The 144,179-nt window shown below is 44.2% G+C and overlaps 1 protein-coding gene across 1 annotated transcript; it reads right to left on the reverse strand.

Annotated features, from left to right (window-relative positions):
- Positions 1 to 17,062: 17,062 nt before the first annotated feature.
- On the reverse strand, positions 17,063 to 113,329 carry PARD6G (par-6 family cell polarity regulator gamma). The gene is made up of 3 exons (XM_044293548.1): positions 113,024 to 113,329; positions 80,951 to 81,173; positions 17,063 to 19,167 (listed from the first exon to the last, which is right to left on the reverse strand). The coding sequence occupies exons 1-3, from the start codon at positions 113,093 to 113,095 to the stop codon at positions 18,305 to 18,307; spliced, it is 1,158 nt and encodes a 385-aa protein (XP_044149483.1). The 5' UTR covers positions 113,096 to 113,329; the 3' UTR covers positions 17,063 to 18,304.
- Between the last annotated feature and the right edge of the window lie 30,850 nt (positions 113,330 to 144,179).

The raw sequence follows: 144,179 nt of genomic DNA on the forward strand, positions 1-144,179 counted from the left end.
TCGCTATACACCTTCACTATCTGTCAGTGCCCAAGAACACACAGTATACAGTCGCTATACACCTTCAGACTGGTGGTTACCTGTTTCTGAGTCTGTCTGTATGTCCTGTGTCTTCTTCTTTCGCTCTCACACAAAGGTGAAGGGGATTCAGGAGGCTGAACCCTATTGTCTTAACTTACGCTGAGCTGGCCCCGGCCGGTGGCACAGCTTAGTTTGAAAAGTCTGCTTATTCGCGCTTGCACAGAGCGCTGTGTGACATCACGGTAAGAGCCACGGAGGCTAGGAGGACCAAAGTTAACCCAACGCGCTTCGAATAATACGTTATTCTTAGTCAGGGATGCTCATTCAGACTTCTAGTGTTACTTATATAGGTCCATATCTCCTCCTTCATTTAACCCCCTCATACCTTCTACACTTAAAGGGAACCTGTCACCAGGATTCTGGGTATAGAGCTGAGGACATGGGTTGCTAGATGGCCGCTAGCACATCCGCAATACCCAGTCCCCATAGCTCTCTGTGCTTTTATTGTGGGGAAAAAAAACGATTTGATACATATGCAAATTAACCTGAGATGAGTCCTGTCCCTGACTCATCTCATGTACAGGACTCATCTCATGTACAGGACTCATCTCAGGTTAATTTGCATATGTATCAAATCGGTTTTTTTTCCACAATAAAAGCACACAGAGCTATGGGAACTGGGTATTGCGGATGTGCTAGAGGCCATCTAGCAACCCATGTCCTCAGCTTCATACACAAAATCCCGGTGACAGGTTCCCTTTAAGTTATCATTCATTCGAATGCTCAGTTTCTGAGTTTGGCAGTGTACAGAACCTCACACACACAGCGGCAGTGTACAGAACCTCACACACACACACATACAGCGGCAGTGTACAGAACCTCACACACACACATACAGCGGCAATGTACAGAACCTCACACACACACATACACCGGCAGTGTACAGAACCGCGCACACACACACACACCGGCAGTGTACAGAACCGCGCACACACACACACACACACACACCGGCAGTGTACAGAACCGTGCACACACACACACACCGGCAGTGTACAGAACTGCACACATACAGTGGCAGTGTACAGAACCGCACACACACACACACAGCGGCAGTGTACAGAACCGCACACACACACACAGCGGCAGTGTACAGAACCGCACACACACACACAGCGGCAGTGTACAGAACCGCACACACACACACAGCGGCAGTGTACAGAACCGCACACACACACACAGCGGCAGTGTACAGAACCGCACACACACACACAGCGGCAGTGTACAGAACCGCACACACACACACAGCGGCAGTGTACAGAACCGCGCACACACACAGCGGCAGTGTACAGAACCGCGCACACACACAGCGGCAGTGTACAGAACCGCACACACACACAGCGGCAGTGTACAGAACCGCACACACACACAGCGGCAGTGTACAGAACCGCACACACACACAGCGGCAGTGTACAGAACCGCACACACACACACAGCGGCAGTGTACAGAACCGCACACACACACACAGCGGCAGTGTACAGAACCGCACACACACACAGCGGCAGTGTACAGAACCGCACACACACACAGCGGCAGTGTACAGAACCGCACACACACACAGCGGCAGTGTACAGAACCGCACACACACACAGCGGCAGTGTACAGAACCGCACACACACACAGCGGCAGTGTACAGAACCGCACACACACAGCGGCAGTGTACAGAACCGCACACACACAGCGGCAGTGTACAGAACCGCACACACACAGCGGCAGTGTACAGAGTAGTTATTGCGATATCAAATTTTTGATTCGATTTCGATTCAATAAAAAAGTATTCGATACCACGCAAAAAAATAAACAAAAAAAAGCTACGTGCATTCCGCATTTTTAAAAAATGGCGAATCGCGCAGTTTAACCACCTCCCGACCGCTGTACGCGTATATGCGTCCGGGAGGTGGTTGCTTTACTCCTCCTGGGCGATTCGCTCGCTGGCAGGCTGGAGATCCGAATTTTTTAACCCCTAACAGGTATATTAGACGCTGTTTTCATAACAGCGTCTAATATACCTCCTACCTGGTCCTCTGGTGGTCCCTTTTGTTAGGATCGACCACCAGAGGACTCAGGTAGGTCAGTACAGTCCCACCAAACACCACACCACACTACACTACACTACACCCCCCCCCCCCCCCCCGTCACTTATTAACCCCTTATAAACCCATGATCACCCCATATAAACTCCCTGATCACCCCCCTGTCATTGATCACCCCCCTGTCATTGATCACCGCCCTGTCATTGATCACCCCCCTGTCAGGCTCCGTTCAGACGTCCGTATGATTTTTACGGATCCACGGATACATGGATCGGATCCGCAAAAAGCATACGGACGTCTGAATGGAGCCTTACAGGGGGGTGATCAATGACAGGCGGGTGATCACCCATATACACTCCCTGATCACCCCCTGTCATTGATCACCCCCCTGTAAGGCTCCATTTAGACGTCCGCATGATTTTTACGGATCCGATCCATGTATCCATGGATCCGTAAAAATCATGCGGACGTCTGAATGGAGCCTTACAGGGGGGGTGATCAGTGACAGGGGGGTGATCACCCCCTGTCATTGATAACCCCCCTGTAAGGCTCCATTCAGACGTCCGCATGCGTTCTGTGGATCCGATCCATGTATCCATGGATCCGTAAAAAATCATGCGGATGTCTGAATGGAGCCTTACAGGGGGGGTGATCAGTGACAGGGGGGTGATCACCCCCTGTCATTGATAACCCCCCCTGTAAGGCTCCATTCAGACGTCCGCATGCGTTCTGTGGATCCGATCCATGTATCCATGGATCCGTAAAAATCATGCGGACGTCTGAATGGAGCCTTACAGGGGGGGTGATCAGTGACAGGGGGGTGATCACCCTGATTACCCTGATCACCCCCTGTCATTGATAACCCCCCTGTAAGGCTCCATTCAGACGTCCGCATGCGTTTTGTGGATCCGATCCATGTATCCATGGATCCGTAAAAAATCATGCGGATGTCTGAATGGAGCCTTACAGGGGGGGTGATCAGTGACAGGGGGGTGATCACCCTGATCACCCCCTGTCATTGATAACCCCCCTGTAAGGCTCCATTCAGACGTCCGCATGCGTTCTGTGGATCCGATCCATGTATCCATGGATCCGTAAAAAATCATGCGGATGTCTGAATGGAGCCTTACAGGGGGGGTGATCACCCTGATTACCCTGATCACCCCCTGTCATTGATAACCCCCCTGTAAGGCTCCAAGCCAGGGCAGTATAAATACCCCACATGTGACCCCATTTCGGAAAGAAGACACCCCAAGGTATTCCGTGAGGGGCATATTGAGTCCATGAAAGATTGAAATTTTTGTCCTAAGTTAGCGGAAAGTGAGACTTTGTGAGAAAAAAACAAAAAAAAATCAATATCCGCTAACTTATGCAAAAAAAAAAAAAATTCTAGGAACTCGCCATGCCCCTCATTGAATACCTTGGGGTGTCTTCTTTCCAAAGTGGGGTCACATGTGGGGTATTTATACTGCCCTGGCTTTTTAGGGGCCCGAAAGTGTGAGAAGAAGTCTGGGATCCAAATGTCTAAAAATGCCCTCCTAAAAGGAATTTGGGCCCCTTTGCGCATCTAGGCTGCAAAAAAGTGTCACACATGTGGTATCGCCGTACTCAGGAGAAGTTGGGGAATGTGTTTTGGGGTGTCATTTTACATATACCCATGCTGGGTGAGAGAAATATCTTGGTCAAATGCCAACTTTGTATAAAAAAATGGGAAAAGTTGTCTTTTGCCAAGATATTTCTCTCACCCAGCATGGGTATATGTAAAATGACCCCCCAAAACACATTGCCCAACTTCTCCTGAGTACGGCGATACCACATGTGTGACACTTTTTTGCAGCCAAGGTGGGCAAAGGGGCACCTTTCGGATTTCGCAGGCCATTTTTTACACATTTTGATTGCAAGGTACTTCTTACACATTTGGGCCCCTAAATTGCCAGGGCAGTATAACTACGCCACAAGTGACCCCATTTTGGAAAGAAGACACCCCAAGGTATTCCGTGAGGGGCACGGCGAGTTCCTAGAATTTTTTATTTTTTGTCACAATTTAGCGGAAAATGATGATTTTTCTTTTTTTTTCTTTTTTCCTTACAAAGTCTCATATTCCACTAACTTGCGACAAAAAATAAAAAATTCTAGGAACTCGCCATGCCCCTCACGGAATACCTTGGGGTGTCTTCTTTCCAAAATGGGGTCACTTGTGGGGTAGTTATACTGCCCTGGCAATTTAGGGGCCCAAATGTGTGAGAAGAACTTTGCAATCAAAATGTGTAAAAAATGCCCTGCAAAATCCGAAAGGTGCACTTTGGAATATGTGCCCCTTTTCCCACCTTGGCAGCAAAAAAGTGTGACACATCTGGTATCGCCGTACTCAGGAGAAGTTGGGGAATGTGTTTTGGGGTGTCATTTTACATATACCCATGCTGGGTGAGAAAAATATCTTGGTCAAATGCCAACTTTGTATAAAAAAATGGGAAAAGTTGTCTTTTGCCAAGATATTTCTCTCACCCAGCATGGGTATATGTAAAATGACACCCCAAATCACATTCCCCAACTTCTCCTGAGTACGGCGATACCACATGTGTGACACTTTTTTGATGCCAAGGTGGGCAAAGGGGCACATATTCCAAAGTGCACCTTTCGGATTTCACCGGTCATTTTTTACAGATTTTGATTGCAAAGTACTTCTCACACATATGGGCCCCTAAATTGCCAGGGCAGTATAACTACGCCACAAGTGACCCCATTTTGGAAAGAAGACACCCCAAGGTATTCCGTGAGGGGCATGGCGAGTTCCTAGAATTTTTTATTTTTTGTCGCAAGTTAGTGGAATATGAGACTTTGTAAGGAAAAAAGAGAAAAAAAAAGAAATCATCATTTTCCGCTAACTTGTGACAAAAAATAAAAAATTCTAGGAACTCGCCATGCCCCTCACGGAATACCTTGGGGTGTCTTCTTTCCAAAATGGGGTCACTTGTGGCGTAGTTATACTGCCCTGGCAATTTAGGGGCCCAAATGTGTGAGAAGTACCTTGCAATCAAAATGTGTAAAAAATGGCCTGCAAAATCCGAAAGGTGCACTTTGGAATGTGTGCCCCTTTGCCCACCTTGGCTGCAAAAAAGTGTGACACATCTGGTATCGCCATACTCAGGAGAAGTTGGGGAATGTGTTTTGGGGTGTCATTTTACATATACCCATGCTGGATGAGAGAAATATCTTGGCAAAAGACAACTTTTCCCATTTTTTTATACAAAGTTGGCATTTGACCAAGATATTTTTCTCACCCAGCATGGGTATATGTAAAATGATACCCCAAAACACATTCCCCAACTTCTCCTGAGTACGGCGATACCAGATGTGTCACACTTTTTTGCTGCCAAGGTGGGCAAAGGGGCGCATATTCCAAAGTGCACCTTTTGGATTTCACCGGTCATTTTTTACACATTTTGATTGCAAAGTACTTCTCACACATTTGGGCCCCTAAATTGCCAGGGCAGTATAACTACCCCACAAGTGACCCCATTTTGGAAAGAAGACACCCCAAGGTATTCTGTGAGGGGCATGGTGAGTTCCTAGAATTTTTTATTTTTTGTCGCAAGTTAGTGGAATATGAGACTTTGTAAGAAAAAAATAAAAAAATAAAATCATCATCATTTTCCGCTAACTTGTGACAAAAAATAAAAAGTTCTATGAACTCACTATGCCCATCAGCGAATACCTTAGGGTGTCTACTTTCCGAAATGGGGTCATTTGTGGGGTTTTTCTACTGTTTGGGCATTGTAGAACCTCAGGAAACATGACAGGTGCTCAGAAAGTCAGAGCTGTTTCAAAAAGCGGAAATTCACATTTTTGTACCATAGTTTGTAAATGCTATAACTTTTACCCAAACCATTTTTTTTTTTTTGCCCAAACATTTTTTTTTTATCAAAGACATGTAGAACAATAAATTTGGCGAAAAATTTATATATGGATGTCGTTTTTTTTGCAAAATTTTACAGCTGAAAGTAAAAAATGTCATTTTTTTGCAAAAAAAATCGTTACATTTTGATTAATAACAAAAAAAGTAAAAATGCCAGCAGCAATGAAATACCACCAAATGAAAGCTCCATTAGTGAGAAGAAAAGGAGGTAAAATTCATTTGGGTGGTAAGTTGCATGACCGAGCGATAAACGGTGAAAGTAGTGTAGTGCAGAAGTGTAAAAAGGGCTCTGGTCATGAAGGGTTTCACCTAGCGGGGCTGAAGTGGTTAATTAATTTTTTTATTTTTTTCCTGCGTTCACCGCATAGATTTTTAAAAATATTTTAATAGTTTGGACTTTTCTGACGCGTCAATATGTGATATGTTTATTTATTGTTTATATATGTTATATGTAAAAGTGGGAAAAGAGGTGATTTATACTTAATATTTTTTTATTTTATTTTTTACACTTTATTTAATAACTATTTCCCCCCTTAGGGGCTAGAACCTGGGATGTTTTAATCCCTTGTCCTATTCACCCTAATAGAGCTCTATCAGGGTGAATAGGATCTTACACTCTCCCTCGTGCACAGGGCAGCAGGGAGCTGACTATGGCAGCCAGGGCTTCTGTAGCGTCCTGGCTGCCATGGTAACCGATCGGAGCCCCAGGATTACACAGCTGGGGCTCCGATCAGAAGCTGCCACTGCCACCAATGAAGGGGAGGGGACCCTGTGGCCACTACCACCAATGAGAAGGGGACCTTGTGGCCAGTGCAACCAATGATTTTAATACTGGGGGGTTGAGAGGGGTGGGCGCACAGTGCCACCAATGATTTTAATGGGGTGGGGGGAAGGGAGCACTGCACCACCAATGAAAATTAACCTTTAATACAGGAGGCGGGTACTGGCAGCAGATCAGCGGCACCTGAGGGGTTAACTGACGCTGATTGCAGCTACCTGTCAGAGGCAGGGTACCGGCACCCTCCTCCTGTATTATGTGTTAAAGACGACCTTATATGGGTCCAGACTTTAAGTAGCAGGCAACACAGAGCGGCGCCCAGAGATGTCCCTGCACTTACTATTATTCCTGCTAATTACTATCGGAGCAATAGGGAGTTGAAATCAGCTTCTCTCCTGGGCGTTCCTTTTCCCTGCACTGCGATTGGACAGCGCTACAGCCAGGGAGAAGGAACGCCCACTAGAGAAGCTGATGTCTCCCCCCATTGCTTCGATAGTAATTAAAACGGGTATAGTAGCAAAATATAAATATACTTTATTGAGTGATACATAAAAAATTATACATAGTGTAATACATCAGATAAAAAAGGTGGGCTACACCTGAGGGGACATAACATAGTCACACAAAAATAAGGAAAAAAGGGGCAGTGAAGCAACCAAAAAATGAGGCTATATATCGAACACCTTGACGCATAAGGATATCATATATAGATCTCCAGGCATGGACCTGTCCAATGTGTCTAGAGAGGTCACTAATTTCTAGATCGTATTAGTGTGCACCTGCATGTCTCCACATGGACAAAAAACTGTGTGCGCACTATACTAAATCCCACATGAAGACAAGCATGTGCATAACAATCAATCACTTTATTGGTCCCATGCATGTAAATGACCACTGTAAGTAAAACCATATATAAAGGTAGCGGGATTAATCACCCAGATGCCCGCATCAGCAAAGTGAAAAACGGGGATCACAGAGATCAACCCCCGCAACATGCACAGAGTAGCTGATTGTGCCAAGAGAAGTGATCGTTGCAACAAAAGGTAGCCTCACACTATAAGGTTACATACCCATAAGAATAAAGACCTGTCCTACTCAGGAGAGCCCGACGCGCGTTTCTGCTGCGATGCCTTCTTCTGGGGGATGTGGCTCGTCCTTCACATGTGTCCATATTTAAAATACCTGGCTCACCTGTATGTAATTAGATTTAATTCGCAGACTACTTCGTCTGCCAAAAATGACGTCACATCACCGGAAAAATTGTGGGTGTGCCCTGCTGCCAGATAGCCAGTCAGGCGTCAGCGCACGCAGTGCCGCCCCATGACGCGGTGGTCACGTGATGGCCAGTCACGTGACCGCTCGCGTCATGTGTCAGGATGGTCCTTGAACCATAGTGCAAGAAATACTTCTGCGCCAGGAACATCCTCAAACCCGGTGATATATTAAATTTAGGGGCATAGATTGAATACCGCCATCATATATTGATAAAATATTTCACCATATGTATGTGTCGTTATTTCCATCTTTGATGACCTCCGAAGAAACCGGAAGAAAATATATATTCAAGGACTATTTGGCTAACTTGAATTGCTGCTATCAACATGTAGATATGTGTTTAATGAGTATGGATTTTTGTTTGCCTATGTATGAGATACACTCTGCACTATAGTTTTGTACTTTTTAATTATACCACATATACGTTGATTTGTATTTCCATATATATTTTTATACACTTATATCTCTATATATTAATGTTTTTCCACGCATTATTGATTGTGTCACATGGTCTCGTGTTTATGGGAGATGTGATGTTTCACATCTTTTCATTCACATGTATTATTATTATTATATTTGTATTATTATTCACTATATTATTACTTATCACATATCTGGCAATGGATTTGGATGGGAGATGTGATGTTACACATCTCTTACTATTCTTTACGTGTATTTTGTATTTTGCTCATTATAAATTGTCTGCCCTTCCTAAATGTTTAATGTAACTAGTTATTCCACTAGTGCTTCTCCCTTGTTCCTCTATATATGGCTGCAGTATCGCAGCAGAACCGCACAAAACTGCTGCAAATTTTCAAATACACTTTGGAGTAAATCGGTGATACCACACACTCTCTTAAATTAAGTGTAGTGCCTCCTAAACCTTTGACCGCTTTTCTGGACTACATATTAACTGGTCCAAGTCAGCTCTGATGCCCTTTAAACCTGCAGATTGGCCCACGACATACTGTAATCTCCCAGTTGTAGACCGGTTTAAGTACCTAGGTATCATAATAACCAAAGACCGTCCCTTGGCATATACTTTGAACACTGAGCCCCTCATATCAACATTTTCTGGGAAATTTGCAGCATGGAAATCCCATCCCATCTCAATCATGGGACGCCTGAACCTCATAAAAATGGTTCTCCTACCTAAAGCATTGTACATACTAGAGCACGCTAGCACGATGGTCCCGCAAAAGTTCTTGGATCACCTCCATTCCATGATATCGGCCTTTATCTGGGGAAAAGCTAGAAGGAAACTGGCGCTCTGGACTTTGCAAAGACCTAATCTACAGGGGGGCAGCACTTCTGGACCTTTTCTTATACTTCTTAGCAGGGCAGTTACGCTACCTCTCAACCTGGGTATCTTCACAGCCTCTCCCCAACTAAGAATTTTATCTGCACCATTTTTAGCAGATCCACTCGTTGTGGCCGGTGCTGGAGGATATTTGTTTGTTCCCTGGCAGGGCCCTCCAATTACATAGATTAGCCCATCAGGTCTGGGAAGCAGCTAAACTCAAAGCCTATATGGACCTGCCAGATGCAATACCCTTGTGGGAGAACCCTATGTTTCAGCACCTGAAGCGACATGATGGAGCGGCATCATGTGGCCCGCGTAGCCGCCGCCGGTGTTCCGGAATTTTCTGCTAACCAGAATATTTTGCTACCCACGTCCCTTCCGGTAGTGACGTGGGAGGTGTGTCACTCACCTCGGCTCCTCCTTGGCTCTGCCGGGGGTTTGGTGGCGCAGGCGCGGAGGATTCAGCCGTAGTGTGAACCCGCCGAAGGTAGCCAAAAATTCCGGGCCACTGCGCATGCACGAAAAAGACGGCCGAACATAGCAGAAAATTCCGGCTTCGCGCATGCGCAGTGGGCCGGAATTTTCTGCTACCTTCGGCTCCTACTGCGCCTGCGCCGAACCGTCTTGTTTAGCAAGCAGAAGGTAGCAGAAGATTCCGGTCTACTGCGCATGCACGAAGCTGGAATTTTCTGCTACCTTCGGCTCCTACTGCGCCTGTGCCCAGGACCAATAAGATTTGAACTACTCTAGGCATATGGAGCACTATGGCGGGCACTGATATGGGGGCACCATGGCGGGCACTGATATGGGGGCACCATGGCTGGCACTGATATGGGGGCACTATGGCTAACACATTCCAGAACTGTAAGGGTTACATAGCATCATAAATCAGTATAATGCTATGTGACCCCAGTCAGCGCTTGCAGGTCAGGCCGGGAGCTGCGATGTGGACAGGCTCCGGGAGGAACGCTCATCTGCAGAGGTGTCAGAAATAAAGGTTGTGCTGTCTGTCTTCTGAGGCTCTGGCCCTGCCTGCAATCTGCACTGCACGTGGCACTTGATAAACTATAATGTCTCCCTGTTGCCCCCATACAGTATAACGTCTCCTTGTGGCCCCCATACAGTATAACGTCACCTTGGGGCTGCCCTAGTGCCCCATACAGTATAACGTCACCAAGCGGCTGCCCCCGCACAGTATACAACCGTATACATCCTACAGATACAACCGGCCCTTTGAGGGTGACCAAACTGCTGATGCGGCCCCCGATGAATTTGAGTTTGACACCCCTGCCCTAGAGGCTTCGTTCTCCCACCTCACGTCATGCCGTGCTTAATTGACAGGGCCAGGCAGCGTTCGTCTCCTCCTGCCGGCCCTGTGTGCTGGGTAAACGGCACTGCGCAAGATTTATCCAGCACACAATGCTGTGCAAGGCATTGGGCTGCCTTGTCACCCATCAGGTCCCCACCATAGCAGCACCCGCCTTCTATGCCATGGTCAGCTCTGACCGTGGCATAGAAGGGGTTAATCCGCCGGCACACACTGCTCCGGTACCCACCCGATCAACCATAACGTAATAGTACGTCAAAATGCGGCAAGTCACTTGCAGCCATGACTTACTATTACATCATATGTCGGAAAGGGGTTAAAGCGACACTGCCATCAAATGTTACCACTTTAACAGTCAATATTCAAATCGTGTAGATGTTTTTCCTGAAATAACTTTTTGGTTCACTCCATGCATTCTGCTTCTTATCCTGGCTCTTAAAGGGGGTTTCCATCTGCAATAAAAAGATATGGGGGCACTATGGCTGACACATTGTCAGTGTTACCCAACACATTCCAGAACTGTAAGGGTTACATAGCATCATAAATCAGGAGAATTATAGCAGTTTGTTCTTGGCTGGAACAGCCTGCCCGATTGATGTGTGCAAAGTGTGAAAGTAGCCTTAGGCCTCTTTCACACGGGCGTCATGTTTTCTTGCCCGGATAAGATGCGGGAAAATGCACCATTTTTCCGTGCGAGTGCAAAACATTGTAATGCATTTTGCACGCGCGTGAGAAAAATCAGCATGTTTGGTACCGAAACTTCTTCACAGAAGTTTGGGTTAGGTGTTCTGTAGATTGTATTATTTTTCCCTTATAACATGGTTAATACAGAATGCATAGTAAAATAGGGCTGGAGGGGTTAAAAGAAAAAATAAAATAAATTTAACTCGCCTTAATCCACTTGTTCGCGCAGCTCGGCTTCTCTTCTGTCTTCTTCTTTGAGGAATAGGACCTTTGATGACGTCACTGCGCTCATCACATGGTCCGCCACATGATCTTTTACCATGGCGATGGATCATGTGACGGACCATGTGATGAGCGTAGTGACGTCATCAAAGGTCCTATGCCTCAAACAAGACAGAAGAGAAGCCGGGCTGCGCGAACAAGTGGATTAAGGTGAGTTAAATTATTTTTGATTTATTTTTAACCCCTCCAGCCCTATTGTGCTATGCATTCTGTATTAAGAATGCTATTTTCCCTTATAACCATGTTATAAGGGAAAATAATAATGATCGGGTCACCGTCCCGATTGTTTCCTAGCAACAGTGTGTGAAAATCGCACCGCATCCGCACTTGCTTGCGATTTTCACGCAGCCCCATTCACTTTTTATGGGGGTCTGCGTTGCGTGAAAAACGCACAAAATAGGGCTTGCTGCGATTTTCACACAACGCACAAGTGATGCGTGAAAATCACTGCTCATCTGCACGGCCCCATAGAAATGAATGAGTCCGGATTCAGTGCGGGTGCAATGCGCTCACCTCACGCATTGCACCCACGCGGAAAAATCGCCCGTGTGAAAGGGGCCTTAGTCTTCTCGGTCCCATCGGCTGTTAAATTGCTTAGAACAGGGATGATCAAGCTGTTGAAAAATTACAACTCCCAGTATGCCCGAATAGCTGTAGGATATCCAGGCATACTGGGAGTTGTACTTTCTCAACAGGACTGCAGGTTGGGCATCCCTGGCTTAGAACACCTACCTGATTCACAAAGAGCATTTTAAGTTGTGTTCGCTAATGTATCTTTTTTTTTACATTACTTCAGCTTTTTTCCTGTATAAAGTATACCGTGATGTGAACAGTTTCTAGAGTTTTTTGTACACAGCCCCCTAAAGCACCATTCACACTTATAGTGGAATCCAGACATTTTGTGGCGTATACCCAGAGGGGCTGTATATGTGAACTCAAACATCCGCAATATCTGTCCCAGACTTTAGTAAGCCCTTTTCTCTCCATAGCCAGAGTACTTAATCCGGGTTTTGTCCTTTGAGCAGCAGTAACTGTTCCAGTATCACAGTGGGCCATGTCTAAAGTTCCTGCTACTTTCCTAGGGACCTGGAACATTTCCTTTGTAGTGAGAAGGAGGTATCCAACATCTCCGGCGTGATAGCTCCATGTGTGAAAGGCCAACTCCAGTAAATCTTCCCACCTGATAATATGGAATATTCCGTAGTTTAGATGTGAAAACAGTTTGAGTGTACAATAAACTGCAACAAATCCACAATTGGTTCTACCTTACTCTGCAAGCAGTAATACTTCATGCTCATGTCTTTGTTTTTTTGTACCCAAATTTATTTATTTTTATTAGAAACAATTACTGTACATATTTTATTAAGCTGTCAATGAAACCTGTAAAATGTAACTATGAACGGTGCAAGATATTATTACAACTTGAAATGATAGATTTATAATTATTCACATGGAAGCATGATTTTTAGCGACCAGTACCACAGGGTCAGAAATGTCAAACTTTTAGATCATCCTTAGGGTGCATTCACACGACCGTAGTGTTTTGCAGTCCGCACACGGGCCGGTATCCCTGTTTTGCGGACCACACGTGGCCAGCACTGTGATAGAAATGCCTATTCTTATCCACAATTGGACAAGAATAGGACCTGCTGTATTATTATTTTTTTGCAGGGCTGCGGAACAGAATTACGGATGCAGACAGCACAAAACAAATGGGGCTGCACCCATTCAGCAAAATTGCGGAACGGATGCAGGACCATTCATACGGTCGTGTGAATGAGCCCTTATTCTGTTCCATGTAGCATGCAAAACGTCACTGTAGTATAATGACATTTGAAGAGTTCAAAAGTAGCAAAATAAAGGCCATTCTACATGTTCTGGATCCTTGTATAAGAAGATTTCATACAACAGCTGAAAAAAACTACAGTGGGATGCGAAAGTTTGGGGAACCTTGTTAATCGTCATGATTTTCCTGTATAAATCGTTGGTTGTTACGATAAAAAATGTCAGTTAAATATATCATATAGGAGACACACACAGTGATATTTGAGAAGTGAAATTAAGTTTATTGGATTTACAGAAAGTGTTCTATAATTGTTTAAACAAAATTAGGCAGGTGCATACATTTGGGCACTGTTGTCATTTTATTGATTCCAAAACCTTTAGAACTAATTATTGGAGCTCAAATTGGCTTGGTAAGCTCAGTGACCCCCGACCTACATACACAGGTGAATCCAATTATGAGAGAGTATTTAAGGGGGTCAATTGTAAGTTTCCCTCCTCTTAATTTTCTCTGAAGAGTAGTAACATGGGGGTCTCAAAACAACTCTCAAATGTCCTGAAGACAAAGATTGTTCACCATCATGGTTTAGGGGAAGGATACAGAAAGCTGTCTCAGAGATTTCAGCCGTCTGTTTCCACAGTTAGGAACATATTGAGGAAATGGACGACCACAGGCTCAGTTCAAGTTAAGGCTCAAAGCGGCAGACCAAGAAAAATCTCGGATAGACAGAAGCGATGAATGGTGAGAACAGTCAGTCAACCCACAGACCAGCACCAAAGACCTACAACATCATCTTGCTGCAGATGGAGTCACTGTGCATCGTTCAACCATTTGGCACACTTTTCACATGGAGATTCTGTATGCGAGAGTGATGCAGAGGAAGCCTTTTCTCCGCCCACAGCGCAAAAAGTGCCGCTTGAGGTGGGCTAAAGCACATTTGGATAAGCCAGCTTCATTTTGGAATAAGAGGCTGTGGACTGATAAAACTAAAATTGAGTTATTTGGCCATAACAAGGGGCGTTATGCATGGAGGAAAAAGAACACAGCATTCCAAGAAAAACATCTGCTACCTACAGTAAAATATGGTGGTGGTTCCATCATGCTGTGGGCTGTGTGGCCAGTGCAGGGACTGGGAATCTTGTCAAAGTTGAGGGACGCATGGATTCCACTCAGTATCAGCAGATTCTGGAGACCAATGTCCAGGAATCAGTGACAAAGCTGAAGCTGCGCCGGGGCTGGATCTTTCAACAAGACAACGACCCTAAACACTGCTCAAAATCCACTAAGGCTGAGTTCACACGAGCGTGACAGATTTGGTCCGGATGCGTTCAGGGTGCGTTCAGTTAAACTCGCACCATTTTGCAAGCAAGTTCAGTCAGTTTTGGCTGCAATTGCGTTTAGTTGTTCAGTTTTTTCCGCGCGGGTGCAATGCGTTTTGATGCGTTTTTCACGCGCGTGATAAAAAACTGAAGGTTTACAAACAACATCTCCTAGCAACCATCAGTGAAAAACGCATTGTATCCGCACTTGCTTGCAGATGCAATGCGTTATTAACGCAGCCCCATTCACTTCTATGGAGCCAGGGCTGCGTTAAAAACGCAGAATATAGAACATGCTGCGATTTTGAAGCATTGCAGAAGTGATGCATGAAAAAAAATGCTCATGTGCACAGCCCCATTGAAATGAATGGGTCAGGATTCAGTGCAGGTGCAATGCGTTCACCTACTGCATTGCACCCGCGCGGAAATCTCGCCCGTGTGAACTCAGCCTAAGGCATTTATGCAGAGGAACAAGTACCGTACAACATTCTGGAATGGCCATCTCAGTCCCCAGACCTGAATATAATGGAAAATCTGTGGTGTGACTTAAAGAGAGCTGTCCATGCTCAGAAGCCATCAAACCTGAATGAACTAAAGATGTTTTGTAAAGAGGAATGGTCCAAAATACCTTCAACCAGAATCCAGACTCTCATTGGAACCTACAGGAAGCATTTAGAGGCTGTAATTTCTTCAAAAGGAGGATCTACTAAATATTGATTTCATTTCTTTTTTGTGGTGCCCAAATTTATGCACCTGCCTAATTTTGTTTAAACAATTATAGAACACTTTCTGTAAATCCAATAAACTTAATTTCACTTCTTAAATATCACTGTGTGTGTCTCCTATATGATATATTTAACTGACATTTTTTATCGTAACAACCAATGATTTATACAGGAAAACCATGACGATTAACAAGGTTGCCCAAACGTTCACATCCCACTGTAGTGTATATTAAACAAAGTAAATGTTACATTTTTGTGGCTGGCTAATGTGTATGGGGGCATCCTGACTCTCCTCTGATGACAGAGCAGGAAATAAGGATCAGGCATGTTGAATTTCCACAGGCAATCCTTTTGTTCGCAGGGGACATAATGCACCTCCAACTGTGTCTCTGTGGCTTACTCTACTCTTCCCACTGACAACACATACACTTGGCTGAACTAAGCTTATTTGTATCGGTGGTCATGAGCCGTCCATTACTGAAGTTGTATAGGCAGTTTAAGGGTCCATTCACACGTCCACAAAACGGGTCTGTTCCATTCTGCAAAAAAATAAAACGCGTCCTATTCTTGTCCGCAATTACGGACAAGAAAAGGCATTTTCTATGAGAGTGTCGGCGATGTGCGGTCCGCAAAATGCGGAACACACATTGCCGCAAAACACATACGGACGTGTGAAAGGACCCTAACAGGTGGTTTCACACTAAGGGGTCTTTCTCCCCCTCCCCCAATTGTGTGAATGTAGCCTTAGTGTCTCCCTCACGTTTGTAAATATTTTGTGTCTTTTCATGGGACAACAATGAAGATATGACACTTTGATACAATGTAAGGTAGTCAGTGTAAATGTCCTGTGCCCTCAAAATAGCGCGACAGAGCCATTAATGTCTAAACCGCTGGCAACAAAAGTCAGTACACCCCTAAGTGAAAATGGCCAAATTGTGCCTAATTAGCCATTTTCCCTCCCTGGTGTTATGTGGCTCTTCTGTGTTACAAGGTCTCAGGTGTGAATGGGGAGCTCTCACACTCCTATTGAGCATCTGTGGGGTATCCTCAAACCTCCAACATCCACCAGCTCCATGATGTAGTCATGGAGGAGTGGAAGAGGATTCCAGTGGCAACCTCTGAAGCTCTAGAGAGTTAAGGCAATGCTGGACACACAAAATATTGCCACTTTGGGCACAAATTGGCCATTTTCACTTAGGGGTGTGCTCACTTTTGTTGCCAGTGGTTTAGACATTAATGGCTGTGTTATTTTGAGGGAACACCAAATTTACACCGTTATACAAGCTGTACACTGACTACTTTACATCGTGTCAGATCTTCAGTGAAAGAAATAGAATAATTATTAAAATAGAATAAATTATTTACAAAAATGCGAGGGGTGGACTCACTTTTGTGAAATACTGTATGTTGACAGGAATGATGGTTACACATTGTCATTTGGTTCCAAACAAAAGATAGACATTTCAATTTGTAACATTGTAAACCCCGACAATTATATAATTTACATTTATTTCAGACACCACATGCAGATTTCTGTACATAGAAACGCAAATCATGACAATAAAAAGAGTTCTGGCTTTATTTAACATCTTTTAAAATACAAATGTATAAAAACACTGGTAGCTATCCATTCAGATTTGAAGCCTTAAATTAAAGAAAAAAAACAAAAGAAAAAATATGGAATGTACTGTGTGCATCTCCGACTTAGTCCTTGCTGTTCACCCACAGAATAGAGGTTTCTAAAGGCAGATTCTCTGGGATATTACAATGACACAAAAATGGAAAAAATATTAAAAATGACCTTTTTTGATATTTAGTGGTATTGTATAGTAAACGACAAGTTGATGTTTAACACAAATGACAGTACCATAGCCGCTTGCTTACTATAGTGAACAGCACCAGTTTAGTTTTATAGGTTTTATTGTAAAATTAGACAGTTTTTTCCCTAAATTGTAACATGGTTAATAAGCGCATTTCTTGGAATCTCTGAGTTCAACACTGTTTTTCAGACAAATATTTTAGCCGTTTTTTAGAATTCTTTAAATCCCACGGTACGGCATATGTGTTTATTGTACATGAAACACATTGTAAGATATTGGAAGCACAACGATCCATTATTTCAGGAATGGTCTTAACAGTAGAGCATGATTTGCAGACAACAGTGTTCACAGACGCACAGAAAAGCATGAACACTTTTCTCCATGAAGTGCAGCTCAAGCATGATTTTTTTTTTCTCACTTTACCACGCTTGACCAGCAAGTGGCGCTGTTGAGCCAAATAATCTGGATGCAGTTTGCACTGCCTCCCCGACTGAAGACATCCTGGACTAAAAAATATACAGCTCTGAATTTTTTTTCATGTTCTGTTACATGGTCAATATAGGACAGTTACAGGCCACCACATGAAGAACGTACCACAGAAATACGGAGTGGTTTTAGATGATTAATAACCAGATGCTATGACCTGATTCTACTTACTGTCTAACAGTACACCGCCCTGCATGTATTAAACATAGCATGAGCTACATTTTGTATTCACGTAGGTTTACTATGAAAAGAGAAGCTTTGGTAATGTACCCCGTGAAGAAGTAGACGCCAAAAGAAAGGTTGCTTCACACAGGCACAAAACAGCGTCCAAGCAAATCATCTTCCAGTACTAGCATGGGATTCAAAAATATACTTGGGGAACAATGTACCATTGAACTGCTCGCCTTCAACGTCACAGCCATTCCTCCTTTAAGACATGTACCCTGTATGCCAATGAACTCATTGACAAACTATGATACCAGTCATATAGTTTAAAGTGTAATCACAGTGCCATCTTCCTCAACGCCTCCCTTGGGCATCACCAAGCTGTTCCTTGGGTCAGCCTTTAAACTGCTCAAGATTTTGTGAATACTTCCATTACTCTCCCGGCCAGAATGGTTAAGAGCCAAGTCTCTTTCCAATCGGTGGCTGAGGCTGCTGCCATTGATTCGGGAAAGGCTGCCGGAGGGTAGGCTGTGAGATTTGGGAATATTGCGTGCCTCAAGGCTACCTTCAATGACAATATCAGCATCATCGTCACTCTCCATGTCATCAGGGTTAAAATTCTGTAATAGATGAGCAGATGGTAGGCTATGGTGGCTGGCCGTGCTGTCTGTCGATTGCCCAGAGCTGCCAGACATCCGGCTACTACGGATAACATTGTTTCTTTGGTTTGCAGGTTTAACAGTAATAATGAGATTGTGGCTATTAGCAATCATCATATCTGTGACCTGGTCAAGAGTCTTTCCAGCTACCTCAATGCCATTGACTTCTAGAACCTCATCATTCACAGCTAGCAGCCCAGTGCTCTCCGCCAAACCACCGGGAACCATCCTAGAAATGAATATCCCTGGTACTTTCTCCAATCCATGAGGGGTAACTCTGACGCTGGTTCCATCACGAATATAGAATCCCAGAGGTTTTTCACATCCATGCCTGTACAATCTCACACGTCTATGTGTCTCAGGAAGTATGTCCACATCAATGATGGAGGAGACAGGTCTAAAGTCGTGAGGCATGCTAATGTTGATATGAGGTTTCTTATGGCGAAGGCTGTCATTCCGTAACGCCACCAAAGCATTCTTCTTCTTTCTGTTCAATGTTGCAGACCCAAAGGTGCTGTAGTCGACTTCTTCTGCAAAAAGATGGGAAAATTGTTCAGAAAGACTAACAAAACATTGTAATAACAATCTGGAATATTAGCCTAGGCTGCTGCCAAGGGCCTGAAGGTAGAATTTGGAACACAATTAGGGATCATTGTGGTCCTAGCAATGTGTCATAATTTAAAGGGGTTATCTGGGAATTGCTATTGATTACCTATTCTCTGGATAGGTCATCAATATCAGATCGGTGGGGGAGTGATACCAGAGACCACCTGCCGTTCAGCTATTACAGACTAAGCACTCTATTGGCTTCTTCCTAGGCCAAGTGCCATCACTCTACATCAGTCACATGGCATAGTGCACCTCAGCCCCATTCAAGTCAATGGGGCTGAGCTGCAATACCAAGCACACCCGCTATACGATGTATGGCGCTGTGCTTGGAAAGCTGCAAGCGCTCGGGTGATCATATCGGCTCCCTGAAACAGCGGATCAGCTGGCGATAGGTCATCATGATCTTTACCCGGATTACCCCTTTAATTATGGTAATACCCCCAAGGTCAACCAACAGAATTATAGTGGCAAGGAAAGATATCCACATGATCAGGAGAAACATAATGCTATTATAAACCACATTTATGTTAAGAAAAGAGATACTGCAAGAGACAGGAAAAATACAAAGCTGAGAAAGGTTGGCAGAACAGATTAGAACGTCACTGCAAGCAGAGATTTTATCAGTACGTCTGTCAGGTTCAGTCATGTCACAAGCACAAAGAGACCACAACATGGATTAGCAAATCCACAAAGGCATGCCAGCACATAAAATGCAAGGAATAAAAAGGAGTCATGGAATGAAAGCTGCATTGAGGATGTTCAACTACTAGGATATTACAGACTATAGCTTAAAGGGGTTCTCCGGGAATTAAGGAAAGGAAAATACTTAGGGTACTTTCACACTAGCGGTTTTCTTTTCCGGTATTGAGTTCCGTCCTAGGGGCTCAATACCGGAAAAAAAACTGATCAGTTTTATTCTAATGCATTCTGAATGGAGAGCAATCCGTTCGGTATGCATGAGGATCTCTTCAGTTCAGTCACTGTACGTTTTTTGGAAAGAGAAACTACCGCAGCATGCTGCAGTATTTTCTCAGTCTAAAATTTCGGAACACTTGCCGGTATTATTTTACATTGAAATGCATTAATGCTGGATCTGGCCCTAAGTGTTCCGGAAAAACGATCCGGTTTTGCGGTCCGCGCAGACCTTTCAAAATGTGAAAAAGATAAATACCGGATATGTTTTTCCGGACGACAACTGGAGAGACGGATCCGGTATTGCAATACATTTGTGAGACTGATCCGGATCAGTCTACAAATGGTATCCGTTTGCATACAGATTGCAGGATCCGGCAGGCAGTTCTGACGACGCTAGTGTGAAAGTACCCTGAAATATTTAATTATAAATACATTCCCATATACCTTTCATTAGTTATAATGGGTCGTTTTGTCTGGGCAGCAATCAGGGGAAATAAAATGGCCATCCTATTCGTACACACAAAACCTGCCCTAATCATACAAAAGGACAAGATTCAGTCTGCATCTTTTGCGGCCCCATTGAAATGAATGGGTCTGCAAAATTGCGGCCGTCTGAATGAGCCCTTGGGGTGTATGCACATGGTGCATATTAGGCGTGGATTTTCATTCAGAAAATCCACAGCATTTAGGCCTCATGCACACAACTGTGCTATTTTTGCAGACCGCAAACAATGGAAGCCATTGTAGACATGCCTATTCTTGTCTGCAAAACGGACAAGAATAGGACATGCTATATTTTTTTTGCGGGGCCTCGGAACGGAGCAACGGATGCGGACAGCACACTGAGTGCTGTCCGCATCTTTTGCTGCCCCATTGAAGTGGATGGGTCCGCACCTGAGCCGCAAAAACTGCGGCTCGGATGCGGACCCGAACATTCATGTGCATGAGGCCTAATACAGTACCTCAAAGTGAAAGATTTCGCCAATCTCATATACACAATGCGTGTTTTGTAAGTGTGGAAATGAACCTGTGGCATGGGTTTTAAAACCCACAGCAGGTCAATTGTTTGTACGGATCCGTGGCTGAACTCCCACCCTCAGATGCCCAATGTACTTCTGCTACACTTCTTTACATGCAGCTTTCAGGGCATATGTTTCACTGCACACTCCCTTCATATAAAGAAGCGAAGCAGGAGTACATTAGGTATGCACAGGATGCTTCCATCGGCATCTGCGCAGTCCAGATAAGGTAAGACAACACCGATGAAAGAGTTGTATGACACCAAGACACTTCCTTCGAGTAACATGAAGAACAGGAGAGCGCACTGCTAAACAGGTGGGTGAAGCTAGACATCCTATGTATGTCATATGAACAGGTTGAGAAAAGCACAACCCCTGTTTACATCTGAGGATGTGAGCAAAAAAAAAAAAAAAAAAAGCTACATAACAGGAATCAGGAAGTAAGGTAATTTATGCAATGCAAGCAGTACATAACATACAGTAAGGTAACAAAATACTATAACTTCAAAGGTTTTTTGCATCTAGACATCTGCTAGACTACACAGTAATACAGTGGTCTGCATAAAGGATTGACAGCCTACTAGCAAAGATACAACTTGGGCCCATCTGAGGTCCTGCTTGATACCACCACACATCTATCCACCCAGAACAGGAGGTCCATGTACTGTCAACCAGTTTTTAAAAATATATTTTTCATTTGTTTTCTAACATTGTATTACCAGAGAAGACCACATCCCCGGATTACACTGCCTAACTACTTATTGAAGTCCTGTCAACTCTCTTGACCTATCAAATTTTAGGTCATGGCTGCAGCCAATGATTGGTTGAGCAGGCACTCCAAGCCATTTCCTGCATGTTGAGCTGGGACCAGGAAGCAGTGAGGACCGAGCAACATCAGAATGGCAGCGATGAGGGATCAGAGAGGGTGAGTAATATTTTTTATTTTCTTCTCTTTCTGGCCCTTTTTTTATTTTATCCCGTCCGAATACATTAGACGCAGGGGGTTAAATCCCTAAAGAACAAAAAGATTGGGCAAGTTGAAATCCAACTGCCTGAGCCTTCCCTAACATCTGCCAACTGGGAGAGTTAGGAGGCCTACTACACATTAGGTGGTTGGCTGGTCCGGTTGACATCAATGTAAATGGCCTCCTTTTATCATTTTGATGACTACGGATATATGGACAGCAAGCTGGCTCAGTGCTTAGCACCATTGTCTTAAAACACTGGATCAAGGACATCTGCATGGAGCTTGCATGTTCTCCCACAAATTTCCTCTAGGTACTCTGGCTACCTCCCTACATACTGCCAGAATACAAAACATATCTATAGGCTAATTGGTTTCCTATGAAAATCGCCCAGTGTGTCCGAATTTGGAAATTAAAGAGGTTGTGCAGCCCATTTGTATTGATGACCTAGTCTCGGGATCAGCTGTTTGAAGAGGAAGCGGCGCTTCATTCGAACATTACTTCCTGTTCGTAACACTGCCTGTAGTCTTGGAATCTAGTATAATTACAAGTTCTCGCTCCATTCACTTGAATGGAGCGAGTACTTGTATTTACACTATACGCTGCTGCTGTAAGGGAGATGACACGTAGTGTAATAAAGAACAGTTGATCGGTAGGGGTGCCGGGTGTCAGACCCCCGCCGATCAATATAAAACCCCTGCACTACCCCTTTAAGATTGTGAGCACAATTGGAGAAAGGCACTGTTGTGAAAAGGTACAAACTTTGAAAAGTGCTGCAGATATGCTGGTGCTTTTTAAGAAATGGAAATAAAATCAATAGTGAATGATGTGCATAGTATATATAGTTTATTTAGGATGTGATCTCACGCTGATGGTTGAGGAACGGCCATATGGTCATAGAATATGTAAGTGCACAGTTCTGGACCAACATAAACTACAGTGGGAAGTGCTGCTCCTACAGCTGCCAGATGCAAAATCCCATTACATTGCCAGATACGTTTCTATAAACAGAATGTCAGGCTCTTACAGGGACACGTGGTCCCACAACCGCACACTGCTCTATGTACCTTCCTTAGGGAACCAAACAACTCTAATTGACAGCTCTGGAATATACTTCAAAGGCTCAACAGCACCAAAGAAAAAGGCAAATCTCTTCAGACAGCTTAGGAGTCAGGCCAATAGAGATGTGTCATCCCTTTAAACTACAAATGGCTGGGCAGTGTCAACATTAGACAACTTCTCCCCATAGTCATTTTAAACCATGTATTATTTAGACCATTGGGAATTATCAGCACCTCACACATGCAGCGTCTTTAACAGAAGCAATTTACAAGGCAAGCCCGTAATGTTTAAAGCTTTACATCAGACCATTAATATTTCTAAAGTTCATGGTAGATATAATTAAAGACTGGGTTTAACTGAGATTCAAGCACATCCTGTTAAGATACTTATAAAATACTGTACTTCCTGCTTCATAAGACGCAGTTTTCCCCTCAAACGGGGAAAAATGGCAGTGCGTCTTATAAAGCGAATACTAGTGAGTGCTTTCATTATGATGCAGCGAGTTCAGGTCAGCCACTGTAGGTTTGGTCGGTGCGGGATGCACACGGATGTGTGTTCTAGACGCCTGTATTAGTGGGGGTACTGGCTCTTCTTAACCTCTCCTACCCCGGCCCAGTTTTCACCTTCCTGGCATTTTTGCCAAATCTGACATGGGTCACTTCATGTGGTAATAACTTTGCAAAGCTTTTACTTATCTAAGCCATTCCGAGTGTCTTCTTGTGACACATTGGACAGTGGTAAATTTGAGTCAATATATTTCACCTTTATTTATAAAACAAAATGTACCAAAAATTTGCTATTTTAAAACGTCAATTTCTCTGCTTTTAAAACATTCAAATCATTCAGAATCAAAGCCAAAAAATTGATAACTATAATTCCTCCTAAAGGATACTTCAAATGTGGGTCCAAACCCCATTTCTGCCGTCGGAGCATCTCTGACTGAACCTAGTAATTGTCTCCCATACCAGAGAACCCATTTCTCTGCAACTCCAAATACGTTCTCTACATGCTGGAGTGCCCTTGTGGTTTACAGTATATTGGCAGAACAACACAAACCTTTAAAGGAAAGACTCAATAATAACGTTCTATCATCCAACGACAATATCTGAAACACAGGGTATCTACACATTTCTCAGAAGCACACGCAGGTGACTTTTCGGGCCTGAAACGGACTCCTATAGATCTGGTCCCACAATCATATTCCCAGCTGTGCAGACGAGAAATGTACTGGATTTATCGGTTCAATACACTCTCCCCCATTGGTTTAAATGAAACCCTGGAGTACAAGTCACTATTAAATTAATAGGAAATGACTCAAATCCCGTCGAATAGGAACAAGAGTAACAGGGGGGTCACCCATTATATCTCAAAGTTTTGTCAAAAGGAGGGCTAAACCATGACAACATAGCTGTGGACTAGGTTCCTTCTGTACTTAAAACTTCGTATTATATTATCCATAATTTATACTTTTTGATTCAATGGATCATTCCATATTTCAAATTCAACTCAAGACGGTTCTCTCATCTTCCTACTGTATATATTTTTTTCCATGACAGAACTTTCAAAGTTCATATATGTATATACCCTCTCAAAAATGAGATGGGACTTTGAGTGTTTATATATCTATAATGTGTCTATATACCGTTTGACCGACATTTCTATGAGCAACACTTGGGCTTGTCCGAAGTCCCATGATGATAGGGGGGTCTTTTACGATGGCCCCTTCCCCCTCCCCTTTTCAGCAAAATTTTTTTTTAATTGTATTTAATAAATTTTATACAATTCTCTCACTTAAAGGGATTCTGTCATGACATTTTAGGCCTATAACCTAAACATATGGCCAGGTCCGTCCAAATAGCATGAATCCGAAGCTGTACTTAATAGAGCCACAGGCAGATTTAATAAGTTATAAAAACCAGTTTTATGTGCTGTCATTCACCTACCTAAGGTGCCCAAGGGGACGTAGCTTCATACAGGGTGCCCGGCTGCAGCCATATCCGTCTGATGCCCAGCGACGCCTTCCCACTAGAAATCGCCACCCTCCCCTGTCTATAGTGCCGCCTTCCTCACCTCAGCCCCGCCTCCGCAATCGTCCGGTCCCTCAGGTTATGCCTAGTGCACACGCGCAGGATCTGGCAGAGGGGACCGGACGATTGCGGAGGCCGGGCTGTTTGTCATGTTTATGTCTCATGGCGGGACATGGAGCCCCGAGACTTTTTTATAACGATGTGCCTTTGTATTTTTCTCATTTTATTTTCTTATATTTATTATTGCTTTTATAAGAAAGTTCCTCTATATTATTATTTGTGCCTGTTTTAAAGCCCCCGTTAATGAAAACCAATGTTGCATTATAGATGGGATGCGTTCCACTTCTGGAATGCATACTCAGCGCCTATGGTCACATGACCGGAAGCAGGTGCGGAACACTCAATCATTCTCCAGGGAGTGCCGCAAATGTTATGCGTTCCACGTCTTGTCTGTATGCCCATGTGACTGGAAGCACATTGGGGTCCTGGCGTCAAGTGCCTTGTGCTTTATCCTGCGCCGTCGAGTAAAAATATATGCGTATGTATGCTCCTGATCAAAGTGCAATATTACATTAGTAATATCTTCATACACTGTTTGTCTGTATATGGTTTTAAGAAAATCTGCGATAGTGGCACCTCTAGCCTAATCCTATATAAGAACACTAATTAAAATTGTTGTCACGCGGATTAAAAGGAAGCCAAGTTGTATATTCACTGCAGCACTTTTCTATATTACTCTTCACCATTTGGCGCTCCACTGTTCCTTTTTTTATGTCCTCATCATTTGTCATGGCTTCTTTAGTGTGAGCAGCCTCACGATCTTGTCCTTCCTCTCGGTTCTATTTTTGGAATCCCCTGGCGCCTCTCTTCCTATTTCTATCTTTTCCTCTTCACCCATCCGACTATACCTTTACTAACTCCCCCACTCTTTCTTACATGGACCTATTCTCCAAGGCTATTCCTTCCTATTCCTATCATTTGTCCCAATCTACTAACCCACTCCATTCTATCATTTACACACTCTTTTTTTTTTTGCCTATATCTTTTGCTTTTAAAACATAATTAGACCTCATAAAATAGTTTCAATTTTTTACATTTCCCATGTCTACTTTATGCTGCCATCATTTTGTAAATGTCATTTTATTTTTTTAGGACGTTAGAAGGCTTAGAACTTTAGAAGAAATTCTTAAAATCTTTAAAAATTTTTCCAGAACTTACTTTTTAAAGGAACAGTTCAGTTATGTAGTCACTTTGTGTGGCTTACACGGTAGAAATCATCCATAAATGGCTCCATTTTAGAAACTGCACCCCTCAAGTTATTCAAAACTTATTTTACAAACTTTGCTAACCCTCTAGGTGTTCCGCAAGAATTAAAGGAAGACTGAAATGAAACTTCCAAATTTCTTTATTCATTTTTTTCTATAACAAAGCAAGGTTAACAGCCAAACAAAACCTATTGCCCTGATTCTGCAAGTTACAGAAACTCCCCACATGTGGTCGTAACCTGCTGTAACGGCACGCGGCAGGGAGCAGAAGGAAAGGAGCGCCATATGGTTTTTGAAGGGCCGATTTTGCTGGACTGGTTTTTAGGCACCATGTCACATTTGATGACCCCCCTGATGCACCCTACAGTAGAAATTCCCAAAAAGTCACCCTATTTTGGATACGGTATCAGTTTTATTGGTATTACTTTGGGGTAAATATGATTTTTGATTGCTCTATATTAAGCTTTTTGTGAGGCAAGGTAACCAAAAAATGGTTTTTCTGGCAGTTTTTATTTTTTTGCTTTTTACAATGTTCACCTGACAGGTTAGATCAAGCATGCTCAACCTACAGCTGTTGCAAAACTACAACTCCCAGCATGCACGAACAGCCTTCAGCTATCAGCCTACAGCAGCGCATTGTGGGAGTTGTAGTTTCACAACAGCTGGAGGGCCGCAGGTTGAGCATGTCTGGGTTAGATCACGTGCTATTTTTATAGTTGTTATGGATGCAACAATACCAAATATGTCAGTCTTTTTTTGTTTCAGTTTTAAGTAAAGCATTTTTGAAAACAAAAATCATGTTTTTGTGTCTCCATTTTCGGAAAGAGTTGACATTTTTTATTGGTACCATTTTTGGGTACATATGATTTTTTTGGATCACTCAACATTACTATTTATGGGGCAAGGTGACCACAAAATTGGTTATTTTGACCGTTTTTATTTAACTTTTCTTTTTTACAGCATTCACCTTAGGAGTTAGATCATGTGATATTTTTATAGAGCAGGTTGTTACAGATGCGGTGATACCTGATGTGTACTTTAAAAAAAATCCATTTAAGTTTTAGACAATACAAGCATTTTTTAAAGAAAAAATTATGTTTCAGTGTCTGCATTTTCTGAAAGCCATAGTTTATTTTATTTTCTGGGCGATCGTCTTATGTAGGGGCTAATTTTTTTGGGGTGAGGTGACAGTTTTAAGGTGACAACATTTTATTTTATTTTTTACAACATTCAACTGAGCGGGTAGGTCATGTATATTTGGTGTTTTTTTTATTTATTATGAAAACCCCCTTTTAAAATAAAAATAAAAATTATAATAAAATTGTCCTACTGTGGGAATTCAACTTTTCGGGTCCGACCACTTCTGCAATGCATTACAATACATGCTATGACAGTTGCCAAGCTGCAAAGAGGTATCTCCCAGAGAAAGAGAACGGTTTTCTTATTGGAAGTGACTCCCTATGAGTCAATGTTCAACTTTTTAACAAACCTTGAAACAAGATAAAAGAAAATGGCCAAGCCATATAGCCATCCGCGGACAGCTGTTTCATGGTCACTTGCCCCTCATCCCTACAGAGTAGGATTCTGGTTCGTGCAGTTAAGACTACAGAGTACCCCTCCTAAGCTGCGTATGAAGTACTGTACCCTGAAACAGCTGTCTGCGGATATATGGCTATTTTCCCTTGTCATGTTACAAGGCTTGTTGAAACACTGGCTCATAGGGAGCCCTAGTAAGATGGTTCTCTATTGTCTGGGAGATATTGCTTTCCATACACTCCTATATAACAGGGTTACATAGTATGAACAGATACTCTGTGACTAGAAAATAGTCCTTGGTGATCCGGTCTGTGTTGTAATTAGAAGGTGCTACCAACCAGATCTGAATGCAAGGAGAAGGACAGTCTACAACTTATGGCCAATGTCAGTGCAATACCCAGTGTGTGGATAAGGCTACTTTCACACTTGTGTTTTTCTTTTCCGGCATAGAGTTCCCTCCTAGGGGCTCTATACCAGAAAACAACTGATCAGTTTTATCCCTATGCATTCTGAATGGAGAGCAATCCGTTCAGGAGGTCTTCAGTTCAGTCTTTTTGACGGATCCGGTATTGCAATGCATTTTTCTGACTGATCAGGATCTTGATAAGGCCTCTTTCACACTTGCGTTGTCCGGATCCGGCATGTACTCCACTTGCCGGAATTACACGCCGGATCCGGAAAAACGCAAGTGAACTGAAAGCATTTGAAGACGGATCCGTCTTCAAAATGTGTTCAGTGTTACTATGGCAGCCAGGACGCTATTAAAGTCCTGGTTGCCATAGTAGTAGTGGGGAGCGGTATACGTACAGTCCGTTCGGCTCCCGGGTCGCTCCAGAATGACGTCAGAGCGCCCCATGCGCATGGATGACGTGCCATGCGATCACGTCATCCATGTGCATGGGGCGCCCTGACGTCACTCTGGAGCGCCCCGGGAGCCGCACGGACAGTAAGTATGCTGCTCCCCACTACACTTTACCATGGCTGCCGGGACGCTAAAGTCCTGGCAGCCATGGTAACCATTCAGAAAAAGCTAAAGGTCGGATCCGGCAATGCGCCGAAACGACGTTTAGCTTAAAGGGATTCTGTCACCTCCCCTAAGGCAAAAAACGATTTAAAACCAGCCATGCAGCACAGCTTACCTGGATTAGGCTGTGCTGTTCAATCTTGAAATCCGTCCAGCAGTTAGTTCAAAAAACGAGTTTGATCAATGAGGAAATGCGTCCTGAAGGTGCCCAGAGGGGCGTTTTTTTCTTCTGAGAGAGCCCAGTCCCGCCCCTTTTTCAGTGCCCAGCCCGCCTTCCTTTTACTTCCTAACTGCCGCCTCCAGCCTGCCACAGCCTCCCCTTCCTCTCCTCCCCCTCCCTCTTGCCGAACGAAGTCTCGCACAGGCGCAGTACCCACTGAGGGCTGCGCCTGTGCGATCATCAGGAGACTGAGGGCGGCAGCTTCATCTTCGTCACTGGGCATGCGCCGAGCCCAGTGACGTCCGATGCTCGCTCTTCCCTCAGCAGGGAAGAGCGAGCATCGGACGTCACTGGGCTCGGCGCATGCCCAGTGACGAAGATGAAGCTGCCGCCCTCAGTCTCCTGATGATCGCACAGGCGCAGCCCTCAGTGGGTACTGCGCCTGTGCGAGACTTCGTTCGGCAAGAGGGAGGGGGAGGAGAGGAAGGGGAGGCTGTGGCAGGCTGGGGGCGGCAGTTAGAAAATACAAGGAAGGCGGGCTGGGCACTGAAAAAGGGGCGGGACTGGGCTCTCTCAGAAGAAAAAAACGCCCCTCTGGGCACCTTCAGGACGCATTTCCTCATTGATCAAACTCGTTTTTTGAACTAACTGCTGGACGGATTTCAAGATTGAACAGCACAGCCTAATCCAGGTAAGCTGTGCTGCATGGCTGGTTTTAAATCGTTTTTTGCCTTAGGGGAGGTGACAGAATCCCTTTAAGGCCGGATCCGGATCAATGCCTTTCAATGGGCATTAATTCCGGATCCGGCAAGTGTTCAGGATTTTTGGCCGGAGCAAAAAGCGCAGCATGCTGCAGTATTTTCTCCGGCCAAAAAACGTTCCGTTCTGGAACTGAAGACATCCTGATGCATCCTGAACGGATTTCACTCCATTCAGAATGCATTAGGATAATCCTGATCAGGATTCTTCCGGCATAGAGCCCCGACGACAGAACTCTATGCCGGAAGAAAAGAATGCAGGTGTGAAAGAGCCCCAAGTCTGAAAAATGCCTGATCAGTCAGAAAAAAAATTATATGTGTTTGCATACAGGCAACGGAACTGCCTGCCGAAATCAAACAACGCAAGTGTGAAAATACCCTAAATCATATTGTATTACGTGTTGTGGATGTCACACATGAACTAAAAAAATAAAAAATAGCACATGAAATTCAAAGGGGATTCTCCATGATTAGAAACAATACCACAACTGCTAAGTGGATGAAATCCTGTGGAAATGTAACGCTCAGGCAGACTGCACTGAGCCAAAGTGAATAATTGGCAAGTGTAGGTTTATTAAAAGGGAATCTAATCTTTAAAGCAGGGGTCTCAAACATACTGCCCATGGTCCCCATGCAACCTCCCTCTGAGGCAATTATCTGTGGCTCGCCTCCAACGTTCGCTTCAAGCTGCGCAGTCGCACAGGCGGGAAATCTGTCTAGAAGTTGCTATTCCTGGCGGTATTCCCTTTAGAAGGGGTTTTCTCACTTAAGTAAATGGCATTTATCATGTAGAGAAAGTTAATACAATACACTTACTAATGTATTGTTGCTATCCATATTGCCTCCTTTGCTGGCCAAATTAATTTTTCTATCACATTAGATACTGCTCGTTTGCATGGTTACAGACCACCCTACAATCCAGCAGAGGTGGGCGCGCTTGTACAATATACGAACTCTTAGCACCCCTGGCGTTTGGGCAGGCATTGCAGCTCCTTCGTTATTTACACTGCACATCATCTACTTCGTAGCCCCCCTGCAGGGTATTGCTGCTTCCCCAGAGAGACCAAGCTGCAATCCGAAGGCTAGCCATCAGTATTGTGAACCCGGACAAAAAAACAAAAACAAAAAACAAAAAAAACTTTAACCTCTACCAAACGGCCTCTAGTAAATGAATGTTTGGTCAATCCTGTGTATGTGAAGGGAATCCATCCCTCTCTGCTCAGTTTTAGGTATGAGTGGGTGCCATTAGCTGACTGGAGAACACATACATGAATAATGCCTGTCTGAGACCTACCTTACTGGTTTCCCCAGCTACACAATAAAAGGGAAGATTAGCAGCTTCTCTCCTACGCACACTTTCAGATTTCCTTACAAAGACTAACAACCTAGTATTAATGTAATTTTAAAGAAGCTCAGGTAAATAATTTATTGCCTCGCAATTCTGAAATCTGACTGTGCAACCAGATAATGATCTTTCCATTATTCTTTCTGCTGAGAGTTCTAATTTAGGCATAAGAGATGCCTCTTCCATTGATTACTGCAGTAAACATTATTTAGATCATTGCCAACTTTCTACTACACAGTAAAAAGCAAGTCCCGTTCTTGCTTGGTTCAGGACCCTGTGGCTGATCTCCAACAATAGCCTGAGTGGGGGACGGTCAAATGATGTGTTAGAGCCTTTCTCCCCATTAAACTAATTACAGAGCTGCACGTGTATGTGGCCAATATAAAGTACACCACTGAATCTGATGCTCACAGGCTGGAAGGTACTGCACATGATCCATCCCACCATCATATCATATGTGCCCAAAAAGCAAAGGCGCCATCAATCTAGATAAAGGGGAGGCATATGGAATAAACCTTAATTTTCTCTTTAATTCTCGCTCCCCATGAATAAAAGGTATGTTTACAAATGTGTTTTACAACCTCTACTGTAATTAATTCCATGGTGAAACAGTTACAATATTTTCTTAGAGAACCAATATCAATACAGTTCTTGTCCACACAATACTAGCCATACCGATAGCACATTGTGCGCTGTCCAGATCCCCTGCAACTCCGTAAAAAATGAATGGTTCAACATCTCAACTGCAAAAATGGGGATCAGATGCAGACCCAAAATACGGTTGTGCGCACGGGCCCTTAAACAACTACTATTAGTCATAATTGTCAGATATACTTTTACGTGGCAGATTTGTTACATAAATTTCTGCAACTGAAAATCAATTAATCTAAATAGGGGTTGTTTATGCAGAAAGTGCATGGGACAGTCACATACATTTCTTCAACAAACCTGCTATACATATATGCTAAGTTCCCTGTAGGTTCAGAGGTGGGGCCTCCATGAATCAAACTTGCTTGACTGGATTAAGATCTGGTCAAGTCAAAAACCTTGAATCCTTTATAATGTTCTCAAACAATTCCTTAATTTTTGTAGGGTTAAAAAATTGGTACACTTGGTCTACAGCAATGTTTGGGTAAGTGGTATTCATCAAAGTAACATCACTATGAATGCCAGGAAGCATCACATAATATAATACAGAATGCACCAAACCACACTATCGTCTTCTATTTCTCCACGCTTCAGATCTGATGTTCACATGCCCATTGCAAGAGCTTTAAGTGGTGGACAGGGGTCATCATGGGCACTGTAACCATTCACCCCATACACATCAAACTGTGAAGATTTCCGTGTCCCCACATTTTGCTTGGTGGCCAAGACTTTGTCATCAGTCACCAGTTGTCTTTCCATGGTCCACCTTTGGTAATTACTAACTACTGCACACCAGGAACACCTCCCAGAAGACGTGCCATTTTGGAGAAGTTCTAACCACTAAAATTTGGCTCTTGTCAAAGATGCTCAGATCCTTATGCTTGCTCATTTCTCATGCTTCCAAAACATCAACTTCAAAAACTAACACTTCATTTGTTGCCTAATACATCCCGCCGCATGACAAGTGCCACTGTGACAACATAATAAATGTCATTCACTACGTTTTAACGTTTTGACTGATTGACATATAAAACAGGTATCCTTGTAGTTTGCTCCAGAAGTAGTAAGATACCACAGAATCATCAGAAACTAACGGCTAGAAAATAGCTCCTGCTGGGGTTTCTTCTTGACCATTTGCCAAGAGCACTACCAGGAACCTTGCTGCATCTTCTTAAACAGCACTGCAGATTTGATAGCAGTCTGGATTGTAAACCTTCTACGTTCACCAAATGCCCCGTTTACTTTAGAGCATTTAAAGTGCAATATAAAATAACAGTTAACAGCTCATTTATATCTCCAGTTTTAGCAAACAGTCAGTGGAAAAAGCTTTGGGGAAATGATGCAATGATATGAGCCAGATCATAAGGGTTCCCACACTTCCCAGCACAACGCTGGCACCTGCTCAACCGAATTAAATGCTTGAGGCAGGTTTCCAGCTGGCTTTTCTGCACAACTGGAATTCCATGCAGCCTCACAGCACAGTAGCCTTGTGACAGGCCTAGAGCAATGCATCACCGGTATGAGGAACCCACCCGAGACCTGCAAGTGGTTGTGTGCGTATTCTAGGTTCAAATAGTTTTTATTAGGTTATCAGACGTGTCTCATATCTGCGTTGTGATACACAAAGGATATACAGAACAAGGTATTCCTGCACAGTGGTGTGTACATCTGTTGCAGAAGGTAAAACAAAAGTAAAGCAACAAGACAAGGTATAACAAGCCAGATTTTTGTATAAGGTCCATACCTGAGCGGTGAGTGTTAGAGATAGCTATAGCAAGTCCAGGACAATGAAGGTGGGTTAGCCCATAGATCCGTATGAACTCTTAAACCACAGATGCCATGTATGGTGTAGAGAGTTAAAAGACATGATGGAGGGAGTTAGAGCTCTCTCATATTGGCATGTAGTAGTGATGATAGATAGCACCTCTTCTACTGATTGAGCTGTTTGTTCTTTCCAGTGTCTAGTAATTACCAACTTGCCTATTACTAAAATCTTGCAACATAGTGTCCTACCCCTCTTCGGGATTTTGTCCAGTTCTAAAAATAACAATGCCATTTGTGCAGCGTTGTGTAATGTAAATCCCAGGATAGAGGATAGAATACAAAACATTTCTACCCAATATTTCTTAAAGGGGTTCTGCACTTTCATTTAACTGATGATCTATCCTCTGGATAGATCATCAGCTTCTGATCGGCGGGGGTCCGACACCCGGGACCCCCGCCGATCAGCTGTTTGAGAAGGCAGCGGCGCTCTATCCTCTGGATAGATCATCAGTTAAATGAAAGTGCAGAACTCCTTTAAGTTTGGGGCAGGACCATAGGGTATGCATCAGTGTTCCTACCTGGCCACATTGTAGAGGTCGTAGAATATATCCTGTGAAGTCCATCAGGGGTCATATACCACCTGAGAAACGTTTTCATTGCCGCTTCATAGTGTGCACTACATTTACAGGCCAAGTTGACTGTACGCAGAGCAGGCATCCACTGCTTTGCTTCAAAAGTACGCCCCAGATCCCTTTCCCACTGCATATATGGTCAAGATTTACAAAAGGAAGTGTGGGAATCAATTAAGCCATATATGTCTCACATGATCCTTGTCCTGTTTCGGAGGATTGGCAATATTTGAGGATGTCCTGCACTAATTACCGGGTGTTTATTGTTGAGAAAGTGCCTTATTCGCAAATATTTAAAAAAATCTGCATTAGGTAAAGATTTTTTAATTTATTTTTTGTTCAAAGGTAAGTAGCGATCCATCAGTGTATAACTGAGAGACCTGTGTAATGCCTTTCTCCACCCATCTCAAGATTTCTAGATCCTGGATATGAATACTCAGGTATTGCAGGGGTACTGTTTCCAAGGATAGCTGAGACTCACCTGAGGTTTTCAAATGAAAGTCCCTCCAACATTGTAATGTCAGTGACTTGCGACTATTTTCTAAATGAGTCCAATTTGTAACATCCCCCCTTTTCTATCTAGAGACCATATCTATTTGTATAGCATGTAGTATGCCTTAACCTTAGGTACTCTAATGCCTCTGAACAGTTTATGTTTAGTAAGTAGGGAGTATGCTATTCTAGGTTTACGGCCTGCCTACATAAATTGTGAAATACAGTATTGGATATCTGTGAAAAATCTGTCAGGGACCTGTATGGGAACTGTACGAAATAAATATAGAAATTTAGGCAGTAGTGACATTTTGAAAGCTGTGACTCTGCCTATCCATAATATTTAAAATTTGGATAGTCAGGAGGTTTCTTCTCGTAGGGCTGATAGCATAGGAAGATAGTTATATTTATATAGTTGGCCAAATGAGGGAGAAATGTTAGTGCCGAGATATCCAATTCTATCTGCCAGTCTAATGGGAAGTGTGTTTCTAAGTAGTCTATGGAGGAGGGAGTGAGGGAGACCGGCATGGCTTGCGATTTAGATGTGTTGAGCTTATTAAAAGATATTTGTTCGAATTGTCGGATCTAATCCAGTGGCCTGGCCAGTGAACACTCGGGATCAGATAGGGTCAATATCACATCATCCGTGTAAGGACACAGTGTGTTCACGGTTACCTATTCGTATACCTTTTACCTCCGGATCTGCCCAAAGAAGGGCAGCCAGTGGTTCCATACACAATACATATATCAACGGGGAAAGAGGGTAGCCTTGGCGAGTGCCATTGGCGATATTAAAACTGTTCAATAGGGTTCCATTTGTCAATACCCTGGTTGAAGGGGCTGAGATTAGGGCCTTTATGGCCTTTAATATCCCTCCCCTGAGACCAAACTGTTCCAGGACCGAGAAGGCATATGACCACCCAATGCGGTAGAACGCCTTCTCGGCATCCAGTGACGCCAACGTAGTTGGCAGTTTATGGAGATTAATATAATGTAATATATTTAGCACCCTCCTGGTACTGTCAAATGCTTGTCTACCTTTGATGAAACCTACTTCCTCCTCGTACATCAGGTCTGATAGAATGGGAGCTAGTCTATTAGCCATTATTGTGGCGTAGATTTTCAGGTCTGTATTGAGGAGTGATATTGGTCGAAAGTTTTGGGGTCTATCTGGGGTCTTGCCTGGTTCGGGCAGTGTGACAATCAAGGCTTCTTGGTTCTCTTGTGGGAGAGAGCCCTCAACCACAGCTTTCTGGCACACCTTTTGCAGAGAGGGAGAAAGGAGATTTACACATCCTTTAAAATATTCTCCTGTAAGGCTGTCTGGACCTGGGGATTTACCTGTAGGGAGGTCATGGATGGCAGCCATAATCTCCGTTAAGGAGATGTCCGCATTTAGTTTGTCTAATTGCTCCCCTGTCACCAGGATTTTGGGTATAGAGCTGAGGACATAGGTTGCTAGATGGCCACTAGCACATCCGCAATACCCAGTCCCCATAGCTCTGTGTGCTTTTATTGTGTGAAAAAAACCGATTTGATACATATGCAAATTAACATAAAAGAGTCATATCTTACTTGTGTGACCAGAGAAGAGTCATATTTTCAAGCTCTGACTCATCTTAGGGTAATTTGCATATGTATCAAATCATTTTTTTTACACAATAGAACCACACAGAGCTATGTGGACTGGATATTGTGGATGTGCTAGCGGCCATCTAGCAACCCATGTCCTCAGCTCTATACACAAAATCCAGGTGACAGGTTCCCGTGAAAGTTCAGTAACTGCCTTCTCTGACACAGGCAGGTTGTCAAATGTGATAGAGGAATCAGCGTCGCGGGTAGCGGGGGAGGGGAACTCGCCCCCTGAGATCCCGGTCGGTTCTATGGTGCAGCACAGGTCTTGGGGCTTTGATGTAATCAGCTGTTCACGTCCCGCATGGCACGGATCAGACCCAATATGGCCACTGCCATGTGCTGTAGACTCGCCAGGCGAGCTTGATGAGAGGCCCCTTAGGGTTTTTTCTCTTCTGCAGGTATTCGGAGGTTCCGACCCGCTGCAACACCGTGGCGGGAGGTGAATTTCACCCTCGTTCGCCACTGGAGCGGATTCAGACGTCAGAGAAGGAGGAGAGTCCGTGCCTGCCTGCTCCAAGTCCTGTTGCTGGGAGAAGTACAAATCTGATATTTTCTTCGGACCTGTAGTGTTCTTCCTTCTTTTAGGCATCCTGGGAGATTGTAAAGCCACAAATGGTTGAGAGTGCTAGTCAGGGAGAGCTGCAAGCTCAAGCCGCCACTAGACAGCATGCATGTAAACACTGAAGAGGACGCAGCACACGCATAAGCGCCTTGGCCTCTTCAAACAGTTGATTGGCGGGGGTGCCGGAAGTCGGAGCTAAACTGATCTGGCTGGTCATCAATATTATGACCCTGCACAACCCCTTTAAGGACCCAGCATTTTTTTATTTTTTTTTACTGTTGCATTTCAAGAGCCATAACTTTGTTTTTATTGGTTTGTCAATGTCACTGTTGGAGAACTTGTTTTTTGTTTTTTTTTAGTTATATTTTTTTAATGACACCATCTGGGGTACATGTAATGTATTGGTTAGCTTTTATTATTTTTGGGGGATTGAATAAAAAAAATGCACATCTGGCATAGGTTTTTTCTATGGGTTGAAGCAAATTGTTTTTTTTAGATTTTAGTACTTATGCATAATAAAACAACGGTGTTGACATATCGTTTTAAGGCTTATTTATTTATAGGGGTTGTATTTTAGCTTTGGCTGATTTGATACCATTTTGGGGAACATATAATTTATTGATTAGAGTTAATAATTTTTTTGTGGTGGAATGCAAAAAAACAAACCTAAAAAAAGAGGGAGTTGGACTATTAAGTGAAACTTTAAATGTGTGACTAATTGTTGCAAATATTGATATCAATTTGGGACTGGCTCCCCCTGGCGATTCCTGTATGTGTGTGTGCAGATCTGTGTCTTGTCAACTAGGTCCTTTGAAGTTTCCTTCTGGCCAGTTACATCCCAGCAACCAGATAAGACAGAGCTGGCATCAGAAAAGAAAGTCATGCATCCAATAAACTACAAACAGACCCGCACAGCGACAGAGGATGGGGGCATGGATATAGAAAGGAAAAGATGTGAAAAACAAGTGCTGGGGGTCATTTCTTGGGGCTCACTGGAAGTAAAGGTGTCACCTGGTCTCTGTCTGGCCCCAGATCATATGGCCATCTACAGGAGTTTTATATACATAAGCATTTTCTTCATATTAAACCCCTTTTAATAAGTTGTCTTGTGTTCTTGAACAAATCCACATGCTAAGCTTGGAGCACATGAAGACATGTTTAGATGATGGTAAGATAGCAGGGAGTAACTGAAGGATTCCTGTAAGAGTGTGAGGTCTTGGAAACAAACTGTAGTGGTGGCAGTAGTGGGTGAGGTATTACTGGGTTATATTAATTATTTAGATAGATAAGGTCTTTTTCTATTCTACTGCCACACCCACACACCACCCGAACTCCAGCAAGGGTGATCATAACAGTAATGATGATATATGTAAGTGATGATGATATTAGAGGGAAAGGATGTTTATTGGGGAAAACTGTACACTGTAGATGCCCTGGTTGCTACTGACCATGGCATCCAAGGGGTTAAACTGCCAGGGTTGGAGCTCTCTCTATCTCAGCCATTGTGACAGGAACCTGGCTGTGTATTATAGTAACAGTATCCACACAATCAGAGCGATTTATAGGCACTGGACCTGTGAGGACTCTTATGTTACAGGTCTTCAAGGGGTTAGTGATTTCTTTTGTCCTACAATAGACAAGGCAGAGGGGGAAAAGCTGCTGCTCCAGTCAGTTGTCTTACAGCCAGACACAGTACGGTGAGGTGGACGCGGCTGTTTTTATTGTACAGGAGTAGGTTGAATGAAGGAAGGCTGTGATTTTTTTTATTTTTCTTTGACCATTTTGGTGAATAGTCTTCTTTTAAAGTAACACTCCCGGCAAAACGGATATACTGTACTAGGGCTGTAGCTATCGATTATTTTAGTAATCAAGTAATCGATCGATTAATCCAATGATTAATCGAGTACTTATAGGAAAAAACATAACCGCCCCTCCCATCATCAGACCCCATGACATCAGTCCTCTGTGCCATCAGCTCCCCCCAGTGCCATCAGTCCTTTGTGCCATAAGATCAACCACCCCAGTTGCCATTAGCTCCCCCTGTGTCATCATACCCTTCGATGCCAGCGTGCCCTCAGCTCCTCCAGTGCCAACATCTCCACTCCTAGTCTCCAGCAGTCCTTTAATACTTACCTCTCCTGTAGGGGAGTTGCTCCACAACTCTTCTGTCTTCTTCTCCGTGCGCGGGCCAGTGGGTAACCACGGAGCGGTGAGTAGTAGCAAGCACTTCACTCCTGCTCTGTGGTCACATGACACAAACTAATCCTCAATGCAGATTTTTAGTGTGTCAAATTACTCGAATCAATAGAGTAATGGTTTCAGCCCTATAGTGTACTATGTCTAGTGCAGGGCCTGGGGAGGAGCTGCATAATAGCGAGATTCTCTCTTTGAATCCCTGTGTCATGCAGCAGCCGCCCAGGTGGAACACCAGGCATAGTGCACTGTTCGAGTTTTGCTCTGACTGTGCCTTTAAAGACGTATTCCCATTTAATAATGGCATATCCCGAGGATCGTTGGTGGTCTTGGACCCTCATGATCAGCAAGTGATGCCATTATTTACTTTGGTGGGAGAACCTCTTTAGCTATTATGGACAAAATGGCAAACAGTTCTACAGTATCTTCACTCCCTGTCTAAATTATATGTTAGTAAAGAGACTTGTTTTCCCCCGCCTTTCCCCCTCTACAGAAATCAGATACGACGTCTTGTGGCAGAGTGTCCTGTGACAGGCATAATTCAATCTAAAAGCGAGCCTGACACCAGGAGGATTGTCATGTTTACAGCAGAACTGCTCAGCTAAAAAATGTTCCGTTTGGGATGCGGACGAGTATAATTACAATGTATTTCGCTCAATCACAAAGTGCTGGATGCCTCATCCTTGTGGGATATAGGCAGCACTCTACATGCCTACACAAGAACCATCTCCCTTGAAAAGAAACGTGCGGGAGGCAGCCCACACAGTTGTAAAACACTCCCAGCCCTTCCCTCCAGACACAACCAGCCTGACTACATATGAGATGTATCTAGGGCATGCTTAGCATAACTTACATCATATAGCTTTATGGCCCCTGAAGTAGGCATTCTTACCAGCCTGAAGAAGTCTATAAAATGTTAAAAATGTTAATGGATGGGCCGATCTGCCACCAGAATGTTGCACTGCAGGATGAAGACCTTTTGGAGTCCACTCCCCACTTCAAGTGGTTAACTTTTCATGATATAATGAATGAGCTTTACTTTCTGAAGCTAGAATACCCCTTAAAGGGGTTTTATGGGACATTAATATCGATTACCTATCCTCAGGGTAGGTCATCAATATCAGGTCTGTGGGGGGTCCGACACCTGCCAATCAGCTACTTGAAGAGAAGGTCATGCTCTGTGCCAGCGCAACCTTTCCTTCATTTCTTACCTGCTTGCCATCAACATCGCAGGGCGACAGGTCATTATAGGTCATTAGCATCAGATCTTGAATGGAACTAAGATTGGGTAACCGGACTCACCTGGCGCACCTTGGCTCCTGGAAACAGCTGACTCGTGGGAAGTGGGGCCCTTGCTGATCGGAGAATAATGACCTATCTTAAAAATACTTAATCAGTATTGGGGCCCATTCAGATGGCCGTAGCTTTGCGGTTCCATAAATTGCGGATCCGCAAAACACGGATACCGTCCGCGTGCGTTCCGAAATTTGCGGACCGCACATGGCCGCAACCATAATAAAAATTGCTTATTTTTGTCCACGATAGCAGACAAGAATAGGACAAGCTTTATCTTTTCCGTGGAGCAGAACCACGGTGTGCTGTCTGCATCTTTTGCGGCCCCATTGAAATGAATAGGTCCGCACCCGTTCTGCAAAATTGCGAATGGACGCGGACTCATTCATACGGCCATCTGAGTGAGCCCTTAGGCTACATTAACATGACAGTGAAGAACGACCATGTGACAGCTGTTTTCAGAACCATTGCAGTCTATGGGGCAATTCACGTGGCTGTTTTTTAGTTTTGTTTTTTTACCGGCTAGTGAATAGCTGCCATAAAATATAAAGACATGTCCGATGGACCACATTAAAATCAATGGAACAGTTTTCAAAGGCCACTTAAGAGTGCAACCCGTCTAACAGACGTTCAAAATGGGCACACTAGTGAAAAATGGCTTTTCAGCGGTTCAAATAAAAATCTCCCCTCATCCACTTGCACACGCCAGGACACTCGCACCTCACAGGATGCAGAAGGACCTGACGCTCCCAGTATGGTGACATCATCACGCTGGGAGAATCAGGTCCTTCTGCCTTCAGTAAAGAGTGTTTCACAGGCATGTGGTTGAGGAGAGTATTAAAAAAAGCCAAAAAATAAAAAATTGATGATTTTTATTTTTATTTTAATATCCTTTTTAAAAGGACATAAAAAAAAGCTGCAAAAATGGCCAAGGACACAGTCGTGTGAATGCAGCCTTAAATTCTTGGAATCTAAGATGCTAATCATCAGGTAGGCGATAGAATTCCTGCAGCCATATTCACATACTCTGACTAAAAGAAAACGATTTGTGTTCATAACTTTGCCAGGAACTAGTAAGTGCTCTGCATCAGATATAAGCCACAGGCTCTATCTTTTTTTTTTTTTTTAACCAAGTGGTAATGCTCATTTGGCTGAAGTGTATGCCAAGAAATGTACCAGCACAAGTCATACTGGACTTCCGCCTCACAAAATGGATGATTTTCATTTTTTTTTTTTCACATCAGCACTTTCTTTTATTACCCCATTTAAAGGGAGTAGTTCATCAACTTTTCACGTTCTACACTGCTTATATTGCCTTCTAGAGGCTTCTCTTCTTAGAACAAACGGCACCAAGTCCCCAGCATTCTTCTGGCAGGTGAGGGGGAGGAAATGTGAAAATAATAACCTATGCCTGAGGGGCCTGTCCTCCGAGGAAGAACACTAAGATGTTCCTTACACCATTTAATGACTTTAGGAGGCAGGGAACACGCCTATCTACATGCTGTCATGGTCCTGCACGGAAGGACTCCAATCTTTCAGGAATTACACAATCACCTTCCTTAGGTTATATCAGACTATGAAGTTTAATGTTTTAAGAACAATGAAAACAGGATCAACGAGAAGGAGTCCAAGATAAGGGATAAGTCAGGGTGTGGTAAGAGTTTATACCGCCCTTAACGTACATGCTTCAACATACACAGTCAAGTCACATTATTATGACCATCAGCTATTATCCAGAGGAACCACTGTGTGCGGCAGGGACAGCAGCTAGACTCAATAAGGTCCTAGTAGGTTGTCCCAGGTATCTGGAGCCATGCCGACTGCAGTGCATCCCACAGCTGCTGAAGGGTGCGTGGGAAGGATCCATACAGCAAACACAATGATTGAGGTGGTCCCACAGATGCTCAATTGGGTTCAAGTCTGGGGAATTAGGGGGCTAGGGTAGTATTTATAAGTCTTGGTCATGCTCTTCCAACCAATGTCAGATATTTCTAGCCATATGACATGTCACAGTGCTGGAAGACCCAATCCGCCACAGGGAAGACAATCAGCATACAGTTGTGTTCAAAATAATAGCAGTTGGTTTAAAAAAGTGAATAAAGCTCAAAATTCTTCTAATAGCTTGTATTTCCTCCATACACACAAATGCATTGGGAACACTACACACTATTCCTAAAAAAAAAAACACTGAAAAGTGAATATTAGACTGTTCAAAAAAATAGCAGTGTTTGTATTCTTCTTTACAAACTCAAACATTAACTATATAAACTGAAAAATATGTTTAAAGATTTTGCTTTCCTTTGACTTGCTTAACTAATATTTAGTTGTATAACCACTGTTTCTGAGACCTGCTGTACATCTGTGTTGCATGATACAGGTATTCCAATTACACAGAATCAGCAGCATGCATGTCATGACTGTTGGATTTCTATTACTCTACTACACCTGCTAGTAAATTATTTGCCATATAGAAATATAATTTCTACCAAAAACAGTGATTGATCAGGTTAGTGATGTCCGACTGCTATTATTTTGAACACAACTGAATATGGATGTCAGTGATCTACAAGGATGGTTTGATACTCAAATTGGCCGAGTATGTGTCTTCCACATGGATGACTGGGCTCGGAGAATGCCACAAAAAAATTCCCCAGACAATAAGGCTGCCACCACCAGCATGTGTTCTTCCAGCAATGGTTGCAGGGTGTTTGTTCTCTGATTTTTCTAGTTTGACATGCCAATGCCCCTCCGTTTAATAAAGCAGAAAACGTGACTCTTTGGAGAAGGCAACCATCTAGCAATCACTGGAAGTCCAATTCTGTGACTGCTGTGCAAATTGAAGCCTTTCCTGCCGATGCAACTTTGTTAGCAGAGGTGCAGTGACCAGCCGTTTCCTTCAAAGTCCGACATGCAGTAGGGTTCGCTGAACTGTTGTTTTGGACACAAGTCTGGTAACCCCCTGGTTTATTTTGGCAGTAAGCTCCTCCACCCGTCCGTCCTCATGCAAGTTCAGGGCGGCCATTCACCCCTCACATCAATGGCACGTGGTGCTCTGCAGTTTCCAAGATGCTTATTCACAATGGCGCCATTTGTCCACTCACCGTACACTTTGACCACAGCTGCAGGTGAACAGTTCACAAACTGCGCAGTTTCAGAAATACTGCCACACTTGGCTTGAAAGCCAATAATCACCCCTTTTACCCATGACATCAATGGGGGATGTGTGTGCAGAAAGCCTATAGCACCCCTTATATACCCATCAACCCAGATCACGACATGTGTCTATCTTCATGAGCTGCTGGTTGCCGATGTCGAAAGAAGGAAGTTGTCATAATCATGTGATTTGACGGTGATAATAGGAAGAACTATTTTATACAGACCAAGTGCTACTAAAACGTTAGGGCAACAGTCTGCTCTTCAAGCTTGTTGTTACTATTATAATTTTGGGAGAGAATGTTTACACTTTTTATGGGGTCTTGAGCGCAGAATGATCGGGAATAATTTTAACCTTTTTTTTTTTGTTATTTTAGCACAAGGCACAACTTAAAATGTGAAAAAAGTGAAAGGGTCTGAGGACTTTCCAAATGCACTGTATACTGGCACGACGGAGGGAATGGGGGAGCATTATACATACTGGCACTACGAGGGGAGAATGATATATACGGACACAATGCGGGCATTATGATACAGCAGAACATTAAACATACTGATACTACAGGTGACAATCAGGTGACAATACAGGGGCACTATGATGGCATTATTACTAGTGGTGGCATTAATATTGGGCAAACTATGGAGGTCATTGCTACTAATGGAGGCACTCTTGGGAAGCATTAGCACTATTAGGGGCACACAGAGAATTACTACTATTGGTGGGACTTTGGGGAGCACTATTACTAGGTTAGAGAATATCTCTATGGCACTTATTTCTCCAGTATAGTATTTGGGGAGCACAGTGGGTACACAGTATTGGGGGTAGCAGCAGGATGGCACTGGGCACCAGGGAGAAGTTGGGAAAGATGACAGTAAACGGAGGAACCTAAGGGTCCATTCACACGTCCATAGTGTATTGCGGATCTGCAATACACCGGGCCGGCACCCCCATAGAAATGCCTATTCTTGTCCGCATCCATTCCGTCCCCATAGAGAATGAATGGGTCCGCACCTGTGCCGCAAAATTGATTAACGGATGCGGACGTGTAAATGGAGCCTAAGATGTCTCTGTGGCAAACTTTTTTTTCAGCCATATCAACTATGTAGTATGTAACTATTTAATCACTATATGGTGGCAATATTTGATTCTTGTATAGTGGTAATATTTGACAACTATATACATTTTTGAGATCTGTATTCAGGGTGGGCTCGGCAATGACAAACTTCAGCAGAGACGGCAGGTTAAATAGTCCAAACCGTTTACTTTCTGGTATGCAGCATAACAAACAGCATCCAAGTTATCACTTCACTTGGTGGGGTGAAGCTGCGGCACCAACATTACATGAACAACAAAATACAAACTTCTGCCCGTCTGGGCAGACAAGTTGTCTCCATCTTGCCTATACAGTCCAAATCACACACAAGGGGAATCGGGCTCCAACAGCTAGCAGGTCAGCTAGCTTCCCAGGCTTTCTGACCCAGACTGACAGACTGAAGCCTCTTTTCATTCCCCAGTAATGATCCTCAGCGGCCACATCTGGGGGCACCTCCGGATAGGGGAAACAGCCATACTGAAAGAGTGTGGACTGGTAGGTCCCACTGCCAAACCTACCCACCAATCCCAAGAATCTAAAACCTGTCTCAGCAAACTACTCTTTGCTAAAACCACAGCATCTTTCTTCATTTTCATTCTTCTCTGGGTGAAATATACATGCCTTCCAGGACCTTACCACAACATATATACATTTGTTTTTGTGTATGTGTGGGGTGGGGGTGGGGGGTGTATACACCTTGAGGCTTTTGCCAATGACTTTAGCAATACTCTGACATTTCGCCATTTGAACAAAATGCGAGTGTGCTACAATATTTAATTTGGGGCCCCACTTCAAATTGTGCCAAATGCCATATATTGTCTAAAATTGGACCTGAGTAGAGGATATGAAAACAATGGTTTTTGGAGGAAAGCTTGGGAAATAATATTGCAGTATATCCCCCTATAAGTTTAGGGTGACTAGGAAGAAGTATCCCTTAAATGAATTATCCAAGTTGGGCTAAAATTAGCAAAATGGGAGAAACGTGATAAAACCATCACTTTCTCACTGATATATATGACTGGCTGCAGCAGTCATGTGGGTATACGGGCATGTCACAGCTGCAGCTAAGTTAACAGAGACCAGCAGGGAGGCTTAGAGTGGCGATACTGGAAGAGCGGGATAATCAATTGTTAAATAATGCTTTTTCATTATTTTATTAAAATTTCCCCATCATAGGAAATCCCTTTAAATACACAATCCAGCAAAATATATTGTCAAAACTACAAATGTCATGCGAGATTGAGCAGGCCAATAACAGAATGAACCAATTCCTCCAGTTTGACTGGAATCCATCTCTCCTCTACATAACAGATAAGAATGACAGGCAGACCCTGCAGACCTCAATGAGACTCCACCATAAAGTTACTCAGCGTCTGATGTCGTTGACTGAAATAGAAAAAAAAAAAAAAAAAAAAAAAAAAAAAAAAAGGACAGACAACAGGCAAAGAGACGCACACAGATCAGTTTCAGGACTTCATTTAAAAAAAAAAACAACCTGAGAGAAGGAAGGTCACAGACAGGCCAGTCATTCAGAAATTCACCACCATTTCACCAATTCTTTTATGATCATTGATCTAAGAAGAGGCCTATTTTAGCCCCATTCGCAAAGGAAAACCAGGACCACCTACCTAGCTAGATTACCTACATTGTGTGCCATAGAATAAAGGTGACCATACCTTCAACACTGCCTGATAAAATGTTTGTTCAACTTTGAGCTGTCAATGCCTAGACATCTATTCAGCCAACAGCTATATGCCCCCCGGATTCCCCCAATACACATGCTCAGCAAAGAATGGGAAAATAACATAACACCCAATCCTTATCCAACCTGACTTTAGATTGTCTGCCAATCCCACCAATAATAGCAGGTTTGGCCAGCGTGTTTAATGTGTATGGGGGCCTTTAGTCATACTTTATATATTTCCTAAAACATTAATATCAACTGTGTAATTCAATAGCAGAATGTGCTGACTAGACTTGTCATGTTTTAGTCGTTTCTGCCAATCACAGATGCTACAGCACAAAAAAATAAAAAATAAATGAATGACTACATCACTGGCATTTTTAAACATCTTATTCCATATAGGTTTCAATAGGAAAAAGCTGCAGCATTCATAACAGTTTTGGAAGGGTACAGTCCCCTGCTGCGCCACATCCAGGCCATAGGAATGTATCATTAAAGGTGTTTTCCGGCAGGTTGAAGTACACATACACAATACTAACTGCAACTGCTAAAGCATGACTTCTCAGCCTGCCTCTCAACTCCCTGCATGGATTATTCTAATAAATGTGCTGCTTTACACGTTAACTGTATTTAGTGACGCAGATTTCTTAAAACTCTCTAAAAGCGGCTTGTTGCTCATAAATAACAAATCACAGTACTATTTTGATTTTATCAGAGCAGTTTAACCGCTTGTGGACCTCCCAGACTATAAACGTCTGGGAAGTCCGCAATTAGTTGTGCAAGGACGTTCTTGAACGTCCTTGCAGAGTTAGCAGAGGCACTGAGAGCATGCAGCTGCAGGAGTGGGGAGCCTGTGACAGCTGGGCTCCCCAAAGAGAAGGTAGGATTTTTTTTTTTATTATTATTATTTTGTATCATCTTTGCCTTCCCCATCACTGTATACATAGCGCACAATGAGCGCTCCTGTGATTGCTGGGGACCAAGGAAGTGCACAAGCTGCTGGGTCTTAGCAGGCCTAGACCATCTCTGTGGTAAGGCTCTAAAGCACTGTACAACATCTTTGGAGACTGTATTCCCCTTATTACCAGGGGAATAATATATGACACATTAAAAAAGTATTTTAGTTGCACTCTGTTCTACAAAAAATAATAATTTGTTTTTCCCTTTTTCTAACATTTTCACAAGTATGAAAAAAAAAGATCGTAAACTAAAAAGTTACATAAAGCCCCATGTATCACCAAAAAAGGTGCAAAAATGATGTACATAAAAAAAAAAATAAAAAAAAAATGTTTCAAATACATGTAAAACAAATGGCGGGGAGGGGGAAGTAAATGGTCCAGTCTTGAACTAGTTAAGAAATAAAAGCTGAGCACTTTTTTCTTGCTTCTAAGAAACCTCAATACAAAATTAGATATATGCCGTGTAAGAAGGCTAACAGGTAAGGCTACTTTCACACTAGCGTTCGGCTAGCGTTCGATCGGATCCGTTCTGAACGGATCCGATCATAATAATGCAGACGGAGGCTCCGTTCAGTACGGATCCGTCTGCATTATTTTAGCAAAAAAAAAGCTAAGTGTGAAAATAGCCTAGTACGGATCCGTCCAGACTTTCAATGTAAAGTCAATGGGGGACGGATCCGCTTGAAGATTGAGCCACATTGTGGCATCTTCAAACGGATCCGTCCCCATTGACTTACATTGAAAGTCTGGACGGATCCGCACGGATCCGCACGCCTCCGAACGGCCAGGCGGACACCCGAACGCTGCAAGCAGCGTTCAGCTGTCCGCCTGTCCGTGCGGAGGCGAGCGGAGCGGAGGCTGAACGCCACCAGACTGATGCAGTCTGAGCGGATCCGCCTCCATTCAGACTGCATCAGGGCTGGACGGCTGCGTTCGGGTCCGCTCGTGAGCTCCTTCAAACGGAGCTCACGAACGGAAACCCGAACGCTAGTGTGAAAGTAGCCTAAAGAAGTAAAACCAAAATTTTTATATTGTGAAAATATTAGCCTTGTGAATTTTAATCTGCGAATTTCACTCTTCGTAACACAGAGGATGAAATCTGCCGTAAGCCACAGAATTTCTGCAATAATTTCCACTAAAAAATCCACACCATTTGGTGCAGATTATGGGGCTGCGGAATATCAGGAGTTAATCTTTGGAAGTCTATGTGTAGCCATACTGTTAAGTTGCCGATGGCCAATTCTTCTGCCGACATTGCTTTTGGCGCAGCATTATTATTATTATTTTTTTACTTATGGGAAACAGCTGTTAAAAATGGTCCCCTTCAAATGTATAGGAGGTGTCGGTCTGTGAAAAGACAAAATAGGACACCCTATTTTTTTATGGCTGTTAGTCATGGACCGTCAAAAAAATAAAAAAAACTCTGAATAACCTCAGACTACCATGGTTCTTAAAACAGCCGTCACCTGGCTGTTTTTCACTGTAGTGTGAATGTAGATGGTATGGCCAACATCAACTTATTAGGAGAGCCGTCTACTGTTTTGGTATGTAGTGTTGGTTAGTGGTAGTAGTATGTATCTGAAAGAGAACTCCAAATCATATGGAATTATCTGGCAAAAAAAAAAAACTGTCGAATCATGTAATTTATCAGCAGCATCAATTACCAACAAACCCTTCCTTCCTGACCAGGTGTTCCCAAGCAAGGAAGACCCTGGAATGCCAGATGTTACAAGGGATCAGACGATAGCTTGGAAAAACACACATTTATTGCCAAACAAGATGAAAAGTAATAAAATGAAAACAAGAATGTGATCTGAGGCCCCAAACCCTTACAAGAATGCAGAGGATTACATACAAGATGTACTTCAGTAGCCACAGCCCGACTCTCACAGGAAAATGGTCAGTTTATGTAAGATGTCAATTATCCCAAAATAAACCAGCATCGGAAAACAGCAAGTGCTCAGGCATAATCATAAATCACAAACTGACCCTTCTCTAAAATCTTACATTAAAAATTCTATTGCACTTTATAAAATATTCTTGCACATAGTATAAAGCGACCAATGTAAGTCTACAAAATAGGACTTCGAGCTCAGTCACTATTATTGTATAGCTTGTATAGTGAGGAGGTTTTGATTATATTTTATTACATCAACATAAGTCTGGGTTCACACTACTTTTTAGACCTCTGTTCGACCTGCTTGCCGTTGGTGTCCATCTTTCCCTTATCGAGATAGCAAGCAGATCAAACAGAGTCCAGGGATGAATCCTTTGGACTCCATTTGCCTCACTGAAGTGGATGTACCAGTGGTGGTATATGTCGGAATACCATTTACTCTTGCATTCTCGCTATCCTACCATAAATCCAACCAGTTAGATATTCTCTCTGCTTCTGCATCTGTCCCTTGTGTGCCCCTTTGAGTTCTTCAAAAATTCAGTCTACAGGATTGTGTTGCATTTGCCCATACACTGTCCACGCAGTCACCACTACTGCAAACGTTAAACCACTGGCGGTCAATGTACCACCCATAGGTCGCCCTCGACTCTGAAGGCCTCATATTACATTCAATATCTTGTGTCCCCATATTAAAACATTAGAGATTCCATGTACAAGTGTACATACCACTGTTGCGAATCCTTCATGTTACTGTCACATGCAACTTTTCCAGCTACCATAAAAAAAAAAAAACCCTGTCTACTTGCATCTCAAGATAAAGTCACATGGCTGTTGTATTTTGCTGGAGTCCCTCTTACAGTACCTGGGTTGATAGGGACTGTTCATCCGCCATTCACTTTGGACACTGTTGGCAGCACATCCCTATATGGTTTACACAGGGTGATGCGCCGCTGACAAATTAGGATTTTTGGTGGCACATGAAAGATATGATTGTCCCGTCTAATGCGTTTTTGTTGTTACAATTAAACAGAATTATGAAAAACCGCGTTCGTATCAATGTTCATTCTCAAGAGCAGCCTCAATCATCAGCCCGTGTGAAAAACTGTGTTGCAAAATATGTTTTGCAACATATTATTTGCAAAATAATATGTTGCAAAACTGTGATAAGATCACAACGTGTAAACAGCATGTTTGACTTGAAGCTCTGGGGGTCCCACATTTGGTTACAACCAGGGCATCTGCATGGAATTCGTTCTCCTAATACTCATACCCCTCATCGATTTCAATCGGCTACATAGCTTATAAAACTAGCCCAAATGTCTGGATCCAAGGAAGTTATATTGGGGATAGAGTCAAATGGCACCCACACTTAGTAGATCATCGACTGATTCCGCCAATATCACATTTCAGCTTCTGCATAAAATCACTAAGTATATGGCCAGCTTTACTCTGAATGACCTTTTTTTTTTTTTACGTCTGTTCCATATTAAAAGTTCAGGCAAAATTGAATATTCAATTATATGAAACCAGAGACAAAAAGTGGAGCACTTTCAGCCATTCAGTCTAAGGCCTCATGCACACGACTGTTGTTCGGGTCCGCATCTGAGCCGCAGTTTTTGCGGCTCGGGTGCGAACCCATTCACTTCATTGGGGCTGCAAAAGATGCGGACAGCACTCCGTGGCCCCACAAAAAAAAAACTAACATGTCCTATTCTTATCCGTTTATCCTATAATATAGGCTTTAGAAAAGAATCCGACCTGACTGTGGAGGGCACCTGCTGTACCCAATTTGTGATACAGTCAGTTCCCGGCTGATCACAGCTCTAGAGTAATGTACTCACATCATGCGACTACAGTACAATAGAGCCTTGATCAGATAGGTACTGAATGGATCATAAAGCACTAGGATACAGTCAGTTTCGGTCAGGGGAGCCACGGTTGATCCATTAGATCTGACATGGACTGTGTTTCCCGTACCGAGCATGGATGTGTGAATTGGCCCAATACATCTGTATGTACAACTATTGGGACAGTGCATTATACTCTCCAGATGCCAAAACCTGAATGTGCTGCACTAACCAGAATAAAAAAAGGTTTTGTCTAAACTCCATGCACTGTAAGGACCTTGTGATGTCACAGGCTAAAGTCCCGTGGGTTTAAAGCAGCTGAGGCAGAAATTGAAGCTTTGAATGTCACATAACCTTGTGACATCGCAAGGTCCTTATGGGGCATGGACAGGGGCGTAAATAGAATTCATGGGGCCCCATAGCAAAACCCAGTATTGGGCCCCTCCCCACACAAATATAAAGTATAATTTAAGGAGATATATATATAGCCGGGCAGCACTCCTTTGTTGTCTGAAAGATGGGTGCCAGCGGTAATCCGTCGATTCAGGGTGATGAACAAAGAATGAAAATCCGCGGCACTCCCAGTGTCAAATAGCAGCGACGTTTCAACCGCTTGTTGCGGTCTCTCTCACTCACATAGCTTGAGAAAGACCGCAACAAGCGGTTGAAACGTCGCTGCTATTTAACACTGGGAGTGCCGCGGATTTTCATATATATATATATATATATATATATAATGAAAATCCGCGGCACTCCCAGTGTTAAATAAGTCAACGCTGGGTCTCTCACTCACATGCTGAGAAAGTACCGCAACAAGCGGTGAATCGTCGCTGCTATTTTAACACTGGGAGGGCCGCGGAATTTTCCATTATATAATAGATATATATATATAATATATATATATACCACACATACATATCACACACACACTTTTTTTGGCTTCTGATGGTTACTGTGCCCCATGCAGAGTTCATGGGGAGGGGGCTGCCTAAGGCACACTGTCCTCTATATATGCAGCAGCAGCAGCAGAGTTCATTTGTAGGGGGGATGGTTGGTCCTTGGGCACACTGTTCTCTCTAGGATATGCATCAGCAGCAAGCAGAGTTCATAAGGGGGGGGGGGGGCTTCCATGAACACTGCTTGCTGCTGATGCTTATATAGGGACCAGTGTGTCTCCCACCCCCACCCAAATAAACTCTGGTGGCTGCTGCTGTGGAATCGCTAAGATGGCAGAAACTCCAGAAGCTTCACATATAAGCAGGCCTACCGTTTCCAGACAAGACACTGCTCTACACTCAGTTTCTTTACCTGCTGTATCTGATAGGAAAAAGCGAAGCAGCAGCAGCACTCTACAGGAACATTGTTTCTCAGCAGCATTTGGCCCCATGCACACGGCCGTGTTTCACAGCCGTGTGCGGGCCGTGGAACCGCGGCCTGGATCCCTCCTGAGAGCAGGAGCGCATGGCGTCACTGGTTGCTATGACGCCGTGCGCTCCCTGCTGCCGGCACAGTACAGTAATACACTGGTATAGATCATACCAGTGTATTACTGTATTGCGGCGGCAGCAGGGAGCGCACGGCGTCATAGCAATCAGTGACGCCATGCGCTCCTGCTCTCAGGAGGGATCCAGGCCGCGGTTCCACGGCCCGCACACGGCCGTGTGCATGGGGCCTTTAGAAGTGACAGACATGTCAGCACCCCACTGTGGTTAGCATAACCAGCACCATCATCGAAACAGCTAAGACCAACACACCACAACCAACCTGCCCTGCAATGACAATAGAGCTGTTCTATACAATGTCAGAAGCACAAGAAAATACTCCCTCGTTTAGGTTTCTACCACATTTTACAACGCTCTTTCCCATAAATGATATCCAAGCATGGTTGAATATTAGGAATGTACACATGGCCACAAACTGAATTCGAGTTTCAGTATGCAAAGAATGTGCCGTCCAGCTGTTCTGCTGCATCAGTTAGATGTCCCCAGCTCTGCTAGCAGGACAAGGAAAGCAGCGATACATGGAAGACACTGAACACGCTTCTCTATATGAATCACTTTCCGATACATCTGGAGGTACATTAGGAGGATCTGAAAAAGAATTTATGTTTAAAGGGAACCTGTCATGTGGATATTTGATTATAATCTAACTAATTATATACAATCATTAACTACCAAAAAGTGCCTTAGATGTATTCACTTACTGGTGTGACAGATGGTTACCTCATAATATACACACAAAGATGCTGCATGCTAATGAGCTGATTTGAGTCCAGCGTGATGTCATTGAGTCCAGCGTTTTTTTTTATTCAGAGCTATAGCCACTCCCCTGCCCACCTGCTGCTGATTCATATGGAAAATAACTGTCAATCAGCAGCAGGTAGGCGGGAGGAGTCAGGAGCTCATGAATATTCATGACTCATCATTATCAGCTGGAGCTTTTCAACACAAGATGTTGGCAGCTTGACTGGGTCAATTAAAGAAAGTGACCCAGCATTTTGAAGAGAATCAGTCACTTATTTATGTTGCCCTTAGTTAGGACACCATAAAACTGGTTCCCTTTAAAGCACAAAAATGTTCAGCGCACACATGTAGATGTTCCCATTGTCTACATCTTCTACCATCTGGAGAAACTGGAGGCAATTTACAGGCTTGAACATCTGAGATACTGATGTTGTCTGTTACAGCCTCAGCAACTGCAAGATTTTATATTAAAAGTAGATTTGTACTCTGTGTTAAAGGAATGCTAAACCTTCATTTCATCCAATCAAAAACATATTCTGGGTAAGAAGAAAAAAAACAACAACTTAGTGTTACCTAGCGATTACCTCAGTCTACTTTCCAGTGTTCTGGTCTGTTCTTCCATGCAGGCCTGAACTAGAACCTCTGTCTACGGCACTCAGGGCAGGTCTGAGGTTGACCATACACATGCGATACCTATTGATCAAATCCTGTTTGACTCACTGCTATTTTACCCCCCCCCCCCCGTTGCTGGTGACCACTTGCAGAGCTTCCTAGGGGATTGAGGGGACAGGGCCTCAGTATACTGCTCTTCAATAGCTGGTAATGATGTGATCCTACCTATGATATACAATCACAGCTGAGCAGCCCGACAGGAACGTCCACCAATATGTAGTAGTATTGTGTGTAGTGAGGCCCCACCCCCTCCACTCCCCTAGGCAGCTTTTCAAGTGGTAGCAACCAGTCCTGCTTACATTTTCGGATAGGTTGCTAGCAGCCATTTTAAATCATTCTCAGAGAACCCCTGGTATGTTCGGGGACTTGGTTATAGTAGGCGGAGACTTAGGACTCTTGGTTATAGTAGGCGGAGTCTGTCCTTGTTCTGCTGGGCGCTGTGATTGGCCAGCGCTACAGCCTGGGAGTTTTTTTTTCTCCCAGGCTGTGAGCTGTGCGCTGCGATTGGCCAGTGCTACAGCCTAGGAGGAGGAGACACCCAGCAGAACAAGGGCAGTCTCCTCCTACTATAACCAAGTCCCCGAACATACCGGAGGACATAACGGGAGAACGGAGCGGCAACCCAGGGATAATAGTAAGTGCAGTGAGATCCCTGGGCGCAGCTGTATATGCCAGGATACTTAGTTCACAATGTTTTTCCAGGTGAAAGGTCCTCTTTAAGTCACTTTGAAGCATCATTTTACAGAATACCCAGGGATTAACAGGGGGAGAATATCGAAACTTCATGTAGATGCTGACCTCCTGGTGAGACCTGAAATATTGGCTCCTTTAAAGGGAACCTGTCATCAACTTTATGCGGACCTCACTGAGGGCAGCATAAAATAGTGACAGAAATGCTAATTTCAGCGGTGTGTCACTCATGAACTAAAAGTAAGTGGTTGCAGAGAATTAGCATCATAATCATTGCAGCCCAGGCCTTGAAAAGAGTCAAATCTACCTGGGAAGAGTCCTGGTTATTCATAATCTCCTGCTCTCCCGCCCACCTGCTGATGATTGGCAGTTCTCTTCTAGAGACAAAGGGAGAGAACTAGGTAGAAGACTGTCAGCCATCAGCAGGTGGGCAGGAGAGCAGGAATTCATCAATAACCATAACTGATGACAGGTTCCTTTTAAGGCACTAATGAAGGAAGTGCACTACTGCAATTCTGAAAAATATTAAAGATCATTTTAGCTAAAACTTGGAATGGATCAAAATATGGATGAGGCCAAATAGGATTGCAAGAAAATGGCGAGATTTAACTTGTATCCCTATCACCAAATTCCCCAAGAACATAGGGGAACGACAATCTGCATCATATCTGCCACAGTCCTGCAGCAGCAAACGATGTGCATTTTGCTGTGGAATTCAAATGCTGCGGTTTTGCCACATACTTTATCCATGAATTGACATGCTGCGGATTTAGTCACAGAAATTGTGTTTGAGTGTAGAGAAGCCGTTTTTAAAATCTCATCCACTTTGCTGCTACTGTAAATGCTCAGGATTTTCTGCACACAATTCTGCACCTTAAGGCCCCTTGCAGACGAGCGTTCCTACCGCAGCGAGTCCGCATTGCAGCTCCCGGCCTGACCTCCCAGCGCTGCCGTGGATCGCATAGCATTATATTGATTTATGATGCTATGTAACCCTTACAGCTCTGGAATGTATTGGATAACACTGGCATAATGCTGCCAGTGTTATCCAATACATTCCAGAGCTGTAAGGGTTACATAGCATCATAAATCAATATAATTCTATGTGAATTCCGTCAGTGCTGGGAGGTCAGGCCGGGTGCATGCGGGGCGGACTCGCTGCGGGAGGAACGCTCGTCTGCAAGGGGCCTAACTGATTCAGAAAATGCGTATAGAAGGAACAGAAGAGTCGTCACATACTAGAAATTTTAAGAAATGTTTTTTTTTTTTTTTTTTTTTTTTAAATAAAAGTAGATAGAAATATCTTACAGCTGAAAATAGTAAACACTTCCTCTATGGGGAGAAAAGGTTGTTCTTGGATGGCAAATTGTTTTTCCTTATGACATAGTTGCTGCAGCAGCACTTTTGCTCGGCTCTGCTTTCTGAAACTCCTCCACTGGAAAATAATCAAACACTCACTCATCTACTTCTACATAACACACGCGTCTGCATTAGGCCTTGACTCGCCAGTTTTACAAAAGAAGAAAAGCAAACTTAACAGAAATGTGGCCTGGCTGGCATATTGTTTTTTGTTACAGAATTTCTGCATTACAGAAAAGTACTAAAAAAAACAAAAAAAAACAACAATAAAATCTTCAAAATCCTCAGGATAGGTCATCAGTATCTGATCGGTCGGACCCCCGCCAGTTGGCTGTTTGAGAAGCCACAGTCGCTCCTGTGAGCGCCACTGTCTTCTCTCAGCTTTTCCTGGGCCAGCGACGTCACGTTCATCGGTCACGTGGCCTAGGAGCAGCTCAGCCCCATAGAAGTGAATGCGGCTGAGCGCGATACCAAGCACTGCCGCTATACAATGTACAACGCTGTGCTTGGTAAGCTGAGAGAAGGCCGCGGCACTGATCAGTATAAAAGTCTCGGAAAACCCCTTTAACCACCTCCGGACCGCCTAACGCACATGTGCGTTCCGGAGGTGGCAGCGCTGCGCACAGTCACGCATATACGCGTCATCTCGCGAGACGCGAGATGATGCGACTATGCGCGTGCGCATGCGCAGTTCGCGCCGGCATTTCGCACAGAGGTATTTCGTCAGCAACCTGCCAGCCACTGATCGCGGCTGGCAGGTTGCTGATTTTTAAAAAATCCAATCAAAGTGCCAGATAGCAGATCATATTAGTAAATATGATCTGTTATATGGCTGCCTGCTGCTCTGCTGGTTCTTTTCGTCGGTTGGATCCAGCAGAGGAGCAGGCTTCACAGTGAGTACACCAAACACTACACTATAGCCCCTGATCACCCCCCTGAACCCCAATTAACCCTTTGATCACTGTTATTGACCGTTAGGTTTTAGGTATAGTTTAGGTCCCTTGGTTAGGTAGTTAGCGATCAGTTAGCGCCCAGCCCACCGCACCGCAGTCCGTTATTCGCTGATTAGCGTATCGCTAATCAGCATTTGTACTTTTATAGTATCTGGAAGTGATCAAAACTGATCATGGTCAGATCTATAATAGTACTAGTGTCACTTTAGTTCGCCCTCCACCCAAAACGCAGTGTTTGCCCGATCAGGCCTGATCGGTCGCCCACACGTGTGTTCGCCCACACCCGCCCCACCGCAGTGACCAAAAAAAAATTTTTTGATCACTAACGCAGATGTGCGGTCCGGAGGTGGCAGCCCTGCGCACAGTCACGCATATATGCGTCATCTCGCGAGACGCGAGATTTCCTGTGAACGCGCGCACACAGGCGCGCGCGCGCTCACAGGAACGGAAGGTAAGCGAGTGGATCTCCAGCCTGCCAGCGGCGATCGCTCGCTGGCAGGCTGGAGATCCGAATTTTTTAACCCCTAGCAGGTATATTAGACGCTGTTTTCATAACAGCGTCTAATATACCTCCTACCTGGTCCTCTGGTGGTCCCTTTTGTTAGGATCGACCACCAGAGGATTCAGGTAGGTCAGTACAGTCGCACCAAACACCACACTACACTACACCCCCCCCCGTCACTTATTAACCCCTTATAAACCCATGATCACCCCATATACACTCCCTGATCACCCCCTGTCATTGATCACCCCCCTGTCATTGATCACCCCCCTGTCATTGATCACCCCCCTGCTGATCACCCCGCTGTCATTGATCACCCCTCCTGTCATTGATCACCCCCCTGTCATTGATCACCCCCTCTATTACTGGTGGGGGAGTCATTGATCACCCCCCTGTCATTGATCACCCCCTGTCATTGATCACCCCCCTGTCATTGATCACCCCCCTGTCATTGATCACCCCCCTGTCATTGATCACCCCCCTGTCATTGATCACCCCCCTGTCATTGACACTCCCCCCTGTCATTGATCACCCCCCTGTCATTGATCACCCCCCTGTCATTGATCACCCCCCTGTCATTGATCACCCCCCTGTCAGGCTCCGTTCAGACGTCCGTATGATTTTTACGGATCCACGGATACATGGATCGGATCCGCAAAACGCATACGGACGTCTAAATGGAGCCTTACAGGGGGGTGATCAATGACAGGCGGGTGATCACCCTGATCACCCCCTGTCATTGATTACCCCCCTGTAAGGCTCCATTCAGACGTCCGCATGTGTTTTGTGGATCCGATCCATGGATCCGTAAAAAATCATGCGGATGTCTGAATGGAGCCTTACAGGGGGGGTGATCAGTGACAGGGGGGTGATCACCCTGATCACCCCCTGTCATTGATAACCCCCCTGTAAGGCTCCATTCAGACGTCCGCATGTGTTTTGTGGATCCGATCCATGTATCCATGGATCCGTAAAAAATCATGCGGATGTCTGAATGGAGCCTTACAGGGGGGGTGATCAGTGACAGGGGGGTGATCCGGGAGTCTATATGGGTGATTACCCCCCTGTCATTGATCACCCCCCCCCCTGTAAGGCTCCATTCAGACATTTTTTTTGGCACAAGTTAGCGGAAATTTTTTGTTTGTTTTTGTTTTTTCTTACTAAGTCTCATATTCTACTAACTTGTGTCAAAAAATAAAATCTCACATGGACGCACCATACCCCTCACGGAATCCAAATGCGTAAACATTTTTAGACATTTATATTCCAGACTTCTTCTCACGCTTTAGGGCCCCTAAAAAGCCAGGGCAGTATAAATACCCCACATGTGACCCCATTTCGGAAAGAAGACACCCCAAGGTATTCGCTGAGGGGCATATTGAGTCCATGAAAGATTGAAATTTTTGTCCTAAGTTAGCGGAAAGTGAGACTTTGTGAGAAAAAAACCAAAGAAATCAATTTCCGCTAACTTATGCAAAAAATAAAAAATTTCTAGGAACTCGCCAGGCCCCTCATTGAATACCTCGGGGTGTCTTCTTTCCAAAGTGGGGTCACATGTGGGGTATTTATACTGCCCTGGCTTTTTAGGGGCCCGAAAGTGTGAGAAGAAGTCTGGGATCCAAATGTCTAAAAATGCCCTCCTAAAAGGAATTTGGGCACCTTTGCGCATCTAGGCTGCAAAAAAGTGTCACACATCTGGTATCGCCGTACTCAGGAGAAGTTGGGGAATGTGTTTTGGGGTGTCATTTTACATATACCCATGCTGGGTGAGAAAAATATCTTGGTCAAATGCCAACTTTGTATAAAAAAATAGGAAAAGTTGTCTTTTGCCAAGATATTTCTCTCACCCAGCATGGTTATATGTAAAATGGCACCCCAAAACACATTCCCCAACTTCTCCTGAGTACGGCGATACCAGATGTGTCACACTTTTTTGCTGCCAAGGTGGGCAAAGGGGCACATATTCCAAAGTGTACCTTTCAGATTTTGCAGGCCATTTTTTACACATTTTGATTGCAAGGTACTTCTCACACATTTGGGCCCCTAAATTGCCAGGGCAGTATAACTACGCCACAAGTGACCCCATTTTGGAAAGAAGACACCCCAAGGTATTCCGTGAGGGGCATGGCGAGTTCCTAGAATTTTTTATTTTTTGTCGCAAGTTAGTGGAATATGAGACTTTGTAAGGAAAAAAGAGAAAAAAAAAAATCATCATTTTCCGCTAACTTGTGACAAAAAATAAAAAATTCTAGGAACTCACCATGCCCCTCACGGAATACCTTGGGGTGTCTTCTTTCCAAAATGGGGTCACTTGTGGCGTAGTTATACTGCCCTGGCAATTTAGGGGCCCAAATGTGTGAGAAGTACCTTGCAATCAAAATGTGTAAAAAATGGCCTGCGAAATCCGAAAGGTGCACTTTGGAATATGTGCCCCTTTGCCCACCTTGGCAGCAAAAAAGTGTGACACATCTGGTATCGCCATACTCAGGAGAAGTTGGGGAATGTGTTTTGGGGTGTCATTTTACATATACCCATGCTGGATGAGAGAAATATCTTGGCAAAAGACAACTTTTCCCATTTTTTTATACAAAGTTGGCATTTGACCAAGATATTTTTCTCACCCAGCATGGGTATATGTAAAATGACACCCCAAAACACATTCCCCAACTTCTCCTGAGTACGGCGATACCAGATGTGTGACACTTTTTTGCTGCCAAGGTGGGCAAAGGGGCACATATTCCAAAGTGCACCTTTTGGATTTCACCGGTCATTTTTTACACATTTTGATTGCAAAGTTCTTCTCACACATTTGGGCCCCTAAATTGCCAGGGCAGTATAACTACGCCACAAGTGACCCCATTTTGGAAAGAAGACACCCCAAGGTATTCCGTAAGGGGCATGGCGAGTTCCTAGAATTTTTTATCGCAAGTTAGTGGAATATGAGACTTTGTAAGAAAAAATAAAATAAAAAAAATCATCATCATTTTCCGCTAACTTGTGACAAAAAATAAAAAGTTCTATGAACTCACTATGCCCATCAGCGAATACCTTAGGGTGTCTACTTTCCGAAATTTGTGGGGGTTTTCTACTGTTTGGGCATTGTAGAACCTCAGGAATCATGACAGGTGCTCAGAAAGTCAGAGCTGTTTCAAAAAGTGGAAATTCACATTTTTGTACCATAGTTTGTAAATGCTATAACTTTTACCCAAACCATTTTTTTTTTTTGCCCAAACATTTTTTTGTTTTATCAAAGACATGTAGAACAATAAATTTGGCGAAAAATTTATATATGGATGTCGTTTTTTTTGCAAAATTTTACAGCTGAAAGTGAAAAATGTCATTTTTTTGCAAAAAAATCGTTACATTTTGATTAATAACAAAAAAAGTAAAAATGTCAGCAGCAATGAAATACCACCAAATGAAAGCTCCATTAGTGAGAAGAAAAGGAGGTAAAATTCATTTGGGTGGTAAGTTGCATGACCGAGCGATAAACGGTGAAAGGAATGTAGTGCCGAAGTGTAAAAAGTGCTCTGGTCATGAAGGGGGTTTCACCTAGCGGGGCTAAAGTGGTTAATGTGTCTGAAGTATTTATGTATTAGATCGAAAACTGTAGGCATTACCAGTTTTAGGCCCCTGGATATAAACAATGAATGTTTCCATTCACTGACAGATTGTGAAAATGAAGAGGCGTTGAAACAAAAACCATACGTGCAGCACCTGCCCAGGCTTTACACGTGCTTTTACTGAACCTCATCATGTCTGCAGCCATCTATAGTCACTGTACAAAAGGTAGACTCCGCAACAGCCAGCCCAGGGGCTGAAATAGAAGCTGCAAGGAGGTTAAACTGACCTGGCTGCCCTGCTCCATTGTCTCATCACTAGGTCTTACAATTTAAGGGCTCATTCTGGCGACCGTATATTAGTGTTCATTTCAATGGGTGTGCCGTCCGCATCTTTACTTCTGTTCCACGGCCCTGTGGTTCGTTTTTGAGGACAAGAATAGGCATTTCTATCATAGGGCTGGCCATTCCTCAAAACGCGGCACACACACACAACCGGTATCAGTGTTTTGCGGACTGCAAAACAGAGACGCTCACATGAATGAGCCCTAATGGTTAGGCCGACTGCACAAGGGTGTGGGTGAGTGTGTGGAAGATCCGTATGAATTTCCATGTGGATTTCTGTGCGTTTCTGCACCCAAACGCCACCAAAAAAAAGCTATTTCTAATAGTGATTTTGCTGCAGATCTCACCCTTTTGGAAATCCGCACAGCAGGTCAATATCCACGCAGAAAAATAAATCTGCAAAGTGTACATGAGATTTGTTTAGTCTCCTACTCTTTGTAGGCACTGTACTATGCTGGGGGGTTTCCGTGCGTATTGTGCAAAGTGTGCAAACATCCTAAATACAGTACACCGATATAATATGGAACTTATATAACATTTTATCCAAACCACAAGTAACTTCTCAGAACACTTGACAAAACGCCCAGACAAAAAGCCCGGAGTTATACTTTGTATAGTGCTGCATATGAATGAGCAATTCAGCTCTGCTACATCTGTACATATTAAAAATGCACTCAGATATCTAACTTTAGGGCGGCATGGACCAGATCATTGCAGAGATGTAAAGAAGCGAGGCATCTTTCGCCTTCGCTGTAAAAGGTCAAATTGAATGAGCGCATAAAAAAAATAATAATAAGAAGTTAAAAATGTCTTCACTACTACACAAATATAAGGCACATAACACTCGCCGACCTCAGGTGCCTTTACACATTAAAGTCAACAATGCATAAAGACATTTAAAATAAGATATGACTAGAGCAAATATAGAAACCTAACACATGATAAGAATGGATAACAGCAGTCTCCACAACGATCACGTGTAGACTAAGGACACCTGCAGAACGCACCACCTCCGCTTATAAAGACTACAAAAGATTCATGTAATAATTTCCTGTTCTGTTATCAGTATAATCGCTATTGTATTATCTACGGTGTATGCCCAGCTATAGACTATGCCTGCTCCACCCCAGACCCTGCTGCCTACTACTGTACGATTCAAGTGTTGACCCAGTCTTAGGGGTCATGTACACAAACGTATTTTTTGTCCGTGTCCTTTCTGGGTTTTATTTTTGCGGCCCATACGCGGAACCATGCACTTCAATGGGGCCACAAAAAATGAAAAAAAAAAAAAACGGAAATGACTGTGTCCATATGTCTGTTCCGCATAAAAATAGAACATGTCCTATTATTGTCCGCATTATGGACAAGCATAGGACTGTTCTATTAGGGGTCAGACATTCCATTCCGCAAAATGCACAACTGTAGTGTGCAGGAGCCTTTAAGGTTGTATAAGGCTAGGTCTACACGACGACATTTGTCGCGCAACATTTTGTTGCACCAATGTCGCGCGACAATTTTTATGATGGCAGTCTATGGTGTCGCACTGCAACATGCGACATGCTGCGACTGCGACGCGACAGTCGCAGAAAATCCATTCAAGATGGATTTTTCTGCGACTGTCGCGTCGCAGTCGCAACATGTCGCATGTTGCAGTGCGACACCATAGACTGCCATTATAAAAATTGTCGCGCGACATTGGTGCAACAAAATGTCGCGCGACAACTGTTGCGCCCTATCTGTCGCGCGACAAATGTCGTCGTGTAGACCTAGCCTAAGACAGGCAGATTTTTTTGGCAGATGATCGCTAACGTAGTAACGCTCGTTAGCGATGATCTGGCAGTGTAATACTGCCGCCAATTAGCCGATGAATGAGCAAACTGGCAATTGGAATCTTTCAATAGGTTTAAAAATCATTTGCCAGCGGCAGATCGTACCGTTTCATCATGATCTGCTGCCAGCAAATAATGATTCAGTATGGGGATGAGCAATGGCATAAATGATCGCTCCTCCCTATATGGAGGAGGAGATTGCTGCATGTAATAGCAGCGATCTCCTTCACAAGCGATTGCCAGGAAGCAATGCTTCCCTCCCGACGGCCGCCTGCCTGATCTGGCTGTCTAATACAGCCTTTACCTGTAAAGGTGTTTGCAAGACTCAAGACATTAATGGCCTATCACAGGTGATCAATATCAGATCGGTGGAGGTCCAGCTCCCGGCACTAAGCAGCTTTTTGGGCAGCCGACCTGAATGGAAGCTGAGCTGCAGTACCCCACCACAGGCACTACACAGTGGATGGAACCTTGTGCTTCCAGTTCTGAACACTCTCCAGGAGGTACAGTACAGACCAAAAGTTTGGACACACCTTCTCATTCAAAGAGTTTTCTTTATTTTCATGACTATGAAAATTGTAGATTCACACTGAAGGCATCAAAACTATGAATTAACACATGTGGAATTATATACATAACAAAAAAGTGTGAAACAACTGAAAATATGTCATATTTAAGGTTCTTCAAAGTAGCCATCTTTTGCTTTGATTACTGCTTTGCACACTCTTGGCATTCTCTTGATGAGCTTCAAGAGGTAGTCACCTGAAATGGTCTTCCAACAGTCTTGAAGGAGTTCCCAGAGATGCTTAGCACTTGTGGCCCTTTTGCCTTCACTCTGCGGTCCAGCTCACCCCAAACCATCTCGATTGGGTTCAGGTCCGGTGACTGTGGAGGCCAGATCATCTGGCGCAGCACCCCATCACTCTCCTTCATGGTCAAATAGCCCTTAAACAGCCTGGAGGTGTGTTTGGGGTCATTGTCCTGTTGAAAAATAAATGATGGTCCAACTAAACGCAAACCGGATGGAATAGCATGCCGCTGCAAGATGCTGTGGTAGCCATGCTGGTTCAGTATGCCTTCAATTTTGAATAAATCCCCAACAGTGTCACCAGCAAAGCACCCCCACACCATCACACCTCCTCCTCCATGCTTCACGGTGGTAACCAGGCATGTAGAGTCCATCCGTTCACCTTTTTTTCTGCGTCGCACAAAGACACGGTGGTTGGAACCAAGGATCTCAAATTTGGACTCATCAGACCAAAGCACAGATTTCCACTGGTCTAATGTCCATTCCTTGTGTTCTTTAGCCCCAAAAAGTCTCTTCTGCTTGTTGCCTGTCCTTAGCAGTGGTTTCCTAGCAGATATTCTACCATGAAGGCCTGATTCACACAGTCTCCTCTTAACAGTTGTTCTAGAGATGTGTCTGCTGCTAGAACTCTGTGTGGCATTGACCTGGTCTCTAATCTGAGCTGCTGTTAACCTGCAATTTCTGAGGCTGGTGACTCGGATTAACTTATCCTCCGCAGCAGAGGTGACTCTTGGTCTTCCTTTCCTGGAGCGGTCCGCATGGTAGCAAGTTTCTTTGTAGCGCTTGATGGTTTTTGTGACTGCACTTGGGGACACTTTAAAAGTTTTCCCAATTTTTCGGACTGACTGACCTTCATTTCTCAAAGTAATGATGGCCACTCGTTTTTCTTTACTTAGCTGCTTTTTTCTTGCCATGATACAAATTCTAACAGTCTATTCAGTAGGACTATCAGCTGTGTATCCACCTGACTTCTCCACAACGCAACTGATGGTCCCAACCCCATTTATAAGGCAAGAAATCCCATTTATTAAACCTGACAGGGCACACCTGTGAAGTGAAAACCATTTCAGGTGACTACCTCTTGAAGCTAATCAAGAGAATGCCAAGAGTGTGCAAAGCAGTAATCAAAGCAAAAAAGGTGGCTACTTTGAAGAACCTAGAATATGACATTTTCAGTTGTTTCACACTTTTTTGTTATGTATATAATTCCACATGTGTTAATTCATAGTTTTGATGCCTTCAGTGTGAATCTACAATTTTCATAGTCATAAAAAATAAATAAAAAAAAACTCTTTGAATGAGATGTGTCCAAACTTTTGGTCTGTACTGTAAGTGTATGTGTGTCAAAGTCAACAATCAAGAGAAGACTTCACCAGAGTGAATACAGAGGGTTCACCACAAGATGTAAACCATTGGTGAGCCTCAAAAACAGGAAGGTCAGATTAGAGTTTGCCAAACGACATCTAAAAAAGCCTTCACAGTTCTGGAACAACATCCTATGGACAGATGAGACCAAGATCAACTTGTACCAGAGTGATGGGAAGAGAAGAGTATGGAGAAGAAAAGGAACTTCTCATGATCCTAAGCATACCACCTCATCAGTGAAGCATGGTGGTGGTAGTGTCATGGCGTGGGCATGAAAGGCTGCCAATGGAACTGGTTCTCTTGTATTTATTAATGTTGTGACTGCTGACAAAAGCAGCAGGATGAATTCTAAAGTGTTTCGGGCAATATTATCTGCTCATATTCAGCCAAATGCTTCAGAACTCAGTTCACAGTGCAGATGGACAATGACCCAAAGCATACTGCAAAAGCAACCAAAGAGTTTAAGGGAAAGAAGTGCAATGTTATGCAATGGCCAAGTCAATCACCTGACCTGAATCCGATTGAGCATGCATTTCACTTGCTGAAGACAAAACTGAAGGGAAAATGCCCCAAGAACCAGCAGGAACTGAAGATGGTTGCAGTAGAGGCCTGGCAGAGCATCACCAGGGATGAAACCCAGCATCTGGAGATGTCTATGCATTCCAGACTTCAGGCTGTAATTGACTGCAAAGGATTTGCAACCAAGTATTAAAAAGTGAAAGTTTGATTTATGATAATTATTCTGTCCCATTACTTTTGGTCAGTTAACAAGTGGGAGGCACATATGCAACCTGTTGCAAGTCCTACACCAGGCATGTCCAAACTGCAGCCCTCCAGCTGTTGCAAAACTACATCTCCCAGCATGCCCTAATAGCTGTAAGCTATTCAGGCATGCTGGGAGTTGTAGTTTTGGAACAGCTGGAGGGCCGCAGTTTGGACATGCCTGTCCTACACCATTCACCTGATTTGGATGTAAATACCCTCAAATTAAAGCTGACAGTCTGCAGTTAAAGCACATCTTGTTCTTTTCATTTCAAATCCATTGTGGTGACGCATAGAGCCAAAAATGTTAGAATTGTGTAGATGTTTCAATATTTATGGACCTGACTGTTGCTAAGTCATTTATAGTTAAAACAAACTGTGTCCAGCATCAAGCAGTGCGGAAAACACAGAAGGTTGGATGAGCAGGCAAAAGGTGATGCAACGGTGCAGCCAGTACTATGCTATACAAGAACCCGTGGGGCTCAGACCATCTGTACCAGTGAGATTTTGAGACTAAATTTGATATTGTATTGTCCTGCACTGGAAAACATTGTCCTATGTACAGGAGAGCATGGATTACTTTGGCATAACAGAAAGTTGTAAGGCTAGTTTCACTCTTGCAGCGTGCCTTCTGGCAGAGCAGTCAGCGGTTTTTGCCCAGTCCAATCCCGGCATATTTGCCGGGTAGCAGCTGGATCTCATTATAGTCAATGGGGCCGGTAGGCGTTGCGGTAACATCCGGCTACACCGGATCCAGAGACCTCTGGCAGGTTCTCTGCCACAACAGCCTTCTGGAGAGCAGGCCTCAAGTGTGAAAGAAGCCTAAGTCAACAGATATTGGGCAGTGCTGTTTATCTGTAAGGTGTGGATAACCCTATGAACTCTTCTGCGCCCTTTCGTTTTTCTGTTGTTGCAGGTCTAAAAGTTGTATTATCTGCATACGGTACAATAATGCAGCCTGCACAGTTCGTTAGTAATGCAAATAAAATGATTGCCAAGTACTTTGAAAAACTGTAGATGTATTTCTCCTGTGTAAGGAAGGAAAAGGTAAAGCTGTTCAATGACCCGTGATTGTTGTGAGATGCCAGAAAAGAAAAGCTCATGGAAATAAAACCACACGACACCAGAGAAAAGTCAGATTTGGAAGTTATTCTGGGGATATAACCTCAATTCCGCATACTATATTTCCATTCTTTCACATGGTCTATCTAAAGAGTATGAAAAGCTCAGCAGCAAGAGGAAAACGACCGCAGGCAGAAAACGGCATTCATTAATGTGCGGAGGGAGGAGGAAGCACACGCTGACTCTTATTAAATGCAAATGACACGGAAAAGGAGCAACAAGCCAACGATCAGTCGGGCACGACTTCCTGACCTACTCATCACACGGCAGCCATAGCTTATAATAGGCTACCATATGGCTTGTAATGAAATACAATTAATCTGACGCACACAACAAGCACAAAAAGTCTCTTGGTAGACGAATGAAGATATCTGATGTGTAAGGGGCCATCTTATGGTGCCTAATATGGAACCAGTAGGTAAGATTTTACCTTGCTGGATGCTATTGTTCCCGAGATAAACCCATGTTCATATACAAGGGTGCGGCTTTATCATATAGAAGCAGGAGCGAATGCAGGTACATAGCAGCAGAATCAAAATTTTATGATGACTATTCTGGTGGTGATGGCATCATAAAAGCAATTCTACACTAACAGAAGTGGCACTTGGACTTTGTACTAACTCCGGCAAGTGTAGGGAATTTTACATTGTCCTTATGTATGGTCTTAAAGGGAACCTGTCACCGGGATTTTGGGTATAGAGCTGAGGACATGGGTTGCTAGATGGCCGCTAGCACTTCGGCAATACCCAGTCCCCATAGCTCTGTGTGCTTTTATTGTGTCAAAAAAATGATTTGATACATATGCAAATTAACCTGAGATGAGTCCTGTACGTGAGATGAGTCAGGGACAGGACTCATCTCAGGTTAATTTGCATATGTATCAAATCAGTTTTTTGACACAATAAAAGCACACAGAGCTATGGGGACTGGGTATTGTGGATGTGCTAGCAGCCATCTAGCATCCCATGTCCTCAGCTCTATACCCAAAATCCTGGTGACAGGTTCCCTTTAAGTCGAGTTCACAAGTGACTTAAAATCCAGGCGAAAAATCTGCAGAGGTTTACGCTGCGTTTCCACAGCAAAAGCCGCAACAAAACTGCACGTACTACATGCGTTTGTTGTGGAAAATTCTGTAGATTTCATCCTCTCTATTCAGAAGGGCAAAATCCGCAAGAGAAATCCACCGTATAAACTGCCATGCTGCGGATTTCAAATCCGCAATACCACAGCTTTTCTGCTATGTTTTTTTTTACGCACTGCATGGATGAGAATAAAACTTCACTGGTACTGTAAAACATTGCGGATTTGTCACACGAAAATCCGCAGCTAATCAGGCACATGAGACTCCACATGTTGCAGCTGTGCTACCTTTTTTTAGTGCAGCAAGAAAATAAATAAATAAATAACCAAAAAAACTCATGTGGTCTTTACAACAACATACCTATGTTTATGTGGCGTTTTCTTCCAGCAAAGTTACATTAATGTAATTTAGGCTACTTTCACACTTGCGTTCAGAGCGGATCCGCTCATATAATGCAGACGGTGGCTCCGTTCAGAACGGATCCGTCTGCATTATATTGTTAAAAAATGTCTAAGTGTGAAAGTAGCCTCAGACGGATCCGTCCAGACTTTACATTGAAAGTCAATGGGGGACGGATCCGTTTGAAAATTGAGCCAAAGTGTGTGTCATATTCAAACGGATCCGTCCCCATTGACTTACATTGTAAGTCTGGACGGATCCGCTTGCCTCCGCATGGCCAGGCGGACACCCGAACGCTGCAAGCAGTGTTCAGGTGTCCGCCTGCTGAGCGGAGCGGAGGCTGAACGCTGCCAGACTGATGCATTCTGAGCGGATCCGCATCCACTCAGAATGCATTAGGGCTGGACGGAAGCATTCGGGGCCGCTTGTGGGCCCCTTCAAAACGGAGCTCACAAGCGGACACCCGAACGCTAGTGTGAAAGTAGCCTTAAAGGGTTTTTGTAGCTTTTCATTACTGATGAACTATCCTCTGGTAGATCATCAGCATCTGATCAGCGGGGGACCCCGAGGACCCCCTGATTAGCAGGGGCACTGGCAGTAGAGCCGCGGCCTTCTTGCTGTTTCCCACAGGCCTAGTAATCTCACGACTAGTATCACTGGCCTTGGCACGGCTAAGTCGTGTTGAAGTGGACGGGGTTTAGCCGCGCCAAGGTCAGCGATTTTAACCGTGACGTAATTGGGCCTGCGGGGAAACAGCGCCCCTGCTACTGCCAGTGCCCCTGCCTTCTCAAACCGATCATCAGTAATGAAATGCCTTTCTATTATGCTGGATTCAGCGATGGAGACTCCAGACGGAACCTCTGCCGCCAATGTGCACTTAACCTTAGGGTGTATACAGAGGATGCAGTTTTTGCCAAGTTTTTCACGGCAACTGAAGTTTTTACAGTTGAAACATGTTTCACTTGTGGAAACCACAGCAAACTGCACACAGTTTATTTTTACAGTATGAATACACACTTAGGCCTCATGCACACTACCTCATAAGTTTTGCGGTCCGCAAAATACGGGTGTGGTTCGTGTGCCAACTGCATTTTTATTTATTTTTTGTGGACCTGCAGATGCGGCAAACACAACATATGGCTAATCTGTGTGCTTTCCGCATCTGTATATCTGTTCCTCAAAAGGATAGAACATATGATATACTTGGGCGCAAAACGTGGATTCAATGAGTCCACAAAAATGCGGATGCAACATGGACGGTATCTGTATTCTGCGGCTGCACAATTTTTGGACTGCAAAATATATACAGCTGTGTGCATTAGGCCTGCTGAACATAGCTCATAATGCACTTTCCTCACACACAAGTTTTAACTTCAATTCACATCATAGGTGACTGAAACTAGAAACATCTGAGCTTTCTGAAACAAGTCATCTACATATCGCTTTCTACTGTACTTTTTCATAGTCTAACACTTAGAAACAACAGCAGAGAAGCTGAAAAGGAGTATAGTGGTACTAAAATAATGTATACAGGAACAAGATGCTGGATTGTGTTATCTTCAGATATTTAAAGAACTACAATCCGAATCCAAAGTTACAATCATTAATTAGAGATGAGCGACTTTCATATTTTGATGGTAAAAGGTGAATTGTGTTATGGATTCCGTTACCACGGACCATAAAGCAATTCTATGATGGAATGCTTAACGGAAACGGGACCGATCTGGTTTTTTCTGCCATAGTCTTCTATTATGACGGAATGAATAACGGAAGGCCTCTAAAAGGCATTCCGTTATGCATTCAGTCATAGAAGTGCGTTGTGGTCCGTGGTAACGGAATCCATAACACAATTCGCCTTTTACCACCAAATGAAGTGTGAACGAATTTCATAAGTGGAAATTCGCTCATCTCTAGTATTAATCATAGCTATTAATAAACGGACGTTTGTGCTCAGAAGATAGACAACCACAGCCAGTAAATGTTATAGTCAAGCCCAGGTGTGGCCGGCATCAGCTGAAGGCTCAGAAGGAAGTTATTACTGCTAAGGCTACTGTCACACTAGTATTTTTTTGCGGATCCGTCATGAATCTGCAAAAACACTTCAGTTACAATAATACAACCACATGCATCCGTCATGAACCAATCCGGTTGTATTATGTCTTCTATAGCCATGACGGACCAGTCATGAACACCATTGAAAGTAAATGGAGGATGGATCCGTTTTCTATTGTGTCAGAGAAAATCCGTCTTGCCCCTCACCACATCGCGGACAGAAAAACGCTGCTTGTAGCATTATTCTGTCCGTGATGGGAGCGCAACCAAATGGAACTGAATGCATTTTAATGCATTTCGTTAAGTTCAGTTTTGGGGACAACACGGAAGCATTTTCTTCTGCTATCGAGATCCTACAACGGATCTCAATTGCGGAATAAAGCCCTACAAACAAAATCCTTACAATAGATGCACATCAAATAAGGCACATAATGTATGACCCCGGTAAAGCTTCTGCGGAGGTTCTGCATGCAGCTTAAGTAGTCAATTACTATAATGCACATCTGACAATCTGTTTGCAAACCATCTATACACAGTAGCTTAAAGGGGTTTTCCAGGAATTAAATATTGATGACCCATCCTCAGGATAGGACATCAATATCAGATCGGCAGGGCCGGCACTTCCATAGAGGCAAGGGGGGCATTTGCCCCCGGGCCCCCGAGTCCTTAGGGGCCCCCTGTGCCGACCCGTAACTAGACTAGTCTATAATTCTGTTGTTGTGGCGGCCCTGCCACAGACTCTGCCAGGGAAGGCCCACAGCCGTCCCACACAGCCAAGTTCAAAAAGCAACAGAAGAACAGGAGGTAGCAGGTTAGGTACAAATAACAACTGGATCCCATCTCACCAGTGCCAGTCGCATGTGGCAGTGGGAGCAGTCTGTACTAGCCATGGACTGGAGAAATGTCATGTGCATTTGGGGGGAGAGGGGGGGTCATTAGAATGACTCATGATGACAGTCTGAGAGATGTGCAAGTGCTGGTGGAGAAATGTGCCAATGGGGGGGGGGATGTGCTGCTGCCAAGTGCCACTGGGCGATGGAGGGGGAGAAATGCCATGGGGGGAGGGGGGCCCCTTATTGTTTTTCGCCCCAGGGCCCCATTTCACCTAGAACCAGCCCTGCAGATCGGTGGGGGTTGACTTCTGGTAACCCTGCCAATTAGGTGTCTGAAGATGCCGTGGTGCTCAAACAAGGGATGCGGCCTACTCATGGTATACCAGCACAGTTCGGTACGTTGTATAGTGACTGTGCTTGGTATTGCAGCTCAGGTCCATTCAGATGAATGTGACTGCGCTGCACAAAGTTCATGTGCCCAATAGAGGTAACGGTCCCTGGCCAAGGGAAAGGCTGCATAGGCCCCTTCCATCAGCTGATCTGCACGGTTGCTGGTAGTCAGAACCCCAACAATAATAAAATAAGCACATAACCCTGGGGATGGGCCATCAATATTTAAAGAGGCATTACGGTTTAAATGATTACATTTATTTCTTTAGACAATAGGATGTCAAGCTATTTTCTAATTGGCATCCATTTCACCATTTGCTCTCAGACCTTTATTATATCTGTGCATGTACCTCTCCCTAAAAAAACAAAAAAACACGCATCCGTAGGAGAGCTACATAGGATGAAACATGGCGTCAGTCATGTGAGCCATCATCTGACCTTTCAGTTAACTGCCCGGGTATCTAACACGTGAATAGTAGTGTATTGAGAATATACAGTATTCCTACCTGCAGCAGTATCTCATACCTGTCAGTGCGGAAGCAAATCTTTATTTTTTTACATTAAACTTTATTAACAACATGACATCACTGAGAGACAGGTAGCCATTTTACAAATCACTACAGAGAGGCACACAATGATGTAGATAATGTAATAAAAATGAATCTACCACCAGTCCCATTTACTTATCCCATTAGTGTATCCTGTGTGCTGACCCTGCACACGTATGTCATATAACACTAATTACTTATTGTCAGGGTGTAAAGAGTGTCCGATGCCTTGTTTCAGTTAGACCATGGATGCATTACATAGAACTGATACATGGGCAATACCACTCTTCTGCATACAGAGGTCAACAGCCTGATATAAGAAAGGTATGTATGTAGAATTTTAAATGTGTGTTTATTGTACGATTTCCTATTATATAAACAAATAAATAAATAAATTATAACCGGAATACCCCTATAGGTAGCGTCTTGTAAGTCATCTCTCATAAACAGCCTGCAGAACATGTGCTTATGCCAAGACCACGTGTAGCTGGCTGTGTACATGAGAAACAGACCAGCGGATTCACACGAAATGTTAATATTTACAGAGACAAGACACTTAGATGATGCCGTACATAACACAATTACTGGCCTTCCTCAGTGATGTGCCTACATGGAGGACAGAATCTTACTCCAGGTGCTTGACAAACCAAAAACTACAAGGGTCACCAACATGAACAACAAGAACTAGTCCATCATTTAAGCTAACTAACTCGGAATATTATGTGGGAGATTTAGTAACACTGGCATTGTGTACCCTAATTTTAAAGAGAACCGGTCACCAAGGAAATGCAATGTAAGCTACAGGCAGCGTGTTATAGAGCAGGGCAGATTGATATATAGTTTTATTGGAAAATATTCATTCATTTAAATTCCTGCTCGTTCTGGGCTTTGAAGTCAAGGAGGCGGTCCCATCAGTGACCGCAGTTTTCCCGCTCAGTATGTTAATACTGAGCATCGGTACAGGGAGGAGGAGACGCCAGGGTTTCTCATTGGGCGTCTCCTTCTCCCTGGCTGTGCCGCGATCCAATCACAGCGGAGAGCGTCACAGCCAGGGAGAAGGAGACGCCCACGGAGAAACCCTGGCGTCTCCTCCTCCCTGTACCGATGCTCAGTATTAACATACTGAGCGGGAAAACTGCGGTGGGCACAGTGGGGTGTCGGAGCTATATTTGAAAAAAAAACAGGCAGGATGGCAGTACCCCGCAAGTAAACGTATTTATCTAAATAAAAAAAAAATAAAAAAAATAAAAACACGAAAGGTCCTCTTTAATTGTAATACGCTGACAAATTACCTGCTGTCATGTTATATATGTATGCAATAACTTTTAAAAAAGAAAGAAAATTGAAAAAAGAAAATTATGTTAATCCAGATGTTCCCTCAGGAGAGGATAAACAGTTTACGTCACATTCTTCAGTATCACTCACTACACAGGCTCCTGATTGCGGCTTTATTTGGCCGGGAACATGCAGCATTCAGATGTACTGTTTTTTTTTTTTTTGTTTTTAATTCCATCAATTTTATTGATTGGTAATTATCACAAACACAACATTCGGGTGGATACCCGACAAGCAATACAATGTATGTTTAAGGCATATAGGGTGCGCAGACCCATGTACTGTTTTATTTTAACCAGTCAACCGCTTTCAGCTTAGTTTATTTTCTGTAAAGATATTCTATTTTCACATGGAGGTGACATAACTGGGCCAAGTCTTGTTTTAGGTGACACAAAGGATGACACATTCAAAGCGGATTAAAAAATAAATAAAAAAAAAATTATAAAAATCCAGGGGCAGAATACCATTTATGAACAAAACCGCTTTAAAGATATATAAAAGGTAAAGATTTATTTCTGAAGATACCCGCCTGCTCAGAAAATCACAACTCTTTAATAGTCACTGATTTTAACCACAGTTCAGGGAAAAAAGTATTTCTATACAGAACGCAAGACACATTAGTGAGATTGATTAAGGGTCCATTCACACGACCGTAAGTATTTTGCAGTCGGCAAAACGCGGATCCACAAACAATACGGATGACATCAGTGTGCATTCCGTATTTTGCAGGATGGAACATCTGGCCCCTAATAGAACAGTCCTATCCTTGTCCGTAACGCGGACAATAATAGAACATGTTCTATTTTTTGGCGGAAAGGAAATATGGAAACGGAATGCACATTTTTGCGGACCCATTGAAGTGAATGGTTCCGTATACAGTCCAAAAAAAAAAAAAGAAATGGACACAGAAAGAAATACCTTCTTTGGCTGTGGCGCTCCCCACTTCGATTGGAGCGCGCTACAGCCAGGGAGAAGGAGACGCCTATTGAGAAACAGGGCAGTCTCCTCCTCCCTGTACCGATGATATTCATTAGCATACCATGCAGGAAAAGTAAATGGGGGGCACAATTGGGGAACGGAGCGGTGCCCAGACAAACTAGTAAGTGATATTACATCCCTGCACTATGCCCTACATAACCTGCTACTTATTTCATAATGTCTGGACCCGTCAAAGGACCTCTTTAAATTGTCCTCATAATACAAGTGACCTAAATTAATCTGCCCTTTTAATTTGGACTGTAACTCCCCTAGGCCCCCTTAGACAGTGCAGTCTTAGGCCTCATGCACACTGCCGTGTTTCACGGCCGTATGCGGGCCGTGGAACCGCGGCCTGGATCCCTCCTGAGAGCAGGAGCGCACGGCGTCACTGGTTGCTATGACGCCGTGCGCTCCCTGCTAGATCATACCAGTGTACTACTGTACTGTGCCGGCAGCAGGGAGCGCACGGCGTCATAGCAACCAGTGACGCCGTGCGCTCCTGCTCTCAGGAGGGATCCAGGCCGCGGTTCCACGGCCCGCATACGGCCGTGAAACACGGCAGTGTGCATGAGGCCTTAGGCCTCATTCACATGTCAGTGTTTTGGTCAGCGATTTCCATCAGTGATTTTGAGCCAAAACCAGGTACGGCTCTAAAACACAGAAGAGGTGCAGACCCCCCTCTTAGGGCTCATTCGGACGACTGTATAAATGGGTCCACATCAGTTTCGCAATTTTGCTGAATAGATGCGGACCCATTAATTTCAATAGGGGCAGCAAAAGATGAGGACAGCACACAGTGTTCCGTTTATGGCCCCACAAGAAAGATAAAAAATGTCCTATTCTTGTCCGTGGGCAAGAATAGTCATTTCTACCATAGTGCCGGCCAAACGGAACAACGGACACGGGACACAACAACGGTCGTGTGCATGAGGCCAATCACTGACCAAAACACCGACGTGTGAAGGAGGCTTTACACATCAGCACTAAGGGGACTGCAGATGAAAACATGTTGCAGCAGTGTTGAAAGTCAGAACCTTAAAAAAATACATTTTAAAATCTGTACAATATTCTAAGAGTCGCAGCCCCAATTAAAAGGGTATTTAGTTAGGCTACTTTCACACTTGCATTCAGAGCGGATCCGTCTGGGGTCTGCCCAGATGGATCCGCTCATATAATGCAGACGATGGGATCCGTTCATAACGGATCCGTCTGCATTATATTGTATAAAAAATTCAATGGGGGACGGATCAGTTTGAAAATTGAGCCATATAGTGTAAAATTCAAACGGATCCGTCCCCATTGACTTACATTGTAAGTCTGGACGGATCCGTTTGCCTCCGCACGGCCAGGCGGACACCCGAACGCTGCAAGCAGCGTTCAGGTGTCTGCCTGCTGAGCGGAGCGGAGGCTGAACGCTGCCAGACTGATGCATTCTGAGCGGATCCGCATCCACTCAGAATGCATTAGGGCTGGACGGATGCGTTCGGGGACGCTTGTGAGAGCCTTTAAACGGAACTCACAAGCGGAGCCCCGAACGCTAATGTGAAAGTAGCCTAATTTGAGGTTTTATGAGTTTTTTTTATTTTTATTGATTGCAAAATTTGTTGAAAGAAAACACGCTGGCTGTCTGCAGCCATCACTAGAGGGAGCTCTGGAGGTTACTACATCTGTCTACACATTGAACTCAGCATTGCTCACATCTGTGTCAGAGGCTCCATTAGGCCAGCAACTTACTTATGCTGGCCATACACAAACGTTTAATCAAAGTGCGGCCATCAAACACCCTTTAGATCATTTATACAAATGATCCCCACCAGGAAAAGTAGCACAATGAGCTTGTGCAAAGTGGCAAATGAATGAATTTACCCACATATGACATACATATATGGTTTCTTCTACCAAAGCCAAACTTTTTCAGTCTGTCACATTTTTAATAGACAGAAATGATGTTCATGTAAAATTTTCAAATTGTGGTCAGCCAAAATGGTTATTACAAGGGAATGCAAACAGTTGCTAAAACAGGAGAGGACTGCTTTAGACCACATCCAATCCGCATTTTTTGTGGGTCATTCCGTGGCATCCGCAAACTTACAGAACATGTGCCATTCTTGTCTGCATTACGGACAAGGATAGGAATGTTCTATTATGGCCCCGTTCTGCATAATATGGAACACACATGGCGGTATCCATGTTTTGCGGATCCGCAATTTGCAGACTGCAAAATAGGCAATGGTTGTGTGCATGAGCTCTTAAGTGTAGCGGCAGCTTTAGACTTCTAAAGAGGGAACAAAGAGCATGTATTGTCATTTTCTACCTCTTTTCAACTGGATAGGATCACCAAATGGCCATTAGAAGGGCATGCAGTAGGGACAGTGCCCTTTATGTGCCATCTCTACTATAAAGCCCAAGACAGAAAAGGAGGTCATTTAAACACACATTTTATTATTACATGTGGATTTAGATACTAAAGGGTTTCTTCATAAGTAGATAACTAAATCTCATTTACCAGAACGCCGCTCAAGCTTTGTAATATACTGTTCTTGCTTAGTGGTTACAGCAGAAGACTTCGCATTTTCCTAGATTCCTAGTAAATGTCATTTCATGGCTTTTACAGCACATTATAGGTCAACTGTTACTTATGTTCTTTGTAAACGGGCCAGGAAAGGTCATGATCAAAGGGCTTCTAGGAGGTACGTGGGGGGCGGGAAGGGGGGGGAGATGGGTCCAATGCTGCCACACAAGCTGTGACCTGACCACAAGTCTTGTAAAAACCATGATGCCTTGCGTATGCTACAAATGTAAAATGAGCCAAATCTCAGCAAAATCAGCTGCTCTGTCTCTTTACACCAGAGGTCGCAAAAAATGACTGCTAACCTGAAGGCAAGGTCTTATCACCCAAATGTCAGGGCCAGTTAAAGGGGTTCTCTGGGAATCAAGAAAATGAAAATACATAAAAATGACTTTAATATAAATATATTCCCAAATACCTCTCATTAGTTATAATGGCTCGTTTTGTCTAGGGCTCATTTCGTCTAATGATTGCTCCCCAGACAAAACGAGCCATTATAACTAATGAGAGGTATTTGGGAATATATTTATGATGAAGTAATATTTAAGTGTTTTCATTTTCTTAATTCCCAGAGAACCCCTTTAACAAAAGTCAACCAAGGCTGCAATGGCCTCCAGTTATCTGCATTTCAATATTAATCATGTAAAGTATAGGAAGTGGCAGAACAGAAGATCTAATCTTATATTCCATACACTTAGGCCCCTTTCACACGGGCAAGTTTTCCGTGCGGGTGCGATCCGTGCGGCGAACGTATGGCACCCGCACTAAATCCTGACCCATTCATTTCTATGGGGCTGTGCACATGAGCAATGTTTTTAACGCATCACTTGTGCGTTCAGTTGAAATCGCAGCATGCTCTATATTGTCCGATTTTGACGTGACGCAGGCCCCATAGAAGTGAATGGGGTGTGTGAAAATTGGATGGCATCCGCAAGCAAGTACGGATGCCGTGCGATTTGCACGCATGGTTGCTAGGAGACCATCGGGATGGAGACCCGATCATTATTATTTTCCCTTATAACATGGTTATAAGGGAAAATAATCGCATTCTGAATACAGAATGCATAGTAAAACAGCGCTAGAGGGGTTAAAAAAATAAATAAATAATTTAACTCACCTTAGTCCACTTGCTCGCGAAGCTGGCATCTCCTTGTGTCTCCGCTGCTGATGAACAGGACCTGGGGTGAGCTGCTCCATTAAATAGAGCTTAAGGACCTTCGATGATGTCACTCCGGTCATAACATGGTCTTTTACCATGGTGAATCGCCATGGTAAAAGATCATGTGACGTACCATGTGATGACCGGAGTGACGTCATCGAAGGTCCTTAACCTGTATTTAATGGAGCAGCTCACCCCAGGTCCTGTTCACCAGCAGAGGAGACACAAGGAGATGCCAGCTTCGCGAGCAAGTGGACTAAGGTGAGTTAAATATTTTTTTTAATTTTTTTTAACCCCTCTAGCGCTGTTTTACTATGCATTCTGTATTCAGAATGCTATTATTTTCCCTTATAACCATGTTATAAGGGAAAATAATACAGTCTTCAGAACATCAATCCCAAGCCCGAACTTCTATGAAGAAGTTCGGGTTTGGGTACCAAACATGCGCGATTTTTCTCACGCGAGTGCAACGCATGACAATGTTTTGCACTCGCGCGGGAAAATCGCGCATTTTCCCGCAACGCACCCGGCTCTTCTCCGGGCAAAAAAACTGACGCCCGTGTGAAAGAGGCCTTAGTGTTGTTCTTCCTACAAAACAGTAAAAAATAAAAAAAATAGCCATGTATGTATGACTCCTTAACCCCTTGTTGACGTAAACGAAGGGGCTTTAGGCTAGATCGCTGGCTTTAGTCAATGATTATACTGTATGTACCCAAAATGGAGCATTGATGGAAAAAACAAAAACATTATAGCTCTTGGAAAGCGAAGATGAAAAATTTGATGGTCACAATCAGATAGCCTTCACCTAGAAAATAATATCAATCAGCCTTCACTGGCAGCAACAAACCAACACCATAGGTGCTACAAATAACTGACCAAGACACAACGCAAAACAAAAACGTAAGGCCTCATGCACATGACCATATCTGTTTTGCGGATCTGCAAAATATAGATACCATCCATGTTACACCCACATTTTTTGTAGACCCGCATTGACTTCGATGGCTCAGTGGTCCGCATTTTGTAGACAAGTACAGGGCATATGCTATAATTTTGTGGAACGGCCATACGGATGCGGAAAGCACACGTATAAAAAATGATAGAATATGTTTGCAAAATACGAACCATGGACCCACAGAAGTGAATGGGTCCACAAAAAAAATAAAAAATGCGGATGGCACGTGTGTGCATAAGGCCTTACAGACTGGTTTCACATCGCCATGTTATTTTCAATTGTTATACTCTGTTTAAGGAACAGAACAACGAAAATGAACATACAGCGGTTTGCAGCCTGCATTCTTAAAGGGGTATTCTCATCTTCCCTTTTCATACTTGCCTTCCTTGAGCACGACGTTCACTTCCTGGATTCTTCTCCCAGCCGGGCCGCGCTTGCGCAGAAGACTGAAGATTTTCTCCTGGCCGGGCAATGTCCTGAACGCGCACGCCGCCGCGCATGCGCCATGGTGACTTATTCCTGGCCTGTATAGTACAAAGCTGGCGTGCGCGTTCACGGCTCTGTACTATACTGGAGAGGTGGCCGTAACCAGGGGAGATCAAAGACAACATCAGGTAAGAGGGGACTTATTTTCTAAAAAAAAAAAAGGGTGGGAATTGGGTAATAACATGTATTAGAAAAATCACTGTCAAATCATTAACAGATTTAACAGTGATCATTAAGATGAGAATACCCCTTTAAGTCTGTGTTTCAATAATAAGATGCAAATATGCCACACACTTCCATACACCAGGGCCATACATTTAGTGTATACACCAGGATATTTTCTCAAACTGTGTACGGCCTGAGCAACCAGGAACATTTTTCAAAAGACTGACTGGTTTCTAGAATACACACACACACGTTATAAGGAATGTTCTAGAAATTTTATAATGTATTCTTTGAAAGAAATAATTTATGCTGAAAAACAGTGCACTATGAAATACAGGAAAAAATATATAAAAAAATAATAATGAAAGAAATAGAAACACAGTTTGCATCTTCCTGGGTGGTCCAGCTGATCCTTTTAAACCACAACCACTGAATGCATAAACATCCAAGCAGCATGCTAGCACTTCACTTGGCAGTACATCAGGCTGAATGCTTTGACCCAAATAACGTGAACTACCACTACACGGTGCAATTACAAATTTGAAATCCTATTACCTCACAAAACAAAATCAGATTATTGGACTTCCAAAACACGAAGAATAAGGATAATCGTCTTACCTTGCTTTTGTATGAATACTCTTAGCAGCGGGTTGGCACTTGAAACAGCTTTACAGAAATTGTCATCATTGTTAATTGGAAGAAGGTCACCATGGACATCGGCATACCCAAGCAAAACATCTACACTGGAGATATTGTGGATCTGAAGAAGAAGATTGTAGAAGTCCTCAAACGTCCCGGGCTTATATCGATTTAAAGAGAATCTTCTGAACTCTGCTCCATACTGAAAGCAAAATACATCAAGTCCATTAACACTCCTTGACCACAGCACTGCATCTCCTAAAAAGGTACACAAGTGAAATCACTTCAACATTGAAAATCTAAAATTGTTGACTTGTGGACATTTAGGTTCTACAATTTGTATATCCGACTTGTCTAGGCTCCTGAATTTTCCAGGAATCTCCCAAAATAAGGGACATCCCCCGGAAATTCAGCAGAGCAAAAAGTATTTTCTGAAGGCCACTCTGCTGCTATGTATGAAGGTAATTGGTGTAGAAAATTTCTATAGGACAAAATCAGACCACGTCTCAAATCTCCATGAAAATGAATGGCTCACATATGAAGGGTTAATATCCAGAAGGCCTTGCACCATATGTGCTCTGTGTCAGAAGCTACATATTGATTAATCATACATTGCAGAAAGGTCAGCAGCTATTCTCCAGTAATCACCTGTAATGACTCAAACTTTAACAAAATGAAAAACATTTACAGGTTTTTTAGGTTAAGTAGATGCATACAACAGTCGTTCACAATATATCTGTTGTGTGGATCCTGATCAAGTAGACTGATGACATAAGCAGGAACACTTGATAATGCTTGATAATACAGCATAGTCCTCTAGTAGCACTATATGAGTGCATAAAATAAAATGTTCTATTGAAAGACCGAACTGAGCATGTATGACCACCTCAGTCGGTGGAGGTGCACATTACTATATTGATTAAACACCAAGGGGTGCCATTATAATGAAGATTAGAGTATCTCACAACTGGAGCATTTTTGTAAGAGAAAACCAATTACAAAAGTAGTATTTCATGCTGAATTATGTTAAAGGGAACCTGTCACCAGGATTTTGTGTATAGAGCTGAGGACATGGGTTGCTAGATGGCCACTAACACATCCGCAATACCCAGTCCCCGTAGCTCTGTGTGCTTTTATTGTGTAAAAAAAAAAACTATTTGATACATATGCAAATTACCCTGAGATGAGTCCTGTATGTGAGATGAGTCAGGGACAGGACTCATCTCAGGTTAATTTGCATATGTATCAAATCGTTTTTTCGACACAATAAAAGCACACAGAGCTATGGGGACTGGATATTGCGGATGTGCTAGCGGCCATCTAGCAACCCATGTCCTCAGCTCTGTACACAAAATCCCGGTGACAGGTTCCCTTTAAAGAAATATTTAATGGTGGCACAACCCCCTTTAATTCCATATTGTAAATTATATGGCTTTTCTATTATTAGGCAATTTCATTTATAATGCTTCCAAGAATACACAAAATCATTTTATATGTATATCATTTTATATTTATACATTTATATCAAAGTAAACTACAGCAGAGTAAACGGTGAAGCTCTCAATGCAAATGTGCAATTAGAAAACAGTAAACTGAATTAATTTTTAAAAATAAAACAACCCATTAAAATTAAGTGCCATCTTATTGAGATGTATCTTAAATCTTGCGGAGCTGAGGAAATAAAATCCCAGAATGTGTTCAGAGTCTCTAATAAAAAAAAATTGACCAAATCTGATGTTGTTTCATTCAGTTTCACTTAGGTTTAATTATCTCTTCATCTGGAAATTACACTGAATGCTGGTCCCTAAGGACGAGTTCACCACAGGGATGAAAGCTACAAAATGAACCACACACAGAGTGATAAGAAAAAGAAAAAAAAAGAAAAAAAAAAAAAGTGCCAAGATTTTTGCCTGAAGTTGCAGAAATTCTGAACAAAATGTTTTTCTTTTAAGAATCCTTTAAAACATGGCACAGAGCAGGGGCTGTATAAAATAAATCACCTTTTAAACCTTCTGCCGATCCAGCACCGACAGGCTGGTCTCCACCTGGCATGCAATCATCACATGCTATTCCCCATTCACATGATTGCGGCAATGAATGGACATGATGTTCTTGCAGGACCACCGGTCATAGGTGCAAGAATGGCCCATTACTAGCAGCATTGCACTGATATCGCAGAGGCCAGTGATTGAAATGTCACAAAAAGATTGATAGCAGAGCTAGTACATGACCCAAGGGTTCCTTCAATGCTTGTATAAAAACTAATAAATTTGAATCACTACCCATTTAATAAAAGAACTGGACAGTTGTATAACAATGACTGCAACAAATCTACCTGAGGATAAATGGGAGAGCTTTCAATCCACATTGAGTAATTGCACTAAAAAAATTATTCCTGTAGGTAACAAGTATACACGGCTAAAATTAAACCCCCCATGGCTTACAGCTACTGTAAAAAGGGCAAAAGACAAAAAAAGGGCATTTAAAAAAAATACTAATTTGAGGGTTCAGCTGTAGCGTTTGAAGATTACAAAGGGCTTAATAAAATCTGTAAAAAGGAGATAAAATTAGCAAAAAAATACAAAATGAACAGCAGGTAGCAAAAGCAAGCAAAACAAATCCCCAAAAATTCTTTAAATATATAAATGCTAAAAAAAAAAGGTCCGAGCAGGTAAGTCCCTGAAGTCACTGAAGATAACGAAAAAGCAAAGTTAATAAATGAGTTATTTTAACTCTGTTTATACAAAAGAATAGAAAGGAGATGATATCTGTGGTGCTAGGGCTGTTAGTACAACCAGTGATATACTCAACTGGCTAACTGTATATATGGTCCAAGATAAGTTAAATAAGATAAATGTGAACAAGGCTCCGGGTCCAGATGGATTACACCCAAGAGTGCTTAAAGAGCTCAGTTCAATCACTGTTGTGCCCCTGTTTATAATTTTTAAAGATTCTTTAGGTACTGGTACAGTGCCAAGTGATTGGCGCAAGGCAAATGTAGTCCCCATATTTAAAAAAGGATCTAGGTCCTTCAAATGGCAATTATAGACCTATAGGCTTGGAAAGTATAGTTTGTAATTTGATTAAAAACTGGCTGAAGGACCAGAGAGATGTGGTCAATGATTCATATTCAGAATGGTCGCGGGTTATAAGTGGCGTAACCCAGGGTTCAGTGCTGGGCCCTCTAATATTTAATGTATTTATTAACAATATTGAGGACAGGATTAATAGCACCATTTCTATTTTTGAAGATGACACTAAGCTGTGTAGTACTGTACAGTCTATGGAAGAGGTCTATAAAATACAAGCTGACTTGAACACTCTGATTGGGCATCAACATGGCAAATGAGGTTCAATGTGGATAAATGTAAAGTTATTTGGGTGTCCTTGTTGACGGTAGATTAAACAACAGCATACAATGTCAATCAGCTGCTTCTAAGGCCACAAAGATACTGCCATACATTAAATGAGGCATGGACTCGCAGGGATGTAATACTACCACTTTACAAAGCGTTGGTGCGGCCTCATCTGGAATAAGCAGTCCAGTTCAGGGCACCATTACATAGAAAGGATGCACTGCAGCTGGAAAAAGTACAGAGGAGAGCGACTAAAATGATAAGGGATATGGAGGGTCTTAGTTATGAAGAAAGATTAAAAGAATTTAAATTTATTTAGTCTTGAGAAGAGACGTCTAAGGGGGGACATGATTAACCTGTATAAATATATAAATGGGCCATACAAAAAAATACGGTGAAAAACTGCTAAATGCCCTCAAAAGACAAGGGGGCACTGTCTCCGACTAGAGAAGAAAAAGTTTGGTCTCCAGAACCGTCAAAGCTTCTTTACTGTAAGAACTGTGAATCTGTGAAATAGACGTCCTCAGGACGTGGTCACAGCAGAAACAGTGGACAGTTTAAGAGTAAATCATATTAATGCTTATGGAAATGTGTAGAAATCTGAGTCTCACTTCCTTCTGAGATTCACGTCACCACCTATCTCTTGGTTGAACTTGATGGACCTATCTCTCTTTTTAACCGCATCAACTATGTAACTAAGAAGCAGTGAATATGTTTACAGCAAGATGTAAATGTCATATAAATCTAATCATTATTAAAAGAGAAAAAAATATTTTCCCAGTAAAGGGGTATTCCAGGATTGTATTATAGAACGCATATCCTCATGTTAACAGCACTATGGTTACCAACTCTGTCCACTACACAATGGACAGAGCTGTGTGGTTCCAGTGCCAGAGCTATTCTGAAACAGCTGATTGGCAGAGGTGTGGGGTGTTGAACCCCTGCCAATCTGATATTGATGGCTATAAGTATCAAAATCCTGGTATACCCATTTAACTAAAATTATACATACACACACACACACACACACACACACACACACACATATATACACACACACACACACACACACTGCTTGAAAAATATTAATACATAAGTAAATAAAAAAAATGCTGCAATGGTTATTAACTTTTCACACAACTCTACATAAAATCTATAGTACAAGTGACCGCAAAAAAACGTTGTAATATGTCAGGGAGAAATGTCTATTTCTCATGTTATCAGCTGTTTATCACTCTCCCTCACCCCTTTGCTAATTGATTTTCACTTTGAAAAATGCCTTAAAGGGATTGTCTGGGCTTTTACTATTAATGACTAATCCTTTAGAATAGGTCATCAATATCAGATGGGCAGGGGTCTGAAACCCCTGCCGATCAGCTGTATGAGGAGATGGCGGGCACAGTGCGCACGTGACGTCTCCCTTCTACCTTTCTATGCTTTGCTGCTATGTCTATGGCAAAGACCATAAACAGCAGAGGTGAACAGGAAGGGAGACGGCACATGCGCACTTTGTGCGCAATCTTCTCATACAGCTGATTTGCAGGGGTGCCGGATCCTCGCCGATCTTATATTGATGACCTATATTTATTATGTAGAGAAAGTTAATGCAAACCCCTACTAGTGATCCCACTGCAATCTTTGGGTACGTCAGCTTTAGTGCACTAAGAACACCATGTAGCCTCACCCTTAGGCCTCATGCACACGACCGTTGTGTGCATCCGTGGCCGTTGTGCCGTTTTCCGTTTTTTTTCACGGACCCATTGACTTTCAATGGGTCCGTGGAAAAATCGGAAAATGCACCGTTTGGCAGCCGCATCCGTGAGCCGTGTTTCCTGGCCGTGAAAAAAATATGACCTGTCCTATTTTTTTCACGGCCAACGGTTCACGGGCCCATTCAAGTCAATGGGTCCGTGAAAGAACACGGATGCACACAAGATTGGCATCCGTGTCCGTGATCCGTGGCCGTAGGTTTTAGTTTCATACAGACGGATCCGAAGATCCGTCTGCATAAAAGCTTTTTCTGATCTAAGTTTTCACTTCGTGAAAACTCATTTCCGACAGTATATTCTAACACAGAAGCGTTCCCATGGTGATGGGGACGCTTCTAGTTAGAATACACTGCAAACTTTGTACAAGACTGCCCCCTGCTGCCTGGCAGCACCCGATCTCTTACAGGGGGATATGATAGTACAATTAACCCCATCATATCCCCCTGTAAGAGATCAGGGCTGCCAGGCAGCAGGGGGCAGACCCCCCCCCCCCCCCCTCCCCAGTTTGAATATCATTGTGCGGCCCCCCCCCCTCCCCTGTTGTTAACTCGTTGGTGGCCAGTGTGCGCACCCCCCTCCCTCCCTCCCTCTATTGTTTTAATACATTGGGGCCAGTGTGCGCGCCCCCCCCCAACCCCCCCTCCCTCCCTCTATTGTTTTAATACATTGGGGCCAGTGTGCGCGCGCCCCCCCAACCCCCCCTCCCTCCCTCTATTGTTTTAATACATTGGGGCCAGTGTGCGCACCCCCCCAACCCCCCCCCCCCCCTCCCTCCCTCTATTGTAATCATCATCGGTGGCAGCGGAGTAGAAGATTTTCATACTTACCTGCTTCTTGCTGCTGCGATGTCTGCGTCCGGCCGGGAGCTCCTCCTACTGGTAAGTGACAGGTCTGTGCGGCGCATTGCTGTCACTTACCAGTAGGAGGAGCTCCCGGCCGGACGCAGACATCGCAGCAGCAAGAAGCAGGTAAGTATGAAAATCTTCTACTCCGCTGCCACCGATGATGATTACAATAGAGGGAGGGAGGGGGGGGGGGGGGGTTGGGGGGGTGCGCACACTGGCCCCAATGTATTAAAACAATAGAGAGAGGGAGGGAGGGGGGGTTGGGGGGGCGCGCGCACACTGGCCCCAATGTATTAAAACAATAGAGGGAGGGAGGGAGGGGGGGTTGGGGGGGCGCGCGCACACTGGCCCCAATGTATTAAAACAATAGAGGGAGGGAGGGGGGGGGGTTGGGGGGGCGCGCGCACACTGGCCCCAATGTATTAAAATAATAGAGGGGGGGTTGGGGGGCGCGCGCACACTGGCCCCAATGTATTAAAACAATAGAGGGAGGGAGGGGGGTGCGCACACTGGCCACCAACGAGTTAACAACAGGGGAGGGGGGGCCCACTGGCCACCAATGAGTTAAAAACAGGGGGGGGGGGTCTGCCCCCTGCTGCCTGGCAGCACCTGCCAGGCAGCAGGGGGCAGTCATGTACAGTTTTTTTGTATATTCTAACCTGAAGCGTCTCCATCACCATGGGAACGCCTCTGTGTTAGAATATACTGTCGGAAATGAGTTTCACGATGTAGCTCATATCTGACAGTATATTCTAACATAGAGGCGTTCCCATGGTGATGGGGACGCTACAAGTTAAAATATACCATCGGATTGGAGAAAACTCCAATCCGATGGTATAACAGAACTCCAGACTTTACATTGAAAGTCAATGGGGACGGATCCGTTTGAAATGGCACCATATTGTGTCAACATCAAACGGATCCGTCCCCATTGACTTGCATTGTAATTCAGGACGGATCCGTTTGGCTCCGCACGGCCAGGCGGACACCAAAATGACTTTTTTTTCATGTCCGTGGATCCTCCAAAAATCAAGGAAGACCCACGGACGGAAAAACGGTCACGGATCACGGACCAACGGAACCCCGTTTTGCGGACCGTGAAAAAAAACGTCCGTGTGCATGAGGCCTTAAAGGGGTTGTCTCATTTCAGCAAATAGTATGTATTATGTAGAGGAGGTTAGTAGAAGTTACTAATGTATTGTTATTATCTATATTGCTTCCTTTGCTGGCTGGATTAATTTTCCCATCACATTATAAACTGTTTGTTTCCATGGTTACGACCACCCAGCAATCCATCAGCAGTGGTCGTGCATGCACACTATAGAAAAAATCACAAGCCTATGTGAGATCCCATGGTCCTGGTCACCAGAGAGGCCGGCACTTTCTCCTATAGTGTGCAAACACAACCACCACTGATGGATTGCATGGTAGCCATAGACCTGGAAATGATCAGTGTATAATGTGATGGAAAAATGAATCCAGACAGCAAAGGAAACAATATGCATAACAATACATTAGTAAGTGGCTTGTATTAAGTTTCTCTACATGATAAATGCCACATGCTGAAGTGACAACCCCTTTAATACTGTCCAAGATGGGAGAAGAGAGAGGGATTATATTACACATGTCAATGCAAATCTATGGAGAGGGGAGGGGGAGGAGGGATCAGGACATCAGTGAGATACACACAGACAAACAGTATGCCGGAGCTAAATAGGCTGAGATATAAACATCCTAAGTGATTTATCCACAACGATACAGGTCAATACCTCTCTGTAATATCCTCCATGATCCTGGGGCTTCTTCTGAGTGCATAACAGAAGATTAGGAAGCAGATTCTCCTCTACTTTCTGTGTGCAGTGGATGGCAGTTAGTCTGGGAGAACTGCAAACTAGACATTCAGCATGCATAGGGGACAACTAGCTACATGCAAGTCATATAATGGCCATAAATGCTGTTATTCCTCATGTACACACACTGTACTACTGATTACAGAAAACTTTGCACCCGGAGGTGCAGAATTTTAATCCACAGCTTGTCAATTTACATTGCCGATATCTGCTGTAGGGTTGGAACCTTTGTAACAGAGTAATTTGACCTGCAGTGTGAATTTTAAATAAATTAGCGTGGGTATCCACAGCAAATTTTAACCTTTCCATTGCAAATCAAGTCCTCTATGTATGGCCGTACCCTTATACTTTGTCTACTTGTGTAGCCAAGAGTGTGAAGGATCATTGGCTTGCAATTAAACTGCCCAAATGTGGTCTGACAAAGGCAAACTAATTCCATGGTTTCTGGCAGTGGCCACACATAGCAGAGATCACAGGTATCATCACTATCTTAGTGAGCAAGGATTTATGGAAGATCCTTGGTTGCATTTATTGCATAATGAAGAATTATCAGGTTGGTAAGGAAAACCCATAACCGAGATTGTCCATGTAGTAGCAAATAAATGTATTTTGAAACAATGGTTTGACCAATATTGCCAGTGTTCTTGAAAAGGATGGAAAAGCTGAGGCTTCTTCAACAATTGGACATAACCAAAGTTAATGTTTTAGCTCTAGGCAGATCTAACACCAAATGGGGTGTTTATGTCTAAAAGGTGCTGACTTAGGCTGGTTTCACACGGGCGTTGCGGAAAAATGTGCGGGTGCGTTGCGGAAACACCCGCGATTTTTCCGCGCGAGTGCAAAACATTGTAATGCGTTTTGCACTCGCGTGAGAAAAATCGCGCATGTTTGGTACCCAAACCCGAACTTCTTCACAGAAGTTCGGGCTTGGGATTGCTGTTCTGAAGATTCTATTATTTTCCCTTATAACATGGTTATAAGGGAAAATAATAGCATTCTGAATACAGAATGCTTAGTATAATAGCGCTGGAAGGGTTAAAAAAAAATAAAAACGTTAACTCACCTTATCCCCATGATCGTGTAGTTCCCGGTCGGTCTCTTCTTTAGCTGTGGGCTTGGGCTGAATGACCTTTGGTGATGTCAGATCACATGCTCCAATCACATGGTCCATCACCATGGTGATGGAGCATGTGATCTGACATCACCACAGGTCCTTTAGCCACAGCTAAAGAAGAGACCGACCGGGAACTAGGCGATCATGGGGATAAGGTGAGTTAACTTTTTTATTTTTTTTTTAACCCTCCCAGCACTATTATACTATGCATTCTGTATTCAGAATGCTATTATTTTCCCTTATAACCATGTTATAAGGGAAAATAATACAGTGAATAGACTGTCACCTAGAACCCATGCGTGAAAATCGCACCGCATCCGCACTTGCTTGCGGATGCTTGCGATTTTCACGCAACCCCATTCATTTCTATGGGGCCTGCGTTACGTGAAAAACGCAGAATATAGAACATGCTGAGATTTTCACGCAACGCATAAGTGATGCGTGAAAATCACCGCTCATGTGAACAGCCCCATAGAAATGAATGGGTCAGGATTCAGTGCGGGTGCAATGCGTTCAACTCACGCATCGCACCCGCACGGAAATCTCGCCCGTGTGAAAGGGGCCTTAGAGGTTTTCCGAAATTTTTATACTGATTACCTATTCTCAGAATAGGTCATCAGTATCTGATCGGTGAGGGTCTGACAACAGATCAGCTGTTTGAGAAGGCATCAGCGCTACTTTTGTGCCGCAGCCTTCTCCATGCTTACCAAACACAGCGCCACACATAGTATAGTGTCTGTACTTGTTATTTTGCTCTGCCCCATTTACTTCAATGGGGCTGAGCTGCTCCTAGGCCACGTGACAGATAAATGTGTCGTCACTCAGTCTAGGAAAAGTTGTCAGAAGGCCACGGTGCTCACAGGAATGCCGGTGCCTCCTCAAGCAGGTGAACGGCAGGGTTCCGCGTGTCGGACTCCCACCAATCAGAAATCGATGACCTTTCCAGAGGATAAGTCATCAGTATAAAAATCTTCGAAAACTCTTTTAAGAGATAAAGAGTGCTTGTAATTTCAATAATAGAGGAGTAAGTCAATAGGAATTAGAAAGGAGGTCTGGACTGAGACCTGGGGAAGGGGAGGAACGGAGGAGTAAAGGGAAGGTAGGTATATTCATTTTGATTAAATCTGACTAATGTCTGTGTTTGTATTCTAAAAAATAAATAAAATAAAAAGTATTATTATTAACCACAAAATCACATCACAGCCCGCAATATAAAAAAAATAAAAAATAAACCACACAGTGGTTAAAATATTGCATAGTTTGAGTACTAACATTTTTATACATTATATTTTCATTGACAGCCACAAATGTATTCATAGTTTATATCATGGTTGCAGATATCTCCTCTCCATCTTACAGATTTTATTTTTATTTATTTTTTAAATCATAGATTTTTTTTATCCACCCTGATTGTGACAATCAGGGTGGATAAAAAAAAAATCAATGATTAAAAAAAACAAACAGATTTTTTCAATTTAAAATCGGATATTTTTTTATTTAAATCGGATTTTTTCAATTTAAATAAAAATGTTTTTTATATAAAATGCTTTTTGGAGGAAAATATATTACCATCCAAAGGTTATTCCATCATGAAATAAAGATTTGTTTTTTAATTATGTAGAATAAGGCCTCATGCACTCGACCGTTGTTTCATTCAGTGTCCGTTGTTCCGTTTTTTTCATGATTTTCTGTGGACCCATTGACTTTCAATGGGTCCATTGAAAACTCCGCTAATGCACCGTTTGTCATCCGCATCCGTGGTTCCTGTCCGTCAAAAAAATCTAACCTGTCCTATTTTTTTTCCACGGAAAACGGTTCAAGTCAATGGGTCCGTGAAAAAAACACGGAGGCACACAAGATTGTCATCCGCGTCAGTTTTTTTCCTATCATTTGCATGGCAAACTTGACTTAGCCTTTTTTTTTTACTTTCCTTCATGTCTGGTGATCCTCCAAAACATGGAAACAAAAACGGAAACGGATCACAGAACCCCATTTTGCAGAATGGAACACAACAGTCGTGTGCATGAGGCTTAAGGCTGTATATGTTTAATTTTTTGGGTAAATAAATTCCATTAATCCATTCACAATGTCATGCTCTTCCAGAGGTTTTTGTAAGATTATTGGGCAGTTTCCCTGCCTACAAGATATTATCACAGATGCTTAGTTTACTATTGTAGTTCTCAAAACTGAATTTGACTCAGCAGAGATCACATGCCTCTTCTTCACAGCAAAAATGTTATAACATGAACAGAGTTGAGAAAAAGACCTTAATCCTAACTTCGACAAACCTATGAATACAGAATCAACCTAATCAAACTAATATGAAAAGTTGTTATTCTAAAAATCTTCATCTACTAGTATCAATGGCCTGGGCTGAGATAAGCTCCATTCAAATGAAGAGCTTAGCCCCGCCTAGGCCATTGATACTAGTCGTGTCGTCACTCGGTTTGCGTTAAACAGCGAGAAGGCCGCGGCGCTACTTCCAGCACCACCGCCTTCTCAAAAAGGTGATCGGCAGGGGTCCCAGTTGTCGGACCCCCGCCAACCAGACGCTGATGATCTATCCAGAGGATAGATCATCAGTTTTAAAAAAACTCGATAACCCTTTTAAGAACATAAAACGTCCTCCTATTATTCCTCCCTGCCTCTCCTATATATAGCTTCAGTGTCTGATGTAGACCAGTTTCCTGCCCTCTATTTTAAGAGGGTTATCTGTTTAAAAATCAAAAGGCAGCTAATGACAGGGGCGCGCTTTATGAGTTCTGCTGGCGACAGATGGGAAGATCATTGAAATGCAGTTTTTTATGTCACTGAGGGCAGGGTGAAGTGAAGATTAAACAGTTGATAAAGTCTATAATTCAGAGGTTGTTGAAACAAGCAATCAGATAAAGAACACAGTGCATCTAGTAGGAGGGTACACGTGTTCGAAGAAAGGAACACTTTTTCTAGTCTAAACAATCTTTTTGTGCACACCCATTGCCCACTGGATTCAACTCATTTGACCTGTAAGAAGCTGACAGCCTAGCAGAACAAGTCACGCAAGAACATTCGAGGGGACAATCATGGCCTTTTTGAATGCCCAATTCTTAATCAGACCCTTAACACAAGGTGAAAACCGTCTGATGGGTGGGCAGTAATTCTGGATGACAGCAGTAGGCCTCATTCACATGGTCATTACTCTGCATCAGTGTTTGTAAGCCAAAAATAGTAGCGGTTCCAGAGCATGGAAGACGTGCAAGTCTTTCCATTAAAATAGTTTATATCAAACGTAGACAAAAAGTAATCTAAATACCACTGTGTGAAACACATAAAACCACACACAAAGGTTGGCAAAAAAATTAAACCACTCCCCATGGGCATTCTATTATAACAACTGATTGCCCGTGAAGTGTAACATTTGCACGTCTGTCAAGATTCTATATAGCTACAGGCAGATTATCAGATGCATGGATTATCAGTCGTTACCAGTAAAAGGGGGACGTATTACAGTCTGGAAACCCATCTGCACACTTAGAGGATGGCTGTTCAATCAAGCATCAAATTAAAAGCACTAAACTGATTGGATTGAAAAACCTATTAGACCAGAGGACCTGCTTCACTTCACAAATTCTTCAGATTGCTTAGGAGAAAATAGGGTTTTGCTTTGGGATGACCAGTCCCAGAACATCTTCAACAGTTTATTCTAGTCATAAAGAAGAGTATAGTACATCAGATTTGTTACACTGAGGATCCTCAATTAGTGACTCAATGACATGACTTAATAGTAGCGTTATCCTAACTGCTAGATCACCTAGACATTAGTAAATCAATTAGAAGGCGTTCGGGTTAAAAATACATAGATTACACTTACCAGTAATCGTTTTTCATGAGCCCATGACAGCACCTGTGAGAGAGCCTCCCCTTTCGGACAGGAAACAGGAACTTCCCAGATCTTTAAAAGTTCCTGTTTCCTGTCCGGAAGGGGGAGGATCTCTCACAGGTGCTGTCATGGGGCGTAATGGAAATATTATATTGGATTGAGAAGCTGTGAAATCACATTTCTTTTAACAGAATACAAGCCATTGTACCATATTAGACTTTATTCACATTTCTGCTCCATACTACCAAAAACGGGACACGTTGCCATCATAATCTAATAAAAAGCAATGCATAGTGTCGCACAGAACAGCTTATAGAAGATGTTGTATTGGCATAAATGCAAGAATGACAGGAGCTATACTAACCTGGTGCCCGCACAACAATCTTAAGGTCATATAGTAAAGGTGGTCATACAAATCAGAGGAAAAGTTGGCTGAACCACGTAGGCCAACCATCTCAGGGTACTTTCACACTTGCATTGTTAATTAAGGTACTGGGATCCAGCAGAGGAAGACACCAAAGGCACCAGGCGAAGAGTGAATGGAAAGGTGGCTGGGTGCATGCATGGCTCTTTCAGTTCACTTCTTTGGGAGTAAGGCCCCATGCACATGACCGTATCAGGAAAACACAGGGATGTCATCAGTGTTCCTTCCACATCCATACGTCCGTTCCAGAAAAGACAGAACATTTCCTATTGTCGTCTGCAAAATACAGACACGGACCCATTTAAAGAGGACCTTTCACTAGAATAAAAAATCTAAACTAACTATACAGACATGGAGAGCGGCGCCCAGGGATCTCCCTGCACTTACTGTTATACCTGGGCGCCGCTCCGTTCTCCCGGTATAGGCTCCACCCAGTTGAACCCGCCGGCGTCTCATTCTCCCATGCTGTAGCGCTGGCCAATCGCAGCGCTCAGCTCATAGCCCGAGAGAAAAAAAGAGCCTCTCAGGCTATGAGCTGAGCGCTGTGATTGGCCAGCGCTACAGCATGGGAGAATGAGACGCCGGCAGGTTCCACTGGGTGGAGCCTAACATGAAGATACCGGAGGCTATACCAGGAGAACGGATCGGCACCCAGGTATAACAGTAAGTGCAGGGGGGTCCCTGGGCGCCGCTCTACATGTCTGTATAGTTAGTTTAGATTTTTTTATTCTAGTGAAAGGTCCTCTTTAAGTCAATTGGACTGGAAAAAATGTGGATTCAACACAGGCGGCATTGATATTTTGCAGAAGATCTGCAGGCCGCAAAATGGATACGGTCACGTGTATGAGGCCTTACAGTAACAACCAGGATCAAAGGTGGGGCCAGCATTTATAACCTATGGTGTAAACGTCTGAGGCAAGTTTACATTAGCATCAATTTTCCCATTACTCTGTTCAATCAGAGAAACAGAGAGGGGAAAAAAGGGAGAAAATAAAATATGGATCAGTTAACCCCTTCAACCCCGGGGCCAGTTTTCGCCCTTCTGCGATTCTGTGTTAATAGCTTTGGAACACTTCTTTATCCAAGCCTTTCTGAGATTGTACTTCATGATCACGTAATAAATTTAAGTCAATATATTTCACCTTTAGTTCTGAAAAAAAATCCCAAATTTACCAAAAAATTTGAAAATTCACAGTTTTCAAAATTTTAATTTTTTTACTATTAAAAACAGAAAGTGATACCTCAAAATATTACTTAATATTCCCCATATGTCTACTTTATGTTGGCATTTTTTTTTGGACATTAGAAGGCTTAGACTTTTACAAGCAATTCTTAACATTTTTAAGAAAATTTCCAAAACCCACTTCTTAAAGGATTAGTCTAGTCTGAAGTGACTTTTATGGGGGTATTCCATTATGTAAGCCCCACAATGACCCCATTGTAGAAACTACACCCATCGAGTTACTCAAAACTGATTTTAAAAAATGTGTTAACCCTTTAGAGGTTCCACAAGAACTAAAGGAAAATGGAGATGACATTTCAAAATTCCACTTTTTTGGCAGATTTTCCATTGTAATCAATTTTTTTCTTTAACACATCAAGTGTTAACAGCCAAACAAAACTTAATATTTATTACACCGATTCTGAGGTTTACAGAAACACCTCACATGTAGTCATAAACTGATGTAAGGGCACACGGCAGGGCGCAGAAGAAAAGGAGCGCCATATGGTTTTTGGAAGGCAGATTTTGCTGAAGTGGTTTTTAGATGCCATGTCCCATTTGAACACCTTATTTTTTTATTTTTCTGCTGATCTCCTGCAAAAAACAAGCCCTTGTACAAGACGGAGTTTTTTGATCATTCGTTATTACACTTTATGGGGCAAGGTGACCAAAAAATTTGTTGTCTTGGCACAGTTTATTTATATTTACAGCATTCACCTGAGGAGTTAGGTCATGTGACATTTTTATAGAGCAGATCGTTACGATGTGGCAATAACTTATATGTATACTTTTTCTTATTTATTTCACTTTAAACAGAATTTTTTAAACCAAAAAAATGTTTTAGTGTCTCCATAGTCAGAGCCATAGCTTATTTACTTTTTGACCGATTGTCTTAGGTAGAATCAAATTTTTTGCGGGATGAGGTGACATCCATTGGTACTATTTTGGGGGCATATTCTTTTTTGATCGCTTTATGTGATGTTAGGTGAAAAAAAAAAAAAAAAAAAGGCTTTTTTGGCACTTTTTTTTTTTACTGTATTCATCTGAGGTGTTAGGTCATGTGATATATTTATAGAGCCGGTTGTTACAGATGCGGCAATACCTAAGATGTATACTTTTTTATTTATTTATTTCACTTTAACACAATAATAGCATATTTGAAACAATAACAATGTTTTAATGTCTCCATGTTCTAAGAGCTATAGTTTATTTTATTGTTTGAGCGATTTTCTTATGTAGGGGCTCATTTATTGCGGGATAAGTTAACGGTTTTATTGGTACTATTTTGTGGGACATGCGCTTTTTGGATCGTTTGGTGTTGCACTTTTTGTGATGCAAGGTGACAAAAATGGTGTTGGATCATGTGATATTTATAGAGCCGGTCGTTACGGACGCGGTGATACCCAATATGTGTGCTTTTTCCTTTTTCTTCTATTTTTTTTATTATAAAATCAGGGGAAAGGGGAGTTTTTTCTCTTTTTACTTGGAACTATTTTTTTTATTATTAAAAACACTTTTTTAGAACTTTATTTCTGTCCCACTCTGGGACTTCAACTTTTAAGGGTCTGATCCTCTCTGCAATGCATTACAATACATCTGTATTGTAATGCATTGCCTGTTAGTGTATTACACAGTGAATACACTAATAGGTTGCCTAGGAGACCCAGCCTGGGGCTGGATCTTCTCGGCCCCCTTAGAAGGCAGGTCCCAATGCCGTGCAAAGCATTGGGCAGCCTGCGCATGGCATTGGGCTGCCTTGTCACCAATGGGGTCCCCGCCATAGCAGCGCGGGGACCAGATTGGCTTCCTCAGGCTCCGCATGCACCTTCTATGTCGGGGTCAGCACTGACTGCAGCATAGAAGGGGTTAATTCGTCCGCATTGGCTTCTACAGTGATGCCGGCGGATACAGCAGTGGCTCAGCTATCAGGGACTGCCGGTCCCCTGCAGTGATGGGGCGCGCACCGCTATGGCACTGTGCTGTCTGAGCGTGAGCTGCAGGGAGTGGGCTCTACAGCAATCTGCCCCATAAGACTGACCTCCATAGCAGACCATCCCCTTAATTGTGACCTCCTCAGCAGCCTGTCCCTAGGGTGGCCAGAGGTCCGGTTTTAGACAGGACAGTCCGGCTTTCAGACTCCCTGTCCTCCGTCCGGCGCAGGGCCTGGACGGACACAGGGAGGTCCTTCTGAACAGCTCACTCTCAGACAGCAGCACTGTGCTGTCTGATCGTGAGCTGCAGGGAGAAAGTCACCCTCCCTCCCACCCCTGTAGCTGACAGAAGTTGATTTTTACCTTTATTTTTTCAATCCCTGTCGGCCGTGGAGTAGGCATAGCCTACCTAGTCAGGGGTGTGGCTTAGCAGGACCTGGGGGCAGGGTTTTTAAGTGTCTTTTGAGGGTGGCCTGAATGGCCACCCTACCTGCTTCCTGACCTGTGACCTCCACAGCACTCCGCTTCCTTAACAGTGTCATCCACAGCGCCCTGCCCCTTTAAAGGAAATCTGTCACCAGGATAATCGCTATTAAAGTAAAGCCATGGCCTAATAGCACTTAGTACCTTTTTTCTAGATGTGCTTTTGTTTCAGCAATAGATGTTTTCTATCTTCTGAAAATCCATTTTGGTATGCAAATGAGCCAGTAAGGTGCCCAGAGGGGTGTCCAACTTCCAGGAAGGAGTCCAGGCACTCCTGCTAGTGCCCAAACCCGCCTTCATACTGGGAGCAGAGTTATTGCTTGACTGTGATGTAGGAGGGGTGGGGGTGCAAGAATGACGCCCTTCTGGGCACCTTACTGGCTCATTTGCATACCAAATAAACGATTTTCAGAGGATAAAAAACATCTATTGCTGGAACAAAGGCACATCTGTAAATAAGGTACTAAGTGCTATTAGGCTAAGGCTTTACTTCAATAGGGATTATCCTGGTGACAGATTTCCTTTAAAGATGACCTACAGCAGTGAAGAAAAATGGCTAGGTTGTTATGGAAACCTGGTGTAAAACTGTGTGTATGTGGAGACTAAGGGCCTGCAAGCTTCTATTGGCTGTTAAGGGACATGTGACCGTGTGTATGGCAGTTGGGATATGAAGAGAAAGACCTGCAGGCTTCTATTGGCTAATGTAGGTCACGCGATGTGCCATATTTGAATTATTTTGGAATATCTCAGGAGCGGTACGTGCTAGAGAACTGAGACCCAGACTAAAACCTTCCCTGGACAGCTGATGTACCTGTGTGCTAAATTTCGTGATTGTAAATGCAATGGTGCAGATTCCTTTAGCGGACATACATACACTCACCTTTATATATTAGATTTTTGGTTGAAATAAAAGAGCAAAAGACAGTACTTTTTCCTGTCAAAATAACTGAAATCTAACGGTCTGATGTACTCTTCATTAGGACACTAGACTAAACTGGTGATCTGTCCAAACTGACAACAACCAAGCACGACTGATGCTCGAAAATAATCTATTCAGATGAAAGGGGATCCGGGTTTACACTTTTTTTTTTCTATTCCTCTGACAGAACAAAAAGGACAGATTAAACTCAGCCTAAGGGCTCATGCACACGACAGTTGTTTTGCAGTCCGTAAATTGCGGATCCACAAAACACGGATACTTTTGCAGAACTATCCTCGTCTGTAATGCGGACACAAAACGGAACAGACAAACACAAAAAAGAAGTGTGCATGAGCCCTAAAATGGGAATACCCTTTTAAACTAGCCATAAACATCAGATAGGTGACAATTTCCCTGTAATGTCTATGCTGACCAATCCGCCCCTGCTGCATTGCGCTGTATTTCGTGGTGATAAGTCCTCTTTAATGTGAAGCACACACTGGATCTGTACAGAAATATTAGTTGTAAGATTGCAGAGATATTTAGCACAGAGGTGGCTGCTGATGCAGTTTCTTATGGTATTTTCTAAACTCTACATTCTGAAAAAAATTGGTCTGCTTTGGAGTCAAGCACTGTGCTACATTATTAAATTATGAGGCAAAGAACATTAATTCAGAAGTCTACATGAGGTCTTCCTGACGCCCATAGCGCTTTATTTATAAGCCAATATCCTGCTGGACTTTTCCACTGTTTTGCTACAACAATTTGCCTCAAAGTTATTTGAAATAGTTCCAAGTCTATCCTCTGACAATAGATCAAAAAACGTACATATTTTAACATTTCTTTTAGTCAAACATTCAACTATGGACAGGTTATAGAGAAGAAGAAAAAAGCACCTTCAAATTTGTACATTGTTGCCTACTGAGAAGAAATAGAGCTGAACTCCTTAGGTTACAAGCTCTGGTAGTTTAAAGAGGAGCTCAGGACATCCTAGCTGAGAACCTAAAAATGAATAGGAGGTTAGCCTATACAAAGGGTAGTAAAACATACACACAACACGGCCAAAGCTAAAGAAACAGCCATACTAAGTAGTAGGATTCAGCCATGTTAAGCACCCAATGCCATCTTATTCATAAAAACAAGCATATGCCTCCATGCATAACAGCAGGAAACGGGCTCATACAATCAGATGTCTGCCCAACTACAGTTACCCAATTGAACTGTAGGTGATTTTACTGTGAGGTGGCCAAATCTGCTCATCCAGCCTTGCAGAGTTCTCAACAACCTCTAGAAGCAGAACCATTCATGAGAAGCAGTGATGAGCGAACCTCTAAAGATTCAGTTTGTTTCAGGTTCACCGAATTTTTAAAAAAAATTCTGTTAAGACGCACATTGATTCTACCTGAAACAGAGAGCGAGAGACACTAGTATGCTACTGTGGGTTTCTTGACAATACATAGGCTTTCTCACACAGAGCGCCTAGTATGTGTAGTACGTGTGGGGAGTATTGTAGGCCAGGCAATACCTCTCTGGATTTCTGGGTAAGATATTCAACGTTGTTTTCCTAAGCCTATCTGATGCCAGCAGATGTAAGAGGTGTTAATTTTCAAATATTTTCCCCAGAAACCCAGAGGAATGTTCCCAAGCCTCGTCAAAAGTTTGGCTTTTTAGGAGACTAGGCAACATTTGGGTTTGTTGAAATCAGAACTTATGAAATTTGGGACAAATTCAGAACTGGAAGAATCGATTCGCTCATCCTTAAAGGGGATGTGCAGGATTTTTATATTGTTAACCTAATCTCGAACTAGGGTGGACCAGGAGGGTAGGCCATCAGTATAAAACTCCTTTACAACCCCTTTAATTAGGAGCTTTCATGGATTAATATTCACAGCCTGAAAAGACACTCACAAATCTCAGAGTTGACTAGAATTGGTAACACTGGGCCTGCGGTAAACACGAGAAGGCCACGGCGCTACTGCCAGCGCCGCTGCCTTCTCAAACAGCTGATCACGGGGTCCCGGGTGTCGGACCCACGCCGATCAGATGCTGATGATCTAACCAGAGGATAGATAATCAGTTTAAAATAACTGTAGAACCCCTTTAAATCCCTTCCCAGACCATTATATACCCTTTAAAAATGATCAGATCACCTTTCATTTTTAACAGCGCCTTTGGAAAATGAAAGGTGGAATCCGATTGGTTGCTACGGGCAACTAAGCCAGTTCTACTTTACACAAGTTTTGATCAATCTCCCCTTCAGTCTTTTCCTCCTCACTCATCTGTTGAAACCGTATAAACCTCTGCTTATTCTTAGACATCCCAGAGGTCAGACCCCTGTAATAGTATGCCGTAAATGTTAAAGGGGTTGTGTCTCCCTTCAGCAAAGGACATTTATCATGTAGAGAAAGTTGATACAAGCCACTTACTAAAGCACTGTGATTGGTCATTTTGCCTCCTTTGCTGGCTTGACTCATTTTTTCCATCACATTATACACTTCTCATAGCCAGGGGTTACGACCACCCTGCAATCCTGCAGCTGTGGTCGTGCTTGCACCCTTTAGGAAAAAGTGCCGGCCTATGTGCACTCCTGGCCACCACAGAGGCTGGGACTTTTTTCTTATACTGCACATGCACGACCACCGCTGCAGGATTACAGGGTGGTCGCCACCCCTGGATATGAGCAGTGTATAATGTGATGGAAAATGGATCAAGCAATATGGACAATAACAATACTTTACTAAGTATGAACTTTCTCTACATGACACTTACTGAAGAGAGAAAAACCCCTTTTAGGATGGAAAACTGAAGGGACAGCAGAGACTACTGTTTCGTTGTTATACACCCTACAATCTGAAACAGAAAAGAGGTCTTGGCTATGAAGGGAAGGTTTTTTTCTGCGTACACCTAGTCACACCAAACATCCACATTCTGCAGTGAATAATCAGCTCAGACATATCATTACTATCAGAGATTTATTACCTGCCTTAAGGCTGAAAAGAAGTGTTTGTCAGCATTCAAGACGCTGAGAAAATACTCAATATACAAAAGGGAATGGTTTTTCCGGCTACACTGTTTTGGGACTAATTTTTCACTAACAATAAGTGCATATTCACACACGGTACAGTTGTTTTGAACATTTGGTTGCAGATTTTAAAATGCAGTTTTGTCCTGATTTTGCAAAGAATCTGCACAATTGACGTGCCGCAGATTTCTAAATCCGCACAGCAGGTCAATTTCTGCAAGGAAAAGAAGAATCAATGTGTACATGAGATTTGTCACATATAACTCACTTTGCCGGTACTGTGTTAGGGTCCATTCACATGTCAGTGTGTGTTTTGCGGATCCGCAAAACACAGACACCGGCAATGTGCTTTCCGCATTTTGCGGACCACACATCGCCAGCACTTAATAGAAAATGCCTAATCTTGTCCGCAATCGTGCGGCCCCATAGAAATGAATAGGTCTGCAATTCCGTTCAGAAAAATGCGGAACAGAATTGCGGACGTGTGAATGGAGCCTTACGCTGCTATTTTGCCGCGTGGAAAAAACACAAGTAATCCGCAATGTGCACAGGTAGCCCAACATCTTCCATGTCCGGATACCATTCAGTCTAAGGCCACCTACACATGGGTGCAGGTGAACGTAGGTGAGAGCCCCACAAATTTCCGTGTGGATTTATGTGCGTTTTTGAAGCACATCTGCACCAAAATCTGCAATTTTGATGTTGGTTTGCCGCAGATCTGCAGCTAAAACTGCAAACATAATTGACATGCTGTGGATTTGAAAATCAGCAATGCAGGTCAATTTCCGCACAGAAAAAAATCTGCAATGTGTCCATGATATTTGTGTAATCTCATACACTTTGCTGGAACTATACTACGGTGCGGTTTTTCAAAACAGGAATCTGAAGAAAAACGTGCACATACTACTACCTGTATAGGTGGCCTTAAAAGGGTTATGTACACCTTTGGCTGCAATTTTTATTACTGCATTGTACTCATTTATTACAAATTCTGAGCCCTTTTCATTGTACAGGGCTGAGATGCTCTAGTAGCAGGATCTGAATTTTCTCTCTGCTCTTATCTGAAGGGCTCCTTATCTCTGACCTGATAAACACTCATTATAGCTCAATCCTTATCTTACTGATAAGAATGTGATCTAAATAAATGTTTATGACCTTTTAGTAAATTAGTGATAAAGGTCATTAGATAACTGCACACAGTGAAAGTAGGATTTACATAGCTAGAAAAACAGTTAAAGGGATTCTGTCACCTCCCCTCAGCCAAAAAACGATTTAAAAGCAGCCATGCAGCACAGCTTACCTGGATTAGGCTGTGCTCTTTTATCTTGAAATCCGTCCAGCAGTTACTTCAAAAAACGACTTTGATCAATGAGGAAATGCGTCCTGAAGGTGCCCAGAGGGGCGTTTTTTTCTTCCTAGTGAGCCCAGTACCGCCCCTCTTTCAGTGCCCAGCCCGCCTTCCTTGTATTTTCTAACCGCCGCCCCCAGCCTCCCCTCCCTCTCCTCCCCCTCCCTCACGCCGAACGAAGTCTCGCACAGGCGCAGTACCCACTGAGGGCTGCGCCTGTGCGATCAGCAGGAGACTGAGGGCGGCAGCTTCATCTTCGTCACTGGGCATGCGCCGAGCCCAGTGACGTCCGATGTTAGCTCTTTCCTCAGTCAGCAGGGAAGAGCGAGCATCGGACGTCACTGGGCTCAGCGCATGCCCAGTGACGAGGATGAAGCTGCTACCCTCAGTCTCCTGATGATCGCACAGGCGCAGCCCTCAGTGGGTACTGCGCCTGTGCGAGACTTCGTTCGGCGTGAGGGAGGGGGAGGAGAGGCAGGAGAGGCTGTGGCAGGCTGGAGGCGGCGGTTAGAAAGTACAAGGAAGGCGGGCTGGGCACTGAAAGAGGGGCGGTACTGGGCTCACTAGGAAGAAAAAAACGCCCCTCTGGGCACCTTCAGGACGCATTTCCTCATTGATCAAAGTCGTTTTTTGAAGTAACTGCTGGACGGATTTCAAGATAAAAGAGCACAGCCTAATCCAGGTAAGCTGTGCTGCATGGCTGCTTTTAAATCGTTTTTTGGCTGAGGGGAGGTGACAGAATCCCTTTAATCCTTTGTGACAGAACAAATTTGTAAATATGTTTAATACTAATTGAAAACATTTTTAGTCCAAAATGCAATCATAAAACATTTTTTGCCCCCAAAGGTGTACATAGCCTTTAAAGCTGGTCACACATCTGAGATAACTGCTAGCTGAATGCTGCTTCCTGTTCCGGTTCTAACCATCAAGCGATCACCGAGGTCTGCACAAGCCGCTGGGTCTTAGCAGACCCAGATCAGCTCTGCAGTGAGGTTGAACAGCCTTGTGCAACTTCTCTGGGGGCTGTATTACCTGGTTAGTGGGACCAAAATATCAATAATTGGCAATTTAATGTGAATTTAAATGCCCCCAAATGTCTTACAAGAGCTTATGAGGGGGAGCAGAAATTGTAAAAATGAAAAATAAAAAAGGCAAAGTAAAAAAAAAATAAAAAATTAAAACCCACCACCGCACTTCACACGGCAGCTTTTGGCCCATGCATGTCCGTTACAGAAAGGGGACGTAATTTTTATTTTAGTTGCCCTTTGTGCTATTAATATTTTTTTTTTTATTATAATATTTTACCTGGTATAAAAAATTAAAACAAAAAAAGGCGCAGAAATTATATGCATAACTATTGAACGGGGGAGAAAAAAAAAGTCTTGAATTGGTTAAAGCTTCTCATTTCTTTTGATATGAAAATCATTCAAGGGATAACCTTTAACTAACAAACTACAAATAACCACTACTAAGGACATGTGGGACCGTAGAACGCACGCACAGATGAGGACAGCACATGTTGCACTGTCATTTTTTGCAGCTCCACTAGAATGGCATCTGAGCCACAAAAAATGCGACTTGTATGCAGACAGAAAATACGGTCATGTGCATGGGGCCCAGCAATAATCATGATCATCTTTATAGCACCAATTCACCAAACGAGAATACCATGGGCTAAACAATCTGCCATGTTTTCTGAAAGGCTAATCAAGAAACTGATGTCAGCAGGACACATCCACAAGGTGTTGGCAAAACTAGAAGTCCCAGCATGCAATGGAAGACAGAAGTCTGGAGGTTTGGGGGATGGCAAATAGTGTTACTGCACGGACAATGCACAAGGTTTGGCAGACGTTAGTAAATGTGAACCTGCTGGATAAGCTGTAAATGGAACAATATGGAGCGTGTTTACACTATGCAGAATACAATAAGACTCTCCAGGTTAGGGATGGGCAACCTCCAGGCCTTGTGCTGTCCCTCCGCCAGCTCCAGTAAATACCACATGTGGGGATAGTTTAGAGGGTTCCTTTAAGAGAAAAATGATTGTATTCAACCGGCTTCTCTGCGCGATTAGGCCCCTTTCACACAAGCAAGTTTTCCACGCGGGTGCAATGCGTGACATGAACCCATTGCACCCGCACTGAATCCTGACCCATTCATTTCAATGGGTCTGTGTACATGAGCGGTGTTTTTCACACACCACTTGTGCGTTGCGTGTAAAATCGCAGCATGTTCTATATTCTGTGTTTTTCACAAAGCCCTGGCCCCATAGAAGCAAATGGGGCTGCGTGAAGAACTTATTGCATCTGAAAGCAAGTGCGGATGCAATGTGTTTTTCACTGATGGTTGCTAAGAGATGTTGTTTGTAAACCTTCCGTTTTTTACCACGTGCGTAAAAAAAGCATAAAAAAGCATTGCACCCGCGGGGAAAAAAACTGAACGCAATCGCAGACAAAACTGACTGAACTTGCTTGCAAAGTGGTGCTAGTTTCACTGAACACACCCTGAACGTATCCGGACCTAATCCGTATAGTTTGTGTAAAAGAGACCTTAAAAGGGGTTCTCCGGGAATTAAGAAATGAAAATACGTAAATATTACTTTATTATAAATATACTCCAAAATACCTTTCATTAGTTATAATGTCTCGATTTGTCTAGGGAGCAATGATTAAGAGAAACAAAATGGCCACCGTCCTGTTAGTACACATAAAACCTGTCCTAAACACACAGGGGGACAAGTTACTTCACAACACAGAGAAAGGTGCCTTATCCTCCTCTCTGTTCTGACTGTCAGGGATTATGATCCTGAATACAGATGAGAAGATCTTCAGCTGAATCTCTGTAGGAATGAAGTTCATCAGGAGACATGAAGTACAGAGAGGACCCACAGGCCAGCCTGTGGTAATGGAGACTGCACACAAGTGCTGCTGCTTATTAGCCACATCTGCTCATGAATTCCGTTCCTACAGAGATTCAGCAAAAGATCTTATCTGTATTTGGGATCATAATCCCTAACGAGGAGGATGAGGCAGCTCTTTAGCTCAGTGTTGTGACATAACTTGTCCTGCTTTGTGATTAGGACAGATTGTGTGTGTACTGATAGGACAGCAGCCATTTTGTTTCTCCTAATGATTGCTCCCTAGACAAAACAAGCCATTATAACGAATGTAAGGTATTTGGGAATATATTAATAATGAAGTAATATTTAAGTATTTTCATTTTCTTAATTCCCCGAGAACCCCTTTAAGAACGTAGGATATGACTTCTAAATCACCTCAGGAGGAGAGGAAAAACATACAGAACGTGGTAAATAATCCATTTAGAAGCAATACAAGTGAGAATTGGCAGAACAGTGTAACGGTAAGGCCTGAAGTGCAGAGAGAACCCGCAGCTCAGTAATGGGCCACGCATGGGGCGTTATACAGTGCCGTCATGTGATGGTATTTGGCCCTAGACGATATTCCTTTAGGGGAGAATATGTTCATCATATGGCTTCTGCGTATGAAACCAAAATGCATAAATCAGCACAGCAGGATGCCATAGCAGTCTGTGGGCACTGCCACACATGGCTGCAGGTTTTCTGCAACAGATTTCCATGCGGTAAATCAGCGTGCATCTGCATCCATGAGTGGGGTAGCTTTTCAGCATCTTTTACGTCTAAACCTGACGTAAATGTATGAGAATATGCCAGGGTTGATGGCCCCCACCACTCCCAACTGGCAAGGATGGTGCAAAAATGCTGTGCGAGACAAAATATCATTTGCGGGCGTTAAAAAACAGGGTCTTGCGCCTTTTTTTATGCCAGTTTTCTGTTAGCAAATGACCAGAGTATTTTTATAACACTCTGCCCAAAAAATTCTCTATTGGTAAATGACATTCAACTCAAACACCATTCATTTCAACGCAACTGCTGTAAAAAAAATAAAAAAACACAACTAGCACAAAAACTACTAAATACGCCCCATTATGTCTTGGCCAGAAATAACAGCCAGCGGGCAAACGTAGCTGGGAAGTATTTGACAACAGCCATTTGCGCGCACATAGAAACGGAGGTTAAAAGATTTGCCATAGACGTGATCATCACCCACAAATAAACGAATAATCCATCATATTGCTAGCATAATCCGCAGGGCTATAAAATAGAGGAGGCAGAATACAAGTAAAGTGACAACTCATAAAAAAAAACCTATAAACAATGCAACAAAAGCCGAGAGGACCCAGCAAAAATGATATAACCAAAGAAATCATAGCCAACTGAGAACATTATAGAGAAATGGATCTACTAAACCTAAGGAGAGTGATTTAGTGGCGGGGAGCGGCTTAACAATGATGTTGTCCTACTGCAGAAAGGGGAGAGGCTCCTGCTCCAGCCAGTTGTCTTACAGCCAGACATAAGATGACGTTCCGTATGGCATCCGTTTTTTTGCGGATCCATTGTAATAATGCCTATCCTTGTCCGCAAACTAGAAAAAAATAGGACATACTGATGCGGACAAATCCGCGTTTTTTGCGGACCCATTGAAATTAATGGGTCCACATCCTATCCGCAAAAAAAACAGATCGGACACGGAAACAAAATACGGTCGTGTGCATGAGGCCTTAATTGTACTATGAGACAAAATACAATCAAAGAGGAAAAAATTGAGATGTTCTGCATTTATGGCTTGGGCCTGGTATTACAGCTCAGCTGCACTGAAGTAAATGGAGCTAAGCAGCGATACCACACGTACGACCTGTGGACACGTGCGACATAATTTTTGGAAGAACCATGTTTTTGCAATTCTATACCACATCTAGGTTCACAAGAGATATTTTCTGAGATGAAAAAAAAATAAAAAATAAATTATGTGGAATCTGCATTAGGTTTTTTTCCATGAGTTTTTTAACACACTTTTTGGTGCAGTTTCAGTGAGAATTTTTATTCCTGGGCATTTTCAGTGGAATTTTTAAAACCGGAAGTGGGAGGGAAAAAACTGCTGTATGGTTTAGCAGGTTGAGTCGCTACTGAAATCAATTTTTTTTTTTCGTGGCCGAATCCTCGCCTTTGAACCTAGCCTAAAGGGCTTTTCCAGGAATTCTTCCAGTTTTATTCATGCCGGATGCTGTGTAGGAGTCGCGCTCACCTGCTCCATGGCTCCCATTTAACCATCTTTGGCTACCTGCACAGGGATGCAGTTTGTGAAACAGAATTTATCATGCAGGTTTCTGCACAAAATCCACACCAAAAACAGCTTGGGTTATTTGCAGTTTTTGATGCGGATTTTCCATTGTGAACGGGTGAAATTGCATTAAAAAAAAATATATAAAAAAAAAAAAAAATCGCACAAACAACTGACATACTTGCAGATCTGATAATTCGCACAGCAAATTAATGTGCGCAAGGAGAATATACGCCCCAAAAATTTTTACGCACAAAACTCCAAGCGGAAAAAAAAAAAAAGCATGTAATCTGCAACTTGTGCAGATAGCCTTAGCCTAAGTTCAGACCTGAGCGTTTTACAGCGCGTTCCTACGCGCTGTAAAACGCTCAACACGGAGAAACCAACGATTCCCTATGGGAATGGTTCTCACCTGGGCGTTTTACAGCGCGTACGATCGCGCTGTAAAACGCCCGACGCTCAAACAAGTACAGGAGCTTTTTTTGGCGCGTTTGACGCGCGTTTGGGCCATAGACTCTTTGGACAACACTGCTGTCAATCACCCAAACGCGCGTTCACTATTAAAAAAAAAAACGTGCATAAAAACGCGCGACAAAAACGCGCATAGAAACGCGCGTTTGAAAAACGCCTAGGTGTGAAACCAGGGTTAGGCCCCTTTCACAGGGGCGAGAATTCCGTGCGGGTGCAATGCGTGAGGTGAACGCATAGCACCCGCACAGAATCCAGACCCATTCATTTCAATGGGGCTGTTCAGATGAGCGTTGATTTTCACGCATAACTTGTGCATTGTGTGAAAATTAGGGGTGCACCGAAATGAAAATTCTGGTCCGAAACCGAAACCGAAAATTCAGGATACCCCTTGACCGAAACTGCCGTTTTGCCCAAATACTTTTAAAAGACCCCCCACCCCATAACAGTGCCATCCACAGACCCCCCCACCTCATAACAGTGCCATCCACAGACCCCCACCCACCCCATAACAGTGCCATCCACAGACCCCCACCCACCCCATAACAGTGCCATCCACAGACCCCCACCCACCCCATAACAGTGCCATCCACAGACCCCCACCCACCCCATAACAGTGCCATCCACAGACCCCCACCCACCCCATAACAGTGCCATCCACAGACCCCCCCCCCCCCCCCCCAATTGTACAATTAATAGAAAATAGCGGGGATGGACTGGGAGGAGGAGCTGGGGGCCGGTGCGTTCACTGTGCTCCGGCCCCCAGCTCCAGTAGTTATAAAATGTTGTACAATTATTAAGCATTCTATTCACGAGGCCCCCTCTGCAGTATTACATTCAATACAGCCACTTCCTACTCACAGGGCTGTGCTGGCCGGCCGGGCAGAGGAGCGGCAGCGTCACGACTGACGTCATGTGCCCGGCCTACTTTCTGAATGAAGGAGGCGGCGCAGGCATGTGACGTCAGTCGTGATGCTGCCGCTCCTCTGCCCGGCCGGCCAGCACAGCCCTGTGAGTAGGAAGTGGCTGTATTGAATGTAATACTGCAGAGGGGGGCCTCGTGAATAGAATGCTTAATAATTGTACAACATTTTATAACTACTGGAGCTGGGGGCCGGAGCACAGTGAACGCACCGGCCCCCAGCTCCTCCCCGCTATTTCCGGCCGATATGTAAAAATATCGGCAGAAACAGATTAGGTGCATTTTCGGCCGCCGAAATTTCGGTGCACCCCTAGTGAAAATCACAGCATGTTTTCTATTCTGCGTTTTTCATGCAACGCAGGCCCCATAGAAATGAATAGGGATGCTGGAAAATCGCAAGCATCCGCAAGTGCGCATGGTTGCTAGGAGATGATACGGATGAGCAACCCCGGTGCCCATTAAAGTCAATTTACTGTATTATTTTCCATTATAACATGGTTATTAGGGAAAATAATAGCATTCTTAATACAGAATGCTTACTAAAATGTGGCATGAGGGGTTAAAAAATAAAAATAAACTCACGTCATCCGCTTGTTCGCGCAGCCATCATCATCTTATTTCAGGACCTGCCAAAGGACCTTTGATGACGTAATTGCGCTCAACAAGTAGTGAGCGTGGTGACGTCAGCGCAGGTCCTGCTGAATGAAGATAGAAGATTACGTCAAAGGTCCTTTGGCAGGTCCTGAAAGAAAAAGATGCAGGCTGTGCGAACAAGCGGATGACGTGAGTTACATTTTTTTATTTTTTAACCCCTCAAGCCCTATTTTACTAAGCATTCTGTATTAAGAATGCTATTATTTTCTCTTATAACCATGTTATAAGGGGAAATAATAAAATCTACAGAACACCTAACCCAAACCCGAACTTCAGTGAAGAAGTCTGTGTTCGGATCTGGGTACCACAATCAGTTTTTTCTCACGCGCGTGCAAAACACATTGCTCTTGCGCGGAAAAAACTAAGCAACGCAGCCCAATCGCAGTCAAAACTGACTGAAATTGCGTATGCACTCGCACGATTTTCCCTGATCGCAGACGCAACGCATCCAGACACGCTCGTCTGCAAGGGGCCTTACAGTCCTCAGCTAGTCTACTTCTGGTCTGGGGTACAGACACGGTCACTTGTGTAGCTACATCAGTGATGCATCCCCAAGCAGCATGTCACTGCTGGGACACGCGCCCTTTGGGGACACAACACCACTGAGGCCAGTCATTGACTTTAGCTGTGCATGTGACCAGGTCCACACCTCAGAAGCAGACAGGCTGTGGACTGGAGCTGGCGAATGGGAGCCAGGGTGTCGGACCAGAGCAGCAGGACCAGGTTGTACATGCTATGGGGCATAACTAAAACCAGAATTCCAGGAAAACCTCCTTTAAAGGCCTAGGTGGACTTCTGAGTAAGATAAAATTGTAGGTAGAAAAATAAATTACTGTGAAAAACAGTGGAAGTGTCAAAGTAGGGAACTTGCGGAACAACATCCAGGAAAGTCATAAAGACATATCAACAATTTCTGTACATTGCTATGGAATATGTTGGCGTTATATAATAAACATTTCATAAATACCAAAAAATGTTGGCCACATTGATCTAAAGTGGACATGGTGGCAAATAGCACAGGATGACCTAAAATAATAAAAAGTATTACCGGGAACATTTTCCACCCCAGTTCTTCCACCGGCCTCTCTTGCTATCCTGCAGGGATTATGCTGCGACGACCTGCATGCTGACTACCGCAACCAATCAGCGGACAGTGGTTAGCTGCTGCAGTCACTTGCAGGATGTCTACGAGCCATCAGAGTGGCGGGTGGCAGATTTTTTACTCGAGTCACCTTGGGGCTACTGTTGAGCGAACTTGTGTTTTAAGTTCGGCGTCTAAAGTTCAGGTCATCGAAGTATCCCGTTATGGATTCTAAATTCCGTTATGGTCCGCGGTAGCAGAATCCATAACGGGATACTTCGATAACCCGAACTTTAGACGCCAAACTTAAAACACAAGTTCGCTCAACACTACTTAGGACATCTCTTGCTATTTGCCACAGTAACCATCCTTCTCTACCGCCACACACACTGCGAGGACACGGAAATGACAGCGCACTTTAGTGCCCAGGAATGGATCCCTCTTGATATGGCCATGGGTAAAGAGAAGAGGGTGATGCTTCCGGTTTTGAACTGGAAAGGCTTTGGCTATCCATGACAGGAAGACACATCACGCTTAGTACGATTTGTTATGCATGATGTCACGCCTGTCCTATCACGCACACTGATTTAATGATGGGAAACATCACTCTGCCTTACCAATAAAGAAAAGCAAGAGCCTAGAAAACTGCTCCGAGCTCCAGCTGCAAGTTGAAACAGGACAGGAGATGAAAGCTTAAGTGATGAGTATACACTGAACCTGTCCTGACTCACCGAGGTGTGGAAGGAGGCTTGTTCTCCACAAAATCCCACTTTATGATCGGCGGCAAGCTCGCATTAAACTGTTTTACAGTCGCGGAGGTAGCTGAACCCACATACTGGGTGTAAGAGCGACATACAGAAGGTGCCCAACAATCTGAGGTTCTACATGAGCTGGTAGAGAGGCCCTAGCCCGAAGGGAGGCCTTCTCCAAGCCAAGCTCACCAGTGTCCTTCCAAGTGCTCTCAGCTGCCAGCCTATAGCATACCTCCCTAGTCTAGACCACAGCATGTGCACGCCAGGCATTCCCAGAGAACTACACCCCCTACAACCCACCATCTCAGAATGAAACGACCATGTCACGGGAGCTTCCATAATATTCATTGATACCCATGACAGGGTCCTTTCTGCATCTCCCTTGGCACATCAGTCATAGCGGATTTTGAGGTTCTGATCAAACCCTTCAACTAGGACAAGGTGAAGAACCCCTTTAAGGCCTTGGCATATGCCAATGGATGTAGCCAGCTGGAGTATCCTCGCCATTCTTCTGTATACACAACACAAACCTTATAGGCATCAAAGACTGCAGCAAAACAACAGCAAAGAGTTAAAAACAACATAAAACAGACACCTACAACATAGGATCTCTCCACACAGGGCATGCAGCTGGTGCCCAGGTGCCAATGCCCGGGATGCCCACACTGGCCATGGGTCCTACACGAGGTCCCCAGCCCTCCAGAGGGGGAATTCTTCACATTCCCCAAGTGAGCGCCAGACAAGAAACAAAAGAGCTGGATGCTCCCGGGGCTCCCGTGCCGCAGCCTGTGTGCAGGGCTCCATTCATTAGCAGGACAATACATGGCACCGGGAGGGGTGCGGAGAGGACCTGGCCGGGGTGCACACCAAGCCTCACCTTGCTCTTCACCTCCACGGCGCTGCTCGCCACATAGCGCAGAGTCTGGGACTTGCTAAAACTTCGATTCATCTTCAGTGTTTTCCCCCCCTCCCCAACGCCACTCAGCCAAGTTATCCCCAGACTGCAGTGCGGGGGGCGCAGGTCCCGGGCGTCCCCGGCTCTCCGCAGTAACACCGGATCTCCACAGCGGCTCGGTCTCCCTCTAGCAGACGGATTGTGTCTCCAGTCCCAGCGTTCTGCTCCCTCAGCCCCGCACTGCTCCCAGTCACAAGCTCCTGCTCTGCTAACAGCGCCGCTACTGCTCCTGTTTGGAATGAGCACTGAGCCGTGAGAACCACTAGAGGCCGAACAGTCCATCACGGCTCTGTCTCCAGCACTGGAGCTGCAGCGCCATCTTGGCGGCTACAATCGCTGCGAGCTGTCACTGGGAGCAAAAGATAATGATGCTCATAAATCACAGGGCTGAGCCTGGAGTAGAAGGGTCATTTAGAATAATTGTGTTACTCGACGAAGCGTGCAGTGCTCTAGTTTATCATCCTTCATAACTTGTAATATAGGGTACGTCAGGAGATCACAATGAATACATTCCCTGACGTATCTAATTATAACAGGAGCCCCTTAATAATGTATCAGTCACCATAACAACTTCACAACCACAGGTGTCCAGACCTCCCAAGCAGGGGTGCACCACCAATAAGGCCAGGTGAGGGGCAAGATGGGGAGCAGCCAAAGGAAGGGGTTAGGTTAAGAAATTGTCTGTTTCAGGTTTGGCCTCAGGCAGCAGAAAGGCTAGGTGTATCCCAGCTCCCAAGTGTCCCTTTTTTTGGAGGAATCGTCCCTACTTTTGACCCAGGTCCCTCTTTGCTCCTTTAGGGCTCATGTACACGAACGTAGTTTTGGTCCGCATCCGATACGCATTTTTTTTTTCACTTTACCCCTCCTTCTAATAAAGCGGTTGTGACAACATAGCAAAATTGGGCGGGCGGGTGCAGCTCTAATCTTGCGGTTTTGGCTGACAGCTGTATCACTGACAGCCACCGCAATATATACACAGATAGACCCCAACCCCACAAATCAACAGCCAATGCCCTAACTGTTGCTGGGCATCAACAATTAATCTGCCCAGCAACCTTCCCCTATAGGTGCCCTAACTAGCCAATCCTCAACCCTTGACCTCCCCTCAGCAACACTGGCTAAATTTAGCCACACTGACCACCACTTTCGGCGGGAAAATTTCCCGCCAAAACCTCACCTAATGACCTGGTCATGATCAAAATCCCATGCGGATCCTTCCATATTAAATTCCAGGATCCTAACATTCACATGACTGTATCCATTGCGGCGTGCTCATGGCCTAGCCTTTCTGTTGCCTGAGACAAAAACTGAAACCCCCTCCCCAATGACAATTTTCTTAACTCCTTCCCTTCAGCCCATGGCCCTTTGGCTACCACCCCGCTTGCCCCTACCTGGTGCTGCCTGAGGCGCTGCCTGAGGCGATTGCCTCACCTGGCCCCCTGGGTATGCAAATCGCGAATCAGCAAAACACGGATACTAGCTGTGAGCATCGCACATTTTCCAATGTCTATTCTTGTCTGCACAATGGACAAGAATAGGACAGGTTATATTTTTTTGTGGGATAGCAGACTGGACATACAGTGGATATAAAAAGTCTACACACCCCTGTTAAAATGTCAGGTTTCTGAGCTGTAAAAAAATGGGACAAAGATAAATCATTTCAGAACTTTTTCCACCTTTAATGTGACCTATGAACTGTACAACTCAATTGAAAAACAAACTGAAATCTTTTAGGTAGAGGGAAGAAAAAATATATAAAAATAATATGGTTGCATAAGTGTGCACTCCCTTAAACTAATACTTTGTTGAAGCACCTTTTGATTTTATTACAGCACTCAGTCTTTATGGGTATGAGTCTATCAGCATGGCACATTTTGACTTGGCAAGATTTGCCCACTCTTCTTTGCAAAAACACTCCAAATCTGTCAGATTGCGAGGGCATCTCCTGTGCACAGCCCTCTTCAGATCACCCCACAGATCGGATTCAGGTCTGGGCTCTGGCTGGGCCATTCCAAAACTTTAAAGGGATTCTGTCACCAGTTTTTGACCCCCACATTCAAAAATATGGTTATGTGCATGGAGCCCTTGTGATTCCTAATGTGGTCTTATAAGCTAAATCTGTAGGCTCATTTAGTGTAAAAAACGTTTTATCTAACCTGTCATTCATCTCGGTAAGGTGCCCAGCTCCTTCTTTGCTGTCATCAGCACCGCCTCAGAATCATTTGCTACTCCTCCGGCTCTCCCTCACTCCCCCCTCCTTCTTCTCTAACATCCCGCGCGTGCGCACAGGCCTGTGCCTGATGCACCCGTGCGGACTTCTCCGTTCGGCTTCACTGAGCGAAGTGCGCATGCGCCGGCACTTCGCTCAACCTCCCGTTGACGGCAGCCTGAAACATGGCTTCCTACCTAAGCATCCTTGCTTGTAGTACTTGGTAACTGTACAATAAGCATACATTTCTTAAGGACCCTTTACACGGGCTGAGAATCTCGCAGATAATCGGTAATAAGCATTCATAGGAACACTCGTTAGCGATTATCTGGCGGTGTAAAGGTGCCGCCGATTAGCCGATGAACAAGCTACCTGCTTGTTCATCGGGTAATAGATCATTCATGCAGTCACAAAAATTAATGTTTGGCGGCAGCAGATCGTGCTGTGTAAAACAGGGACCAGCAGTCCGATTTTTTTATTTTATTGATCCCTGTGCTGCTTTTACAGGGCGGCACCGCCAATTAGGCCCCGGAGACCAGCTGGGGGCGGCGGCAGCATGGCCGTGGGAAACAAGCACTTCCATTGTGGAAGCACTCATCTCTCTACATTCACCTGCAGAGGCGTACATAGGAATCACTGGGCCCCATAGCAAAAATCTGAATTGGGCCCCTTAACCCCGCCCACTACCCACCATGGCCCCTCCCACTTCCTGACTTTGCTCCTCCCATGCCATACCCCCATTAAATAAATTTATACATGACCTACAGAAACTGTTAGGGGTTTCCTGGGGGTGACCTGTCACATGGGATATCTGCTGCAGCCTGCAGGTCTCCTTATTTGGGGTGCCATGTTAGGCTACTTTCACACTTGCGTTCGGGTCTCCGCTTGTGAGTTCCGTTTGAAGGCTCTCACAAGCGGCACCGAACGGATCCGTCCAGCCCTAATGCATTCTGAGTGGATGCGGATCCGCTCAGAATGCATCAGTATGGCTCCGTCTGTCCTCCGCTCCACTCAGCAGGCGGACACCTGAACGCTGCTTGCAGCGTTCGGGTGTCCGCCTGGCCGTGCGGAGGCAAACGGATCCGTCCAGACTTACAATGTAAGTCAATGGGGACGGATCCGTTTGAAGTTGACACAGTATGGCTCAATTTTCAAACGGATCCGTCCCCCATTGACTTTCAATGTAAAGTCAAAACGGATCCGTTTGCACTATCATGAACAAAAAAAAAAAAAGTTTTTTTTTTTTTGTTCATGTTAATGCAAACGGATCCGTTCTGAACGGATCTAAGCGTTTGCATTATAGGTGCGGATCCGTCTGTGCAGACACCAGACGGATCCGCTCTGAACGCAAGTGTGAAAGTAGCCTTAAAGGGAATCTGTCACTAGCAATTTACCCCCAATTTTTTTTTTTCATGAATCCATGTTTAACAGAGTACCTGTTTTCCATCTGTCTTGTTCTTTTGATTGTGAGTCTTGTCATTTCTTCAAAAAATCGATTCTTATGATATGTAAATGAAGCTGTAAGGAGCCCAGAGGGGCGTTATTCTTTCTCCATGGTGCCCAGGAACGCCCCTCTGAAGTGCCGTGCCCGGCTAAGTTTGAAAACTAATAACGCCTCCAAGTTCATCTAAATCGCCTCCCAGAGGCGCGGCTAAGTGCTCAACACCCCCCTCCTCAGTGCCGCGCTCTGCGGCAAACACCCCGATCCTCCTCTCGCCGGCATCCCAAATCCCGCGCAGGCGCAGTGCCGTCAGTCATCTTATCATAGCGCAGGCAATCGCCGGCACTGCGCCTGCGCGGGATTTGGGATGCCGGCGAGAGGAGGATCGGATTTGAGAGGCGATTTAGATGAACTTGGAGGCGTTATTAGTTTTCAAATTTAGCCGGGCACGGCACTTCAGAGGGGCGTTCCTGGGCACAGTGGAGAAAGAATAACGCCCCTCTGGGCTCCTTACAGCGTCATTTACATATCATAAGAATCGATTTTTTTGAAGAAATGACAAGACTCACAATCCAAAGAACAAGACAGATGGAAAAAAGGTACTCATGGATCCATGTTTAATAAAGTACCTTTTTTCCATCTGTGTTCTTCTTTTCCATGTCAGTCTTGTCCTTTCTTCTAAAAATCGATTCTTAGGATATGCAAATGACGCTGTAAGGACTGGAGCCCAGAGGGGCGTTTTTCTTTCTCCACGGTGCCCAGGAACGGTGCCCCTCTGAAGTGCCGTGCCCGCCTAAATATGAAAACTACTAACGCCTCCATGTTTAGCTGAATCGCCTCCCAGAGGCGCGGCCTAAGTCCTCAACACCCGCCCCCCTCCTCAGCGCCGCGCTCTGCAAACACCCGATCCTCCTCTCGTCGGCGTCCCAAATCCCGCGCAGGCGCAGTGCCCGCGATTGCCTGCGCCTGCGCTCTGATAATACGGCTGAGGGCAACAGCTTCAACATCGTCACTGGGCTCGGCGCATGCCCAGTGACGATGTTGAAGCTGTTGCCCTCAGCCGTATTATCAGAGCGCAGGCGCAGGCAATCGCCGGCACTGCGCCTGCGCGGGATTTGGGACGCCGACGAGAGGAGGATCGGGTGTTTGCAGAGCGCGGCGCTGAGGAGGGGGGCGGGTGTCTAGGACTTAGCCGCGCCTCTGGGAGGCGATTCAGCTAAACATGGGGGGGGGGGTCCTGGGGAGAAAAGCAGCCGCATAGCCGGCTGCAGGTCATGAGTGGGCGGGGCCTTATCTGCGCTACGGGCCCCCCAGTGCCGCGGGCCCCATAGCAGTGGCGTGGTCTGCCTCTATGGGCGGTACGCCACTGTTCACCTGTATCACTGTCCTCAGGACAACGATACAGTTGATTGCTGCGGCCGGGCACAGGAGCGGCGTCTCCCTTCCCGTTCGTCTGATAGGCTGCAGGCACTAGGCCTAAAGGGAGGGATCATCGTGGTGCTGTCTGAGCCGGGAAGAGGCCTGCATCACATCGCTGCCAGAAGTATGGAAGTATTAGGTTTTTTTTGGGGGGGGGGCACAATGCTGTTGGGGCACACCATGAGGGGGAGGGGAGCACTATGGGGGCACTATATAGGGGCATTTTTTTACTGGCAAATTATGGGGTGCACTATGGGAAAGGAGAGAACAGTAGCAATATGGGGGCATTAAGAAGGGGTATTTTATACTGGCACATTATGGGGGACACTATGGGCAAGGGGGGAAGAGGAGCACTAGGGGGGCACTATATAGGGGTATTTTATACTGGCACACATTATGGGGGACACTATGGGGGTGGGCACTGTGAGGGCATTTACTGGGGGCACTATATTATAACATTTTATACTGGTACACATTATGGGGGACACTAAGGGGATGAGGAGGAGAGGATCATTATGGGGGCATTTACTGAGGGCACTAAATAGGGGATTTTATACTGGCACATTATGGGGGCACTATGGGAAAGGGGGAAGAGGAACACTATGGGTGCTTTTATTGGGGGTACTATATAGGGGTATTTTTTGCTAGCACACATTTTGGGGGCAGTATGGGGACTTTAGCTCAACTGGGGGCACTAAGAGGGGGGTAGTACTGGCACACAAATTAGGGGCATTTTGTGCACTGGCACATATTATAAGGGGGCATTTTTTTGTACTGGCGCTCATTTTATGGTATGTCGGTGTGGAAATAATAAGCAGTGGATGTAGATGCAGCTTGTCTGAACATACACTTAGTCTCAATAACTGGATCCTTAGACTCCCATGTGTTGAGAGAATAAAAAGTTCCTTTTGGAACAATATAATTATGATGTTTGTCTTCTGTATATAAATCCCGTGATTTTCAACGGGATAGGTAAAGGGGTTCTGGAGTCTGTTTAAACTGATGATCTATCCTCCGGATAGATCATCAGCATCTGATCAGCGGGGGTCTGACACCCGGGACACCCGCCGATCAGCTGTTTGAGAAGGCCCAGTGACGTCATGACTAGTATCAATGGCCTGGGCGCGGCTAAGCTCTGTTCACTTGAATGGAGCTTAGCCTCGCCCAGGCCAGTTGATACTAGTCGTGACGTCACTGGGCCTGCGGTAAACTGTGAAAAGGCCCCGGCACTGATGGAGCGCTGCTGTCTTCTCAAACAGCTGATCGGCGGGTGGCCCGGGTGTCAGACCCCCGCCGATCAGATGCTGATGATCTATCCAGAGGATAGATCATCATTTTAAACAAACTGCAGAACCCCTTTAATTATGACATCGTTTGTATCAGGCATGCTGGGATGCTTCACAATATGAATATGACTATATGTAGGGTACTTGGCATATATCACCCGTGCACCGGGGAAAATAATGCAGTTTTAGCCAGTCCCTGAATTTCAATTGTGTCCAAGTTCAAGCTTATACATTGGTATATGGGGTATTGTACTTTACTATTCCGCAGTTTCTTCTAAGCTCCGTAGTCTGAGACTGGCTGAAGAGCGCGGAATCCAAATTTCACTTTGTCTTTCAAGGACCTGTGTGACATCTCACGTGGTCCGCAGGTCTCCCCGTGATGCCTCACATGACTCCTGGAATGGGGAGGAGCTAGGTTCCGTACTGGGATTATGCAAGTTCAATCGCAATCTCCTTTCAGTATTAGGGGGCTGATGTTGCCAGACTCTCCCTGATCGGTAATATTAATGTTGCATAGTTCTTGTTTAATTTGGAGCTGAGATCCAGATCCACATCCACATTTTTCAAATACTGTTCAAATACTATTCAAATACCAGACGCGTTTCGGGGTTAAGGATACCTCTTCTTTAGTGGTTGAACAGCGGGACTCAAATGTCTTCCTTTTATAAGGTATCCAAAGGTAGCACAATGTATGCTAGGACAGTGAGGGATTTCCAAAAATGTGGATGTGGATCTCAGCTCCAAATCAAGTTCAAATTACTACATCTCCGTTAGTCAATGTACTCCAAAATTAGTATTTAAAAGTTCATTATATTCTTAAAAAGTCATCCAATAAACTTCTGAATCATTTGGAATGTAAAAATCCAACCGGATTAAATGAAAGGGAATTTATAATATTGAGCCCAGGATAAATACATAGGAGATATCTAAAAAATGCACGTGCGGCAATCGTGCGTTTTTGATGCGTTTTGTTAAAAACCATAAGATATATCTAGAGTTGAAAAGAATGTGGCAATCTGGAGAATTCATATCAAACCTTTTGACCCAAAGAATGTTTTCAATGAGGTGTAGAGAAATTTCAATGCCGATCTACATGATGATTTAAATTTTATATGTTGATGTTGAATGATGCAAAAAAGGGGTGCAAACAAGAGGTGGAGGGTGGCCTACCGGGGAAGGGAGATCTGGGCGCTGGAAAACAGCCGGACGCAGATGTCTCGTCCCCAATCGGCCCTCACCCCTTTCAAAAAACTGAACAATTCCATTTCGGCGTTCAGGCCTCTTGGGATTAGAGTGTCAAAATCAAATATTCTTTTCGACTCTATTCTAGACATCTGTGCGATGTGATTAACTCCCCTCCATGATTTTCTAACTTTTTCAAGTGCTGTATATCTGAGGGTGGATGGATCGCTACCATGATAGTCCTTATAATGCTTAGATATGGAATGTAGTTCATACCCCTTTTTGATATTAGTAACATGTTCTGCTATTCTCTTCTTCAGAGTTCTTTTAGTTCTGCCCACATACTGGTTGTGACATGGGCACTGTATTAGATAGATTATATCTGTAGAGTCACATGCATGTCAGGCCTTATTTAATATCTAGATAAAATGAGTTCTGTGTGTTGAGAAGGTATAAGGATGATGAAAAAGTAGGAAACTTAGATGCCTGTTTGTCAAACTCTGCAGAGACAAGAAATTGCTGAAAAATCATCATGGTGGTCTGGTCTGAATGGAGAAGATGAGGAAAGGGTATATCTACATTAAAGGAGATGTCAATCGATGTAAGAAGTATGTGTGTTAGGAGGTAAGGGGTTAGGTTGAGAATTTGACATGGGGATTTATAGTGGTGCTGGGCGCCGTTTCAATTTTCACCTTAGACAGCAGAAAGGCAGGGTGCACCCAGTGAAGCGCAGGAATCACTATGTGGCACCCAGGCAGCGAGCGTGCTCTATGCAGTAGATTAGATGTTTTCTAATGTGTCTTTTGGCACCTTCAGGACTAGGAGGGAGGAAGCTAAGCTGCAATAGCTCCTGCCATAGCCAGCCATGTGGTGGGCAGTTTGTGATGGTGAGTCCTTTAACAGGGAGGGAAAAAAATAATAGTTTATTTGAGCACAGTAGCTGTATGTTGGGGCCCTGAATATTAACTATAGTTTGTCTATGTAAGGCTACTTTCACACTTGCCGCAGAGTGATCCGGCAAGCAGTTCTATCGCCGGAACTGCCTGGCGGATCCAGCAAAACATATGCCAACTGATAGCATCAGGATCCGTCTTTCCGATGTCATCCGGCCAAACTGAGACGGCATTTAATTTTTCACCTTTTTTTCGGTCTGCGCAGAAGGACGGATCAGGCATTCCGGTATTTTCCGACAAACAACGAGTCAGTATGGAGACAAGCAATGGCAATAATGTTCACACCTTCCCGTACTGTGGAGGAGATCTTTGCATGTAATACAGCGGTCTCCGCCACTGATTGTCAGGAAGGAACTCTTCCTTCACGTCAATCGCCTGCTATGCCGTCCCATGTTAAGGGACTTTTAGTAAAACTATTTGCTGTAATGTGGAGAACTTCTTTTTATTTGTATGTTAATGAGGAATGCGCATGGGGCCGCTTCACCTGCATCATCACCCCTGAGTCTGAAGAACCTGTGCTGATTGTCCAGACTTTGGCGCATGCGCAGTACAGGTCAGAACTAAGGGATGTTCTGTGCAAATGCTGAAGTCTGAACAGTCAGGGCAGGAACCAGGAGCAATGATGCAGAGAAAGGCAGATTTGGAGAGACAGAGTGATGATATGCCAAACAATCCTCATTAGCATACAGATAAAAATAATGGATTTTTACAAAATAAATATGTTTCAGTTATGTTCACATGGCTAAAAAAAAAGGTTGTCTATTCCGCCACATAAAACGGGTGTTTTACACGGTGTAATACATCGTTAAAACACTACCAAACGGCTTCCTGTTGATTCCCATGGACGTATATTTTGACGGGGCTTGTAAGAAGAAAAAAAAAAAAACACTTCAGAAATTGCAAATTACTTTTTCTTAAAGTGTATGTTAGCTACATTCAAATATATCACATGAAATGTTTCACTTTGACACTTAATTGACGCTTTTTTTTTGGCTTTTACACCACTAAAAATGACCTGTAGGCAGATTACTTTGTGATCTGCCACTGTTCATTCGGCACCCTGCTTTAACCATGTGAACATAGCCTTATTTTACAGAGAACCAGCCTTACAAAGTATTATGCTTAAAGGGGTTATCCAGTATCTACAACAGCCCCCCCCATGGGCCGGGCCCTTCCGTGGAAATAAACTTACCCCGCTCCCCACGCCGCTACTGGTACCCGCACCACCGCAGATGGGGACAGGGACGAGTCTCTCTAGCGTCACCTGCGGTGCTAGGGAGGCTCGTCCCCGTCTGCCATTGGCTGCACCCCCCTCCCGACACTAGATGTTTTCATCCGTGTACAGGGAGAAGCAGCAGCGGCGGTGTGGGGACCAGGAGCGGCACAGGGAGCGGGGTAAGTAAATTAACATGGAGGGGCCCGGTGCATGGGGGAAGGGGCTGTTGTTACTGGATAGCACCTTTAAGGACTTTTTACATAGGCCGATCATTGGGCCTGTTATCAGGGATGAGCATTTGTAGAAATGCCAGGGGCGGACTGGGAACTTAAAGAGGCCTTGGGAAAAAAACAAAAAGTGGCGCCTATATTGTATGCGGGTACAAATTGACAGAAGGTGGGGCAACACAAGTAGAAAGGTCTATCAGAAGTAGGCGGGGCAAGAAATACCTAAGTGCAGCACAGAATGCTGCCCCAGCTGAACCAAATACCAGAGTTCAGTATAAAATACTGCGGCCACCACTGCAGTAGTCAACTGTATCACATTCCTGTGGATGACAATGACACAGCTGAATTCAGGACGGCACCTGTGGCCGCCAGCCAGATGCATTAGTACCTGATGTTCCTAGCATTAATTAAAGCTGAGAGTATCATATGTACCTTGCCGGCAGCTGTGAGGAGGGCTCAGGTGGCCCCCTGGTCATTGGCCCACCAGGAAAAAAGAGTTTATGGCGTCTGCCCCTGAGAAATGCTCATTCCCCATAATTGCCAAGTGTGATGGTGTCAGCAATCACTTGATGAACAGTGCTTGTTCATCGGGTGATTGTATCCTTCAACCAGCACCCAAAATCATTGGTGGTCTGCAGATCACGCTGTGTAATTAGGGACCTGCTGCCCAGAAACAATGAATCGGTATGGGCATGAGTAATCGCAGTAGTGATCACTTATCCCCATACAGCGGAAGTGATTGCTGCATGTAAAAACTGCTTCCTTTCCTCTGATGATCAGGAAATTATTGAGAATATTTGGTTCATTCTTCCTAATAATTGCTTGGTTTGATCCTTTTCGCACTCTGTTGATATTGCTAGGAGTAGGGTTCCCACCCCATAAGTAATGCATAAAATAAACTCCAGCACAAAATCCACTTTGATTGTTGTTTATTTCTGCTGCTGTACTAGTGTGACGTTTCGGCCGTATGGCCTTCTTCAGACTAATGCCGCTTGTGAGAAGAAGAAGGTAGATTGGAAGATTAAGCGCTATGGTATGGCAGCAGATTGCCCTGTGTTCTTGCAGAGAGGGTTGGCTTTAATCTTGTCATATTTGAGAAATCTGCCATTAAAAAGAAAGATCAGTTCCTAAATGCATGCTCTGCTGTTGTCCTCACCTCACGTGTCCCATCTATTCACAGATCTTTATAGAGATCAGTTTTCTGTTGGAATAAATAGCAATGCCGTCCATAATGACAGTCTAACCAACCGTCATTCATCTCTTCACCATTCAAAATCACTAATCTATGGTCAACTTTAACAGTTGCAGAACTACTATGAGCTCACTGCAAGTAGGTCCGATCATCTGCAACTGGAAGGAAGCTAAATGTTATCATCCAGCTACAGACTACAGGAAATCAGTGCAGGAAAAAGAAAGGAGATTCAGCTTGTCAAGAAGAAACATGTTTGCTGCATCTGTTTTATACCTAAACTTTTCAACATACTCAGATGTAGTAATAAGTACCAAGATGTAGTGGATGGTAGGCATGGTAAAGGGGCGTCCACCTACTGAGAATTAAAAATAGCTCCCGAGTGCTGTGGGAAAGTCAGACACTATTCCAAATCAAGTGACTCATGGTAAGACCATGAAAAGTTGGTTGATATACCTATGAGTCACAACCTTCCAGTCCGTGGAGGTATAGCAACACTCCATATAGGAAATGACAAAAAGAAACACATAAGAACATTGGTGCCCAAGGTTCACGTCAGCTTTTAATAATGTTCACTATTATTTCTAAGTTTATTATAACTGTGGAACTTCATAAGTAAATGGAAAAGTTCAATATGACAAAGCCTTGCAAGAAAGTGGCAGGTACCAGACGTGCGGCGAAGAGGGAAGGGAGACCGGGTGCCCTAACACAAGGGAGAGGGAGGAGTGGTGACCCATAACTTGCCTAAGAATACTTTCACACTAGCATTTTTTTTTTCTGGCACTGAGTTCTGTCATAGGGGCTCAATACCGGAAAATAACTGATCGGAGAGAGATCCGTTCAGGATACATCAGGATGTCTTCAGTTCAGTCACTGAACGGCGTTTTGCATGCGCAGACCGGTAGAAATGTGAAAAAATATATATAACGGATCCGTTTCTCAGGAGAGAGGATCCATTCTTGCAATGCATTTGTAAATCCGGATCAGTCTACAAATGCTGGATCCGTCTACAAATGCTGTCTGTTTGCTTGCATACGGAACTCCGAAGCCTATAGCAGATACCCCAGGAATTATACCTCCTGTACGGCGAATACACATTTTTTCCAATTTAGCATATAACTTGTTCGTCCGTAAAATCTGCAACTCCTGCCTGACATGTACATTGTGTGTCTCCAGATCGGGTGAATAGATCAAAATATCGTCAAGATATATTGCAACAAATCTGCCGATAAGATGACAAAAAATATTGTTAACAAAGTGTTGAAAGACAGCAGGAGCATTGGTCAGGCCAAAAGGCATGACCAGGTTTTCATAATGCCCCTCAAGAGTGTTAAATGCAGTCTTCCACTCTTCCCCCTTTTTAATGCGAATCAGATTGTAGGCTCCCCTCAAATCCATCTTGGAAAACCATTTCGCACCAGCAATCTGATTAAACAGGTCGGGAATGAGAGGGAGAGGATAGGGGTCTCGGATAGTTATCCGATTTAGCTAATGAAAATCTAAGCAAGGATGCAGGCCCCCATCTCCCTGCAGCCACGGGAGAAGAAGAGGGTCTGATATGTCCTTTAGCCAGTCTCTCCGAAATATAATCCTTCATGGCTTGTCTCTCGGGGCCAGAAAGATTATATAACCTGGTCTTAGGTAACTTTGCTCCAGGTAGAATCATATGGACGATGGGGTGGTAACTCTTGACAACCCTTCTCAGAGAAAACATCTTCAAAATCATTCACAAATGTTGGTAAGGTTGTAATGGAGGTGACTGAGCAACTGCTACTTAAGCAATTGTCCCTACAATGCTCACTCCACTCCAATATCTCCCTGGCCTGCCAATCAACAACAGGATTGTGCGCCACCAACCAGGGAAGACCTAATACCATAGGAGTAGGAAGCCCTTCCAGGACATAGCAAGAAATAACCTAATTATGGAGGACCCCCACCCTAAGATGTATGTCATGTACAATGTGTATTAGATTCCACGGAGTAAGAGGAGCAGAGTCAATAGCAAATATGGTCATAGATCTAAGTAACGGACTAAAAGAAAATCCCAAAGTCCAAGAAAATCAGGTATCCACCAAATTGACCCCTGCCCCACTGTCTAAGAAAACATAAATCTTCTCAGTTTTATTACCTGAAACTACAGTAGCTGGCAAAACTGAGACGTTTGTATGGAGGAAATGTATACACCCAGGTTGTCATCCTCCACACAACCCGGGGTCAGTAGTTTTCCGACGGTTGTTTCTTTTTCTTAGGTACCGATGGACAAACACCAATGAAATGACCCCTCTGACCACATAAAAAACAAACCCCAGATTTACAATGAGCCCCAGGAGGACCAACCTGATGAGTGGCTTCCCCTAGTTGCATAGGTTTGTCTACGTCAGAACAAGCTGACTCATGGTTGAGAGCAGTCGGTGGGGAACAAGAACTCCTCCGCCTATCCCTAAGGCGTCTATCAATTCTTATAAATAGTGACATAGTGGCCTCAAGGGATATAGGAGTCTCATACAGAACAAACGCATCTTTTACCTTTTCTGACAACCCTTGGCAAAACATAGGGTCATTCCACTTAGTATCCATGCCCCACCTTCTAAATTCGGAACAATAAACCTCTGCTGACCAATCTCCCTGCTAAAGCCACCGTAATCTGTACTCAGCTAGAAAGACTCGGTCAGGGTCATCATATATGAGACCCAGGGCCTCAAAAAACCCATCTATCGACCCGAGGGCCTGGGTACCAGCTGGCAGCCAAAAAGCCCAGGATTGAGGATCCCCTTGAAGAAGGGCGATAACAATCCCCACCCGCTGTTCCTCATTACTCGAGGAACTTGGGCGCAGCCTGAAATATAATTTACAGGCTTCACGGAACACCAGAAATTTGTCTCTTCCTCCAGAAAAACTGTCAGGGAGAGCAACCTTAGGTTCCAGATTGACCTGGTTACCCATGGCAACCACTGGGCTCAAGGACTGCTTCCAGTCCATGGAGGTATAGCAACACTCCATATAGGAAATGACAAAAAGAAACACATAAGAACATTGGTGCCCAAGGTTCACGTTGGCTTTTAGTAATGTTCACTACTATTTCTAAGTTTATTATAAACTGTGGAACTACATAAGTAAATGGAGAAGTTCAATATGACAAAGCCTTGCAAGAAAGTGGCTATCACGTCTGGTATGGCAGGTACCAGACGTGCGGCACAGAGGGAAGAGAGGACGGGTGCCCTAACACAAGGGAGGGGGAGGAGTGGCGACCCCTAACTCACCTAACACTGGCACCTGGCTACCCTGATGTCCCTAGATGGGTTGCTCACCCATACGCCGATCACGTGCCTCGTCCCTGGTTAACCCTGAAAGAAGCCCTAGGTAGTGAGTAGGGCGGTGGGAGCACTAGTCCTCACCACTGACACCTAGGGTAACAACAGGGAAAGGACAAACAATACAAACACAACATATAATTCCAGAAGGAAGACAACAAATAGTAGGAAACAAGCTGGAGAGAACCCGAGATCCAACCGAACTGGTTCCAACAGCTCCAGCAGGCTCCACAGTTACACCACCTGAGGTCAGAATAGATAACCTGGAAGGAAGGTCTATATCTGGCACCAAGGGAAGCCGAAAAGGAAAATATATAGTAGCTGGGAGTGGCTGACAGAACAGCTGAAAGGAAAAGCTACAGATTCCTAACGGACAAAAAGGATCGCAAACCTAAGCAGGAAAACCTGGACCGGAATCCATTCCCACCACTAGGTCATGGAGTGATCTCTTGAAACCGAGTGAGTAGCCACCCACTGCGACTGTTTGACCCCAGGCACAACAGGGTCAGCGATAGGTCGTGTCACCCTTGTGACAGTGGCACTAAGTGAATGTGCAGACTAGTGTTGAGCAAAGCATCTGAAGTGGATTTTTGTTAGAAATTTTTTTATTCTATATGAAGCCGAATTTCCTAAAATGGAGGCTGGAGTTATCTTAGAAAGAACGGAAAAAAAATACCTCATCCACTTGCTCGTGCAGAGGCAGTCCTCTCCTCTCTTAAGTGGTAAAGACCTGCAGGAGGACCTGCGCTGAGCGTGATATTGTCACCAGGCTTCCCCAGTGTGATTACGTGATGAAGTCATCATCACCATGTGATCATGCTGGGAGTGCGCGATGACGTCTTCACGCTCCACGAGCAAGTGGATGAGGTGTTATTTTTTTAAACCCAAAAGGTCATATTGCACTAGCACATTACCGTTCTTAACGGCTGTTAGATGCATGTCTGCCTAAGCGGCCATTAAAAACATTCCCATTGATTGATAGGCTGAATGGGGTTTTAACATAGCGATTTGTGACTAAGGGTACTTTCACACTAGCATTTTTCTTTTCCGGCACTGAGTTCCGTCCTAGGGGCTCAATACCGGAAAATAACTAATCAGTTTTATCCCCATGCATTCTGAATGGAGAGAAATCCGTTCAGGATGCATCAGGATGTCTTCAGTACAGTCTTTTTGACTTTTCAGGATGGAGATAATACCGCAGCATGCACTTGCCGGAATGCCGGTATTAATTTACATTGAATTTACATTCAATTACATTATCCGCAATGCCGGATCCATCCTTCCGGTCTGCGCATGCGCAGACCTTTAAAAATGTAAAAGAAAAAAATTGAAACGGATCAGTTTGTCCGTATGCATCCGTTCTTGCAATGCATTTGCGAGACGGATCCGCATCCAGATCAGTCTACAAATGCTGTTCGTTTGCATGCAGATTGCTTGCCGGATCACTCTGCCGCAAGTGTGAAAGTACCCTTAGGGTTAGATGCATGTCTGCCTAAGCGGCCATTAAAAACATTCCCATTGATTGATAGTCTGAATGGGGTTTTAACATAGCGATTTGTGACTAAGGGTACTTTCACACTACCGTTATTCTTTCCGGCATTGAGTTCCGTCCTAGGGGCTCAATACCAGAAAAGAACTGATCAGTTTTATCCTAATGCATTCTGAATGGAGAGAAATCCGTACAGGATGCATCAGGATGTCTTCAGTTCAGTCTTTTTGACTGCATGCTGCAGTTTTATCTCCGTCCAAAACTCTGGAACACTTGCCAGAATGCCCAATTTTTTCCCATTGACATGCATGCCTGATCCCAGTGTTCCGGCAAAACGGATCCAACATTGCGGTGCAACCTGTAATCAGCTTTTCTCCAGGAGACTCTTTTAACAAAATCACATTGTCCAAACAGGACAACCACTTTAAATATATTTAGCTTTTTGCTCATGACATAGAGATTGGATATTCTTTTGAAATTCATCTTTAATATAATTTAAAAAAATTTACAGAAATTTTAGAAGGAGACAAACAAGTTGGTAGGGGACATGTATCATAGTGACCTAGATTTACACTTGCTTCTACTTAGCAGCAGTCATGGCTGGAAGCTGTCAGCGAGTGACTAGAATATTTTGATCAGGTTATTGTATTGATGGAACCGGCTGTGTGACATTCTGAACTGGATTTGCTCAGTGAATATGCTTGGAATTTTCTTGCTGGAATGCATCAAAGAAAATATATGACATACTGTATAGCAGTACTCAGAATAAAGGTTATGCCTAACTGCAAGTATATTAATCATCTACGTAGATGGTAATGCGTGCACATCATGAAAAGTAATGCAAGTATTATTGTCACCCCAGCAGATTTATACTTGCTGTCCCTAGAGACATGTTCAAAGGCTGGGGAGTCTTTCTCAGGCATCGATGATGACCAGTTATCTGCGTTGTTCTCTTTGAAGCTACAAAATAATCAGCGTCTTGAAAAAGAACACTTTCTGTATGACATCCTTGAATCATGACTACTGGTTGTAATGTGCTGGTATCTTCGTGTCACTGTTATATAGAGCCTCGACCCTTAAAGCAACAAGCAAGATTCTCATCTGGTTTTTGAATCTTGAAAAAGGATAAAATATCGTTGCACTGTGTTAACCTGTACATGGGAAAGATAAAACTTGAGTCCTCTGTCGGTGATACTTTTTAGTGGGTAATTTTAGAGATGATGACACATATCAAGCTAGGACTCCAAACAGTAGCACACTGCCATGTGCAAAGACACATGCAAACACTGGAAATATGAATAAATGTAAATTGCATCACTGCCATACTTACTTTGCAAAAATTAGAAGCTCTTAGCGCACATTTTTTATCAATATTGTGTCGGGCCTGTCTACCAGCGACAAGGTGGCTTCCAACAAATAGGACCTACACTATGAGAGTTGCCTCTCCTGGGTTTTGCAGGGCTCCCCATAGGGACTACTTGGCGGAGGCTTCCGCCTAGCAGTGAGCCCGGGGACGACACCGACATTAATAGGCGGGCTTTAGCGCTGCCCTAGCTTGTAAAAACGGCTAGGTCAGCGCCAAAGCCTGTCCATCAGAGCTTGTGATGTCACCAGCAACACTGCTAGGCAGTAGCCTCCGCCTAGTAGTGTTATAAACATAAACAAAAGCCCTTGCCCTGCGTGATCCAGCATCGGGCAAGAGAGAGCATCAGAGCATGAAATGCTTCGATACTTATATCAGGGGGGCCGGAGGGGTGAAACTGGGGGTATGTCTGGGTTCAGAGCTGCAATGGGACCTGTGGGGATGCCCAACCCGTAGCCCTCCAGCTGTTGCAAAACTACAACTCCCAGCATGTCTTGACAAACTACAGCTATTAGGGCATGCTGGGAGTTGTAGTTTTGCAACAGCTGGAGGGCCGCAGGTTGTGCCTCTCTGGTGTAGACAGTTACATAGAAACATAGTAACATATTTTGTAAGCCTGCAAAAAGACATTTGTCCATCCAGTTCAGTAGTGGCGTCGCTAGAGGGGGGCGAGGGGGGGCAATTGCCCCCCCTATGTTGTTCCTTGCCCCCCCGGGTGCCCCCCCGCTGATTCCCCTGAGTGAATACTAATGAGCGCTTCCATTATGGAAGCGCTCATTAGTACCGAAGAACCAGGAAGTGGTGAACGCTCTGTACTCACCACTTCCTGGTCCTCGGCTGTCGGCTGTGCAGGGCTGCGCACAGCGTGAGGTCGCTCTGTGACCTCACGCTGTGCGCGCCAGTTTAGAGCACAGTCGACTGAGGAGGGAGAAAATGGCAGGCGGCGTCCGTCCAGGAGCAGGAGAGGTAAGTGTTTTTTTATTTTATTTTATAAAAAATGTGGCTGCTGGGGGCTAATAGGAGGCATATGGGGCTAATAGGAGGCATATGGGGGCATTTAGACGCATATGGGGCTAATTGGAGGCATATTTGGGGGCTAATTGGAAGCATATTTGGGGGCTAATTGGAGGCATATGGGGGCATTTGGAGGCATATTTGGGGGCTAATTGGAGGCATATTTGGGGGCTAATAGGAGGCATATTTGGGGGCTAAAAGGAGGCATATGGGGCTAATAGGAGGCATATGGGGGCTAATAGGAGGCATATGGGGGCTAATTGGAGGCATATGGGGTCTATGGGGCTAATTGGAGGCATATGGGGGCTAATTGGAGGCATATAGGGGCTAATTGGAGGCATATAGGGGCTAATTGGGGGCTAATAGGAGGCATATGGGGGCTAATTGGTGGCTAATTGGAGGCATATGGGGGCTAATTGGAGGCATATGGGGTCTATGGGGCTAATTGGAGGCATATGGGGGTTAATTGGAGGCATATGGGGGCTAATTGGAGGCATATGGGGGCTAATTGGAGGCATATAGGGGCTAATTGGAGGCATATAGGGGCTAATTGGGGGCTAATAGGAGGCATATGGGGGCTAATTGGGGGCTAATTGGAGGCATATGGGGGCTAATTGGAGCCATATGGGGGCTAATTGGAGGCATATGGGGTCTATGGGGCTAATTGGAGGCATATGGGGTTAATTGGAGGCATATGGGGGCTAATTGGGGGCTAATAGGAGGCATATGGGGGCTAATAGGAGGCATATGGGGGCTAATAGGAGGCATATGGGGGCTAATTGAAGGCATATGGGGGCTAATAAGAGGCATAATGGGGGCTAATTAGAGGCATAATGTGGGCTAATGAGGCATAATGTGGGCTAATGAGGCATAATGGGGCTAATATGAAGAATAATGGGGGCTAATGAGGCATAAGGGCTGATATGGGGGCTAATGAGAGGCATAATGAGGGCTAATGAGAGGCATAATGTGTCATCCACAGATGCCCCCATAACAGTGTGTCTTCCACAGATCCACCATAACAGTGCGCCTGTGCACTGACGAGAGACAGAAAGAAGGGGAAAGAATCCGCGGAAGCAAGCAGAGGACGGCACAGCAGACGACTGAATAGCTTCTTTTGTAAGTAAATTGTTTTATTATAAATGTATCCCTGCATACCGCAACTCTCTAGTATTTTGTAATCTTATTTCTATATACTTATTTTGTTTTTGCCCCCCCATTTTTGACTGTGGTATCTTTGTGCCCCCCCTATATATTGTTCCTAGAGTCGCCACTGCAGTTCAGTCTGTTGCATTGAAATCACTCCTCCCTATGCTACAGAGGAGATTGCGGCATGTATTAGCAGAGGTCTCCTCCACTAGTGAGCAGCTTCCCTCCAGACAATCATCCGTCACATCGGGCTGGGTTATAAAACAGGAGGCATTAGGAACACTCATTTAGTGAAGCTCTCTGATTTCTAAGAGCATGTGACTTGGCTTTAGTAATCTTTAATCTTTTATTCTATAAACAGTTCCTGTAAAATTAATAAAATTACCATTGTTATAAAGATGCTTTAACAGAACAGATATATTATCCTCCAACTACAACGTGTTCCAGGCGCTCTGGGTAACAAAGGGAGGATTGTTTCCACTCTGTGAACGTTACAAACAAAGCGCAAAAAGAAAATATCTAGCACCAAAGACAGATGCAAAGTTCAACAGGCACCAAACCCTTGAAATAATGGTTGTTCCTAGACATGCCAGTGGAGCTGGCCCTAATTACATTCCATTGTGTCTAATCTTCCTGAAAAGAAAATAGTGTCAGAGCCAGAGATAGCATGAGGGAAAACATGACCACATTCCACTTATCACATATTCCATCACGTTCACAGATCCAGACAGGGGATAGAAAACTGTCACTTTATGTACAAGAAAACAAAAGACAAGGGGATAGGGAATGTACCCAAAACTTACCCGTGGGTGACCGTCAAGAATGCATGGGCCTGGGAATGTTTGTAGTGCATTTATTTTGCATCCTTGAACAAGGACCTATTACAAAGCCCTTTTCACAAGCGCTGAATGTTCATAGCAAGAGCATGGGCTTAGAATTCAAGTCTGTTCATAAAGCATCTTGTGTATAATACTGTTTACAAACTGCTAATTATCAATTAGAAAGTATATACAATATAGAGTCCCTTGATGATCCCTAGGGAAGATGCACAATAGCACAATGAGCAATGCAATAAAATGAGGCTGAAATCAGGTTGTCTGTTAAAAAAAAAAAACTTGCCTAAGAGCTGGAAATTATAAAAATAAATAAAAAATTTGCAAAAATTGACCATTAGTCACCTGCAAAAGCCCCCTCCACTCCAGCACCATCATTCCAGTGGTCCTTGCCAGTCTCTGCTTCAGTGATAAGGTGTCGTTAATAATGCACATGACTAGGGATGAGCGAACTCGAACTATATAGTTCGGGTTCGTACCGAATTTTGGGGTGTCCGTGACACGGACCCGAACCCGGACATTTTCGTAAAAGTCCGGGTTCGGGTTCGGTGTTCGTCGCTTTCTTGGCGCTTTTGTGACGCTTTCTTGGCGCTTTTTGAAAGGCTGCAAAGCAGCCAATCAACAAGCGTCATACTACTTGCCCCAAGATGCCGTCACAGCCATGCCTACTATTGGCATGGCTGTGATTGGCCAGAGCACCATGTGACCCAGCTATTTAAGCTGGAGTCACATAGCGTCGCCCGTCACTCTGCTCTGATTAGCGTAGGGAGAGGTTGCGGCTGCGACAGTAGGGCGAGATTAGGCAGATTAACTCCTCCAAAGGACTTCACTTGATTAATCGATCGATCTGCAGCTGTGCATCATTGAGCTGCTGATACTCAATTGCTCACTGTTTTTAGGCTGCCCAGACCGTTTGTCAGTCACTTTTTTCTGGGGTGATCGGCGGCCATTTTGTGTCTTGTGCGGTGCTGCGACCAAGTGCATCCAAGCTGCGACCAAGTGCATTTAACCCTCAATGGTGTGGTTGTTTTTTGGCTAAAGCCTACATCAGGGTGAAGCTGTCACACCAAGTGCATTTAACCAGCAATAGTCTGTTTATTTTTTGGCCATATACTACATCAGGGGCAAGCTGTGCCCGTCACCAAGTGCATTTAACCCTCAATGGTGTGGTTGTTTTTTGGCTAAAGCCTACATCAGGGTGAAGCTGTCACACCAAGTGCATTTAACCAGCAATAGTCTGTTCATTTTTTGGCCATATACTACATCAGGGGCAAGCTGCGCCCGTCACCAAGTGCATTTAACCCTCAGTAGTGTGGTTGGTCAAGCTGTGACACCAAGTGCATTTAACCAGCAATAGTCTGTTCATTTTTTGGCCATATACTACATCAGGGGCAAGCTGCGCCCGTCACCAAGTGCATTTAACCCTCAGTAGTGTGGTTGGTCAAGCTGTCACACCAAGTGCATTTAACCAGCAATAGTGTGGTTATTTTTTGGCCATATCCCAGTCTAATTCTGTCACTAAATCCATACCGGTCACCCAGCGCCTAAATACTAGGCCTCAAATTTATATCCCGCTAAATCTGTCGTTACCGCTGTACTGTTGTGGATGGGCAAGTTATTTAGTGTCTGTCAAAGCACATTTTTTGTTCAGGGTTGAAATACAATTCCCAATTTAGCAATTTCATAATTTAGTGGTTCCTGCTATATCAGAGCTATTTGAAATCTATCCCTAAAAGGGAATATAATATTCAAGGTGCACATAGGGTCATTCAGAATAACTTCACACACACCCGCTACTGTGCATTTCCAAGTCTAATTCTGTTAGTAAATCCATACCGGTCACCCAGCGCCTAAATACTAGGCCTCAAATTTATATCCCGCTAAATCTCTCGTTACCGCTGTACTGTTGTGGCTGGGAAAGTTATTTAGTGTCCGTCAAAGAACATTTTTTGTTCTGGGTTGAAATACAATTCCCAATTTAGCAATTTCATAATTTAGTGGTTTCTGCTATATCAGAGCTATTTGAAATCTATCCCTAAAAGGGTATATAATATTCAAGGTGCACATAGGGTCATTCAGAATAACTTCACACACACGCTACTGTGCATTTCAAAGTCTAATTCTGTCACTAAATCCATACCGGTCACCTAGCGCCTAAATACTAGGCCTCAAATTTATATCCCGCTGAATTTGAATACAATACATTGGGCCAAATAATATTTTTGTTGTTGTGGTGAACCATAACAATGAGGAAAACATCTAGTAAGGGACGCGGACGTGGACATGGTCGTGGTGGTGTTAGTGGACCCTCTGGTGCTGGGAGAGGACGTGGCCGTTCTGCCACATCCACACGTCCTAGTGTACCAACTACCTCAGGTCCCAGTAGCCGCCATAATTTACAGTGATATTTGGTGGGGCCCAATGCCGTTCTAAGGATGGTAAGGCCTGAGCAGGTACAGGCATTAGTCAATTGGGTGGCCGACAGTGGATCCAGCACGTTCACATTATCTCCCACCCAGTCTTCTGCAGAAAGCGCACAGATGGCGCCTGAAAACCAACCCCATCAGTCTGTCACATCACCCCCATGCATACTAGGGAAACTGTCTCAGCCTCAAGTTATGCAGCAGTCTCTTATGCTGTTTGAAGACTCCGCTGGCAGGGTTTCCCAAGGGCATCCACCTAGCCCTTCCCCAGCGGTGGAAGACATAGACTGCACTGACAGACAACCACTTATGTTTCCTGATGATGAGGACATGGGAATACCACCTCAGCATGTCTCTGATGATGACGAAACACAGGTGCCAACTGCTGCGTCTTTCTGCAGTGTGCAGACTGAACAGGAGGTCAGGGATCAAGACTGGGTGGAAGACGATGCAAGGGAACGATGAGGTCCTAGACCCCACATGGAATGAAGGTCGTGCCACTGACTTTCACAGTTCGGAGGAAGAGGCAGTGGTGAGACCGAGCCAACAGCGTAGCAAAAGAGGGAGCAGTGGGCAAAAGCAGAACACCCGCCACCAAGAGACTCCGCCTGCTACTGACCGCCGCCATCTGGGACCGAGCACCCCAAAGGCAGCTTCAAGGAGTTCCCTGGCATGGCACTTCTTCAAACAATGTGCTGACGACAAGACCCGAGTGGTTTGCACGCTGTGCCATCAGAGCCTGAAGCGAGGCATTAACGTTCTGAACCTGAGCACAACCTGCATGACCAGGCACCTGCATGCAAAGCATGAACTGCAGTGGAGTAAACACCTTAAAAACAAGGAAGTCACTCAGGCTCCCCCTGCTACCTCTTCTGCTGCTGCCGCCTCGGCCTCTTCCTCTGCCTCTGGAGGAACGTTGGCACCTGCCGCCCAGCAAACAGGGGATGTACCACCAACACCACCACCACCTCCGTCACCAAGCGTCTCAACCATGTCACACGGCAGCGTTCAGCTCTCCATCTCACAAACATTTGAGAGAAAGCGTAAATTCCCACCTAGCCACCCTCGATCCCTGGCCCTGAATGCCAGCATTTCTAAACTACTGGCCTATGAAATGCTGTCATTTAGGCTGGTGGACACAGACAGCTTCAAACAGCTCATGTCGCTTGCTGTCCCACAGTATGTTGTTCCCAGCCGCCACTACTTCTCCAAGAGAGCCGTGCCTTCCCTGCACAACCAAGTATCCGATAAAATCAAGTGTGCACTGCGCAACGCCATCTGTAGCAAGGTCCACCTAACCACAGATACGTGGACCAGTAAGCACGGCCAGGGACGCTATATCTCCCTAACTGCACACTGGGTAAATGTAGTGGCAGCTGGGCCCCAGGCGGAGGGCTGTTTAGCGCACGTCCTTCCGCCGCCAAGGATCGCAGGGCAACATTCTTTGCCTCCTGTTGCCACCTCCACCTTCTCGGCTTCCTCCTCCTCTTCTTCCACCTGCTCATCCAGTCAGCCACACACCTTCACCACCAACTTCAGCACAGCCCGGGGTAAACGTCAGCAGGCCATTCTGAAACTCATATGTTTGGGGGACAGGCCCCACACCGCACAGGAGTTGTGGCGGGGTATAGAACAACAGACCGACGAGTGGTTGCTGCCGGTGAAACTCAAGCCCGGCCTGGTGGTGTGTGATAATGGGCGAAATCTCGTTGCAGCTCTGGGACTAGCCAATTTGACGCACATCCCTTGCTTGGCGCATGTGCTGAATTTGGTGGTGCAGAAGTTCATTCACAACTACCCCGACATGTCAGAGCTGCTGCATAAAGTGCGGGCCGTCTGTTCGCGCTTCCGGCGTTCACATCCTGCTGCTGCTCGCCTGTCTGCGCTACAGCGTAACTTCGGCCTTCCCGCTCACCGCCTCATATGCGACGTGCCCACCAGGTGGAACTCCACCTTGCACATGCTGGACAGACTGTGCGAGCAGCAGCAGGCCATAGTGGAGTTTCAGCTGCAGCACGCACGGGTCAGTCGCACTACAGAACAGCACCACTTCACCACCAATGACTGGGCCTCCATGCGAGACCTGTGTGCCCTGTTGTGCTGTTTCGAGTACTCCACCAACATGGCCAGTGGCGATGACGCCGTTATCAGCGTTACAATACCACTTCTATGTCTCCTTGAGAAAACACTTAGGGCGATGATGGAAGAGGAGGTGGCCCAGGAGGAGGAGGAGGAGGAGGAGGAGGAGGAGGAAGAGGGGTCATTTTTAGCGCACTTTCAGGCCAGTCTCTTCGAAGTGACTCAGAGGGAGGTTTTTGGCAACAGCAGAGGCCAGGTACAAATGTGGCCAGCCAGGGCCCACTACTGGAGGACGAGGAGGACGAGGATGAGGAGGAGGTGGAGGAGGATGAGGATGAAGCATGGTCACAGCGGGGTGGCACCCAACGCAGCTCGGGTCCATCACTGGTGCGTGGCTGGGGGGAAAGGCAGGACAATGACGACACGCATCCCACATAGGACAGCTTGTCCTTACCCCTGGGCAGCCTGGCACACATGAGCGACTACATGCTGCAGTGCCTGCGCAACGACAGCAGAGTTGCCCACATTTTAACCTGTGCGGACTACTGGGTTGCCACCCTGCTGGATCCACGCTACAAAGACAATGTGCCCACCTTACTTCCTGCACTGGAGCGTGATAGGAAGATGCGCGAGTACAAGCGCACGTTGGTAGACGCGCTACTGAGAGCATTCCCAAATGTCACAGGGGAACAAGTGGAAGCCCAAGGCCAAGGCAGAGGAGGAGCAAGAGGTCGCCAAGGCAGCTGTGTCACGGCCAGCTCCTCTGAGGGCAGGGTTAGCATGGCAGAGATGTGGAAAACTTTTGTCAACACGCCACAGCTAACTGCACCACCACCTGATACGCAACGTGTTAGCAGGAGGCAACATTTCACTAACATGGTGGAACAGTACGTGTGCACACCCCTCCACGTACTGACTGATGGTTCGGCCCCATTCAACTTCTGGGTCTCTAAATTGTCCACGTGGCCAGAGCTAGCCTTTTATGCCTTGGAGGTGCTGGCCTGCCCGGCGGCCAGCGTTTTGTCTGAACGTGTATTCAGCACGGCAGGGGGCGTCATTACAGACAAACGCAGCCGCCTGTCTACAGCCAATGTGGACAAGCTGACGTTCATAAAAATGAACCAGGCATGGATCCCACAGGACCTGTCCGTCCCTTGTCCAGATTAGACATTAACTACCTCCCCTTAACCATATATTATTGGACTCCAGGGCACTTCCTCATTCAATCCTATTTTTATTTTCATTTTACCATTATATTGCGAGGCTACCCAAAGTTGAATGAACCTCTCCTCTGTCTGGGTGCCGGGGCCTAAATATATGCCAATGGACTGTTCCAATGTTGGGTGACGTGAAGCCTGATTCTCTGCTATGACATGCAGACTAATTCTCTGCTGACATGAAGACAGATTCTCTGTTATGGGACCTCTCTCCTCTGCCTGGGTGCTGGGCCTAAATATCTGACAATGGACTGTTGCAGTGGTGGCTGGCGTGAAGCCTGATTTTCTGCTATGACATGCAGACTGATTCTCTGCTGACATGAAGCCAGATCCTCTGTTACGGGACCTCTCTCCTCTGCCTGTGTGCTGGGCCTAAATATATGCCAATGGACTGTTGCAGTGGTGGCTGACGTGAAGCCTCATTCTCTGCTATGACATGCAGACTAATTCTCTGCTGACATGAAGCCAGATTGTCTGTTACGGGACCTCTCTCGTCTGCCTGGGTGCTGGGCCTAAATTTATGAAAATGGACTCTTACAGTGGTGGGTGACGTGAAGCCTGATTCTCTGCTATGACATGAAGACTGATTCTCTGCTGACATGAAGCCAGATTGTCTGTTACGGGACCTCTCTCCTCTGCCTGTGTGCTGGGCCTAAATATATGCCAATGGACTGTTGCAGTGGTGGCTGACGTGAAGCCTCATTCTCTGCTATGACATGCAGACTAATTCTCTGCTGACGTGAAGCCAGATTGTCTGTTACGGGACCTCTCTCCTCTGCCTGTGTGCTGGGCCTAAATATATGCCAATGGACTGTTGCACTGGTGGCTGACGTGAAGCCTGATTCTCTGCTATGACATGCAGACTGATTCTCTGCTGACATGAAGCCAGATCCTCTGTTACGGGACCTCTCTCCTCTGCCTGGGTGCTGGGCCTAAATTTATGAAAATGGACTCTTACAGTGGTGGGTGACGTGAAGCCTGATTCTCTGCTATGACATGAAGACTGATTCTCTGCTGACATGAAGCCAGATTGTCTGTTACGGGACCTCTCTCCTCTGCCTGGGTGCTGGGCCTAAATATATGCCAATGGACTGTTGCAGTGGTGGCTGACGTGAAGCCTCATTCTCTGCTATGACATGCAGACTAATTCTCTGCTGACATGAAGCCAGATCCTCTGTTACGGGACCTCTCTCCTCTGCCTGTGTGCTGGGCCTAAATATATGCCAATGGACTGTTGCACTGGTGGCTGACGTGAAGCCTGATTCTCTGCTATGACATGCAGACTGATTCTCTGCTGACATGAAGCCAGATTGTCTGTTACGGGACCTCTCTCCTCTGCCTGGGTGCTGGGCCTAAATTTATGAAAATGGACTCTTACAGTGGTGTGTGACGTGAAGCCTGATTCTCTGCTATGACATGCAGACTAATTCTCTGCTGACATGAAGCCAGATTGTCTGTTACGGGACCTCTCTCCTCTGCCTGGGTGCCGGGGCCTAAATATCTGAGAATGGACTGTTCCAGTGGTGGGTGACGGGAAGCCAGATTCTCTGCTATGGGACCTCTCTCCAATTGATTTTGGTTAATTTTTATTTTAATTCATTTCCCTATCCACATTTGTTTGCAGGGGATTTACCTACATGTTGCTGCCTTTTGCAGCCCTCTAGCCCTTTCCTGGGCTGTTTTACAGCCGTTTTAGTGCCGAAAAGTTCGGGTCCCTATTGACTTCAATGGGGTTCGGGTTCGGGACGAAGTTCGGATCGGGTTCGGATCCCGAACCCGAACATTTCCGGGAAGTTCGGCCGAACTTCTCGAACCCGAACATCCAGGTGTTCGCTCAACTATACACATGACCACTGCAGCCAACAGGGGCGTCGTTAGGTCAACACATTCGGGGCTTGAGACCTGGATGTATTGTCCTGTGCCCCGAATGTTATGCTGGCTTGGTAGCATTTTTTTATTAGTTGGCTATTCCAGGGCCCTTTAATATTGATTGGACCTGGGCAACCCACCACAGATCATCCCCCCACCCACCTTGTACTTGTTCCGCGAATTCGCTACTTGTGGGCTGCACGGGCATGAGTTCAGTCACTTTGGTGCGCACTCCTATCCTGCGGCGCGTGATTCCGCGAGGCTTGCCACAGGAGGTCACAGGTCTCGCGCCGCAGGACGGAATTGCGCACCGAAGTGACTGAACTAATTCCCGTGCAGCCCGCAAGTAGTGGATCAGCGGAACAAAAACAGGGGGGTGGCGGGATGATCTGTGGGGTTGCGCAAGGTCCACTCCCATCAATATTAAAGGGCCAAGCAAAGATTTCTGCAGTGGTGAGGAAATTAAACATAACAGATATTGGAAAGTTACTGAATGTTGTATTATATAATGACTGACTTCATTTGCATAAACCAGAACACCCCTTTAAGCATGCCTTTAATATGCAATTTCAACGCAGTGGGCTTGTGCCCGGATGTTTTCAGACCCTAGCAACGCCCCTGGCAGCCAATCAGCTGTTATCCTTGTATACGTAGAATATGATGAGTCTTGGCTGTTCACAGGATGTCATCGCTGCTGGATCAGAGAGGGATTTAACCCCTTCAGGACCCTGCCATTTCTCACCTTAAGGACCAGGCCATTTTTTGCAAATCTGACATGTGTCACTTTATGTGGTGATACCTTTAAAACGCTTTTACCTATCCAAGCCATTCTGAGATTGTTTTCTCATCACATATTGTACTTCATGACAGTGGTAAATTTGAGTCAAAATATTTCATTTTTATTTATAAAAAAAAAAACTAATTTACAAAAAATGTAGAAAAATTAGCAATTTTCAAAATTTCTATGCTTTTAAAACAGATAGTGATACCTCCTAAAATAGTTATTACTTTACATTCCCCATATGTCTACTTCATGTTTGGATCATTTTGTAAATGATATCTTCTTTTTTTGGGACGTTAGAAGGCATAGAAATTTAGAAGCAAATCTTAAATTTTTAAGACACATTCGGAAACCCACTTTTTAAGGACCAGTTCAGGTCTGAAGTCACTTTGTGGGGCTTACATGATAGAAACCACCCATAAATGGCCCCATTTTACAAACTACACCCCTCAAGGTATTCAAAACTGATTTTACATACTTTGTTAACCCTTTAGATGTTCCACAAGAATTAAAGGAAAATGTAGATGAAATTTCAGAATTTCATTTTTTGGGCAGATTTTCCATTTTAATCCATTTCTTCTAGTAACAAAGCAAGGGTTAACAGCCAAATAAAATTTTATATTTATTAACCTGATTCTGTAGTCTACAGAAACGCCCCATATGTGGTTGTAAACTGCTGTACGGGCACACGACAGGGCGCACAAGGAAAGGAACGCCATACGGTTTTTGGAGGGCAGATTTCACTGGGATAATTTTAAGTTGCCATCTCACATTTGAAGACCCCCTAATGCACCCCTCGAGCAGAAACTCCAAAAAAGTTACCCCATTTTGGAAACTTCTGGATAAGGTGGCAGTTTTGTTGGTATTATTTTAGGTTACATATGATTTTTGGTTGCTCTATATTACACTTTTTGTGAGGCAAGGTAACAAAAAATTGATGTTTTGGCACCGTTTTTATTTTTTGTTTTTTACAATGTTTATCTGACAGGTTAGATCATGTGCTATTTTTATAGAGCAGGTTGTTATGGACACGACTATACCAAATATGACTACTTTTTTGGTTGTTTGTTTCAGTTTTACATAATAAAGCATTTTTGGAAAAAAAATGATTTTTTAGTGTCTCCATATTCTGAGAGCCATAGTTTTTTTTTTTTTTTTAGCGATTGTCTTAGGTAGGATCTCATTTTTTGTGGAATGAGATGATGGTTTGATTGGTATGATTTTGGGGTGCGTATGACTTTTTGATCGCTTGGTATAACACTTTTTGTGATGTAAGGTGAGAAAAAAATTGCTTTTTTTTTGTTTTTGTTTTTTACGGTGTTCACCTGGGGGGTTAGTTCACATGATATTTTTGTACAGCAGGTTCTTATTGACGCGGCGATACCTAATATGTATATTTTTTTATATATTTAAGTTTTACACAATAACAGCATTTTTTAAACAAAAAAAAAATCATGTTTTAGTGTCTCCATATTCCGAGAGCCATAGTTTTTTTATTTTTTGGGCGATTGTCTTAGGTAGGATCTCATTTTTTGCGAGATGAGGTGACGGTTTGATTGGTACTATTTTGGGGGGCATACGCCTTTTTGATCGCTTGGTGTTGCACTTTTTGTGATGTAAGGTGACAAAAAATGTTTTTTTTTCGCACAGTTTTATTTTGGGAATTTTAAATATCTTTTTTATTTGAAATGTTATTTTTTTTATTATGAAAAACTTTTTTTTTTTACTTTTTGTTTAATTTTTTATTTTTGTCCACTCTGGGACTTCAACTTTTGGGGTCTGATCCCCTCTGCAATGCATTACAATACAACCTGTATTGTAATGCGTTGGCTGTCAGCTTTTATTCTGACAGCCTGCCTGTGAGACCCAGCCTAAGGGCTGGATCTCACATGCTTTCGTAGAAGGCAAGCTCCGATGCCTATGGAAGGCATCGGGCTTGCCTTCTATGTCATCGTGTCCCCGCCACTGCACCCGTAGCCTCCACGAACCCTCTGCATGCCGCGGTCAGCTTTGACTGCGGCAACAAGGGGTTAACACTCCGGCATATGCAGCAGGGGCCTGGCTGTCAGTGACTGCCGGGTCCGTGCCGTTGAAAGGGCTGGCGCAGCTCCTGCGCCCGCCATACCTGTACGGCGCCAGTCCTTAAGTCACGTCCACCAGCGCCGTACATGTACAGCGCGGGTCCTTAGGGGTTAATGGGTGATTAGCCCCTTACCATATAATGACGTACATGTATGGCACTAGCATGCAGGGCATGTATGGAGCAGGTTCACACACTAAGCTCACTCCATACATGTCAAGTGGCGGCTGTATAATACAACAGACACCTGCCAACAGTAACCGGGATTACCCATGACTTCGATCCCTGTCTCTTAACCCCTAATACCATAGAATGCATTCTATAAATTTAAGTACAAAAAATAAAAGG

This window comes from Bufo gargarizans, chromosome 5, assembly GCF_014858855.1.
Source record: "Bufo gargarizans isolate SCDJY-AF-19 chromosome 5, ASM1485885v1, whole genome shotgun sequence".
Taxonomy (NCBI): Eukaryota; Metazoa; Chordata; class Amphibia; order Anura; family Bufonidae; genus Bufo; species Bufo gargarizans.

Excerpts from the sequence above, each read along its gene's own strand:
- PARD6G (XM_044293548.1), bottom strand. The coding sequence starts at position 113,095 with ATGAATCGAAGTTTTAGCAAGTCCCAGACTCTGCGCTATGTGGCGAGC. Across the intron at positions 81,174-113,023 it reads CCGTGGAGGTGAAGAGCAAG|TATGGAGCAGAGTTCAGAAG; the intron begins GTGAGGCTTGGT and ends TTTTGCTTTCAG. Across the intron at positions 19,168-80,950 it reads AGTATTCATACAAAAGCAAG|AAGAAGTCGACTACAGCACC; the intron begins GTAAGACGATTA and ends ATCTTTTTGCAG.